The 121,896-nt window shown below is 38.5% G+C and overlaps 1 protein-coding gene across 3 annotated transcripts; it reads right to left on the bottom strand.

Annotated features, from left to right (window-relative positions):
- Positions 1-210: 210 nt before the first annotated feature.
- Positions 211-76,535, bottom strand: A1CF (APOBEC1 complementation factor). 3 transcript variants are annotated; one of them, XM_082674050.1, is made up of 12 exons: positions 76,448-76,535; positions 50,907-51,050; positions 33,735-33,869; positions 31,746-31,876; positions 26,548-26,786; positions 20,081-20,245; positions 16,919-17,016; positions 12,215-12,488; positions 10,059-10,264; positions 6,211-6,347; positions 5,346-5,497; positions 211-2,331 (listed from the first exon to the last, which is right to left on the bottom strand). In XM_082674050.1, the coding sequence occupies exons 2-12, from the start codon at positions 51,003-51,005 to the stop codon at positions 2,180-2,182; spliced, it is 1,788 nt and encodes a 595-aa protein (XP_082530176.1). In that variant the 5' UTR covers positions 51,006-51,050; positions 76,448-76,535; the 3' UTR covers positions 211-2,179. The 3 variants fall into 3 exon arrangements, with proteins under 3 accessions (XP_082530176.1, XP_082530177.1, XP_082530178.1); XM_082674051.1 differs by having other exon boundaries at positions 10,059-10,240; XM_082674052.1 differs by lacking the exon at positions 211-2,331 and adding an exon at positions 4,521-4,594.
- Positions 76,536-121,896: the final 45,361 nt, after the last annotated feature.

Here is a 121,896-nt window from a genome sequence, read left to right as displayed (position 1 = left end):
TAGGAGAGAGTGGCATGGCCATATATATACTACCAAATGTAAAATAGATAGCTAGTGGGAAGCAGCCACATAGCACAGGGAGATCAGCTCCGTGCTTTGTGACCATCTAGAGGGGTGGGAGGGAGGGAGATGGAAGAGGGAAGAGATATGGGGATATATGTATATGTATAACTGATTCACTTTGTTATAAAGCAGAAACTAACACACCATTGTAAAGCAACTATACTCCAATAAAGACGTTAAAAATAAAAAGTATTAAAATAGAGTGGAAATACAAAGAATACAGCAGTTCCCAAACTTAGTTGTACACTTGAATCAGCTAAGATCTTTAAAAACAATCAAACAAACTGATGTCCGGCTCAGATCCCAAGACATTCTGATGTAGCTGGTATGAGGTGTGACCTTGGCATCGGCAGTTTGAAAAGCTCTCCAGGTATTTCTAATGTGCAGTCAAGTCTGGGAAACACTGTCCTCGGAAATATGAAAAGCAAAACAAAGCTGAAAGCATGAGGCCTTTCAGAGTTTCAGCTGTAGCCTTGAGGCCTTTGATATCAGATTGGAGTTAGTAGAACAGAAAGGTTACAAGGACTCTTAATTGTTGTTGGAATTTACCTGATTTCCATTGGAATCTGGCCTGATTTGGGGGTCACAGAATTCCATTCAAGAGTTGACAGATTTTTCTATGCTTTGGTGTTTATGTCTTCCCTTTAGTCTTGCAGAATTTTACAAAAGCCAAGGGAAATGGAAATCTAGTACTGTATGTCTTAAACCACTAATGAGACTGGAGTGGTAGTAATAGGTATTTTGTGTTTGGACTTTGATTATTTCTGTTTTGAACAAAAAGCCATCATTTATAAGTATGGAAAGAAAGCAGTGCCTTCTCCCCAGTTTTTGTAGCACACTCACCTCAGATGTTCTAGGGAAGAGACTCAAAACTCTAGGAGATTTTGATAAATAACACCCTTGCTGAATATCTGAAAAATTGGCTTCTAATAATAATCAGTGATGGATATAAAGTTCTCCTGTGATAACTTCAAAACCAAAGGACTCAGATATGGTAAAGCTGTCTGATACTTATTGAAAGTAAAAGGAAGAGAAGGCGGATTTCTCGTCAGATTTAGTATAAGTGGGTTAGATAGTCCAAGGCTGAACCCAGGTTAATAACTGTCTCTGAATGCTGGATGGTGGGCTGGGTGCTACAAAAACATCATAGAAACGAGAGTAAATCTTCACTCCTCCCTTTGAAATGACTTTTCATCCAATTTGCTGAATAGCAAAAAGTATCATAAATGATATGCTGTAGATTTGATTTATTTTTTTTATGATATTGGAGATGAGCAAAATGAGATTGAGATGAAAATAAATCAATATGGACAAGTCAAAATGTTTAAAATGAGAAAAAGTCATTTCAAGTTGGCATGACTATTATGGTGTGGGCATCCTTAGGAAGCGTAGGAGTTCTAGGGGAAAAAGAGGTGTGGGCTAATGAGTTTAAAAAACGGTGGGCCTGGATTTGTCTTAACAATAGCTGTAACATAGCACATCAATTTCCTAGTCCCCAGGGGCTGCAGGGGATGAGAAGATCCTGACCTATGACAAATTGACTGGATGGAATTTTCAGACTGAAATGATGCTGACTCCATTAAACCTTGGATAATCTCTCACGAGGTCCAGGCTGTGAATATGCCTCATGCAGTGGGCAATGGGAAATGTGCTTTGAAAAGCATCTCCTACTGTCCCTCAGCCTTTTGTGACTTTGTGTATTACAAAAGCAGCTGTAAGCCAGGGGTTAAGACTCTGGAATTACTTGGCCCCCTTGGTTGTTACTGGTTGTCCAGGTCTGCTTAGCCCCTGAAATCTTGCTGGCTAAAAGATCTCTCTCCACTCTGTCAGGGTTTGTAAACACACTCCCCAGACACTCAGGAACCTTGGAAGAACAACTTTGGGGGGCAACTGCTCTTTAGCTTCCTGTTAGATAAATGGCTCCTTAACATTGGATTTCATTAGAAATAAAGTTCTCATATCATGATTCTACAGTTAGTATCAATGTAAGCTGTACAGTCTCAGGAAAGGCATCACTCTGGGACAAGTATTACGTGTGATCATTAGGGGACCGAGTTAGAGGTGTATTTCTTCTAGATTGAGTTTTGTGTGTTTTATTCTTAAAAGAAAGATGTCTTCAGAAGGTTCCATAGCCATCCCCTTGGGCAGTCACTGCAAAAGTGGGGTAGACCTCATACGTTGCATACGCTGCTAAGTCTTGTCCCAGGGTCACCGCTTGCTTGAGCTGGGCTGCAGACACAGATGCAGCTGCGTTAGGGACAGCATAGCCTGGAGGAGAAGGCAGAGAAAACTTCATGAAAGGGATTCGGATTTGCTTCCTTTTGGCTTACGGTCTTTATGAAAGATGAAAATTTAACGTATTGCTTAAAGCCAAAAGTTAACGTGTACATTTTAAAAGGTGCCCTCAGGGGATGTAATATCTGGACTCATTGATTAGGGAAGAGTCTTCCTCAGAGTGGGGTCGACCATTTATATCAGAATCGTTTCACTCTTAGAAAACTGGCAACATGGGGGATAGACCCCAAGAAACAGAAACTTGACAGAATGCGGAGCTGATTAAAGTTTGATGTCCAGAACTTTTTCAGAGGGTCTCAGAACTTGTAAAGGAGGGGAGGCAGTTGATGGGTTGGCAAGGAGATCGGGGTGGGCCCTGTGGGTCTGGTTCTGCTGCATCCCCACCCTCACCTAAATAGAATATTAAAAACCATTGCCTTTACCCAGGGAGGTTTGTAGGGACTGGGTAGACCAATAGGAGAAGTAGTTAAAGTTTTAGCGTATTTCTATATAGCACCATAAAAGCACATACCTAGGGTGTCCACATTTTGGTCTAAATGGATAGGACAAACAATACCTCACCCCACCATCGAGCTGTGTTTGATGTATGCAGAGGTCTTAGTGCTCGTCCTTACTGTCAGAGAACTAAGGGGCTTGAGTGATAAGGACATACTCATGTGCTTTTGTATTGCTATCATGCCTAGCTGATTAATACTTTTGAAGAAAAGAGCATAATAGCTATTATCTAAAAGCAGTATTTCCCTGTTAATGTCTTAGACCCAAATCTGGTTATTTCTGAGATGATCCCCAAATTGTGAAAGAGGATGAGAAAAAGGGAAAAAGTATGCTTAAGCAGCAAATGGGGACCTGATTTTAAAAAAGAAAAGAAAAGAAAGAAAGCGCATTTGGTTTATGTGTTGTGGAAGTCCGCCTAAACCCAGGCACATTGATTTCTTTCTGGTGGCTTCTCAGGAAGTGGTAGTGGGAAGCTGGCTGGACTATTTGTAAAAAATTTGAATCCCCTCCTTGGCTCGTGCACTTTGGGCAGTAATGCTGACTAACGTGCTAGTGAAGTTTGGTACATTTTCCAAGGATATGAGAAATATGTTAACAATTACTTTCATAATTTTGGAAACAGTATTTCTAAAGTAAGTAAGTAAAATATACGTGTATGTGCGTGTGTAGCGTAGGTTTTACCTTTAGGGATTTTGAAAAGCAAATTGAATTTTCTTTTTCAATTTGGCTAATTTCTAAAGTACCAGAGCATTTGTGTTTTAAATAGATTCTTCCCTTGGAGCCTATTATTCTTTACTTGACTCCATAGCAAGTTATAAAAAATCTTCTCAAATTCTTAGGCATTCCCAAGGCAATTCTCATGCTCTAAATAATTTTTTATTTCTTGTAGGAGCAAATAAAAGTGAGGATAAGATAAAATATTTTTGGGCAAAGAGCAAATCCTTTCCAATGTAAAAGCAAACTTTAAAATTCTCCTGGCAGTGGCTCATTTATTTTTATAGTACATTAATTTGGTGCCTTTGGGGTACAGCTTTCTGCAAGACAGGGCCTTAACTTTCTGCAAGAACTGAGAAGCCTGGCACAAGACACCCCGTTTCATGGAAAGCAAGCACGGCGCTGATGGCTGCAGCACAGCCCAGGAAGGACCTGGCCCTCGGCAGTTGTTGCCTTGATAACCTCGAAGGGGTACATCACACATCTTCTCCACGTTCTAAGAGCAAAGCTGGAATTGAGGTCACATTTGTGTGGGAAGCATGATTAGTTTCGGCTTCACTTGCCAGGATGGAGGCCACATTTGCAAGTTTTGAGAAATAAAAGGAAATGAGAGCCAGCTCAGGTGTTACGGATGTGACGTATATAGCAGTTCTCATACCTACACAGGACCGATATATGAATTAATCAATTGATAAGAATGTCTTATTTCTAGGTCTAGTCAGAACTCTCTGATTTGGGCTTATGGGAGGAGGTATGCCAACACAATGACAAGTCAGAATGACAGATTTCTTCGAAAGAACCTAAACTTTTATTACCAAGAAAGAATGGAGTTGCTCAAACTAACTGCTGAGGGAAAAATTTCCAAAAGAAATTTCTTGTCTGGTCCTCTTTAATCTCTAGAGGATTCATTTTTAATTAGTAGCATTTGTTGTAGGTACATAATAAATGGGGAAAAGTCTTTTAAATGTGACCCTGAAGGCATGTTGATCTACAGACAGACTTTAAGTAATCAGCATACGCCCCAGACCTAAATTATAGAACAGATAAAATGAGCCTGATTAGCCACTTATTGAAATGGTCTCTTTTTCATTTTCTCCATCTCTCTCTCTCTCTCTCTTTCTCTCTCTCTCTCTCTCTCACACACACACACACATATACAGTTTTTGTCTTAAAATAATTTTTAAAAATCCGATCTACACGTTTCTTTTAGAAAGCAAAGCAATACAAGTAGAATTGAGTAGAACTGAAGATTAGAATTGGGGAGGGAGTCCATGGATTGCTTAAAAGCTGATTGGCCTTGGCCAAATGACTTAATCTTTCTCTTGGTGGTACTTGGTTTCTTCAGCTGTACAATGTGCGTGATGATAGAACCTGTCTCTTGTGGTGTCACGAGCATTGCTGAGATAAGTCAGTGCCTGGCACATAGTAAGAGTTCAAATAAACATCATCCACGAATGTAGTAGTAGTAGGATGTAGTAGTTCTAAACTCTCTTACTAAAAGTAAAAACCCAAACAAACTAGACGCAGAGAGATTGATTCATTTAAGGTCACACAGCTGCTTATAGCTGAGCTGAGACTAGACCCTCCTCTGCTGCCCAGCTCAATTCTCTTGCCTTGTTAATGGCTCGCTCATCGGGCAAATTCTTTTTGGTCACAGGTGGTGTAGATCAGATTTATTGTAGTTGAAGTTCACAGATAACTCTGTGAGTCCATGGTCCCAAAGAGGGTCTCCCAAACACTCTCTGCAGGGTGCCATTTCTGACATTATTTTTCCATACCTGGAAATGCGGTAGCAGAAGCGGCAGCAGCAGCTGCGGTCTGGGCATCGGCTCCATCGGTGGGGATGCCCAGGGTCTGCAGGGTGTACTCGGCTGCATATGTCTTTGCTTCATCCACATAGGCACTTAGCTTCGGGGGTGTGAAAGGGTGGCTGGAAAGCAAAGTCAGTCAGGGTGTGCATTTTAAACTTATGTAGCTGAGACAGGTGAAAACCTAAGGCGCTGTTCACTTTTTTGATCGGATAATGGAATTTTGCGTGGGGACCTAGCACTCTCTGCTTTTAAAGCTTCCAGATATACATACATGTTGGAGCATTTGTGAATGGACCTAGAACATCGGTGGACGATGACATTCCTGGAGTGTACTTGCAACTCGTTGTAAGTTCTTTCTAATGTATGTGTGAAACAGGATGGTTCCTAAAACATGTAGAAATGCAGGCTCAAGGTAAAATTGAGAAGGTGATAACCACTAATAGAGAGGTTATAGCTTTGGTTCAAAACTTAAATGGCAGGGCATGGTGTTATTAGGTATAAAAGGGCAGTTTCGTATGGTTCAACCCAAATACTACACAGATAAAAGGGTGGGCTATAGTTTTCACTTCTATTACGCTTAACATCTGCAGTTTTCCATTGGTTGGTGAGAGTACACAGTCTTCATTGTCTATATGAAATTTAGGGGCTTTGAGATGCTAGTCTCATGGCTGTCACATATATCCCAAATACACATCTCAACGTTTGCACTGAATGAAAAATGAGTAGGTTGTAGACTTGAATATTTATCTTATTTAGATAGTGATAAAATACACTTAATTCACAAGACTCATTCTAAAATCGAAATGATTAGGAATTTGGAGAAGTTACACACATGACAGGATTCTGGCTGGACAGGGCAGGAATAGTTATTTTGTATAAGAAGAGTTGTCTTTGATCTTGTCCAATGGCAGAGTGCAGCTGATATACAGGTTGTCCCCAGTTATTTTTCTGACAAACTTCTTCTAATATCTACAAGAGCAAAAAAAAAAACAACAAAAAAAGTGACTTCCCTTCCAAATATCACATTTGCATTATTTCTCTAACTTTCAGGTTTTTAAACTTGAATCTTCAGAGTTTAAGCAAATATAAGAAGAGATAAAATGCCACATGGTTTAATGACTCATAAAATTTAAGATGAACTCAATTTGAACTCCATTTAAAATGTTGTGTCTATTAATTCAGGAAAATCATTTTCACACCATTTATTCTAATACACTTTTAGTTTAGTCCATTAGCTCTAACTTTTTACCAATAGTTTAATGTACAATTTTTTTGGTATATTTATTCCGTTTTTTAAAAAATTGATATTCCAGGGCTTCCCTGGTGGCGCAGTGGTTGGGAGTCCGGCTGCCGATGCGGGGGATGCGGGTTCGTGCCCCGGTCTGGTAGGATCTCGCGTGCTGCGGAGCGGCTGGGCCCCTGAGCCGTGGCTGCTGGGCCTGCGCGTCCGGAGCCTGCGCGCCGGGCCACGGCGGTGGGGGGCCCGCGTACCGCAAAAAAAAAAAAAAAAAAAAATTGATATTTTAGCACTGTGTAGCTGGATTTACTCATTATTACACTGAATCCTTCTGTTTATAATGGTTTAGAGAAAATAACCTAAGGATTTATTCCTATTTCATGTCATTTGTCATACGGTTTTAACTTTACATTTTCATAAAAATAGAGTTAAAAAGTTTAATGGGTTAGTATTTATTGATGAACATTAATAGAGGGGTGTTGAGAGGCTTCCCTGGTGGCGCAGTGGTTGAGAGTCCGCCTGCCGATGCAGAAGACACGGGTTCGTGCCCCGGTCCGGGAAGATCCCATATGCCACGGAGCGGCTGGGCCCGTGAGCCATGGCCGCTGAGCCTGCGCGTCCGGAGCCTGTGCTCCGCAATGGGAGAGGCCACAACAGTGAGAGGCCCGCGTACCGCAAAAAAAAAAAAAAAAATAGAGGGGTGTTGATAGTTGCAATGTCTTTGTTTGGCAAAACACCACTTCTGGCTATTTTTATGATCTGATTTTTGGAATCTTCCTTCATGCTTCTTTCCTCTGTCATTACTCCAAACCAAACCTTGCCTGAAGGCACATATTTTCTTCATGCCGAAGCCATTTCTCGTGGCCCACAAGCCCTGATGCTCCCATTGGTCAGCAGATCCAGTAAACTGTGCAAAACAGGGCGTAAGTCCTAAAAAATAACTCTTGGGACAGAACAGTTCCCAGGTTGAGTCTGTGGAATTTCTTATCTCATTTGCTCTAATGCTTATCCAGCTGTAATAGCATGACATTTTCCAGTTTATTGAATTTATAGATTGCTCCTATCTCCTCTATTAACTGTTGCTTCTTAATACTCTTAGTTTTGTAGCATCTCTTGTCATCTACAAACTGTTCTCTAAGGTTCCTGGGCAATAGTCAGTTACTTGAGCGGGCTGATGTTCTGCCTGCTCGTTTGTGCCCATTGTGCAAACACATGTAAAGGATTCCAGCTCTAACTTCTGACTCTGCAGGGCAGCCTCCTCTTCTTGTTGGAAGTTCATAACTCCACCATGGAGTTGTCCAGGCTCCATCTATGCTGGTTGGGGGTGGCATGGCCCTTGATTCCTAAGATGCAGTTGCAGAAATTCAGAGACAAATTAATTAAGAAAAACTTTCATTAGTTGATAGAGATAGTTACTCATATGTTACTGTATATATTTTTTTGGTACATTTATTTTATTTATTTATTTATTTTTGCCCACGTTGGGTCTTTGTTGCTGCGCGCGTGCTTTCTCTAGTTGTGGTGAGCAAGAGCTACCCTTTTTTTTTTTTTGTGGTATGCGGGCCTCTCACTGTTGTGGCCTCTCCCGTTGCGGAGCACAGGCTCCGGACGCACAGGCCCAGAGGCCATGGCTCATGGGCCCAGCCGCTCCGCGGCATGTGGGACCTTCCCGGACTGGGGCACGAACCCGTGTCCCCTGCATCGGCAGGCGGACTCTCAACCACCGCGCCACCAGGGAAGCCCGAGAGCTACTCTTTGAGGTGTGCAGGCTTCTCATTGAGGTGGCTTCTCTTGTTGCGGAGCATGGGCTCTAGGCACGTGGGCTTCAGTAATTGTGGCACGCAGGCTCAGTAGTTGTGGCTCACAGGCTCTAGAGTGCAGGCTCAGTAGTTGTGGCACACAGGCTTAGTTGCTCTGCAGCATGTGGGATCTTCCCGGACCAGGGCTTGAACCCGTGTCCCCTGCATTGGCAGGTGGATTCTTAACCACTGTGCCACCAGTGAAGGCCCCATATATTACTATAAAGCAGGACCAATTTCTAACCTGGATTTAATATAAAACCAGAGATCATTACTCATGCTATGGCAGTTCTTAGAACTATTACACAGAATTTATGACAATGATTATTTTTTATTTTCTAAAAATATTTCTGGGTATCCTAGTACTTTAATTAGGTTGTTTATTTTAGGTTTTAACCCAGGATAGATTGGATTGACTAGCTTTTGTGTTTTCTGAGCAAAGGTCCATCATGGCACTTACGAGATTTTATTGTAATTATTATGTGTCAGGATCCTCTCACTGGATTGCCGTGTGATTTTTGATGGCAAGGGTTGTGTTATATTCACTTTTCCATCCCCAGCACCTAGCACAATACTCGGTGCATAATGCGTGCCCCTCATATGGTTTTTGAACAGACACATGATTACTATTTACCACTCTGATAGGCATCCCTTAAAAAAGAATTGTATGGGGAGGGGTAGCAGAAACTGTAGATGAGGTAATTTGTATGTATAAGAAAGCCATTAATACACCAAAAACAAACAAAAAAACCCAGTCAAGATGAGATTTTAGAAAATCAAGTTTTCTACTTGATTGCAATCATAAGGCTACTCCCGCAAATTTGGGGCTTATACCTTTGGGGTGGGAGTTGGGAATTTTCCTTTAGGATATGCCAACTGTCACTCTGAACAACTGGATATTGATTATTCAGCCAAAGTGTCTCTGCAGAGAGTCCAGCATGTACTGCATGTCCAGAGGGGACAGTGTAAGGGTTAACACAGATCCTGTTTTGTTTTATTTTTAACCCTGTTGTTCAGTTTCCGTACTGGAACAACTTTTATAACTTTTAACTTTCCGATAATAAAATCATAGCCTCATGCAGAAACATGGAAACTTAGAATTGTGAAGTGAAAGCAAAAAATTTACCTTAATGTTACTGCCCAAATACAGTCATTGTAGATGACTTGATTCGATATGGCTGGTGGCATCTTATAGTTAATATGAGTAATGATACACCAGAGATAGCACAGTGTTTTCTCTTAGACACAGAGCTTCCAAGGAAAGATGTTCTAAATGATCTGTTCATTCCCTGTCATGAGTGCTCTTCATTTGCCAACCAGCCTTGCTTCACTTTATTCTCATTTAAGGTATTGGTTGATAATTCTTGGTAGTGCTCAGAATCCTTGCATTTCAGTGGAAGATTACTTAAGATGTCAAATTTCATAATTTTAAAAAAAAGAGTCTAAAATGAAACAATTGTACTCAACACCCACTTTTCTTTCACAGTACATTATGTTGATTGGCCGCTATATCTATTTAATAAAACAAAACAAAACAGCAGCTGAAATAGGGATCAAGTCAAATCCTTTGACAAATGGTGAATGATGGTCTTTGGCCCAACTTATACAAACTATCCAAGCTATCTCTGGAATAACGTTACCTACCTGTGGAGCAAGTTTAATTCCTTGGGGTTTTAAAGTGACAGGATTCATTGGGGTGAGCTCCATCCCAGGCAAAAGATCATAGAGTTTGTCTTCTCTCTTGTCTCCTTTGACCTGGTATCCTCGACCCAGGCCTGTGTAAGCCAAATAGCCACGGCCGCCCAGTCCTCTCACTCCCGCAGCCCCTACAGGTACATTCATGTAAATTTCTAGGAATGTAAGAAGGCATTAAACCGAATCAAACCACCAGAAAATCACCCTGAATCTTACTGTAATGGAAAAGTTAGCCCAAGTCACATTGATTATTTCCCTGAAGACAGATAGAAAACTCCAGGATTCTAATGTAATGAAACTCAACATAAGATAGGGTTCACCACAGGTGTCCTTTTTTTTTTTTTTTAACTGTCTGTAGAAGAAAGCAATACTATCAAAGCTATGGATAAGTACACGTGCAACTTTAAAGCTTTGGTACAGAGAAATTTTGCAATTTCTCTCTTCAGTTAACCTTTCGTTGACATTTTTCTGTAGACTAATAAATGTTGGGAATGTATTTATTAAAACATCCCAGCATAATATGACCACATGTATTAAAATAAGTCTTGCCTTTTTGTCTTTGATCAGTAAATTAGAAATGAATTCTAGTTTCCCTAATATTCCATTCGTGATGGCCTGCTGGAAAACCAACATTTAGAAAATGTGTTTTAAAACTCACCATTTTCTCTCTTATATTCTATCAATGTGAGGCTTAAATTTCCATTGAGTTTCATTAATAGATTCCTTTTGATTTTTTGTTTTGCCACATTGCTACTTTGATTTCCTATTGGTGGCATAAAGAGATAAAAAATTAAATTGATTACCCTTCATCCATGAATATCATTCATTGATTCCTTTCTTGTTATAAGACAGGTATTTTTTCCCTTGGAGTGAAGTTTGTTTTTTTCCTACATTACAACTGGTTGACAACTTATACTTAATGTAGGGATTGTTTAATGATGTGATTTAGATTATAAATGTACAGTGTTTTAATGACATAATTATCAAACCTATAGACAGATCATCTTGAAGGAAATCCTGAAGATTTCTTTTACATTACAATTTTGGGTGGAGTATTATGAGTATGGAAATTTTAAGGCTGTTGAAGACTAGAGTTCCTAGGATGGTCAATTCAGTTCTCCTGAAAAATAGTAAAACACAGTAAGATAATTGTTTTCACAGTAATCTGGACATGCCCCTTTGCTTCTAGTCAAACCCAAGAATAGAATTAAGTACACAGTTTGCTGTTGAATTGCTCAGACTGGTGTCATATCTGGCAGACAGATCTGAGATTCTGTAGGCATTGGTTCCTAGCAGAACCACTCTGAAGGATCCCATTAGGCAGAGACAAAACAGTTTCTTGAAAATAAAACATGCTTTCCTTATCTTTTACATTTTTTGAAATAACTGAGCTCAGAAAACTGCTTGAACATTTGGAATTCTCACAGGATTCAGCAGGAAAACGTGTTGTTTGGCAGTAAGATTGAGGTCGCGTTTTTTTTGTTTTTTATTTTTCTATTTGGACTTTACTATTTGTTTCCTGATATCCTGGAGAAACAAGTTGATTTCCTTAGTAATGTGGCTTTTTAGAAGGCATAGCACATATTTCTTGGGGGAGATCAGATGAGAGCATCTCATATATCTGTTAAATATATTTATGATGAATTGTGATTTATATATGGATGTGATGGCACTGACTCACCATCCAATACTCATGTGTCTTGATATTTGAGGTAACTGGTTTCCACTGAACCATACTGCTCTCAGTTGGAAGTTTTGTAATGAGTCACATATGACTCCAATATGGTAGTACAGTGATAAGGAAGAAACTAATAATCGTAGACCCGAGTTTTAGTTTGTACACATTTTACGGGCCCATGCAAAGATCACATGTGTACATCAGACTCATTTATACTATGTTCCGACCAAGTTTTTTCAATAACCAGTTGTAATGTGAAAAAAGATTCATATGGAAGGAAAACTATTGATATCATATTTGATTTTCAATAAACAATTTTCCAGTTCTTGTCTCCCAGTGGACCCGTCCAATTTGTCTAAGGCTATTGCAATACAAAGCATTTGAAATCGCAGAGTTTTTTTCTAAGGCAAGAGCTGATTAATGTTACCTCTAACAGAAGGGGCTCTGATAATGGCCCTGTTGCCAAGATGTCCTTTGGTGGCTGGGAAATGAAGGCTGGGAATTGCTGTGTAGGCCTGGGGGGCATAGAAGACAGGAGCTCCAAGGTAGGCTGTGGTGGGATCATAAACATGGCCCAAGGAGTAGGTGTACTCTCCCTGAAGCATGGTGCCCCTTCCACCTGTTCCTCGGGTGTACCTAACATAACTATCCTTGTCCACTGGTTTGGCTAGGGTCACTTCGATGGGGGACCCATCCAGCACCTGTTTTAGACAGCAAGGAAAAAGCAATGTGAAAAGACATGAAGACAGCCAGGTGTGACTGAGCCCTAGTAACACGTCTCCTTCTAAGTGTTAGTCTAGTTGCTGCTGTGTTTACTGACTGTTTCACTTATATGTGTGAATGGAAAATATTGCCTCTCATATCAGTAAACAAAGGACGTTGCAGCCATTGAGCCATCACATTACATACTCCCCCAACGGTGATCCTGAGGAAACTCAGGATGTGAAAACACAGGATACTGGCCCCAGAGCGCTGAGGTGCATATCAAAGGAATGATTTCAATGAGCACAGACTCTTGCATCTTCCTATACATAGAAAGTGCTAAATTCCTTAACTTGAGATATCTGGCTTTCTTTAACTAACAGTAATCTTTTGGTGTTCCAACCACCTGGTCTTTGTTGCAAAAACTCCTACATATCCTGGCTCTTCTCTTCCCTCTTCGGAGCAATCCCTTAGAGCTATCTGAGAGGCTGTCTCCTGGGCTTGAAGTCCTCAGAATATCCACAGAATAAGACGTAATTCTCAACTTTTAGATTGTGCACTTTTTTTCCATTGACATATGTATCTTATCTTTTCATAGGTTCTTGTTTTGTGTGCCAGCTGAGTTTTCCCTGAGTGGTTTGTTGGTAAATTGCATATAATCTACCAACAGGTTTGACAGTGAAAAATTGTCCACTGTCTATTGACATATTAGTTACAAATGTATTAAGTGAATACAGTTACTGAGACAGAGAATTATGTAATATTTATATGTGATATATATTTTTAATTATCTATTTATATAATTATTCTAAGAAATTTTAGGTTAATTATGGATGGAATATAATCTCCAGTACCTAGCACAGTGTAATGAAGATAAAAGGAAACCAATAAAAGATCTTACCAATTGTTAACACCTTGGCATGGGCAGCATATCAGGCCTTTCCAGCTGCCAGCCAGGTACGTGTCTTACTTCTTGGTGCAGTTATGCAATAGGTGAATTTTTACTGGAAGAGAAGTGAGGCTTAAAAGTGGGGCCCTACTTAAGAAAGAGGAATCATTGAGGGTACTGCATTGTCCCCTGTAGGCGCTTCCTTATGAAGCAACCTTTTGATCTGCTGAACAGCTGGGAACTAACAAACAGGGATGGCAGGGCAGTACTGAAGTTTCTCAAGTCAGGCACTACTTAAAACTTGTCCTCAAGAATTGTTGAAGTGTTGTTTTCTGACACATGTTTCTGACATTTTGTAACCAGATCCGGATATTGAAGATAATGGCTGTGTGTGCATCTACAAGTGGGACTTGCTTTTACGTGCTGCTTGCATACACAAAAGATAAAGGTAGCTCTCAACAAATACTTGATAGATGGGTGAATTTCTTACCAAAGGGACAAGGTGTTTTGAGGAAACAGTTGGTGGCTCCTTTCAAATAAGAATGTCGTTTGTTATAAAGAAAAGAAGTGATGTAAAGCGTTCCTGCAAAAACTCCCTTTCACAGCAGCTCATGATTTCATGAGTGATTCAGTGGCTCCTGCATCACTGAAGTCTGCTGGACAAAATTTGTGCTTTATGGTCATCCTGATCATTTTGGTCAGCCTCTTGTTCCTAGTTACATGTATCTACCCTACTTTTTAGTAGCAGGAGTCAGTATCAAATACGTTAGATGGACCACATGGAGAGATAGAATTCAGCTCATACTCAACTCTATTATATTGATGTTGATGTAATTAGAAGAAACAGACTTGGAGTATTAAAGACCTTGGATGTAATTCTTTGTCTTCGGTCCTGTCTTGAGGAAGATAAGATACCCAGATAGGTCTCTGCTTATAGGAACTTCCATATCAAGAGATGTTTTTAATATTTTAACTGCAAAGTCAAATTTCTTACTGTAATAGAGTCTGTTCTGCATTACTCTGCCCCTCTAACCGTGTTTTAAACCCAGTACTGTATTTCACTTATTTGGTTTAGACGTTTCAAGATCTAGGACAATATCTTATTAACCTATATAGCCACAAGCCCAGCAAAATTTCTCTCACGTCACAGACATTCACAAGTATTTACAGAATAAGAGAATAATCACGTGCAAACTTCAGTTCATCACCTTTCTTTCCAAATAGTTTTCTCTTCTTGACTCCCCTATCAGCCTTCTTCTGGTCTCCTATATTGAAAACCTATAATGACTCATCTTTATTTCTCACTGCTATATACAATCAGTTGCTTTATCCTTTGAATTCACCCCCCCATAGTCTTGTATAGAGATCTCTCCTACATTCCATTCCCACCCTTATTCAAGCCCTTATTTCTTCCCATTTGAGCGACTGTAATAGTTTTTTAACTAGTTCCAATTACATCTCTCACTCTACTCTATGAAACTTCAATTCTTAAGAGGTTAATTTCCCTAAATTGTTAACATGATCATTACTCCACTGCACAAAAAAAACTTCAAAGCCTCACCTTGTCTAATAAATTAAATATAAATATCCATATGTATACTTAAAAACCTTCATAGTTCCTAGGCAAACTTACTTCTGATTTTCCCATACCACATTATAGTTAAATATTATTATAGTATTTAGTATATATATTTATAATTACACTGAATATGTATTTAACTACATAATACATGTATACATTGCTATAAAAATATCTAGCTCTAAATATATTAGCTGCAAAAATTGGAAACAATTTGAATACTTTTCCATTGTGATTATTCCAATGTAATTATTTAGCATTTAATTTATGATGATCCCTTCTCAGTAAGCATCATATGTCCCTCAAGAATGTTTTCAAATTGAGAAACTAATCTACAAACTGTTATCAAAGTAATAACATTGTTTTGATAATAAATATAATCATCAATGAAGAAGAAATAATGTTTTGCTTCATAGATATGCAATTAAATATACATTAATTTTTGCGCTGCAGTTTTCCTTTTGTGTTTTGGAGTCAGTACTTCCCCCACCCCCCACCAGGATTCAAACACTTCTGTAGGCTCATAAGCCCAGGCCCCACTGTTTCTGAAGGGCCTGTGCTGGGAGACCATTTATTTGCCCTCCAGATCCACTTCCCACTGGTCTCCAGCCTCCCAGCTCCGGGAGGGTGTTCTGCATGGCATCCTCTTCAGAGTCCTGGGCTTTCTGGATTTTGATTGGATTTGGCCAATGGAGAGGCCTGGCAGGAGGTTGGAGGGAGAGAAAACAGTGAGTTCAAGCTATTTCTTCTCTTGCCTCCCTCTCTGAGAGGTCGCCTTGGCCTGGACGTGTCCACTGGCCAAAGTTCATTACTTTTCTCAGAGACCTGCTCTTTAGAATCCTGTCTCCTTTAGATTTCCTGTTCCTTCTGTAGCCCCTTGTCCCCTTGGGTTCAGGAGTGGGTGAGCCCCAGTTTCCTGCACTGTCTCTTTTAATTCCCCTACCCCACACTCACATGTTTGTAATTAGTCCCTTTGCCAACTGTCTCCTATTAGGACTGACGGATGCAAGGTCCAGCAGGTGAAACAGCCCTATGCGCATTAGGTTCGTAGCAAAGCAATCTACTTTTACTGTCTCCAATCGTATCTTGCTCTTTCCAAATTCTGTGCCTCTGAGACTACCTCTCCTTTTCCATGTTTTTTCTTTTGGAATTCTGCCCAACTTTCATGGCTTCTCTTAAATATTATCTTCTCATATCCATGAAGTTTTTCTGATTCTTTATGACCCACTCCTCTTTCCTTTGAACATTCTCACCACTTTTTTTTTTTTTTTCTAAACAAAACTTATCTGGCTGGACTTTGCAAAAGTTCTGCATACTTGTCTTAATCTTACAGCTGACTTTTAGGCCTTTGATAAACATCTTTGGTTTGATCCTTTTTGTATCCCAAACATTATTTAGCATGATAAGTGGTCTACAAAAGCCTTTTAATGTTTATTGGAGTAATAAGTAAATATTATATTGGTTTCTATATACAAATCAGAAGTAAGGATATAGTATTTGAGTTTTCCCCAGACCTTACTCTTGGCAAGGGGAAGAGATTCCAAGGCCTCCAGAGTTTGGAAGATCAAACTCTGAGGGCAAAATGATAACCTTAACATCTTTTTAGATTATCAGCCTCCAAAATCCTGAACTACAAAGGTGATAGTTTCTTTGAAATAGAGAAAACTGAATTGGCAAAAACACCTTGGGATAATCCACTCCAACTCTCTCTTTGTAAAGAAATTGAGGGCCAATGATATGCCCAAATCAGCCAAAATTAGAGATAGAATTGGACATATGAGCCACATCTCCATTGTATTTTCCATCACTTCTCTTTTGTTCATCTTAGATGGATTGAGGCAGCCATGTCAGAGATGGAGGAAGGCTGAGTGAGAAGGACTTACAGGACTGTTCCCTTGAATAAAACTTCCACACCAAACTTTGATGGAACCTGTACATATTTTTTCTTTGTCCTACATTACCTTCCCATTTAAAGCTTTCATAGCCTCCACCGCATCTTCTCTGTTAGTGAAGTGCACGAAAGCATAGTCTCGGATTTTCTTTACCCTCTCCACAGCACCTGGAAGCAGATTGAAAGTAGCCCCATTAGCAAACCTGAGATAGCATTGAACATGATATATTTAAGCATTTGGCTTCCAAGAATATTTTATCCTTTTTTTTTGGAGACTCTATTTAGGTAAGGAGGTCATTGAAAATATTTCCTGTGTCCAGGTTTAAAATTCTGCACATTCAACAGAATATTTTTTTCTGATTTTTAAATAATACTTATATTCTGCCTTATTATAATTTGTTGTGGATTTGTGTTTCCACTTCCTAGATTATAAGATCTTTGAGGGTAGGAATGGTATCTTGTTTTGTATATTATATAATATAAAAGATAGTAACTTATACATGGTAAAATATTATTGAGTTGAATTCAATTATTGGTCATATTATAAATATATATTTAGGTAATTACCTTTTAAATTTTATGGCTTTTTCCCCAGAAAAATACCTTGTCTCTTTTGATTTATATAATAAAAAAGTGTTAGAGTTAGGAGAGACTTTAGTAATAATTTAATTTTTAATTCATTTTACCTTAATCTATTTATTTTTAACTTAATGATTTGGAATGTAAGGTTCTGATAAGGTATGCAAGATTTATGAGTTCACATAGCTAGGAACTAGAACTCAGATCTCCCATCTGCTTATCTCTTACTCTCTTGATCAAAACAAACAAACAAAAAATAGTTTGTGAAAGAACATCTGAAAACCAAGATAGTTCCTTATGATGCTGTTCATAATATCTAAAAGTTGGAAACAATGTAGATATCTACTAATTCTACCTTGAGGTATCTCTTTTACAGAAGCATTCACACATATGCAAAAAGATCATGCATAGAGGTATTAATTATACGTCAGTTGAAATAGCAAAAATAAAACAATGTCCAATTTCATGAGAGTGATTAAATTTGGTATATTCTTTTTTTTTTTTTTTTTTGCGTTATGCGGGCCTCTCACTGTTGTGGCCTCTCTCGTTGCGGAGCACAGGCTCTGGACGCGCAGGCTCAGCGGCCATGGCTTACGGGCCCAGCCGCTCCGCGGCATGTGGGATCTTCCCGGACCGGGGCGCGAACCCATGTCCCCTGCATCAGCAGGCGGACTCTCAACCACTGTGCCACCAGGGAAGCCCTATTCTTATTAAATAGCACTAAGGAGTCTTTAAAGAGAACAAATAGGCCTATATATACGTGGAAAGATTCAGGGCCTGTTGTTAAATTTAAAAATATACAAAAAAATAAGTATAATATCATAGCATTTATGTTTTTAAAAATCCCACCTGGCATACCTGTGCACATAAATATGAATACACACACACACACAGAAAGAGGACTGGAAGGACAAATATCAGACCATTAGTAGGGGTTACTTCAGGAATGGGGAGAAGAGTTGGGGAGAAGACAGGGGACTTTGATATTTTAATTTATATTCTCCAGTATTCTACAAATATTAACAAGGCTTATTTATATTATTCGTGTAATAAAAAAATAACAAATCAAACTATCCTGTTTTTATGTAGAGGGATTGCTGAATATGTTGATGGTAACGTGTAAAAATAAAGTTCTACTGAGATGGCTGAGCTTTATATTTACATTTTATTATGAAATGTTGCTTACTCAATTTTAAAAATAGAACTTTTGCCTAGAGTGAAGGTAAGATGGAAACTTGTTTAACATTAACCTGTTAGTTTAGCATGTAAATTACCACCTTTTAGTTAATAGTCTCTTGGGTATATCTTGAGAGAACAGGTTTTCTCCTATCTTTAGTTTCCAGAGACAACCTAGGATGGGACCCCATGCCAGGGAGGACCAGAAGAGAGGAGAGAAGTCCTCCTTTTCCCCTCTCCCTGTCAAAGTTCAGTTATCTACCCTCTTAGGTTCAAGGTCACAAAGGCAATTAGGCTTCTACTCTATCATGTGGTTCAATGGCTATAAACTGTCTTCCTTTGCAATAATAGTAGGGTCCTAATGGAAGGATAATTTAAAAATATTGCAGTACTTCTCTCTCACCCCTCAGCATTCAACCCATGACTTCTTATGATAGTGGTTGTACAGAGCAAAATGGTTTGGCTAAGCTGAAAATAAATAAAGGTATTTGAGACCATGAATCATGAGACATGTGATTAACCGAACTTCTAACCTGGTCCCTTTATTCCTTCAGTGTCAAGTGGGGTAATTAGTGTGACTTAACCTTATGGCTTATCTTGGAAATTAAGTAAAATGTGGGCCAATGAGGACCTTTACCTTTCCAGTGTTTGCCCCATTCATCCTCCAGTGCCATCCTCCACCCAGGCTCCACTGTTAGCTCCCAGAGGCATTTTGGTATTGTCTTTACCCTAGATCCTACCTAGTGTTTTGTACACAGGGGCTGTAACCGAGTAGGGCCCTCTGGGGCCCCCAGGCACTGAAACCTAGTGGGACCTGGGCACAGAGGCTGAGCAAATATTATCAGCCAATTCACACTCCAACTCCTATCATTCACATTAGTTAGGTGGCACTTCAGATGATAATGGATTTTGATGTTCTCAAATTCTGCTTGTAGATATTGAAATCAGCTTGCATTTTTGAACAGTAATGTCCAGCCACACATGCTTTTGGAAATCTTTTTTTTTTCTTTAACTTTATTTTATTTATTTATTTTTGGCTGTGTTGGGTTTTTGTTGCTGTGCGCGGGCTTTCTCTAGTTGCGGCTAGCAGGGGCTACTCTTTGTTGCGGTGCACGGACTTCTCACTGCAGTGGCTTTTCTTGTTGCGGAGCATGGGCTCTAGGCACACGGGCTTCAGTAGTTATGGCATGCGGGCTCAGTAGTTGTGGCTCACAGGCTCTAGAGCACAGGCTCAGTAGTGGTGGTGCGCGGGCTCAGTTGTGGTATGTGGGCTCAGTAGTTGTGGCACGCAGGCTCAGTAGTTGTGGCGCATGGGTTTAGTTGCTCTGCAGCATGTGGGATATTCCCAGACCAGGGATAGAACCCGTGTCCCCTGCATCGGCAGACGGACTCCCAACCACTGCGCCACCAGGGAAGCCCAAGCATAAGTGTTTTTAAAGAATGTTTTGAAAAAGTAATGTTGTCTGGTATGTCCTACCTGGTTTAATATTGTTGAATTCTTTCTCAATCATCTCTTCAGAGGTAGACAGCATTAGGTTTCTTACATATAGGATTTTCACGGAAGACATTGTGTCTTCATCAACTTCTACTTCTGGTTCTGCCCAGTCTACTGCAATAGGATGTCCCCATAACTGAATTCTTCCTGTTGAGAAAGATCACAAGTACGATTAATTATATAGAAATTAGGACATCATCTCAATTCATACTAATGGACTTTTAAATTGAACCTTGAGGTCTTGATTGAGCAAGAAGACTAATATTAAAAGAGGTGATTATTGATTTTAAGAGACATTTCAAATAAGACCTGGCTAGAAGGGAGTTCTGTATGACAAGAGGCTTATTATAATGATAGGGTATAAACGGAACTCGAACGTGGTTTAGGAAAAGAATAGATTTAGGGCTCAGACATAGAGTCTAGCTTCCTGAAGCATTAGAAAGGTCATTAGGAAGTATATCTGCTGCGGTTGGAATCTGAGTGATTAGGTACCACCACTGAGCCGTCCAAAAATGGTGCTTGTGAAGGGTGGGTAGGGCTCAGGTACCCCTAGTTTCTTTTCGGTCGCTTACACTCGGTCAGAGCTCTGATCAAATATATTCCCTCCTAATTCTCGCTTTGTCAGAACATAGACAACTCAGAAATCTGGAGAAAAAGTTATTATTATTTTCCAAATTAAGACAAAGAGCAATGAAGAGTCTATGATGGGAAATTGAACTCATCTTGAAAGGGTAGCTGTTATCCATGACTACATATATATTTATATTCCTATATAACTGCAATTTATTGAGTGTCTTGCACTCCACTGTGTGTTTCCCATATTCTCTCAGTCATAGTAACTCTGTGGGGAGGGGAATGACTTTCCCAATTTTACAGAAGAGGAAATGAGCTTTTGAGAGGATACCTTACCCAGATCTATTTCACTTCTCCACTGCTCCCTTTTGTTTTTTATTACTCAACCCCTGTACCCCTACACAGTACAGATCCATGTTGAAGTGATGAGAGGAGGGTGAGAGTCAACTCAATTTCTTAATTTGATTGGAAATGTTTAAATATTACACAAGAGGCAAGTATTTTTAATCAAAATGCATCTTTTTATTCCTTAAAAAGCAGTCAGTTGGGGCTTCCCTGGTGGCGCAGTGGTTGAGAGTCCGCCTGCTGATGCAGGGGACATGGGTTCGTGCCCCGGTCCGGGAAGATCCCACATGACACGGAGCGGCTGGGCCCGTGAGCCATGGCCACTGAGCCTGCGCGTCCGGAGCCTGTGCTCCGCAACGGGAGAGGCCACAACAGTGAGAGGCCCGCGTACCGCAAAAAACAAACAAACAAAAAAAACACCAGTCAGTGAAAGCATCTGTGGCATTGACATTCTAAAACTCAAACAAAGGATAGATGCATCCTAATGAGTTAGCGAATCCCAGTGAGTTAGCGGGAGGCTGGCTCCTGCTATCCCAGTTGGCTGGCTACCTTGTTCTGCCTTGTAGCCCAGACAATAGTTTTCTCCATCACTCTTTTCCCCCTCCTTTCCACTCCCCTTCTACATCTCCTTTCCTTTTTATTCCATTCCCTTCCTTTCTATGCTTTACATAGACTTTACTAAGGGTCTTATCCCAAAAACCCTAAGGCTCCCAGGTGACTCTGGTTTCTGTAGCTCAGTGGTTCTCAATCTTGGCCCCATGGTAGAAGAGCTTACGAAAATATGGATTCCACTGTGTGTGCTGGACTCAGGTCCTTTCTACCTGCAAGAATAGACTGTTAAATTTTCAGAATTTTGTGAGTCAATTGATGTCACCTTGGTGGCTTGAAATGAGCCACAGTGGGAGCGTTAACAATATAGAAATCCAAAAATATTACAAATCAGTGCTTTTGATTTTCCCCTGGGAATCGTCTCATCACTGACCTCTGGACCCTCTTTTCCAATTCTGATTTAAGTGGTCTAGGCCTCAGGATTTTGAAAAGCACCTCAGTTAATTCAGCCAAAATTGAGAACACTGTTCTAGCCCATTGGCTTTTGCCTTTCCAGACTAGGACCACGGTAAGTCATTCACAGGCCTGAAGATGTGGAAAAGGTTAAAGTGGATAGAAGTGAGAGGAGGTGCAGGGAGCAGTGATTTCCATAAACATCCCTGTGAAAGTCAGTGTTGGAAAGTGATTTGTGAACTTGAGCTTTGAAGTCAGACAAGTTCAAATATCAGATTAATGATCCTGGCTAGGAAACAACCTTTCTAAGCATCAGTTTCCTCATCTGTAAAATGGGACTAATAAAAGTACCTGCTTCTCAGGGTTGTTGTGAAGACAAAAGAAGGTGATGCATTAATGCATATATGAGGAATCTAGGAAAATGCTACAGATGAACCTATATGCAAAGCAGAAATAGAGACATAGACGTAGAGCACAAATGTATGGACACAAAACGGGGAAAAGGGGGATGGGATGAACTGGGAGATTGGGATTGACATATATACACTACTATGTGTAAAATAGATAGCTAATGAGAACCTACTGTACAGCACAGGGAACTCTGCTCTGTGCTCTGTGGTGATTTAAATGGGAAGGAAATCCGAAAAGGAGGGGATATAGGTATACATATAGCTAATTCACTTTGCTGTACAGCAGAAACTAACACAACATTGTAAAGCAACTATACGGCAATAAAAATTTTTAAAAACCCACCTATTTAAAACTTTTAAAAAAAGGGACTTAATTTATCGCTTTTAGATGATAATTCAATAATGTACATTCCTCTTGAGTATTTTTGATCTATTTTTTGGGAAGTATAGTTTCCTCAGAATATGCGTTCTTTGTGTCCAATGTGAATAGTGTCACTCACTCAAATTGGGTATGATTTTTTTTAGAACTTTGTCATTTAGAAGAAAGCAAATTACATTGTAGACACAATAAATGTTTCCATACTGGGTGGTTCCCCAGGTGTTGCTATTTGCTTCCCATGCAGGTGAGTGGCTAGTGTCATTAGCTGACAGATTTAGCAGTGGATCACAAAATTTGGCTACACAACAGAATTATCTGGAAAACTTAAAATAGCAGTGCTCCAACGCCGCCCCCCAGAGAAGCAGATTCAATTGATTAGAGGTTGATTTGGGCACTGGTATTGTTTAAAAACCTCTTCAGATGATTCAAATCTGTAGCCCACCATGGGCCACCCTTGATTTAGATGATCAGATCTCAAACTTGTGGTCTCAGGGGCAGTTGCATCCTGGGAACTTGTTATAAATGCAAATGATCAGACCCCATACGACACCTACTGAATCAGGAACTCTGGGGTTGGGGGCCCCGGCAATCTATGCCTTAACAAGCCCTCCAGGTGATTCTGATGGAGGTTAAGATTGCAAACCACTATTGGAACTTTTTTTCAGAGTATCCTTAGAATGCTTTGATAATGCCTGAACTGGATGCATCAACTTTGTTCTACGTACACCTCAGTAAAGATGCAATGTCAAGAGGGAGCTTCCACTGTTGGAGGAGGTAGGTGGTGGGAGGCAATATACCACTTTAGACCACAATTTTCTCTCTGTCTTCAAGTCTGGATCAATTAAGAAGGAAAAGCTTCTTGTGGTCCTTGCTTATCACGTTTCTTAAAGCTCTCCTTGTCCATTCAAACTGGGGTCTCCAGAGGATTGCCCATTACTGAAATCCTGTGTTGTTGCTTAATCTATGGTGAGGTCATAGGTAGATGTCCAAATGGGTAATAGATTTTACTCTCAGGCTTCAGTAGAAAGAAAGTAGTTTGCTCTGGCTGGATTACTCACCGCCTCTTGTTAATCTGCTGATGAGGCAGTCTGACTGAACTCCAGCGGACTGAAACTCAACCAGCTGAGGCCAACTTAAAGGGCAACAAGCAAAGTGGGCGGGGCTGCCTCACATCATGATGAGGATGAGAAAATGCCTGGGGAGAGTGAGGCAGCCTATATATTGCTGCGTCCTGGCCAGAGCATTCATAGCGAGAGCTCAGGATCTTGGGTGGAAGCATAACACGGTGCTTGAGAATTCTTGCCGCCTAGCTGCTCAGCCTTGCCCGGCCTAGTCAGTTCAACTCAGGTAAAGAGAAGCTCTTTCTGTGGGTCAGTGTGCTGTTTTCTTTGAAGAAGGGAAGCTGACGGGAAGTTTTAATTCCCTAGGAACACTGATTGTCCGGCTGCTGAAAACTCTCTCTCCCATTTTGGACCCTCTTTCACTGCCATCCTCCCCCATCCCCCAAATGACTGTACGTATTTGTTTTTACAGGTAATGAAGGAGGAAAATGATTAATGTGGGGTGGAATAGTGGAAGCTGGTTTCTCAGTGAAGTGGTGGCTAAGCTGGGGCTTTGAATGCCGTGAGTCAGTAGAGACGGGAAGGGGCAGGTCATTCTAGGAGGGGTACAGCCTTCGAAATAAAGGATACAAAAAACGAGCATGGTGTTGTCTAGGCCACTGAGTTTGTCCTGATAGAAAGGAGGGTGTTTATCGTGAAAAAGAAGGTCCAAATTGTTTGAAAAGAACTGGGGCCCCGAGTGAAAGGCCTTGAATGACGAGCTCAGAGGTTTATGCTTTATCTCATATGCAGCAGCAAGTTGGTGAATATTTTTGAACTAATGAGTGAGTGACATCATTCAGCCTCTTAACAAGGAGAGATTGAATTCCTACTATTTGGAAGAACTTGTGGAAAGGATGATATGTTATTTTAGGAATACTACTCTGGTGGTAATGTTTAGGATGGAGTAGGTGGGGGAGGTGGGGGGCTGGGGGCATCAAAGAGAAAGCAGAGCTGGGAGAATACTTAGGAGACCTTGAAAAAAAATAATCCAAGGTTGGGAATATATGTGTTTAGCCTACAGTGATGACCTGAGAACAAGATGGATAGGAGGCACTTTTCGAAGGCAGAATTGTTGATGTTGAAGAGGACAGCAAAATATTAAGTTCAGGTCACTGAGAGGCTAGGTAAGCAGCGTGGGGAGTTCTAGTGATTCTATGCACCTGTGAGTCAGGCGACTTGACCGCTTGGGTAGTGAAGAAGTAGTGAATGGAAGCTTCCCCATTAAAAATATCCACCTCAGATCAAAACATTTTTACTGTCAAAATTTTAAATATTGATTTCATCTTCCCTAGTCTTTGCAAAATTTCTCTTTCCTATGTTTTATAGCAATACTATTACACATGTATAAAATATATTAATAATATTATATTGAATCTAAAAAATATCCACCTCTCAATAGATTCAGCCATTTTGGGGGATATCTCATATTTTTTCACTTTAAGCTGCCTTCATGAAAATATTATTAAAACATATTCCCCAAGCTCAGAAGCCATCTTTCAATTTTGAAAATTTCTGGAGGGCTACTCCTATTGGTTTTATTTTAAAAAATAAAAATAAATGTAGGTGTTTTTATTGCTGTTTTGCTTTGCTTTAGATTCTGGTGACTTCCACAGTGCTTAAGAGAATCCTTGATTCCAGTGTGTTCAATATGCCATTCTTGACATACTTATCATTTTAATATTCATTTTAATACCTTTGTGTACGTTTGGGAAATATTTTATAACAAGCACAGGACTTTCAATAATTTTTCCTGAGTTGATCTTAGTGGGGCAGTGTCTTGGTGGAGTCTTCTAAACCCAGGAATTTATGGCTGTTGACCAAATAGGACCTACCTCGTGGTTGTAGCATCTAACCAAGGTGTCTTTCTATGGAAAGCTATTATTTCTATTACCTAAAATTAGACAAATTATTAGACACTAGGAAGTTATAATAAAAGTACGTCATTTTGGGCTTCCCTAGTGGCGCAGTGGTTGGGAGTCTGCCTGCCGATGCAGGGGACACAGGTTCCTGCCCCGGTCCGGGAGGATCCCACGTGCCGCGGAGCGGCTGGGCTCGTGGGCCATGGCTGCTGAGCCTGCGCGTCCGGAGCCTGCGCGTCAGGAGCCTGTGCTCCGCAACGGGAGAGGCCGCAGCAGTGAGAGGCCCGCGTACCGCAAAAAAAAAAAAAAAAAAGTACGTCATTTTAATTGTCATTGGGATAATGTATCACTTGCATATTTATTATTTCTACATTATAATGGATAACATATACCCTATTTCTAATAAGCCTGATAACAAAAACTATATACAAAGATAACTGTTGATTGATAAATTTACTTTTAAGGAGATTCTTCAGTTTAAAGATTCAGTATAGGGTTGCTATAACTTCAAGTTCTGGATTTCTCCTGTGCAATATACATTGGATTTAATGCACGAAGTGAATAGTTTTCAGAACCCAATCTGTGAAAACTTCAGGGAACTGAATCAACTGTGAGATAAATAAGAAAGACCGAGAGTTTAAAAAATGTAACATAACCAGAGATAAAGAGCAAAAAAAACCCGAACAACAGGCTTCTGTTTCCTTTGCTAAGGAGCACAGCAGCCTGAGGCAGGCAGGACGGGAGTGGAGAAGTCTCCTCTTTGAGGAGGGGTCCTAACCTGGCAGAAGCTTCCTCCGGGCCATGGCAGCTGCCCGATGATTCTCATACTCCACGAAAGCAAAGCCCCGGTTTTTGGTTTTATCGGCAGCACTTGGGTAGACAATGACATCCACAACTCCTTCGGTGACCTTTTTCATCTCTGATAAGATTTCTTCTCTCTTTTTGGTTTTTGGGATTCCCCCAACAAATAATCGGCAGTTGTCCACGCTGGCACAAACCCCTAACAGACGCCCATTTCTGCGAAAACAGCAGGGATTTTGATTGGGGAGAGTCCTTACTTGATTAAGGTTTAAGACGGAAAATGAAAATATATATTGAAATTGAAAATATCAGGCCAGGACCTGATATGGCCTGTGGATATGGAACGTTTGGTCGTCTTACTGTTTAAACTGGTTTTGGAAAGTGGTAGCTGCTTTTGAGAAACTGGAAGTTCTGTCAACCTTGGTTCTGCATTTTTAAAGAAAAAAAATAGTTGAAACTGAGTTGTGTCTGCTATCTTTAGAGTATATGTAGATTCACTAGTTATTGTGAATCCTCGACACTCCCTAATACATCATCAATCCTGAGGTCTTTACACCTGGCTCAATGTACTCTTGTATCCTGCCCTGGAGGTATCTGAGGTTGCAACCCCTGGTGCTCCCTTTTTTTCCAACCAAATAGAGAAGCTATTCTGACATGATCATTATTAAAGATAGTCCCTTATACAGAACAGAGTTTCACATATTATTTGGCCGACACAAGGAGCCCGTGAGATGGGCAGAATAGGTATTGTTTCCATTTTACAGTTGAAGAGCTTGAGACTCCAAGATATTAAGTGACTTGCTTAAGATTTTGTGGATTTTGAGAGTTAAAATTAGCCTCTGGATTCAGTTTAATCCCTGTTTCTTCCACTGTGCAGTGTTGCTTATCAGCCAGTTGGTGGATACCTTCGTTGGCAAGGTGTAGGTTGGTTCAACTTTTCTGGGGGGCATGTGGGAAAATGTATCAAAAGTCTTAGGTGTGCGTAACCTTTGGCCAAATAATGCCCCTCTAGGGGAGTGTCCTTAGAAATAAAGATGAGCATTAGCATTTTTGTGTAAGGTTATTCGCTGCTACTATTTACAATAGCTCCCAAATTGGAAATGAGCAAAATAGTGCATAGTGCAGGACTGGTTTAATGTATCTCAGCTGAGGTGACTGACTCTGGGGCTGGACATTTCCTCATTGTATACCGTGGTATGTTTGTCATGCCTGGTTCTTGACCACTAAATGCCAAGTGCCACCTGTTAGGTCATCCAAGAATGCCTCTTCATCTTTCTCTATGTCCCTTAGGGGGACAATATTGCTCCTGGCTGGGATGCACTGGTATATAAAAGATGAGCGTTCATAACATAGGATGCTCTGTGGTCAATAAACATAGTAACATAGGAGAATAAACATAGTAACGTAGGAGAGTATTTGATGGTTGAAAATACCAGTTCACACTGTGCTGCTGGGTTTAAAAAAAAATGTAAAATGAGTACATGAGAAAGCCATTTTGATTAAAACTGTAGAAAATCTAGAAAGACTATAAAAATTCAACATGGTGATTCTCTTTAGGCAATAGGGTAATGAAGGAACGGTTTGAACTTTTATTACTGTTTTTTGGCTGTTTTTGTGTGTGTGTATTAGGCCATGTGACTTTTGTAATAACTCAAAAGTTATTAAAAATGGGTAAAGTTTGCTTAACGGAATCCACTCATTCCTTCTGAATAAAAAGTGCTCAGCCAGGTGAGTGGGAGATTGCTCTGATTTCTCGGAACTAGTGGCTCTCAGCTGTGTGGCAGGTGTTCTCACCCAGGTTGCACCCTGTCCCAGTTGTCTTCTGTGCTTTGTTGAAGAACTAAGGACCGCATATCCGATGTGTAACAGGTCCATCTCCGTTTGTTGAACATTGTCCTAACAATGTGTTTTTTCTGGGGGGAGGGAAGGGTCGATAAAGCGATCTTTCAGGGTTTTTTTTTTTCTTTTTTAACTTAAACCTTTTGTTCCAAGATACTATTTATTTAGAAGTTTATATTTTTGATCATTCGGGGGCCGGTCAGTTACCAGTAGGGGGAGCCTGGAGCCTCCATATCCTGTTTTTAAATCTATGTGATTTGTCAGCAAATCCCAGAATTGCTTGGAGACGAAAAACTCTCTCTCAAAAGCTGAGGGCATGACTTTAATGTCGCCAGAAGCCAGGCATTTAGACGATGCGCAGTGGATATTTGATGACGAGGAGGGTATGACACCTGTGGGTCTTTTCCGGCTAAGAACCTTATCTATCCCCTCAGAGACAGTGGCTAAAAACAAACCAAAGGTTTGTAACAAGAAGAGGTAACAAACAAACCTCTTCTCTACAAGAAAGGTTCTCTCTCTGACAACATCCAAGGCAGAGTGGAAGTAGGTGAGGTTGGCCCTGGGGTGTCTATTCTGCTATTTCACATTCCATTTATCCTACTCATTAAAATCCAAAGTCACTCTGTGCCTTCACCTTGCTTCTGGCATCCAACCTGAACTTTAACTGGAATTTTGGCCACCAACTTTCTCTTTCCAAATGCTTTGTCATATTTTTCCTCTTCCTTTTCTGCACCCTCCTGCCATCATCATAACCATCAGCAAACATTTATAGAGCATCTGATATGTGTCCGGCACTGAGCTTTACCTGCATTATCTCTTTTATTTTTCCTAATCCCCTCCATGAGGTAGGTATATTTTTGTCTCTATTTTATAGATGAAGACATTGAAATTCACAGAGAGGATACTGTTACTTTTTAATGGCTTGTGTTCATTGTTCATACCCCATGTATTTTCAGAAAGTCTTGACAGGCTCCAGTGTGTAACAATGTATTAAGTAGATTCAGCGAACTTTGTTGATTCCCTGCAGAAACAATTCTACATCCATCTCAACTTAAAAGCTATTTTGAGAATAACCTTTGCTATTAAGATGTTTAGTTTCTATGAAAGACCAAGGAATGGAGAATCTTCTAATTCCTGAAAACATCACTAATATATCTTAATATAGCTTTTTATAGCCCTTTCTAAAATAACAGTATATATTATTTCATATGATGGATGCTCGGAATAACTCTGTGTGATCAGGTGATAATATAAAACGGATGCTGAAAGAGGTCAAAGGATTTGTCCAAAGGAACCTGGGCTAGACCTCTGGTCTCCTGATTCTCATACCAAAAAATTTTCCATATATCAGAGCTCTTTTGGATCCATGGTGGCATGTGTGGAAGGGGAGCCTCCTTTATGTTTTTTCCAAGAATCTGTTCCGGAATCCAATCCTGGTACTGAATGACTAGGCTACTAGTAGTTGCCAAGTCCAATCAATCTTTTCATGGCTAAGGGGCTTAAGAAAAATGACCCAGTAGTTGACTGACTACAGAATTACAAGGATAATGCAGGACTTATTTTGAACCTATAGGAAGTGAGAGAAAACTAATGACAGGAAATCTACTCTCTGTATTCATTTAATTTAAGATTCCCTCAGTTTTAAAGTGCTACTCTCTGTATTCATTTAATTTAAGATTCCCTCAGTTTTAAAGTGCATCTCTATTACAGGAAGAAAATATAGGTGAAAGACTGCATCTCAGAATTAATGAATGTGCTAATATGTAAGAGTTCTATCACTTATTGACGTATTACTATGTTCCAAACACTAAGCTAAACATATTGAAATCTTGATAACATCCCCATAATCAACCTATGAAATAAGTATTATTATTCCCACTTTATAGATGAGGAAATTGAGGCTCAGAGAGGTCAAGTCACTTTTTGACACTCAGCTGAGGCCCATCTGACCCCAAGCTATTGCTTTTTCATCTAACACACTAATCTTTCTTCCATGTGGCCCTGGGCTTCCTTAAGAAAGGATTTATGGCAGTTCCCTCTGGTTTAGATTTTAGAACGTAGATAATTTCATGTATTGTCAATTTATAAAAACCAGTTATTGATTGTATAGGGTCAGTTATGTCCTGGAACCCTGTGCTAATCCCATGGTTTCAAATATTGCCTATATTTGGCTGACCCCCAAATTTACGTTCCAATCGTGACCATTCTCCTGACTCCAATATCATACAATCACCTCCTCAGCAACTCCCCTGGGACGTCTAATGTGCATCTCAAATGTAAATTGTCCCAAACAGAGCTCTTCATGTTTTCCTGTTATTCTCCCAGGCTTTTCCATCTATGACACTATCACATCCGCACATACTTGGACCAAAATCCTAATTTTCCTCCCTAAATTATAAATCCACTCACACTCTAAATCCAATATTTAGCCAGTCTTGTCTATTCAACCTCCAAAATATATCACACATCTGACTTTTTACCACCTTTACCACTAACCCCTTATGCAAGCACCACCGTCTCCCATCTAGTTCTAGACACAGCAGCGGCCTTTGAACTGCCTTCCCTCTTTCAGTCCTTACCCTGCTACAGTCCATTCTTCACTTAGTAGTCAGAGGAATGGAATGTTGTAAAAACATGAATCTAATTAAAACCTCCTGTAATTTCCCCCCTTTTTTTTTTAGAATAAAATCCGAATTCTTAATGATGAAATACGACTCCCCAACTGTACTGTCTTCAACCCTCCTCTCTTTACTCTGTTCCGAAGCCTGGCTTTCTTTCTGTGCCTTTAACACATCATGCTTATTCTCATTTTGAGACCTTTGCACTTGCTGTTCTTTCTCTGAAAGGATTTTCCTCCAGGTCTGACCGTCATGGCAGATTCTTTTCATTCAAGTCTCAGATCAAATTTTACTTTCCGGAAGAGTATTTTCTTAAATACATCAAGTTAGAGTAGCAACCTCCTCATACAACTTTACCCGATTTCCTGGTTTTTATGTTTTCAAACTCTTTTAAATAATCTTATACATCCGATTGCTCACTATGAGAGTAGGAAAGTGTACCTTGATACTTCTAATATTTTCAACAGTGTCCAGCACATATTTTTGAAATGGATAAATGAATTTTGCTTCTTTGAACATTTCACAGAACTTAGTCTGGCACCTTACATAGTGATGGTTAAATAAACATTTCATTAAGTTGATTTCCAAGAAAAAGAACTAACCTTTTATTTCTGATTTTGGCTATATTTTGCACATACTATATTAGATAAACTTGATGGAAGAACAGATAAAGGTACATTGTCTGATTCACTTTTAATCTAGGAAAGATGGGTCTTACCTAATTTCATAATTATTAAGTTGTTTGATTGCATTCTTGGCTTCTTGTTTATTTGAGAATGTTACAAATGCATATCCTCTATTGTTGCCATTAAAATCCATCATCATTCTCATTTCATAAATTTTACCAATCTACAAGTAATAAGAGAGAATTCATATTTATACATTGTACTTCCAAATGAAAACACACACACATGCATACACAACATTTTCTGAAGTCTCTGCCATGTTTGGCATTTGCATCCCATGTGTAATAGTTTGCATGTTTTCATGCTGGGTTGAGATCTGTTATCTGACTCATGGGCAAAGTCAGGATAAATAAAGAAAACATGTACAAGTGGCATTTCAGCCGGAGTTGCCAGAATGTATATTTTTGGCAGAGCAAGTGACCTTTCATCACACAATTATCTGGGGATTTATACGATATCTTAGGGACCAGAAAACACATTTGTCATCAGAAGTACAATTTCTTGATAGATTTGTCCTTGCCCTTTACATTGGCCTCTGAGGCCTCCATAGTTTTTATCTTTACTTGGTCATACTCACCAGTGATGTTTAAAACCAAAACCAAGAACACTCATTTGGAGCCTTGTGAAACTGACTTCTTAGCTATCTTTTCCACCTACCATGATATAAAGGTGAACATAGAAGGTGTGTTTCAGAGGATGGTCCTGGGAGCCCTGTTTTCTCCATCTGTAGGCTGAAGGTAAATGCTAGTCTTAACACAACTGATCCAGGGCCAGCACCTCCATGGTAGCAGTGTACTCACTCTATCCCTCTCACTGTAACTCCTCTGCTTTGCTTATATACTATTCCCTCCTGCTACCCCAACTGTTCTCTATAATCCAGACACAGCAATTCATTATTGCTGGCTGCTGTAAGACGGGTGGCCCACACAGACGTGAGGGACACGCGTGGGGAGAAGAGGCATCATTAAGCTACTTCTATTACGTCAGTGGTGTCTGACCCACAGGTCAGCCCCACGCCACCCCACGGTACTCAGTGATGGACGCCTATTTTTTTCCTGGGCTCATTAGGAAAGAGTTCAAGCATGTTTCATCTCTGCATTTCAAGTGTTTCTTGGTGCTCATTTTCATGTTCAGTATATAAGATTCTTATAGGATTAAGTCCTTGTAATTTATGCACGTGCCAAGTGACGTTGTTTGTATAAAATTAAGAGTAGTTCTGAAACTGAGCTGAACTACGCGCGCACACACACACACACACACACACACACACACACACACACACACACACACACACACACACACACACACACACACACACACACACACACACACCCGATTTTGGCATTTAGGAAAAGAAATAGCTAAACTCTCATTAAATTTTCTAGGAATTTTAAACACCACGTGGTAAATTATCGAAAATGTTAATTTTGTATTTTTGTTTTACCTTTGGGTTTAGTAGCAAAACATCATTTGGAATTCAAACTGAGGAAATTTATTCCTTAATTATATAGCGACTTTGAAAAACCATGTTATTAATCTTGTTGATTGCATTCAAATTTGTAGAAGGAAATTTCATTCTGGATCAATACGTATGGGGACACGGCTGAGCCATGACATACATATTTTTTAATGTGAAAATCTTATACTTTATAAAACCATATTAACATTTCAAAGTTGAAGCAATATCTTCTTTTAGACAGGTTGTTGTGTTATTCTAGATTGATAGACCTGTTGAGTTTGCAGTAAGATGGCTTTGCTAGTGGAGATGGGGGATTGAAATATAGATTAAAAAGTCATCAGCAATGGTAGTTTCAGCTGTCAGTAACAGGACAGCTGAGTCAAGGCAGTGATAATTAGGGGCCAATCACTAACAGCTGGGAAGGTTTTAACTTTGTCCATGATTGAGGAATGGTAATTGGAAAAGAAACCATCACTGACCAAGAAGAATGAGAGTGAAAGCAAGGTGAAGAGAGTAGTATTTTTTCCTTGAAAGATTTAAAAAAAAAAATCTTTAGACTCACTTTTTCACATAATGGTATAAGTTCATCTTCAAAAAGGTCTCGGGGAAGTTTTCCAATAAAAATTTCACAGCCCCTTTCTGGGGGTGCAGCATCCCAACCAGGCGGGGGACCACCATATTTTCTTTGTCCATTTTCCTGCAAATCCCATGTGGATTTTAGGAGGGAGAGAAGAAAACAATAGAATCTTTAGTTTGAGTTCCTCAACTATTTTCAAAATCATTTCTCAATAAGGAAGATACTTATTGACAAGTAATAGTAGTGGACTGGTCAGAGGATAAAAATGGACGTCTCTTTTGTATGAATTTTTTAAAAAATATTTATTTATTTGGCTGTGCCGGGGCTTAGTTGTGGCACATGGGATCTTTAGTTGCAGTATGTGAACTCTTAGTTGTGGCATGCATGTGAGGTCTAGTTCCCTGACCGGGGATTGAACCCAGGCCCCCTGCATTGGGAGTGCGGACGCAGTCTTATCCCCTGGACCGCCAGGGAAGTCCCTTTTTTGTGTGAATTTCAACACCGTGCTCTTGCTTCAGCGACTTGCTCCAGATAAGCACTGTGAAAACTTATAAAGTGCTGGACAAATATAAAGGTTATTTTTTTGGTTTGTTATTATTTTGCCATTCAGACTCACCAATGCCTGATCGTCAAAGGATATGATTATAATTTGAATCTGGGGTTCTGATTTAATATTGAAGTCTATGAGGTTCTGGACCTGAACTACTTGGCTCCATGACCCACTAGCTGTGGGGCATTGGGCAAATTGCTTTACTTCCCCAAACCTCAGTGTTTCTCATATATTAAGTGGAGGTACTATCAGCTTTTGATTAAAGGAGATAATGTATCAAATATGCATGGCACAGGTCTCGGCATGTGATATATATTCAATGCCTCCCTGGATTGAGGCTGTTTCATGCACTGAGCATGGCAACGTAGGCCCCTAAATAGAGACATCTTGAAGGTTAACATTTGAAAGAGTGGACTGGCTAATTTTGGGGGTAACCAGTGAGGGACTTGTCTTCAAAGCTGACAAGATGGTGAAAGGTGTTTACTAATGTTGCATCTCTGTGGAGAACAATGCAGTTCTCAGTCCAAATACTGTAGCATTAGCTTCTATATATATTTTTTCCTTTGTTCTAAAAAATCCTTGGTAAATTCAATGTCCTTTTGGGGGAGGAGTAGCACTGATGCTTGTCTGCCCTGCTGTCTGTATTTTTCTGAAGGTTAATGACCTAAACATAACTTCAGGGGCCCCAAAGTAAAAGATAGGCCTAATCCACCATTATTGAGCTGAAATAATTCATTTGCTGGAGAAGAATAAATTTACTTTCCACTTAGGTATAGCCAAAGCTCTTTGTTATACTTTAAGTGATTTTTGGAGAAAGGAAAACATAAAAGACCAAATATCAGTATTATTGCTAATTTCTACAATTACTACTTTAAAAAACTTTTGTACTGTAAAATGATGGATAAAACCTAGTAATGTATAAAGTAAAAAGAAAAATTCCCCAACGCATCACCCTACCCACCTGTAGAAATAGTTACTGTTAAGTTTATCTGCCTTTCCAAATATTTTTCTATGTATATTTTCAAAAGACATGTTAGTTATTTAAAGACATTGTTTTTCACGATAGTTGTTTGTCAAAAAAAAAATCAAAGTAAAGCAGCTTCTAGTTTCACTGTTAAATCTTTATATATACTAACTTGAGACTTTCTCGGTTATTTTATAAGTGGTAGTACAAAGGCTTTTTGGATCACAGTATTTAAGTATTTAAATGATGTCTGTTATTGCAATCATTTAAAAAATTCCTACTAATTTAATCGTGTTGCCTTAAGTTAAAAAGATGTCATATGGGTGTTCTACATTGCCTTGATTACTTTTTGCTTCAAGCAAGCAGGTGCTTTTCATTTTACTAAACGTTGAAATGTTTGCCTCAAGAGTTCTTGTATTTTTTCTTCCCCTATATTCTTGCAGGATTATCCAGTAGAAAAAGTGTCAGTGAAAAATCTGAGAAATAAAATGTTTTATACTTACAGGAAACAAAACAAAACAAAACGTAAGAATTCAATGAGCATATCTCAACCAAGAATTTCCTAAAAAAAGAATCATATTTTCAGAGACATATTTAAAGTTTTCTTACTTAACAAATACCTGTATAACACTTAGTATATGACAGCACTATTCTAATTCTCAGTATCATGGGTTAAGGGCTATTACTATCCGGACCTCACAGAAGACAGTTAAGCCCACAGAGATTAAGTAATTTGCCAAGATCATGTGGCTGGGGAGTGGAAAGGTCAGGATTTGAAGCCAGGCAGTCTCATTTCAAAGGCCATCAGCTTAATCCCTACTACATTTTGCTTTGTTATGTGGTAGTCTAATCACTTATAACAGATTCACACATTTAAGTACTTATTTATGAAAAAATTATCATGTCACTGAATTGAAAATTCTCTGCTGCATTTAAAATCCTTTCCAATTTCCAATCGTTTTACTACACAAATTTTAGGGAAGAACATATCTCATACCTATTGCTTACAGAGAGGTGTATTTCTATTGCCATACTACAATCTACTTCCTTGGGTCGACTGTCACCATTTGGTTTATGCTGTTCCCTCTGAGGCCATTTCTGTATTTCTTAAATGTCTGGAGATATACTATTCAATGGATTATTGGAATAAATTTAGTATAAACTTGGCAGTATTTTTACTATTCATGCTGAGGAAACCAAACTTTCATCGCATCATAGTGAAATGGTTATTCCAGAATTTCTCATTTGACAAGCTCTGTCTGATAGCTTGAAAATAAATAGGCAACCAGCAGATTGACCTTTAGAATTTTCCCCTCAACTTTCTTGCTATAATTGTTAAAAAAAAGTCACAAACTATTTTGTGCATGTCACGTATATAGGAGAATTCATCTGCTTATAAGCCAAAATGATTGGGTAGGAGAGATGATTAATTCTGTTGTTTCTGTAAACAATTGAAATAAATTCACCAAGAGTATTTTGGGGGATCACCAAGAGTCTGACTGGTGAAGTTCAAGCACTGGGGGATATTTGCCCTATGAGCCACCCACTGGGCTGGGAATGCACCAGTGGTGGAGGTCCAGGCCACTTTAAGACAGGCGCTGGGCATTAGTCATGGGGTTGAAATAGCTGTCCGTTACTCGGAAAGGACAGTTGGGAGCTGGATTGCTGGTATTTTAGGCAGTATTTTTATAGTTGAGGAGTTTAAAATAGATAAAGCCTAGTTATAGCTGCTCTTTCCTCTCCTGGCTGATGTCCTTCTTGTGAGATGAATTCCTCCGGCAGCACAAATGTATTAGTCATTCAGAGAGAGAAAATATAGGTTTTTGTTTTCCATGAATGTTTGTTCATTGAACTCTGGGATCTTTTATTTTTCCAAAGACTTGGAAACCATTTATTCTCTCAAATCACACATAAATAGGTGAAGACCTTCAACTGTGTAAATTTAAAAATTAAAGACCTCATTCTAACTATAAATCCAGTGGCTTTAATTTAAATACTGGATACTGAGCCTAGCCAGTAAGTATTTGGAAGTCCCTTCTGTTGCAGATATTTTAAACCTTTCATGAAGGAACCATAGAGTCTTTAAGAAATTTTATATGCCATCTTCTTGACCTTGGATAAAACCACCCAACCTTTAGTAAATGATTCTAAGCAATAAATCTTAGCGTGAAGGACAAGTGGATGGAGTTAATTTGGGCCACCTGGCATCTGATCTTTTAATACATCTGGGAAATCTGGGCAAAACTGCCTTTTTCCTATAGCAGTTAAAAATAGCAGATACTTGCTTTTCTAGTGTCCCTTGCAACTAGGGCAGTAATGGTTATAATAAATTGCGTTCTGGTGCAGAAATTTTCAACGTGCTAACATTAGTGTTGAATCCTCCTTGGATACATTTTCTTATCATTCCAGGTTTGTGGTGTGGTTTTGGGTTTCATTCCTAAAAGCTTACTCTTTAAAAAATTTTTAAATTTTAATTTAATTTATTATTAAAGTATAGTTGATTTACAATGTTGCATTAGTTTCAGGCGTACAGCAAAGTGATTCAGGTACACATATACATATCTTTTTTTTTTCCCTAAAAGCTTACTGTTGAATCTAGTTCTCTAAATTCAAAATTTCTGTAACCCAGCATCCTTTTAATAAACTCCTTTTCTGCTTAATCAGCCAGAATTTACCTCTAATACTTGCACATGATAGTAACAGCAGCAAAAAACAACAGCTAAAACAGCGGCTAACTCTGAGTCAAGCAATGTGCCAAGTGCTTCCCAGGTATTAATTCATTTAATCTTCTCAACAAACCTATGAGCCTGATACTACTATTACTTTCATTTTGTAGGTGAGAAATCCAAAGACATAAAAGCAGTAAGTGGCAAAGACAAAATCTGAATCCTGAGTCCATGCTTGTAGTTATAACATTTTTCTCTGTTTTTTTATATTAACCCAATATGCTCATTTTACAGATAAGGAAACTGAGTCCAGAGATGTTATGTGACTTCCTTAAAGTTACACTGGTTAAATTTGTTGCAGAAAACACTAGACTAAATGTCCTCTGATTCTCAATCTGGTGAACTTGGCAAATATACTGTTCAAAAGTCGTGATGACTTTTCTTCTCAGGCTTAGCAGCCTCACAATTTTGTATGTTGTGTGTCACACCTACTTTCTTGTTCAACTTCATCAAACATGGACACCAGATGATTGGTTGTCTCCCATAAATGAACCGATTCATAAACTCAAAGAATATTAATTAATGAACCCTCATTCAGTTTATTTTTCTGAGTAGTAATTTCAATTCCTTTAATGGTTCTTTGGAAATTTTATATTCCAAATCTGTAATCATCTTTGTGGTTCCCTTTGGTCCTTTGTTTTTTCTTGCCAAGAGGGAAGAAATTGTGTATGTTTCCTTATTCAACTGCTTTCAGCTGTTCTTCTACCCATTTTCCAATTGACTATGTTTGTATCTATTTCTGCTCCTGATCGCTCAGGTGCTGGACAATCTCCCCATGCTTGGTGACATTTCTGACGTTCACAAGCATGCCAGTCACCACCGCCATACCAAGAACAATGGTTCCATGGCTAAACTCCTGTGGTCTCTTCTCACAGCTGATGCCAATGCATTGAGAACAGCTTTCTGGACTGTGTCTATTGCAGTTCATAAATTAATAGCATATTTTCCTGGTTGTTGATTTGAAAGGTTGAATAAAGGTCTTTACAAGGCATTATTTTTATTACCTTTCACCTGTGTACCAACTATATATCTCAATATGTGATAGGGTTCAAGGCAAATCTAAGGGGCCTTAAATAAGATGTACCAAAAGAATCCTCTTAGATGTGATTTTAACTTTGGTCTGCTAATGCTGTTATTGTTGTTGAGGACAACAGACGGTGCTATAGGGAATGTTTATTTTGTTAATTCTGTATGAAAGATAATGATCTGTTTTGTGTATTGTTTGTTTACCTGCACATCTTAAGACCAGTGACTGCATATTGGTAAAATCTATTTTAGGCTAAGAATTTTTCGAAGGCAGAATTTATTTAACTTATATTCTGTGGAAGTTGGCATTACCATTATTAGCTATTTTTTAAAATCTTTGCATTCATACACAATATGAATGTCAGATATTTTCTTTAAAATAGAAAGAGCAATGATAATTGTGGTGTAAAGACTGAATAAATGGGATGTTTGAATTTGTAGAAATGTGGTACTATAGTTAGTAACAAAGAGGCAAAGTTAGGGCAGGAGCATAACACATGAATATAGATTTAACTTTATCATACAGCCCAGAGTTTCTCAAAATATTTTATGTGAGGTAATATTAGGTGGTTTATAGACCAATGCTTTATTTTAATAGTTATGCATTTATTTTATTGTACATCAGGAAAATATATTTATCACATAAAACCTTTTCCACTTACATAAAAGTCTACTTTTAACACTAAACTCAGTATTTCTATTCAAGTTATTTAATGAATTCTAAATAAATATTATTTTTGGCTGTATGTGTTTATGGCAAAAATCACAAAGATGCAAATAGATTTTGGCTTTTTAAAATTTATCTTTGTTTCAGTCTTCAAAAAGCTTCCACATTTGATTTTTTAAAAATATATGGTATGGTTTGTTCATAAAAACAGCTGTCAGCAAATTATGAATCATGTTCCTGTATCACTTTGGAAGACTGACTGTTGAAAGCCTATTGCCTAGGAAAATAGTCCTAATTTCATTTCAAGTTGCTAGTTGTCTTATGGAGGCAGAACTAACTTGTTATCAGATGATGCCTTTAATAATATCATCTTCTAATATTTTCCCTTTATGGATTATGTGTGACAACCACCCTTGAGGAATTCAGTATCTCAGTTGTTGAAGTATTTAAGAGCAAACAGGCTTTTAAAAATAACTTGCATTTTGTAAAGCTCATTATGTTTTTGGCCAATTCATGGGTATATTAAATCCAAGAATATCCTTACACAAAATTAGAAATCAGAAAATTTATTTTTTTGGAGTGTGTATGTGTGTTTCTACATAAGAGAACAAGTAAAATGCCAATTAACTTCTAAGACCCTCTGTTCACATTTGCCATGAGTTTCACTAATGATGGACTGCACAGCATATATTATCTTGAGACCAGGCTTTGCTGTGTTCATGCTCACTTCTGGCTCTGGGCAGTTGCCTTGTCTTACTGCTGCAATCTCCAGGAACCTATAAATTCCATCTACAAAATAACTAGGTGAAATCTTTGGTGATTCCTTTATCCATTTGGGGCGTTTATCTTTTTGCAATGTGTAATTTATTCAATAGGCCCATGCAACTTTTTATTATAGATACAATTTGCCTTTCTGAATTGACTAATAGTAGAGATCTGATTAAATGACATAAAGATATCCCCATGCAAATAAGGACATTTGGCCTTATGCAGATAATGAACATTTGGTTTGGGTTAATTGCTCTTCTATCCTTTCCTAGTTCAACATATGCCAAGGAGAATTCCATCAAATGCACTTGTCTTTTAGCATGTGAGAAATTTTATACAGTAATTAATCTCCTTATCACACCCCCATGAATTTTTACAAGCTGAGGGTCTCAGCAAGACACTAAATTTCTCCTGACTTGAAATTCTTCATTTAAAAGGGAATAGGGTTAACTAGGCGATTGCAGAGGTCTTGGGAGGGTATTAGGATGGTTGTGAAAGGGAGGCTGACTTTCACCATATTAAAATGTGGAAAAATGTTCATAGGATGTTTTCTGAGTTAGTCAATAGGACCCTTAAAGGAAATGTAGGGATTTTTAAAACCAATGTGTCTCCATTGCATATCCCCTTGACACCTGGTCCATTAATTACTTAATGACTTTCTTTGCATTGATTCACTTTCTTAAACTTACACAAAAAAGAAAATACCGTTCTCATAAGTGGAGTATCATTTCCCACAAATGGAAGGTCACTATAAAAGAAACTGCAAAAGAAGGAAACCATGATCAAGTTCTAGCTGGACATCGTTGTCTATTAAAAGTTCTGAGCCCTAGTTCTGCTGTTTAAAAAGATTAGCAGAGGGAGGGGATATGGGGATATATGTATACATATAACTGATTCACTTTGTTATACAGCAGAAACTAACACAACATTGTAAAGCAATTATACTCCAATAAAGATGTTACAAAATAACAACAACAACAAAAAAGATTAACAGGGGCTGGAGAGGTGTTTAAGACATACCTTCAATGACTTCCCTCATCAGAAAGCGTAAAATAGAATTGAAAGTGGAATCATTCTCTCATGATGAAATTCAAGGTTATTGAATCCTCTGTAGGATTCAAGGTACGGTTCGGCTCTCTACCCTGCATCTCTGAAACAATGTTAAAAAAAGGATCACAGCTACTGAAGTCCTACCCAAATTCATGATTGCATGTTTCTGTGATCTCATTTTTTCTCCTTAGCCTACGTTAGAGAGCTCTCTTCGCGTGTCATAATAACATTTTAGTTGCTGAAGATGAAGAGCCACTTATTTTTGATTGCTGATTGGTATTAACAGGTAACAATTTAAAAAATCCTGAAGTTGTCTGCAAACAAAGTCTAAAGTTCAAAACAGCCATCGGTGCTTCTGTGTATTTGAGTCATGAAATTTACACCAGTTTTTAAGCTGATAAAATGGAAACCCTTATGTGCTTCTAGTTTAAGGGAAAACACTATAATCCATATTTTGCAAAGATTTTGAACCTTATATTGAAGACCTCATATATAACCAACTTTCTATTAGGCTATTGGAGGAGAAATTCATTGCTGTTTGAAAATAGCTCCTGGAATGCCTTTCTATTTCGTGGGATGCTGAAGTTCCCATCACATGTCAGGTACACACACTCTCCACAAAAGGATTCACAGAGCTGCTGCTTCATTTGGAGTCTTCCACACCAGCCTGTGGCATTGCTGGCTAGTAGAAGCAAGGCTTCTAAGGTGCTTGATAATTAAGTTAGCCTGTGGGTGGCTGGAGTGATAAGCTTAGGGAAACACGTGCCTGTGATGATCTACTGGTCCCACCCTGTTCTCATGCTTAGTGCCACCTATTTAAGGAATTAGGACATTCACCAAGTGCATGAACGATAAGTCCTTGGCTAGTGGGGACAGGAGCAGTTGGTGAGAACAGGCAATAGAAGAAAAAGTAGGACCCAGGAACTATATTTTACCATGAAGTCAAATTCCTTTTTCTGTCCCTAGGATTTTTGTGTGGTGGTTGGAAAAGAATGTCAATGCCACAGTGTTCCTCCATCTGCTTCTCACTGAGCTAGTCTAGTCGAAGCCATTTGTAAACTCTGGGATCCTAAGTTACTTATTTTTTATTGCATTATTTGTAGGAAAAATTGTAATTTGAAAAATACCCAAGGAAATTTACTAAAGTACATTATACTAAACCAGAGAGATAGGGGAGTTAACTTAGTTTGAGGCACACTTAGCAGAGGGATGATCTCCTAATCAGATCTAGTGCCATGCTTTGTACCTTATTTCTGATACATATCTATTGAGGAACTGAATAAATTAGAATTAAAATATGCAGTTGCCGTGAAACTCCAAATAAGAGAACACACCTAGAAAGCACAGTTTGAGAAATGGGAATTAAAGTCTGTATTTTATTCTAGTTTGAGGAAATTGTTCCCAGGAACAGATTGATGACTGATTAAAAAAAGGAAGAGAAGGATGAAGCCCACTGATTTCTCATTTATCTGCTGTAATCTTACTGGATCTTTGAAATTAAGACACACTAATATCTTCACCGCTGAAAAGTGTTGTGCATTTTACAAATATTTTGGTGAATCAGTATCACCCAAGTGGTCCCCTCTGCCAAGGATGCTGTTTTGTCCTTGGCTCCTTGCAATGTTTGTTTGCTCTCATCTTCTAAGTCTCAGCTTCAATGTCATCTTGTCTGAAGAAGGCCTCCTGCCATTGTCATTTAACCTGATTTATGACATTCATAGCACTCAACATGATATGTCATTATTTTATTTCTTGTTTATTTTCTGTTTCCCCATGAGTAATTTTCATGAAGGCAGGCACCGTGTCTCTCTTTGTGGAATCAATAAGTGAATGAATGAGGGTTTAGACTTCATTTGGTGGGTAGGACAAGGAGGGGTGCTCCTACTTCCTTTAAGGAATCTTAAATGCTCATCTATGTTATAGGAAGTTTTCTTTAAAAACTGTGAATTAGGCATAGAGAACAGACTTGTGGTTTCCAAGGGGGAGAGGGAGCGGGTGGGGGATGGATTGGGAGTTTGGGATTAGCAGATGCAAACTATTATATATAGAATGGATAAACAACAAGGTTGTACTGTATAGCACAGGGAACTATATTCAATATCCTGTGATAAACCATAACCATAATGGAAAAGAATATAAAAAAGAATATATGTGTGTGTATATATATGTATAACTGAACCACTTTGCTGTACACCAGAAATTAACACAACATGGTAAATTAACTGTACTTCAATTTTTTAAAAAAACCTGTGAATTAACTTATAGCAGAGTACTAGATTAAGGATAAGAGTTGGGAGTCAGCAAACTTTCTCTATAAAACGCCAGATAGTTGATATTTTAGGATTAAAAAAAAACCCCGACTTTTTTTTTTCTTTTTGCGGTACGCGGGCCTCTCACTGTTGTGGCCTCTCCCGTTGCAGAGCACGGGCTCCAGACGCGCAGGCTTAGCGGCCATGGCTCACGGGCGCAGCCGCTCCGCGACATGTGGGATCTTCCCGGACCGGGGCACGAACCCGTGTCCCCTGCATCGGCAGGCGGACTCTCAACCACTGCACCACCAGGGAAGCCCAAAGCCCCCGACCTTTTGAAATTGTGAGAATCACTCATAGCCTTCAATCACTACAAAAACAGGCTGTGGCCACATTTGAGTCGTGGGTCAGTTTGCTGACCTCTGACTTATGTCTCTACTGAATTGTATAACTCTGGGGCTTGTCTTCCAATGTAAAATGGAAAGGGTTGGATTATACCAGTATTAAATATACATGTAGTAAACATATAAAGAATTAGAAATAATAGCCTAATGAACCCAAGCACCTATCATCCAGCTTCAATAATGAAATTTTCCTCATGAAATTTTCCCAACTTTTCTATTCCTAACCGAATGCTTCTTATAAATTTTTTCTACTTCATGAGATTTTTTTCCTTGACATAAAAATAATCCATATTCATTATAGAAAGTTTGGAACATAACACAAGGAAGAAAAAACTACTCTCATCAGAGATTACATTTCATTATCTCCCAATATTTGTGTGTGTGAATAATTTCTTAAAATATGATCTGTAAACTGATATATACAGTTTTGCATTCTAATTTTTAACATTAAAATTTGGACATTTCTGCATGTCTTTGAAATCACAGTTTTACATGACTATATAATTTGGAAATATAAGGGTGACATATTTTATATGACCAGTAATATTTTATTGGACACTTAGGATATGTCCAATATTTTTAAACAAATTCCACTATGATGAGCATCCTTATGTCTAAATATTTGTCCTCATTCCTTAGGTCAAAGACTATGGTCAGTTTTAAGGCTCTAAACAGAAAGGTAACACCCACAGCTGTATTGCTCACTTAATGCAATCTTATAGTGTCCTTTTAAATTCTGGGTAAATTCATTTTTATTTCAACTACTTGCTATGCATTTTAGGTCAGCTGCTACACCTTATACTTCTATAATGCCAAGGACCAACACTAACACATTGTGTTCAATAATAGGGACTAAGGAAACAAAACAGACAAACAAGAACAAAAAAACTTTGAGGACAACCACTGGATTAAGCAAGCAATGGGACTGACATACCGCGTAAATATTTGTTGTAATAATTTTTAGAAAGTAGATTATCAGGGCTTCCCTGGTGGCACAGTGGTTGAGAGTCCACCTGCCGATGCAGGGGACACGGGTTCGTGCCCCAGTCCGGGAAGATCCCACATGCCGCGGAGCGGCTGGGCCCATGAGCCATGGCTGCTGAGCTTGCGTGTCTGGAGCCTGTGCTCCGCAACGGGAGAGGCCACAACAGTGAGAGGCCCGCGTACCGCAAAAAAAAAAAAAAAAGAAAGATAATAGATTATCAGTAGGGTAATTGGACAGTGTTAATACACACCATATTTTAAATCACTTAAAAATAGTATATAAGTATCTTGAGTCTTCTTTAAAAAAATATTCAGACTACTTGAGGGTGATCTTTATTAGCTATATATTTAGCTTTCCTTGTAGTAGAATTAAAACTGATGTAAACTGACTCCACATTGGGTGGAAAGTTTTCTGAAAATGTTCATCTATGAAAATGTATTTTTCTAGATTTAAGGAGAAAATTCCAGCAGAAAGAAGCATCGCGTGTCACAGAGTTGATGACCCACGCTAGTAACGCGTTCTGGAGGGAAGGTTCATCATAATGTGATTTTTTTTTTCCTTTGACTCTCAAAGACATGTATAGTAGTTTTAGAAAATCTGGGAAGTACAGTTAAGAGTGAAAAAGTGAGGAAAAAAAAACCCCACACATATTTCATTGCCTGGAGAAAAAGTCTGTTTACCAGCTGACATAGTGGCACACATCCAAAATCTTTTTGTGTGGCATAATGCAACTAAGTTGAAAGTTTAACTTGTCAATATTACACAATTTTTATCAATAATATTTGTTGAACCTGTATATGCAGAGTATTGCATTAATGTTCTTTTATTCTTTAAAGAACTTTGATAAAAATTTTAGCCATGAATTCTAAAGATATCCAATTGTTATTAAAAAGATATCGCAAAGCATATTTTCAAGCCCTCACAAGCACGTTTTATTGCATCAGTTTGTATATAAAAGACTGGCTCATGTTATTAAGTAACCTGCAAAATTCTATTTTTGACCACTGTATTTGTCCTGCTAGTGATAAGAGAGCACAAATTAGTCACCCTCTCTTTTTCGAATTCTTCTTTTGCAAGTATTCAGCATTCAATATCAGAGACTGCAAAGAAGAGCAGAAGCAAATCCTTCAATCCCTAATTTAGCAAATACCATAACATTTAAAAATATCATTTTATAGGTATGCTCCCTGAATTGTATTAATATATTTACCTTCATTTGTGTACAGAGATTTTTAAAAAAGTAAACCCGATGTTCTTTTTTTTTTTGATGACGATACTAATGTTTTCTCTAATCCAGAGTAGGAAGACTGAAGTATTGAGAAGGCTAAAGGCTTTTCCCTAAATGGCAGAGTTTGAAGCTATGTCTCAATACATGCTGGTTTCCTCTTCCAATTAGACAAGTTTGCTGACCAGTAACTAGATTGAGCAGATGCTAGAATCACAAAGTCTTGACTAAGAGTGGGGTAGGTCCTAGCCAACCTTCTGGGAAATTAAGGCTGAGAGCAGTTAAGGGACTTGAGTTTGGGATTAACATATACACACTACTATATATAAAATAAGTAAACAACAAGGACCTACTGTATAGCACAGGGAACTATACTCAATATATTGTAATAACCTACAATGGAAAATACTATGAAAAATAATATATATATATATCACTGAATTACTTTGCTGTACATCTGAAACTAACACAACCTTGTAAATCACCTATACGTCAATTTTTAAAAAAGAATTAAAATATAGATCATACTTGCGTGTGGTAGGTACTGGGTTGAATAGCAGGTCTCTGATTTGAAGTCTTAGGTGATTTTCTACACTTTGCAGCCAAAATCAGAAGGTATTTTCCAAATCATTCAAAGTGGTTGACCCAAGTCATGTATATATTTACATCTTGATTAGAGGCTTTAGATCTAGATAGCTAGGTTTCAGAATTTTAGGTTTCTACATTACTAGAAAATTTCTGTTCCAGTAGTCATTCTGCTAACAAATAATTACTTAAAGTGAATCATGTTACAAAGTTTAAGCTCAACAAAATATTTTTAGCACGCTCTGCCATGCTAATCTCTCAAACTGCAGTCTTAAAGATAACATTATAACAGCTCTTAGTTCTGTAAATCTTGCCAGAAATTTTGGCCAATTGCAGTGGAATTAAGATGGCCTATAAATCTTGGGCAAGCTACCTAACTCCTTGAGCCTTGTTTTCCTTATCAGGAAACTGGAGATGATCATAGTAACTACCTCATAGTGTTGTTATTAGTATTAAATGAGTTAATACTCATTTAATACTAATATTAAATTACTAAATTTAAATTATTAAATACTAATACTAAATTAAATAGACATAAAGCAGTTAGAATATAAATGTCCAGTAAATGTTTACTATTTTGTAATTGTTATTAACTTGTGATCTAAAACCTCTATTAATATTTTCTGAATGTAATTGAATATATAAGATCAACGTAATAGGCAGTTTGGCCGTATATTTTTAGGGGTATTATATTTGAAAACATTTAAAATGATAAAAGTAAAATAGCCTTATTGTTTTTTTCCTTTTTAATGCAAATGTTCGTAAATTATTAGGTTTATGAAAAGATCTCCATTGCTGTTTGAGTCTCTTTTAAAAATGTATTGTTATTTGCAAGCTTTTTACATTGTTCTAATATGTTAAAATTTTCTGTTCTGCAGAATTTTCTAAATGATCACTTAATGACTGTTTACGTTTCATTTGTAACAGGATTTTAAGATGGAATGGGATTATTTTGGCCTCTGGTTTGGATACGAAACTGTCACTGGACCACAAGCAGGACAAGGAGGTAGGGAGAAACTGTTTAACTGTTTGACATTCTTTTTTTTTTTTTTTTTCCCGGTACGCGGGCCTCTCACTGTTGTGGCCTCTCCCCTTGCGGAGCACAGGCTCTGGACGTGCAGGCTCAGTGGCCATGGCTCACGGGCCCAGCCGCTCCGCGGCTTGTGGGATCTTCCCCGACCGGGGCATGAACCCGCGTCCCCTGCATCGGCAGGCGGACTCTCAACCACTGCGCCACCAGGGAAGCCCTGTTTAACGTTCTTAACTGAACATCCCCTACCCCTCCTCATCCCTGAATTTAGAAAATAATATTGAAGAGTTTGAAAGGAAGTTTTGGAGTTGACTCAAAGATATTTGGAGCCCACTGCTGGTGTGTTGTGAATCCTAGTTCCCCCTAAGTGGGAGGAATTTTGAGGTGCTTCTCAGCTAACCTAAAGCAGGGGAGAGGAGTAGGAAACCACTCAGAACTTGCTATGTATTCCCTGCTGTTGGGAACACACGAAGCTGCTGGGTCTAACTCAGTCCTAAAGTATCTAATGGCAAACAATGGGCTGGCCTCCTGCTTTGATGGTGGTGAGAAGGAGAGCTCGTTGCTTTGTGTCACGTGCACTTGCAGGTTTTACTAGGTCAGAATGTGTGTTTCCAGGGGACTAGAGTTTGGCCAAATGTAGGAATCAGGGGTCATTTTCCATCTTCTCCAAGAGGGATGCTTGGGGTGTCGAAAAGAGCTCTGCCAAAGGAGACTGAGGCCCAGGGAAGGAGCCTCTAGCTAGAGCAGAGTGTAGCCAGTTGAGAGACCCCTGGCAATGGATTTAAGGAGGTCTTTGATGACCCTACAGAGTATCCCAGGAGGTTTACACACCTGCTGGGCCCAGAGCCCAATGCCAAAATCAGTCAAGTAGAAACTTTCCTGTCCCCTCTCCTTTGCTTTCACCCCTTTCCTCTGCTCCAGCTGAGTCAGGAATTCTAGTTAGGAAACTGGTGTCGGAAACTATACTTCTGAAAGCATAAAGGAGAAAAAATAGAAATTGCCCTCCACCCTGACATGCCTGGAAAAGGGAAATGGCTTTCACTTGGAATAAAGTTAAGTTTTTATTCTACTGGACAAGACATATTCATTATTTAGTGGAGGATCTTTTATTAGCTGAAAGTTACCAGAAAAGTCATGAGACTTTCCCTGAATTTCATCTGGGGGGAATGAAAGAACCAGTGCCCAGAATAAAATTAAATGGACAGTTTATATTGTTTTAGGATTATTTCTCATAAAGTTCTGTTTGTTGAGTATACTTATATATTCATAGTTAATAATTTCCTTTTATACATTAGGTTTATGATATTGAGATATTAGAAATAGCGTCACACTAGAAAGGCTTATATGTTTTCATCATTATATTTCAGATCATTAAAGGTTTGTTTCCAGAGGGGAATATACTTATGTATGAATATTGACAAATTGGTTTTCAAAAGGGTTTAAGTGCTTTCCACTACCACTATCTTTGCATGAGTGTTTCAGATACAAAGCAGTTAAAAAGATAAACTGATATAAAACATTTTTGATTTTATAACATTTATGAAACTGCTGATTACAAAAGCTAAAAACATTTTTTCAACTAACTGTACCTGAGCAAATGTAAAAAATTATTATTCTGAGTGTATCTGTTTTATAGACTGTAAACTCTATAGAATTTCCTCTGTGGATTATGAAATACCCCTTTATGTGGGAAAAGACTGCATAAAAATTTTCAATCAGGCATTAATTTTGAAGCACATTAAATTTGGAAATGAAGACATTTAAAAGTTTAGTAATGATCCTAAAATAGACTTTTATTAAGTATTAAAAACTAATAATACATTAGTATCTCCCTTGACTTAAATGAAATTTCAGAAGCCTTCTGTGAAATAATACTGAAATCTTAAAAAAGTCTAAATAAATACTCTTCATTAGGATGAAAAATTAGAAATAACTTTGAGCATTATATTATCTCTAACAAAGTGTGCCATGACTTATAAGATTATTGCAAAATGTACTACATTTAGTTTTCAACTGATCTGACAAAGGAACATGTAATAAAGGACACTATTGTATATGTTATTATTACCTACTTATGACTTTCGTATTCATAATAGCACAAAGATTTGGTTAAGTTGGGAAAGTATGTGATAAAATATAATAGCTGAGCAGTAAAATACTTTGTCTTACTGTAAAAAGAACAACATTAAAAAAAAGCAACATTATTTCTTCAAGTAAGATAATTAACTTATATGTCTAAAACTAGTTTGTTTTTCAATATATCATAAGCTGTCTAACAGAGGTTATCATAAAGACAATAATAATGTGCAGACAATTCATAACAACCAGTGATAATGAATAGATAGTTTTAGGATAGTTTTTCTTCTTTCTTTTTCAAAAATGCTGAACATGGAGAGAAATTATTATATATCCTAAACAGATTGGATAGGTGTTATGAGAAAACATCCTGGAATAGCTAGGTTGACCAGATGGTCAGTTCTTGGATCCTTCATCTAGAAGTTGTTTTACATCTGCTGTCAAAAATCTCTCTAGAAACTAAGGCAAGTTCCTGGATAGTTTGTTTTCTTCTGGTTCTTGAAGCACCAGCTGGGTTCTCGTTCACTGACAAGCTCTGGGTGGTGAATTCTAGCTGCCTTTTCTTATACTAAACTGGCCTTTCAAAACTGTGATAGTCTTTATGACTGTTAACACTAGTTCTGCTTCCAAATGGCAAGGCAAAATTGAGTTGATAACCCAGAGTAGAAAGAACATCACCTGGAAGATCACCTACAAAACTGAAATGATCCAACTTCCTTCCCCCCTGGAAAGGAATGTCCAACTAAAGAGTTATACGACTGACCAATCACATTTTGCATGTTAGGATCGCTAATATTCCCACCACTCTGAATTCAGTGGTGAGTTTCAGCAGATGGCACAAGAAGTTCCTACCTGGACCAAGCTATATCCTGTGCGCTGGACCAGTGCGCGGAGGGCTGCTTCCTTCTGGGTGCCGCTCAATCCATCCCCGGATTTGTGATTTGATTCCATTGAGAGTGATTATCAGCAAAAAATCAGGTTAATTAGGGTTGCTCACTGAAACCAAATTTAAGATAAATTAAATAAATTACTATTACCAAGTCCAAACTTGTCCTTTTCATGAAGGATCTTTAGGAAACATTCTCTATAAATTACTCATTAAGGTTAGAGCAACTAACAGACACCCACAAACCAGGGCAGTTAAATATCCTCATTAAAAATTTTTTTTTAAAATGTTCAATTATAGTTGAAATTTAGAAGTCAACACTGAATAATGTCCTTTTTCCACTTAGAATGCAGACCAGTAGTTCTCAGTCCAGTTATCTCAGAATGTCACCAAATGCTCAAAAACAAATTCATTCTTGCCAATTAAAAGTATGAGGAATGGTCCTTGCAGATGTGGGAAGAAAGCACAGTTACTAAATCAAATTGACGAGAATGTGGTATGAAGATCCTGGAAGTTTTAGCTTCATTTATCTATTCTGTCTGTTACCTGAGACATTTATCTACTTATTCTTCAAAGATAAATTTCTAGATCAGAGTGTGCTGGTATCAGATGTACAGAAGTCATCATGCAAACTACTCTGTAATAAAAATGTCACATGGGTTTTAACAAAATAAGAACAATGGATCCTTTTGAATGGCGTTGGAAGGGCCTACTGACACCTGGATCGTATATCACATAGACCACTCAGAAAAGGACATGAAGCCCTTTGTAAAATCTAAGAAATTAGGAAAATTTACATATGCCCATGTTGATCTATGTAGATGTGAATATGAAACTTCAGCATTTCATTATCTATACTTTCTATCAGGGAACATGGTTTGAACCCCATTCCAAATCTGATGGTTGTTCAAATTCACAGGTTCCCAGCACAAGGACTTGTCCATGGTGAAGGTCCCAGGCTATGATGGTGCGAGCCCCTGGAGGCTCTCATGTACAGAGGGGAGTGCATTGACCCACTGGATTAGAGTGGGAGTGACTCAGTGAAGGTTCCGTGCTGGGATTTCTCTCTGCTTGTTGTACTCTGCCAACCAAGACAAAGGAAGCTCTTTTTACACTGATTTGAATCACATGCAAATATAATGTATTTCACTATAGGCCCTTTAAGAACTTTTCTGTTCTATGCATTGGGATTTCCCATACCACTTTGATTTTCATTTAAAGGTTCAGGGTAAAGGTACCATTAATAATACAAGGAATGGGTAAACAATTGGGTGACAAAAGTGAAGCCGAGATAATCTGAGTAAAGTGCAACTTCAAAGTATTCTATTATGAAAGTAATAGAATAATATAGCGGAAACTAACACAACATTGTAAAGCAATTATACTCAATTAAAAATAAAGTTCCCAAACAATAGACAAGCATCATCTAGAAAGTAATATTTTCAATATAATTTAGAAAACCAAATTTAAAAAAAAACTAGATTCCAGCGAGAATATTCATTAGCTGTTACAGGGATAAAACAATTTCATGTTCTGTATATAAGCATGGCCATTGTTGCCCTAGACTTTTCTCATAATTCTTGCTCGCTTCTGACCCAGATCAGTTCAGTTTTCAATCATTCATTCTCTCAAGAAGTATTTAGTTAGTGCTGTCTATATGGCAGCTTCACTCCCTGCCCAGCTTTAGGGCATTGTGTTTTATGGACAGCTGGCTAACTCAGTTAATACACCGGTCTGTATTGTCTGTTACTTTGCAAAAGGCAGTGTTTTGTTTGTTTGTTTGTTTTAATCTTTTTATCTTGACTAAGACAAATTGGAAAGTATTTTCTGATAATGGTGGTTTGATATATATATGTAGCAGTTCAGATTGGACTGTAGCTTTAGTGACACATTTATAGTGTAAGTACTCTTTCTATGGATACTACAAGGTAGGCATAAAATGAGACCTATATTCAGTTTTTAATCCTAAACTGCTGGTGAGTACAGTCATAGAACTCTCTATGAAACAATACAATCCTCTTAAAAGATAAAACTACAAAAGGCATTTTGTGCCACTTGCAGCAGCATGGGTGGACCTAGAGATTACCATACTAAGTGAAGTAAGCCAGCCAGAGAAAGACGAATATGATGTTGTTTATATGTGGAATCTAAAAAAAAAAAAAAGATGCAAATGAACTTATATACAAAACAGCAATAGATCCACAGACATAGGAAACAAACTTATGGTTACCAAAGGGTAAAGAAGAGGGAGGGATGAATTAGGAGTTCGGGATTAACATATACACATTATTACATGTAAAATAGATAATAAGCAAGGACCTACTGTATAGCACAGGGAACTATACTCAGTATTTTGTAATAACCTATAAGGGAAAAGAATCTGCATAAGAATATATATATTCAGTTTTGTATATATATATGTATATATATGTGTGTATGTATGTGTATATATATATATATATATGAATCACTTCACTGTGATGTACACCTGAAACTAACACTAAGTTATAAATCAACTATACTTCAATAAAAAATATAAATTAAAAAAAGGAATTTTGAAGATTTACAAAGAAAAACTAGCCTTTAAGACTAGTTCTAACTCGTGCACTTTTCTCAAATGTTACTAAAATTGCCTTTTCATCAGGATACTCTCAAATGCTCCCACAGTGCTGGATTTAACCTGTAAGAGCAGTGAGGCCATGGATGGACTGGGGTCTGATGAGGTTAGTCTTGCATGTCTTAACAGAGGTTGGAAGGCAAAGTCTGTCGTCTTCTAGCCAAGTTGTAGGTTTGCTCTTTGCTGAACTTCATCTTCTCCATCAAGAGATAGGAATTCATGGTGAGACAAGTTTTATTTGTAAAACCTGCCTTTAGTTTTGGTTAATTATTAATAAAGGTGATTAAAAATACTTTGACATCAGAATGGTCTTTTGATCACACATAGGTTCACTCTGACATTATTGAGAAAATCTGTATAATATCTCAACATAGAATCAAGTCATTGGAAATCAGGACATAGAAACAAAATTCAGAATTTGCCTTAAGAGACACTTGATCTTCAATGTTTGTTTCTCAAAAACAACCCCCTCTTTCAACATTGACTTAATCTAAGGAGTGAACTCGAATCCAAGATAAATATTTTCTTAAGCAAGTCAAACTTCTGTTTAAAAATTTGGTCAAATTTGAAAGAAACGTTTTGCAATACATTTTCTAATTTAACACCTTGCAGATTCTTCAGATCTGAGCTACTGCATTTTGAAGAGTAGTTCCCAGTGTAATTTATTGAGGCAATAGAATTCAAAACCTATATATAGCAGGCATTAAGACCATTGGAGCTAAAGGAAAGCACTCATAAACATGTATTACTTATTCATTCAAAACTTGTTTACTGGGTACCCACCATCATCCAAGAATTTTTGAGACACTGGGAATCAGAGAGCAAAACAAACCCCTCTCTCCGCAAAACCTCATGGAGTTTTATAGTGGTTGTGAGAGACAGTAAACAAGATAAATGAGCAAAATATACACTGTGCTTATGTTAATTTCTGAGGAGAAAAAAATAATGGAAGAGCAACATGAAGTATATGTGTTGGGAGGAGGATGGAATTTTAGATAGTGTGGTCCTGATACAGTGCATTTGGAAAGGAACCTGGGCGAAATGAGGGATGTATTTGGGGGAGAGCATTCCAAGAAGTTGGAGGGCCCTGAGGTGGGAGCTTGTCGATGAAACAGTGGCCTATGTGGAGAGGATGGAGCTGAGTGAATGAGAGAATGGGAACTGGGGTCAGGGAGATAATGGCGGACCAGGTCATGAAGGATCTTGTAGGTCACGGTAAGGACCTTGGCTTTTGCCCTGAGATGTGAAGATTTTACTTACGTTTAACAGACTCACTCTAACCATCGAGAAAACACTGAAGGGAGTCAGGCAGCGTTGGGGCTAAGGTGAGGCAAGGGAGGTCAGGCAATCACTCTGATCCTGTTTTTATTTAAATTTTGCCATTTTGTTCATCATGGATTTTTTTCCATCGATTTTTATTTTTTTTAATTGCATTAAAATATCATTTGTCGGGCTTCCTTGGTGGCGCAGTGGTTGAGAGTCCGCCTGCCGATGCAGGGGACACAGGTTCGTGCCCCGGTCCGGGAGGATCCCACATGCCGCAGAGCGGCTAGGCCTGTGAGCCATGGCCTCTGAGCCTGCGCGTCTGGAGCCTGTGCTCCACAACGGGAGAGGCCGCAACAGTGAGAGGCCCGCGTACCGCAAAAAAAAAAAAAAAAAAAATCATTTGTCTTAATTACTGAGTTTTTTGATGGCTCTTACATTTTGCATTTGAGGCAGTGCCTCACTTGCCTTGCTCTGGTTAGAGGGGTCGAGGGGAGAAGCAGGGAGACCAGTTAGAAACACTGCGACATCCGGGTACGAGAGAATAGTGGCTTGGATTAGAGTGGTGATAGTGAGGGTGCTGAAAAGTGATCGAATCTTGGAATAGATTTTACAGATGAGTTGGATGCATCGTGAGAGAGAAAAACGAGGAGTTGAGGTTGACTTCGTTTCTTGGCCTGGGCAACTAGAGGAATGGAGTTGCCAGTTTCCTGAGATGAGGAATAACGAGTCTGTGGAAGAAGAGCAGGAGCTCAGGTGGAGGCACATTGATCTCGAGATGCCCATTAGGCAGCCACGGGAAGAGATTCAGTGCACAGTTAGATATCTGAGTCAGGATGTTACGGGAGATTTACAGACAGGAGATATCGATTTGGCAGCTCTCTGTGTAGAGATGATGATTAAGCTGTGAAATTGGTTGAAATCAGTAGGGACGGAGTATAGAAAATAGGTCCTACTTTGGGGTACTCTAACTTTTGGAGGTTGGAGAGACAAGGAGGAATCAGCAAAGGGGAATGAGATGAAGCAGCCGGGTAGGTAGGAGGTAAACCAAATGAGAGAGGTGGATTGGAAGCCAAGAAAAAAGAAAGGATTTTGAGATCAAGTGCGTGGTCAGGTGTGCCAAGACCTGCTAAGTCAAGGAAGATAAAGCCTGAATAGGGTTGCGGACCCTAGAGCTAGACCTCCTGAGTTCAAATCCTCATTCTGCCTCTTACTCTGCGCCCTGGAAAAGTTCCTTAACCTCTTGGTAACTCAATATCTTTAACTGAGGAAGCAGTAACATTTCTCTGGGGGTATTGTATTACATGAGTAAATACGTTGGAAGGGCTTTGGACGAATTCCTGGAATGTAGTGAGTGCTAGACTATTGTTAGGCATAGATAAGTAAAATATAAAAGCAGAAAGGGAGAGGCAATCACCCCAACTTCTCAGAGATTGTGCAGTAAGAAATTCCAGAGGTTCATGGAAGAGCACGGTTATCTAGATGAGAATGGATGAGGGAAGAAAGGGGCAAAGAAATGGAAGTTGGATGGAGAAAGAATACAGGCAATATTATAGGAAAGAATCATGGACTCCTCTCCCCCCAGGATCAGTTTGCTCATTTGTGAATTGGGGTAACAGGCAGGCTGTGACATTGCTGTTGTGAAGATGAAATGAGAACATACTTGTCAAGTGTTTAGTTAGGTCCAGCATACAGCAAGTACTCCCACCTGACTTACTGCTAATCACTCATGTTGGAGGGGAGGAATAGCAAAGAGATTGTAGAAAGGACCTGCTGGACATGACAGCACTTCCTTCTGTAATTTCCTTCCCTTCTCCTCCTTCCTTATTCATTCTGAAAATGAGTGAGGGAGGAGCTAATAATGCAAAAAATGAGAGGTCTCTTCCAGCTCTGCCAGCTTCCACTAATCTGCCCTCAGTGTCTCCCATCCTCTTTTTTCTCAGCAAAGTAATACTTTGTTCAAATGTGTACTCGCCACCAAACCTGCTGTATAAAAATGCTCCCCTCTTTTGTTCCTCTGCTTCCATTCAGTGGAAACTGAGTCTCAGTTTCCTATCATTTAAAATTTAGGATAATATTAGTTCCTATTTCATAGGGTTGTTTTTAAGGATTAAGTATTTTGAATGTATTCTTACTTAAAGTGGATCCTGACGATTACTAACTGCCCAGGAAGTGTTAGCTGTTTTATTATTTAATTATTATTATTCTAATTAATCTCTAATTCCAAGGGGTAGAATTGCAAAACCACTTGCTGGAAGGATAAAGTCTCAAGTTCTTAGCATGATACCTCATCTCTTCAGGACTAGCTCCCAGACTCCCCTTCCAGTGTCATTCACATACCCTGCCACTGGGAAGTCCCGTGTTTTCTTATACTTCTGGGCTCTCTGCTTCAAATGCCCTTTCCTCCTCTTCTCTTCCCTTCTCTTACCTACCATTCTCTTCTCACATTGGTCTCACTACATTGACCCTGTTGATCCTGCCAGACTTGATTGAAATATTATCTGCTCTGTGATGCTTCCTTTGATCCTATTTAGGGGTAATGTTAGGTGCCACTTCCTTAATGCTCTCAAGAAAGCTTGTACATCCCTCGGTTGTTGCAGATGGTACTATAATTATTATAGTTTAGTTATTACCTAACTAAACTGTGAATGTCCTGCATGTACGGACTATGTTGTACTCATCTTTACCCAAGAGTTTTAGCCTGACATTATGCTAAGTGCTCAGTAAATACTTATGGAACAAACCAGAGATTTTGGATCCGCATTTTATAAATGATAGTGACTTGCACTGGATCAGAAGTAAAATTAGTCTGCAGCTAATTTCCTAACACTTATTATTATGCTTGTTCCAGTCGCTTCCTGAAAGTTCTATCCTAGAAGGAATTTGCTCTGTGTGAGAAATTGATTTGCATGGTTTCTCTGCATTTTTGAATGTGTCATTGTATTTGGGAGGGTAAGACTAAAATTGTGAGTGCAGAGTGATTCAAAAATAGTCGATGTTTGGATTCACTTTTCTTCTCAATGCCTTTCTGGTTTAGTATTTGCAATGTTAGTGCCTATTTGATGAAGATTAAAAGCACCTAGAAGTTATTGGGGGTTCAAGATTTCTGCCTTCCTTAAGTCTCAGATGGATTGGAGTGAACTGCTCACCTCATCACTTGGCTAATACTGATCAGTAGCAATTTCCAGAGTTCACTGTTGGGCAAGATCAGAGCTGCTGTTCCTGACCCTTGACCCTGATGTCCTCCAGTGCCAGTGTGTCCCGGCTCAGGGAAGGTGGCAGGGAACAAAATAAGAAGGAAGCTGGAGGAGACCAGCAGGTAGGGTGGTAGATTATGACTTTTCCAAATCTAGAGCTGTCAGGAAGATACTGTATGCTGCTCTTAAATTATAACCCTAATCTATAAAGAAGAAAAGCATACATAAAAATTGGGCTCCCATAGAGAAGCAAGTTGTGGAAGGAAAAATATGATAATATGAGAGAATTTTGGGTGATATTTGTTTTCTAGGTTTGCCTGAAGTTATGGCAAAGTGGGAAGATCTTAATGCCCTGGTGGAACATAAGTTGGCAGCTAGGGAAACAGAGAAAGTGGAAAACAAGTTTTTTGTTTGTTTGCTTTTAAAGTCTCTCAAAATAGTAAATTGGGCAAGACGTGAGACAAAGGTAAGAGAAGTGCACGATGGAAAAGCACACTTAAAGAGTGAAGAAAAGATAACTTAGAAAAGCAAAAGCTGAAATGGTAGCTGTGAATGATAGGCAGAGAAGAACAAAAAGGAGATGAAGGATAAAGGCAGAGAACTAAAGTTAGAAGGTTTCTTGGTAAAAAACTAAATGAAGTAATTATCCTTAACTTTAACAAAAAGGTCAATAAATGTTTAATATCTTAAAATGTTTAATATATTACAGGCATACAATGCCAGCCATTGTACTAACAATTTAGAGTTAGGAAATGGAGTAGTTTTGTTAATATCATTTGTATCTTATTTGGTTTTTTTCCAAAGAGGACCGATAAGGAAATTGAATGGGAAGTAAGCCTATTTCTGACTTGGTAAACAGAGGAGAGGTGTCCTTTGTGATTGCAGAGGGCCTGTACTAGCAATGTGCCGGGTGCATTTCAAATTGATGGTAGCTTCACTTGCCTTTGGGACCTCTCCAAACCCAATCCAGTCTTTCCCCAGTGTCTTATTGTATACGGATGTTGCATGATGTAGGCTGGACATAACTCTTAAAGCAACATGCAAGTTGTACAAGTGATTTTATCATGAATTTCAGCCTTCTAGTATCTCCTGGGAATTTTACACCGGAGGAGTTCCAAATTGTGTCGAAATGGTTTGTGAAGGATTTATGACCAAAGTTTACACATTTGCCTAATGAGGCTAAGTAAAAATTACTTTGTGTTACTTGATAAAAAATGTAAATTAGCTCTAATATTCTCTTTGGAAAAATGTTTACAATCAGTCTTAAGATCATTTTGGAAGTGAATTAATGTTATAGCTGTTTATTTGGCCATGAATCATGAACCATAGCAAAATTAATAGAGAATATGCATCCATAAAATTCCAAAGCGTAACCATAAAAACATCTCACAAAGTCTTAATATGTGGCATCTTAATTTTTAAAAAGCAATGGATATCAGCAAAAAAAATCAAATTAACCAGAATCCCTTCTATGTTATTCAGGCATTAGTAATGAATCATGCATTAAGTTGGGCCTGGTCAATTTGAGCTTAGACAAGCCTTAAAATAAAGAAAAATAAAGTTTTTCATAGTAGATATATTAATTTTACTGGTAATTATTGACAAAATCCTCTTTCTAGAGTAGGTTTCACATTTTTAGAGAAGGACAAGCTTGCATTTAAATTTCAGTTCTACCACCATGATTTTCACTATTCTGAGACACTGTTTCCTATTTTAAGAAAAGAATAGGAACACAATAATAAGATACTTAAATGTTTTTCTTTCCTTTTTTTTTTTTCTAAACAAAGGATTAAATAAATCAGATAATGGATATGAGAGCATCTAACAAAGTGCTTGACATACAGAAGATACTCAGTAAACATTCCTTCTTTTTTCCTTATCTGCTGCTTTGGTTGACTTTTTAACCACCATCTGTGGCTCTCTGAGTGGTTATTCTCCTTTCTAGAAACTGTCCGGGGTGAAGAAAAGTGCAGTTTTGAATGTATTATCTTGATTTCTTTCATATTGTTTTAATAATCCAGTTATTTCATTTGTTTTCGTTTCTCAGTAGGAAAAATCTTTAAAGTCCTCTGTGTGTGTGTGTGTGTGTGTGTGTGTGTGGTGTCTCATAGAGCATGTTAATTTTGTAATAAAAATTAGACACTATCTAAATATCCAATGATGAAATATATTAATAAGCAGTGGTACTGTACAGCTAATAAAACTGATGTTCTAGTAGAACATGTTATTTAAGCAGATATTTGTAAAATGTAATCAAGTAAAAAAAGGCAGATTACAAAACAATGTATAGTCTGATTTCATTTGTGTTAAGTTTTATATTCATCAGAGTAATTATAAAAGGCTAACTCGTTCTATCTTCTTTGTGCATTAAAAAATTATTTTTATCATTCTTGCTAGTTTTAGCTGTCTATAATATGCAGCTGTTACTCTAATTTTTAAAAGTTAAATTATATTAACAAATGAATGTCAGTGTAAGCAAGTCATCAAAAACTATGTGATGTGGTCAAGATTAAATTCTTAGGAAACTGTTTCTCTTCAGCATTTTTCTAATAAGCGATAATCATTTGACTAAAGAGGCTAGGAAAAAGGAAAAGAGACTAAAAGAAATCAGAAGGAATTAAAGATAAAAGTAAATTAATAAAACACAAAAATCTGTAGACTTGATAAATACATGTAAGAGCTGATTGAAGAGATGGGTAAATTAGCACACCTCTGGCAATCTTGACAAGGTAAAAAGAAGAAAACCTATTTTAAAAACAAAGGGAAAATGAATATAACCACAGATCAAGAGACTTTTAAAGACTGTGTTTTTATCAATAGATTGAAAAATTAGATGCAGTAACCAATTACCTAGAAAACTGTGAATTTTCAAAATTGCTTCAAGGGTAAGTCAAAAATTTGCATATACCAATAACTGTAAACTGTATTGAAAAAATTCATTGTATTCCTCCCAAATAACACATGGTCCAAATGGCTTTATTAGGCAAGTTTTATAAACTTTAAGTTTTCTTAAATGAGTTTTACAGACTCATTTAAGAAATATATTTTTTATTATAGAAAGCTTTTGAAGCATAGAATAATAACAGAAAACTTATGAAATTATTGACAAAGTTAGCATATCTCTGATACAAAGCCAGACAAATATATCACAAAACAGAAGACTATAGATCAGTATCACAAATATAGATATGAACTGCATACAGCAAAATATCAAAAGACAAATATACAATAAACACGATGGGTTTACTACAAGACTACAAAGATTATTCAACATCAGGGATTCTATTAGTTTAATTCACTTCATTGATGAAGAAGAAAAACACATCATCATCCCAGTAAATGTAAATTCAACACCCACTAGTGGTTTAAAAAAAGAAACTCTTAGTAAGTTAGTAATAGAATAGTAATTCTTAAATTGATACAGTATCTATCAGAGACATGTAGCAAACATCACACTAAATAGTGAAACACTGCAATCATTCATTCTCAGTCAAAAGAAGTAAATCAACTATATAAAACTATTAGAACTAATAAAAGAATACTACGAGGACAGTTATAAAAATGTTCCGTATTTAAGCAGAAAAAAATGAAATGAGAATCTGAACAATATAAACAAAATATATAAAATAACAAACAATGTGAAATATCCAAAATCTATATGAAGAAAATGATAATATTCTACTGCAGGATCTAAAAGCCTGGGTAAATAGAGGTCTTATTATTATAAAGATTAATTCTCCCAAAATTATTAATCTAGTGCAATATCAATTTAATTTCCAATTAAATTATTTTGAAATTTGACAAACTGGTTCTAAAGTTCATCTGGCAGGAAAAACGGCAATACATATCACAACATGCATTGAAAGTATAGAGTTATTTGGAACTAGCCTAATCAAAAGTTAAAATTAAAACAGGCAATGGTGATCATTTGGTAATATATAGAAAGAGGGAATTACTATGTTGTGTACATGGAATTAACATAGTGTTGTAGATGAATTATACTTCAATAAAAATAAATACAATAGGCACAGGAATAGACAAATAGATTAATGGAATGGTAAAAAGTCTAGACCCATAGTTGTGTTTATATCGGAACTGCCAATAGGTGCGATCATAGGGAGATCGTAGACAATTTGAGAAGAAACATAAAGTTGGCATACCATCTCACAACACATACCAAACTCCTAAGTGACTTAAAGAAATAACCTTTCAACAACATTGTATAACTGCTAGAAGAAAATATGGGAGGACATTTTTATAATCTTGTAATGCAGAAAGTCTTCCTAACCAAGCACACCAAAAGCCAGGATTGAAAAGACTAACAGATGTGACTACATAAAAATTACAAATATCTGTAATGACAACATAAAGTTAAAAGGAAGCCACAGACTAGAAGAAAATGATTGCTACTTACGTAATATACAGAGAATTAATATCTGCAATATACAAAGAGTACTTTAAAATCAATAGTAAAGGGGCTCAGAAGTCAGTGGACAAAGAGCAAAGGACATGAGCAGTAAATTCACAGAAAAAAATAGTTTATAAACTTATTTAAATATGGTCATTTAGTGGTCAGAAAAAACAAAGGAAAACCAAGATACTTGGTTTTGCCTATTATGGGGCAATATTAGAACAGATTTCAAATAATACGAACAATAAACATAGCTGACATTAACTGAACGAATACTATTGACTATGTTCTAAAAACTTAAAATGTAATTCATTTAATCCTTATAAAAACTTAATGGGGTAGGTATTTTCATTCCTCTGATATAGGTAATAAACCAAGTTAGAGAAGTTAATGAGCCCAAGGTTACTTAGGTAATAAGTGGCACAACCGTGATTTGAATCTAAGTAGCTGTCTACCTGTCTCTAAGTAGCTGTCTACCTGTTTCTTACTCCCTTCCATTCTTTAATCCTGTACTTTGTTCTCTTTCCTGCTCCTTTGGTGACACCCCTGGGTAAAGAAGTTGCTGATTCTATCTGGAAGGTACACCATGTTTTTAAGACAAGTTATTAACAGTTGTAGAGAAGCAATGCTGACAGACAAACTTTCTAAATGCTATTTTTTCAAAGATGTAAAAAGCTGATATTTTGATTACTGTTTGTTGATGTTTAACTCCATATACCATCTTACTTGGAGTCATTCCAAGTCCTAAATAGAGTAACTTAAAACAGCACATCCTAAGGTACTGGGGAAATTGTACCACAGTAAAAATATCTATAGACAAAAATAAAACTATACCAGAGAAGAAAATACTATTGGGGCTACCAACTTAGAATTTATCAGAGAAAAAGAACAAGCAGAGGTATAATAGACAAGTGATTGGATTGCAATATTTATACATTTCTTTGTGTATATACATGTGTATATAATTGCACCTGTACTAAATCAGGGCATTATGAACATTCAGGGGATGAGAAGACATGTCTTCCCAACATTTTTAAAAAAATAATTAAAAATCAGGAGTCACACACAATCTCTTTTGAAAAGAAAAAGTTACCCAAACTCTTGGGAAAGTTAAGCACATTCATCTGGTCCACAGATCATCATTACTGCAAAACAATCCTGACATCTGGAAATCCTTCTTGTTTTGTTTGAGAAAAAAGTGATTTCAAATGGTCAGAAGTTTTTATTTTCATTTAGAAAATCTGTTTAAAAATGCGTAATTTATGGTCCAGTGGAACACCTCCTGCTCTTTAACATATTCTCATTAAGTAGATATTACAGAGGTGTATTTTATTGGCTTCAAAAGAGATTTCACCATTTATTTGCTTCAAATGCCCTTTAAATATCAACAAAGAGCCTTTAAATCCCTGGAATTTAGCTTGAAACTATAAATTACACAAGGAAAGACAGGAGAGGAAGTGTTAACCTATGCATGTCTTGTCAAAATAGGACTTCAAGATTTAACTGCAGGTGTTTCTAAATTTTAGCAGAAACTATGGAGAAAGAACAGACTCCCTACCTGGCTTCATGTTATAATCACCCATACTTGGGCATCACCCTTACCACCCCTAGAGGGATTCTCATTCAACTGGTCTGGAGTGGAGCCCAGGAAATTGTATGGTTTAAAACCTCCTCAGGTGATAATACGCAGCTGAGGTTAGAACTTCTGAACCTATGCATGTTAAAAATCAGTCTATGCATGTTAAATGTCAAACCAAATGAAATATGGAGAGTAATTTATTCCTCCTGCCAAATAGTTGGAACAGACACATCTTAAAAAATTACTAAAAAAAAGAAAAAGTCTATAAAAGAAAGAGACTAGATTACAGGAGAAAGAATAATTCAAAATGGTCTCTAATAATTGTCCTGTCTACTTTTCATCACTTAATGAATAAATGTTTTCATAATTGCCAGTATTTACAAATAATGCCCTTGAAATACCAAAAAAAATCACATTCTTCCTAGATTCTTGCCTAAGTGATTCATATTCAACTCCATTTCCATGAGGACCAACCGGTAAGGTATTCATATTACCACTGTATGCATGAAACTCTATGTCGTGGCTCTATATATGGAGAGGAAGCAAAAGCTGTGAGGTGGAGAAAGGATAGAGAGTAGAAAGTAAGGATGGCTTTTAGAAGAGAGAGGAGCAGATGTAGGAAGTAGTTGAGTCAAGTTAACAGTGAAGCACCTTAGCAGATCCATGAATACCTACAGCTGAGGTCCTTATAGCCTCTTTATCCAGAACAACCTCCAGCACAGGCTCCTCATGCAGTCTGGATCTTGACATTTTCCTGCTCCTGTACATATGTATCCTTACTTGTTGCTCTTCTTACTCCTATCCTCATCCTCCACCCTCTCTTCCATTACTAGACTTAACTCAGTCAAAGTAGAATGAAACTTCACTGCTTACTACCCCTAGTTACTGCCTACCCCTGCGAGATCAGTCTCCCTAAAATGTCCCTTCTAATATTCTTCATTGGTCTCATAATTAACTATAAAGAAACAGTCCAACCCCTTAGCCTGACATCCAGTATCCACCATGATCTGGTCCTAACTCTACTTTTCTGACTATCTCTCAATCCAAGTCTAGAGCTATTCTGCGCTCAAGCCCGTCAGGTCTCCCAGATACACCAGTTACTTCTTACTTCTTAGGTTCCTTTGTTCTTGTTTCCCATTTTCCATGTGCCTAGAGTCCCCATCCTTATTTTCACACTCTCCCTGGCTGAGATGAATTTACGCCTGCACCATCAGGTTGTGTGTGGTTGTACACATGTAGGAATGCACAAGCACACGTGTGGCTATGAATGTGTATATATACATAAGGGTGAATAAACTCCTGGTGGCCAGTGTTGACAGCACAACATCACACAAGTTTTCTTTTGTAGCTGGTTCTGACACCACCACTCCCTTACAAATCCTCCAGCTTCTGCTCAACTTGGATAAGAATATCAGAAACTCTGAACCAGAGATCCTCATAAGTGACCTGTACTTGACAACATTGAATATTGAGAGACGAATAGCAGTTTTTTAATCCAAAAAAGATTTTGGGAAATTTTAACAGCAGATGGGAAATGTGCATGTGTTGGATGAAGGAGGGGGTAATGGAGAAGGAATGGACGTCCTTAAGACCAGACAATGTGAGGTGCTTTCTATTCCCTTAAGGTTATACTGTGATGGTTAATTTTACGTATCAACTTGACTGGGTCACAGAGTGCCCAGACATTTGGCCAAGCATTATTCTGGGTGTGTCTTTGAGGGTATTTCTGAATGATATGAATATTTGAATTGCTAGACTGAGTAAAGCAGATTGCTCTTCCTAATGTGGGTGGGCCTCACCTAATCAACTGAAGGTATGAATAGAATAAAAAGGCTAAATAAGAGAGAACACCCAGTTTATTACAAAAAAAAAAAAAAAAAGAGAGGGAGAACTCTGCCCTGCCTGAGTGCTTGAGCTAGGACATCAGTCTCTTCCTGCATTCAGAGTTGAACTGAAACATTGGCTTTTCTTGGGAAGCCTTCTAGCTTTCAGACAGGAACTACATGTTGGCTCTCCTGGGTCTCCAGATGCCAACTGCAGATCTTGGGACTTGTCAGCCTCCATAATCGGATGAGCCAATTCCTTATAATAAACCTCTTTATCTATTGATAGATAAATAGATTTATATGTATCTTACAGATACGAGAACAAAGACAACACTAAAACCATGTAGGTACATGTATTAGCCAGTTAGGATTCCAATTGGAATATTGGTTCTGTTTATCTGGAGAACCCTGGCTAATACGTATACATACATGGTTTTGGTGTTGTCATTGTTCTAGTACATGTAAGAACAGGGTACAGATGGCTATTGTGTTATCTTCTCTCAATAATAATGCCCAACTCTGACCCCATGACTGACTTTCTTAAAGATCCCTGGGAAAGAAAACTGGCAGAGTTTAGAAATTCTAGAATCACATAACCTAACGAGAAGAGTAGAATTTCTTTGCATGTATTTTGAATTTCTAAGTTGACTTACAAATTGGTATGGTGGTAATCACAGCATACAATGTAGATATCCTTCAGCTTAAAAGCAGATGTTTATCCAATAGTCCTGGGACCAATTATTTGTGTGGCTGATTACAGAGATCTGATGAGCTGGTGAGGTCTGGTGTTACCATGTCTCTTTTTATTCTCATTGAGATTGTCCTTTTGAACTTAGTTCCTGCATCTGGTTTCCTCAGACCAATTTGGAAAACTTAAGTTGAAAACTCAATGTTCACCAAGGCTGCCAATCACTGACTAATGGAAGACATTCAATCCTGGAGTGAAGCTTACAAATTCCAACGATCTAAAGCTCTGTAGTACAATGGCCCTGAGGCAATCTGACTCTTTCAATAAAGGACAGCCTTACGGTTTCCCTTAAAAAAAAAAAAAAAGATTATATGGATATTCTATAACTAGGTCACTGAGTAAGGGTGACTTGCCATCTGATATACCTTGATAAGAGATGTAGCAAATGGCTCTGCTCGGTGTTTTCTTTTTTTAAAAAATGTACTGTTGTGTTTTTTTTTTTTTTGACTGTGTTGGGTTTTCGTTGCTACACACAGGCTTTCTCTAGATGCGATGAGCAGGGGCTACTCTTCGTTGCGGTGCACGTGCTTCTCATTGCGGTGCGCGTGCTTCTTATTGCGGTGGCTTCTCTTGTTGCGCAGCACGGGCTCTAGGCATGCAGGCTTCAGTGGTTGTGGCCTGGGGGCTCAGTAGTTGGTGCTCGCGGGCTCTGAAGCGCAGGCTCAGTAGTCGTGGTGCATGGGCTCTGTTGCTCCGTGGCATGTGGGATCTTCCCGGACCAGGTACGAACACGTGTCCCCTCCACTGGCAGGAGGCTTCTTGACCACTGCACCACCAGGGAAGTCCCTTGGTGTTTTATGAATTGCCTGCAATTGTAATTCTCACAGAGAGGCAGGTGACAGTTTCCTGTAGTAAGAATTTCAGGGCTCTGACTTGCTCACAGTTGTATCTCACCGGGATGAGTAGCACAGGGCTCTGGCCATGTGTTCTTCATGCCCTCTACTTAGCTAGTCAAACCCAGGCTGACCAATTGCAGCATCCATCCCTCATCCCCGATCGTAGACTGCCCTCCAAAGATTCAGCCTTCTGAAAGAAATCCAGATCCTCTTCTCCCTGCTCTTTGTCAACAACCCCCAATTCTGCCCTGGTCTCACATCTAGTCTTCCCCAGCCCTCCCAGCGTTACAACCATATGGCTGCTCCCAACCTGATGCTCTTAGAAAAAGTGAAAGATTAAAGGCCAGATTGTGCGAAGCTTGATGAATGAATAATTTGAAGTGTTTGTTTCCACGATTCAGTATTTTTTTCCACTGAAAAGCCAGAAACTTCCAAGACTAAGTGTCAGAAAACAAAGGGAGGAGGCAAGAAAAACAGTCTGTACCTCCTGAAACATCTATGAAATTTACTCATACAAATTCCCGGCAGTCTGACCACACATACAACTACTTAGATTTATAGTTCTACATCTCAAAATTGGACAATTTGCTTCAAGGACAAGAGTCAGCTAGACAGAACATTTGAAGATGAAAGAAAAGATCCTAGTGTATGTCAATGATTAAATTGTGTCAGTGCAGTATTTTTTGGTTGCAAAAATAAAATCAGCTCAAATGTATATATAAACAAAATAATACATTTCAATCATAGTGAAAAGAAAAGATTATATAAATTCTGATTTTATGCTAACTTACATGCGTTGGTATAAACTGCCCTTATTAAATCCTTGCCTCCTTATTTCTAGTCAGCCACTGAGTTCTGATACTTTGCTTTCTTTCGAATTCCCACTGCCATTAATTATCATCTCTGCAGCCATCATTTAATACTTAGATCATCGCTGTAATTCAGCCTCTAGTCTTTTCTAACTCTAATGTCATCTGTACAACACTGGTTGATTTTCTTAAATATCCATTTTATATTACTCTTCAACTAAAAGAATTCCAATGGCCTCATATAACTCTATGAACTAATGTCAATTTTTCTATCTTATTACCAAACTTCTCCAATGTTGTACTTCATATTAATTTCCAGTGTATACATTCCCTCTACTCAGGCCAGTTTGAAGGATGACTAGGAGTTAGGAGAAGGGAGAAGAAAGGGACTCTAGGGGACAGAGGTGTAAGTGAAAATAATATGGATGGTTGAGAAGCTAAGTATGATTAGCATGTTGAATTCAAGTTGGGAGGGGGTTTCTCGAGGGAGGGAGCAAGAGTGACAGAAGATAAAGCTGGTAAGGTAGGCAAGAATTAATATTGACATGATAGAGTGTTCGCACTGTATTATGAAGTCACTGGGAACAGCATGGAAGAATTCTAGGACCCTGTGTACTTTAGAAAGATAACTTGTGAGTTTTGTTGAGAGCAGCTTAAAGGCAGAAAGATTAGTTTCGAGACAGATGGAAAAGAAAAAGGAGGACAGAACATCCTACATTCATTCCTCATTCATTCATTGAGGAATGAAGGTAGGATAAAGAGAGGGAGGGCCATAAACTCACCAAGGACATACACTCATGTTCTTAGCCCTTAGCCCTTAGCCTCGTGTTAGTTGGCACTTCATACGTATTTGCTAAGCAGAATGGACATTTTATATCCTCTGACTACTCTAGACTTTGTCCTCTTTTTCCTAATTTTCTAGTTTCACCACAGGATATTAGAATACACAATATTTTGCACTGTGTTTTTCATTATTGGTTCACAAGTCTAAGGGTGTCATAGTCAATAATGAACAAAAAACCATGGAATCACGAAGTCATACTGACTTAGGTTCAAATATTGAGTTCCATCCTTTAAGAACTTTGCAAACTTGGGTTAAGTTATTTATAACTGGCTTCCAGTTTCTTCATTTCAAAATTGGAGATAATGATGCCTGCCTTATAGGGTTGTTATAGTGATTCAAAGTGATTGGATAAGTGCACAGCACGGAGCTTGGTACATGACACTTACTAATGTTTTTCTTTATCTCTTCTTCTACCTCTTCGCCTTCTGTCCCCAATTAGGTGGCTATTTTATTCAATAAAGAGTACTGTGCCTTTGAATACTTTGATTTTTTTTTTTTTTTTTTTGTCGTAACAGTGAAAATAACAGAGCCTGAGAAGTTTGTGCTCTGGGGTGATTTCAGACCAGATTTCTAGTCTGCTTCTCTTGCTAATTACCCAGGTTCCTTTAAATCACTCTATACTGACTTAATTAGGAGGCCCTGCCTATGATAGAGAACATCTCTGCCTTGGGAAAACTGCAACAGAGTCGGGGAGAAATTGTTCCCAATTTGCACAGCAAGCCAGTCGTGCGGATAGTTAATTTCTAAGCCACTGACTTCCAGGCTAAAATACATTTTCTACATGTTGACCTCATAGCCTCTCTCTCTTCTAACCATTTTCCTCCAGTAAAGCATTGTGAAATCAACACAGAAGTGAGACGAGAATTACAGCTGCAGTAGCTGAGGTTTATGCACACTTACTTGATATTGTTCTAAGATCTTCATGTGTAATTTCTGATCTAATCTCAAAGCAACCTTGATTTTACAGCAGAGGAAATAGGCACAGAGAAGTTACCTTGCTGAAGGTCACATGGCTAGTAAGTGGTGAAACTAGGATTTGAGCCCAGGCATTGTGGGTCCAGAGCCTTCTGCTCTAACATTGCATTCATCTCCCTCTTGGCCATTCCAGCACCATGAATCAGCTTTGTTTCATTGGAATTTGGGGAATACTTTGAAATACTGAATTATTATTATTGGAAGTAATAACCTGAATTATTATTATCATAGTAAATATTTGATCTTATGGCTTATTTTGAAAGGCAAATAAGAATAAGAGTTTCTAGACATTGTAATTTTTTCTCTTATCTTTATTACCCTCTGGGACCACATAATGGCATTCCCTGATTGATTCCAATTTAAGTAATGCAGTTGTATTAAGTAACTGTTATGAAATGAGAGAGACACGTGGAGGAATTAGTACCTGGTAAGTGTGATGCTCAAACAATTTTAATAATAAATCAAAATTATTTAATAAGTAAATTCTTTCTCAAAAATCAGACAAATACCTGCCATTCAAATACCTTCTATTATCCGCTGGTTACCCATGACACTTTCACCCTGGGCCACCTCTCCTCTACATCTTCTCTTCCCCACCATCAAAACTTACCTATCCTAAGTACCATTTCCATAAGGCTTTATGAGACTAGTGAATATGCTAGGTGATTTTAGGCTACAGTGTTCCTGTATGTCAACACCTCAAAGCGCCCTGATCACTCCCACTCTGTATTCCAACTAATTCGTATTTTAAAAAGGAACTTCTGGAAACATACTCTTTTTATCCTAAATGAAGAACTCTATTGAGGCTGGTGGAGCTGCTATTTGGGTGCATCTGGGTTTCAATTTAAAGTTCCAAATTAGGTCAGTTTAAATATGGGATTCCCTTAGCATTCGGAGACCTAGCAACCCAATTATCCTTTCCCTGGGGAGAAGGGTGTGTCCTCCAGGTGGGAGGTGCTATGTCCTTTTCAGACACTGACAGAATTCGAGTGTAAGGCAGCCAAGTCATTCAGGACAATTACTTCGTATTTTCAGAGGTGACGCCACTGTGTTCCTGGCCTGTGCCTGCGCATATCTCCTCTGTGACCTGGGCCTGGCAGTCTCTCTGTTCACAAGAGAGGTCTCCTTTAACTGCGTCTCGGACTGTGTCAGTCCCTGAATCTGAACATAACAGGGAGAGTGGCACTCAGAGTGAAGGGAATATTTCCTCATAATCGTGGAGGTCCTATTAATCTCTATCTCAGAGTTTGCATAGAGAATCAGGATGAATTAGAAATGCTGTCCTGTGGGAGATGGTATAATGGAAAGGGCCTGCCTGAGGGGTGGAGTCCTGCACATGGGTTCTTACCCTGATAAAAAGTGTCTTTTATCCTTGGGGCACTCATACAGCTTTTTCTCTGTCTAAGGACCTCAACGTTTCCTTTTAACTCCAAAACTCAGCGCTTCTCAGTGTTCCATTTCTACTCTGTTTGCAGGGTCTATGTGCCAGACTCCTGGAGTTCACTCTTGTTTCTACCACTGATTAACTGTGTGATCTTGGGCAATTCTTTTCATGTCTCTGAGATGTCACCTCTTTACAGGAAAAATGGAATTGCACCAGTACTGATTCCAGGAGATTCCAGAGGATTAAATGAGTTAATGGCAGGAGCTATATAAGGATATAAGAGCTATTATTAATATCATTGTTATCATCATCATAGAGTGTCCATTGGCTGGTAGTAAATGCCTGAATTGTGAGGCAGCGTTAGGGCTCTTCAGGAAAGAGGATTGGAAAGAGGGTTCCTAAGGGGAGCATTTGTATGTGCCAACAGAGTTTTCTCCTCCATGGTATCAGATTCTGATTTTTGACTTCCACTGCGAGTAAGCACAGGTTTTAGGCTAAGCCAATTCATGCAGAAGGCCCCAGCTGAGCCCCAGCTGAGCATGAAATATAAACCTAATAGACGAGCTGGATAGAAGGATACTACAGATGGGTTAATAGAAGTGAAAATCAATTGCGTTTATACCTAATACCCTGCCAGTGCTCTGTCAGTTTTTTAGGAGATGTTATAGAATCTTCCCTTCTTTGCTTCCTTCACTATCTTAGTTACAGCATCTGCACTGGTTTAAATCTTTTTAGGGTTGTTTTCTTCAGGGACCTGCATGGGACTTGTTCTCCTCTCAGCTTCCATCTGGATCCTTATGTCCTTTCCTCACAGTTTCATCAAATCTCTTAATTCATCAACAAATCAGTTAACGCCCAGGACAGCAGTTGAAGGCTATGTAGTCTGCACTATTGCTACATACATGGAGCTAAGCTTATAAACTCTAGGTGAGAGCATCGTTCAGTGATGAATAATGACAATTACCTTGAAGAAACTAGGATTACTAAATTGACTATGAAGAACTTTGGCATTAAAGAAACCTAAATTCTTCTGTATAAAATGCTTCGTAAACTAGAATATTCTATAGAAATAAGGTATCATGGTAGTTAATTTTGCTATGTAAATCTAGTGTTAAGTCCACTGGGCATCCCAAAACAATGGTCATTTTTTAACTGCTAGAGGAAGAGAAGACATTGCTATGTCCTTGAAGGAGGCATTTTGATAGAATTGCAAACCGGTTTGCTTGCTTAGTCATTCTGTCTGGCCAAATTGTCATATGCTAATTCTCTTTAGCCATATTACTGACTGGGGCAGAACCCTGTACATAACCTTGCAAACTGGAGAGAGTTATCCTAATCCTTATTATTACTTTCCTCTTAATATTAGCACGAACTGAATCCTATTGGAATAAGCAAATCTGGAAAATGTTTTCTGTATGATCAGTAATACCTACATATATAAAGTTCCACGTATATATCCGAATAAGGAAAAAACAAGTTTAGTGTATATCTTTAAAAGAAAATCAAATCTGAGAGCTTAAGATACCAGTATGTTTTAGTCAAGACAACTATTTTTTTTTTTTTTTTTTTTTTTTTTTTTGCGGTACGCAGGCCTCTCACTGCTGTGGCCTCTCCCGTTGCGGAGCACAGGCTCCGAACGCGCAGGCTCAGCGGCCATGGCTCACGGGCCCAGCCGCTCTGCGGCATGTGGGATCTTCCCGGACCGCGGCACGAACCCGTGTCCCCTGCATCGGCAGGCGGACTCTCAACCACTGCGCCACCAGGGAAGCCCAAGACAACTATTTTTACAAAGAGAAATATTTTAATTTTTCATTTGGATCCATCAAAAACATTCATCACAAAATTCTAATTTATTAAAATAAAAATTTGAAATAGTTCTTAATGCTGATAACCTAGTTGGGTTAGGTTTGATGGAATAAAGAGATAAACCAGCTTTTCTGATCGAATCAGCAGTAAATATTTGTTAATTACTGCCTGGATTTTACTTTATCAGGCCAAGGAGCAGATGGGATTTAGATTTCTAATACAGAATGTCACTGTAGTCGTGCTGCTCCTTTTCTAGATGCTTTCCCTGGGGGAGTTTGGACTGTTACGACTGCACTTTAGAAGAGCCTGGTTACTGTTTCCATGAATAAGATAAAATGGTGTTTATCCTCTGTGGATCAATACCATCTTGTTTGAACTTACTGAGTCATTTAGAGACACATAAGGTAATGAAAACCATTGTGCAATAGTACCCAGCGTACTACCCATACTGCCCAGGTTTCTGTAGGATGACAGTATTTTAAAAGATTGTTATTGAAACAGATTTTTAATATCAACTGGCTGTGTGATGAAATGAACACACACTGTGACAGGGTGTCCTGTGGGTTTCAGTGAAAAAATTCTTTTTTTTAGAATAAAAGAGAATGATAAGTTGTCTTATTTTCTGAATAAATGGAATGGGGTTTCACTTTGTGACTCATCAAAAAACTTCATTGTTTACATACAGCTTTTTATTTAAATGATAGTAGCATTGTTTTGACAAAGAGGAGCTAATAGGTAAGTTTGGAAAGTTTTAGGAGACTTTTCTGGAGGTCTTTACCAACAGGGAAACGGAAAGGGAAGAGAGTTTTGCTGAATTCCTCCTGTGTACCAGGGACTGTGCTTAACTATTTTGCTTTATCGTCTCATTTAATCTTTACTAAATTCTGCAGGACAGATTTTGCCCCCATTTTACCTTTGAGGAATCCGAGATTTAGGGAAGCTGAATATCATGCCCAGGGTCACAAACCTAGGGAGTTTGTGAACAAGCAGTCCAACCCAGCTCTGTCAGGAGAAAAGTCCAGTGTTCTGTCTATAATTAATTTGGAAAGTCTCTAAGATAGGCATGGTCCTGTCTGACGAAAGATGGTTAGGCTCTCAGGTACCTAAGAGGTTTTCAATCGTGATGATTTCAATAGTGACGGTTTCAGTCAATTCCGGTTGTTATGAAGGCTGGACACGGGCTATAAAAGTGATTTGTTCTGTCTTAGTCTGTAGTCTGAGGAATACCATTTCTGAGAGATGTTAATAAATGTTACTGAAAGAAGATGTTCTGTTGTAAATTAAGCTTAGGAAACAGAACGTTGCCTGCTCTCCTAGGTATTCAAGATGAATGAATGTATTTACACACAGAGTAAACCTCCAGTCATTGTGAGGACGGTCTCATGGTTCTATGCTTGGGCTCTGGAGTCAGACCACTTGGCTGGGGAACTTGGCTCCGCCACCTCCTAACTGGGTGATGTTCAGCCCATTAGGTAACTTACTTGTGCCTCAGCTTTCTTGTTTTGAAAAATGTTATGATAGTATCTACCTTATATGACTCTTCTAAGAATAACTTGAGATAAACGCATGGAAAGCGCTTAGAAGTGCACTTGGCAATATGTGTCATAAACGTCTGTTATTATTATTATTCAAAATACTCATGTAGTAACAAGACCTGCTTTAACTTGTCCAACCACCATTTCCTCAACTTACTGGACAATAGAATCCCTCTTTCTGAGCCACATATATTAATGTCCACTGAATACAGTGTAGGAAATGCTATATTTGAAAAGACACAAAAGCAACTTTGTATTAGCCCAATTGGAAATAATAACCAAATATTCAGTGTTTTCATATCCACTATGTCATTTTATGTTTGCCCATAACAACTAATTTCTTTTTTCTTGACAACTATCTTTCTCCTTCCCTTACACTTGATAAATAATAAATTGTATTTATAAATAGTAAAATATGAGAACTGTCTCTAATGGGCAGTATCAATACTATTCCAGAAAATATTGCCCTTAAAAATGAACCTGTAAGTCATTATCTGTTACCTGTATTTAGCAGGGGAAGGCCTCAGTGCTTTGACAAGTTAGTGATTTCACTTTTGTTTCCAGACCTATTATGCTCCTACTGTATGCATCTCAGCACATATTAATAAAAAAGAATGTTTCAGACCAGACCAGCACATCTTTGATGATCTTAAACTGTATACAACTAGAGTTAAATTTGCCAATGCACGTTTTGCAGAACACTAATCCTGCACAATGCACAAATGATGGTGTGTTAGTCATCTTCTTGGAGGTACACAATACACATCTAAGAAGTCCCATGGTAAAGAAACTTGTTTGGGAACCCATTCTCCTTGGAACTTACTTTGGTAATCATAGAACAAAACTATCACAATCAGAGTATTTAAGAGATTTCTGGGAGGAATGGAATATTCCTGGTAAGTGCCCTGATTGATTTCTTTTTTTTAGGTAAAATACCATTATAGTCTGATTGTGAATCATCTTGTTGGAGTGAACAAAATGATCATGTGAAATATATCCACCGCAGCACAGTTGCCCAAACCATCCTGAAAGGAAAAGATCTAATAATTAGCCATCTCAAGGTTGAGATTTAATATACTCAAACCAATCATTGTTCATGACTGTGTGTGTGTGTGTGTGTGTGTGTGTGTGTGTGTGTGTGTGTGTGTGTGTTTTCGGTGGTGGTGCAGGATAAAGGAGGAGAGGAAAGAAGATAATTGAATATGTGAAGTCTAAAGTATGGTAGAAATTATGACCTATACAGAGAACTCAGAATCTGTCAGTGATGTTAATACTATTTCTCTTCTTAATTATACTTTTACGCTTCCTGGGATCTGAGGACCAGGAGAGTCAGTCAACCACAACTCTCCGAGCTGTCCGGCTATTGCTAAATACATTTCTCAGAAACGTTAGCCTTACTCTTATACCCAAAGTGATAAATCTCCATTTTTTTTAACCCTCAGACATTGATTAAATCAAGGAGCAAAAACAGCTGCCGTCTCATTTTGACATTACACGATCATTCTAATTTTCTTTTGTTTTCAGGTGGCTTCATTAGTATAAAAACAGACTAGAAAAATCTCTGAATTCAGCTCTATAGTGGAAGAGGGTAAAAACTGTTTTCACTGCATTCCCACTGATCCACACCGCACAGTTTCACACAGTTGAAATAGAAAAAGCAAAACACATGGACAATACCTGAGTGATTTCAGAGATCCCCACCCGGAAAAGGTTTCCTTGATTATGGCGAATTCAACGTGTCACTCTGGGTATGCTCTAATCATCATATCAAACTCCAAAGGTTCAGTGGCTTTAGGTTTGGTTTACAATTCCTGGGAGTTAAACTTTAACTCACCCTGTCTCTTGCATCCATGCAGCCCTTTGACCAGATAATTGGGTCACTACAACCCAAGCAGAATCTACAAAACTACTGTTGTCATTTGTTTACCATATTAAAATGAATTTTGCATTAAGAATCATTAATGTGAATATTATCTTGATGCCGTTTTAAGTGATATATATTTTAAAAAGTAGAACTCACTGCAATTTGGGTAACTAAGCTTTTCTTTATATCGGCTCCCTTGTTTTCTGCTATGCCAAAATGATATTAACCCTATGGTAATTTAGGAGAATGTTTCCTTTTTTTTTTCCCTCCACACTTCCTATGTCAGTGTATTACATGGAATAAAGTGTGGAGTTTTAGGTCAAGTATGTAGATAAATGCAGGCTTACCAAAATAAAATACAAAAAGCATTTATGTAACCAAATAAATAGGGTCAGATCAGGTTGGGGAAAGCACGCTTCTTTTTATACAGGCTGCTCATTCAGATTTTAAGAGGGAGCCGTCATAATCAGCCATGTACTGAGGTTATATGAGAGCCAAAGCTATTGTTCATTACTTGTTCATTTCTTGAAGAATAGGAAAATGTTATTTCCAAAGATATAAACTCTACGTTCTCAGTTCTCTGAGAAGAGCTGCAGTCTATAGAGGAAATTTCTAAGGGTCATAAAGCCCACTTAAAAAAAAAAAAAAAAGAACTAAAACTCTCCTAATTTTGAGCAAATTGTAAGGATTTATAAACTACAGGTCCCCGCGCTAAAATTAAAGGGCACACTTGGCTTCAGTTCTAATAAGAGGAGTCTGATTTTCTAGGAACCAACTATTAACAGAAGTACTTGTTCATTCTGTGCTTTTGTTTGTTTGTTTTTACAAACAATCGTTCCATAATATGGACATAGAGGAAGATAAGTCGACTGCGCACATCTGGGAAAATAAAGTATACTGTCAGAATGCTAGTTCTGTCCACAGTTTTCAGTTCTCAAACACAAGGAAGCCTTGATTTTCCTAAGCTTTTTCCAAAGCAAGGCCTGACAAGGTTTAACAAAAACACTCCCAGAACAATTGTTTTGCCCTGAAATTTTGCCCCTGGAGTGAGACCTGAGGGAAGCATCATGCCCCTCCCAGCTAGACAGCTCTCTGAGGGACGCATCCCTCTACAACCTCCTTGGGAGTGGACCCCCCTCACCAAGCAGTTTTATTGATTTTTCCTAGTGAAAGCTCAGTCTGGGCTCGTTTGGTTCCCCAATGTGTGGGGAATTCTTTCCTTGAGTTCATCTGGTCCTGCAGAGAACTGTTGATATTGTAAGACTGTCAGTCTTGGGAGGATTATTGTTGGTTGTTTGGTATGGTAGATGCCTGGATGGCGAGTAGTAGAGATGAAGCAAAAAAAGCCAGGGTTTTGAGGGTATCTAGTGGAACAGCAAAATACGATGGTAAAAGAAGGCATTATGTTAACTGGCTATTTAAAAATATATCGGTTTCGTATTTGAGCTGTCCTGACTTTATCAGGGCAGGATTATAATCACGTTAAACCAAAATGTTTGGAAATAAGTTAAAATAGCCCTTAGATCTGACAATTCAGGTAAGACAATTCATATATTATTCATAAGAGCCAAAGGCAATAATGGATTTGGTGGTATTGTTAAGATATTGCTGGAAAGTTTTTTCCTTTTTATTTTCTAAGCCATATTTGTTGCAGTGATAGGGATGTGCTGATCAGCAATAAAAAGAAAAATAGTGGATCAGCCTCTCTCTTTCCTAAGGTTACTTACTTAGGGAGGCAATCTGTGGCCTTGGGACAAAGAGAAACCAAATGATCAGAATGAGATCAAGTTCATGACCTTGATCTCATCAGTCTAATCAAGGGAAATAACTGTACCTAGAATGGCAAGGCTTGCTTTTACTTCGTAAATATAGACCTAGGTTAGTCCTCTTGGGGCCTCATTATCCTAGGAGAGACAAAGCAATAATCAAATAAACTGTTAATACAGTGTAAACAAGGAAACAAATTCGGTTTAAACAGTGGTTGGTAAATATTGTTTCATTTGTTTATTCTTCAGTTACCTGAGGACTTACTATCTGCTAAGTGTAGATGGGTAATTATTTAAAATGAGAGTTGAATTTATAAGTAGGGTGTAAAATCAATATACTGGGTCATATCCAACATACTAAAACTAGAATAGAATAGAAAATATCAAGCGAATTGCTTCTAGAAAGGGTATATAGTATTCCTGAAACTTTTGTTTCAGTTACATGTATGTGCATGTGTGTACTGGTTATGATGTAAATTTTATTTTATTGTGGAGCACAATTTTAAATGCTCACAAAATATTGTTAGTCTTTAGGTGTTCCATGGTTAACCAACCAGATACAGGGTATATGCGTTAAGCCAGTTCCCCTCCCCCCTCACCAGTGACTAACTTAGTTATAAGTATTATGAGGGAGAAGTATAGGATGCTAAGCAGGGCATGAAACACAGGGACCTACAATTATACTTCAAAAACAAACAAACTCATAGAAAGAGAGAACAGATTTGTGTTATTAGTGGTGGGGGTGGGTAAATTGGAGGAAGGCAGTCAAAAGGTACAGACTTCCAGTTACATATAAGTACTAGGGATGGAATGTACAACATGATAAATATAATTAACACTGCTGTAATATATGAAAGTCGTTAAGTGAGTGAATCCTGAGTTGTCATCGCGAGAAAATTTTCTATTTAATTTTGTATCTATATGAGATGATGAATATTCACTGATATCACTTATTGTGATAATCATGTTAAAAAAAAGAAACAAACAGAAACAACAACAATACAGGAACCTAACCTAGTGTGGGACTGTGTGGGAGTAAGGAAAGGCTTCCAGAACACCAGATATTTAAACTGAGACCTGAGAGATGTGTGAGTGGGAGGGTGGGCATTCGAGTAGGTAGAAATAGCACATGTGGACGCCCTGAGTTTGAATGAGTTTGAACTGGTAGAAAGCCAGTTGTGAGCGGCAAGAGGGAGAAAGTGGCAGAAAGTGACCCCTAGAGGGCCATGTATGTGGTGATACAGAATTCCAACATTATCCTGGGGCACCATGGGTAGTCACTGAAGGGTTCTAAGAAGGTGAGTCACATGATCTATTTGTGTATATTTTGGGTGTAGAGTTGAGAATAAATTGTCATGAGATGACATTGTCTGCCCCTCTCCTTATTTTAAAAATTGAGGTATAATTGATATATATTAGTTTATCTTTTTTAAGATCAAAATATGCTTGTTTTAGAATTATTTTATTCATGTATATGTTCAAATAAGAGTTAGTGGTTTGGATTTGAGGGAGGCAAAGCATCTAACAGACTAGATGGTGGTGAAGATTAGGGTGGTGGCATTGGAGTGAGAAAGAATAGAATTTGGAGGAAGAGGTTTGCAAAGTGGATCATAGTAGCTGCTCATTAAATGGGAGCTCTCATCAGTCATGTTCTCTTTGGCTTGTGGATTTTAACTAATCTTGCTTTTAATATTGGGCTGACTTTGCCACCTAACAGAGCTGGTATACTTAGGCAAAATTCATTGATAGTTGCTGGCTCAGGTAAAATGAAAGCTTTAAAAAACTTAAACTATAATTTAAAGGCAAAGGTTACCAAGTGTAAGAAGCTTCCTTCCCAGCCATGATCCTTCCTCTCCTATATCAATAAAAGATTTCTTCAGTGTTTTCAATTTCTTAGGAATTCAAAATTCATTTTGGATGTTTGATGGGTGGGTGGGTGTGTGTTACTTCCCTAGAAGAGAGCATTCTAGATAATGAAAGGGCCATGTTGGACACGTTACCTAGGGCACAAGCCTAATTCTTTTTCCGTCTCTATTATGGAGAAAGAGCTTTGAGCCTGGAGCTGGTACCTGAGGAATCCAGGGCTAATGCTATCACTCAAGAGCTGCTTGACCCTGAGCAAATTTCTGCCCCTTGTCTGAGTCTGTGTTCCTGCCTTTAATGAGGCAAACCTCTACCTGCCTTATCTACCTCACTGATTATTGAGACGGTCAAAGTATATGTGAAAATGATTTGAAAATAGTAGAGTACCATAGAGTACAGAGTAGAATGATTGCAGGGCAAATGAAATCTACATCCTCAAGGCTACGTCAATGCAACTTCTTGTTTTAATTTAACTGTGAAATAAGGTCTTCTAGGATTTTAAGCCTGCTCTTTTAGATTCATAACATTTCAACCTTAAAGCCTGTTGCTATTCTTAATGCCTGCTAGACTTTGGAAGAAAGCAGAGTTTGATTCAGTGGGTTAGAATCCATCTGTTCTTTAATGCCACATCCCAGGATTTTCGACTTTTGACAAGTTATTGGTTTTGTAACTAGAGCCATCTAGTGTTGAACTGATTAAAACACACACACACATACACACACGCACACACCCACACACACCTACCCACCCCTCTCTTTGCTTTGTGCTTTAGGAAATTGCATTTGGTTCTCCTGACATACTTGAACAGTATTTTCCATATCACATAATTGTAGGATTAAATGGGTACTTGAGAATTTATCTAAAGTGTAGGCTAAATCTAAAAATCATAGCAGCAAGTGGGAGGCTACCCTGACCCTGTCCTTTAAACGTGAATTGAGTATCTCCCACTTTTGAATCCTTGCTCCTTTCCATAGTCATTCCTGTGTTGAAATGAATGTTCTTGAAATTATAGTTTACAAAGATCATATTGCTTTTTTAAAGCAATATTATTTAGTTCAACCCCAAAGCAAAAGCAAATATGGATTTTTTGGTAAAAGAACAGTTTTAGAACAAGAAAGCCAGTTGGTAATCTGGTGTTTTCCTTTATTGATATTAGAAAATACTGATCATTGGGTTTTGGGGTTTTTTTTTTTTGATCATTGGGTTTTTAATGTGCCTAATGTGCTTTGCTCTATTTTCTTTACTATAAAGAAAATAATTGTCACAGAAAAATTGCTTCTAAGCTCTTAGATCACTTCTTGAGAGGAATTTATTATATAATCTCTCTCCTAATGATCATGACATTACCTATTTCCTTGAGTTAATTTTACTAAGTTTTGACAAAAAAGATCTTCTCTTCAAAAGGTAGGAGACATCCTGGGGGATGCAAAGTTAAAACGCACATACACGTGTGTATGTGCACACAACACATACACACAAACACACACACGTCCCAGACAAGATAATTATGGCATATTAATAATATTTTTTCCTTCTTTCATCAAATGTACCACTCCTTATCACCAGTTGATACACTAAATTCTTCAGGTTCACAAAGCATCTGAGAAGTAATATATGGCAACTTGGGCAGCATCTTGAATTTTTTTCCAGTAAAACTAGATCTGGCCAATTTAGCAAATCTAGGTTTTCCACATCCAAGTAGAAAAACATTTATCAATGAACCCAAAAGGACATTTTTTTCTGATTTTCTTAAATACTAGAATAACATTGGGGTTAAGAATAACAAAAATGGAATAATAAAATGCTAATTATTTGCATTAATACATTTTCAAATGGTGAAAGAAAGCTGAAATTAATGGCGAGCTGGTTAGGAAGAGAACGTTAACTTTTCAAACATAACTGAAGCTGCTGATCAATGGGCCTAATTGCTAATTTGTGTTCATTGTGGTTTATACAAAATGGAAACTTACATTTCAAATGCACTTTGTAGTTTCCAAAACACTTCTAATGTGTCTTCTCAAGAACCATATCAGATTAGGAGGCGGTAGAGTGAAATGTTTAATAGCATGGGTTTTGCAGTCCAGTTGCTTGGGTTGTCATCTCCATTAATCACAGTAGCTACCTACCCTCAGGCAAGTCTTCTAACCTCTCAGAGCCTCTGTTTTCACATCTGGTAATAGGGATCATGGTAAAACCTACCTCAGAGTTCCTATGAGACGCAAAGGAGAGAAGGCATGGAAAGAGCTTAGTCCAAAGCCAAATTCATAGCATATATTTACCTATTAATTTTATATTAGTTTTAAAAGGAGCCTTAAGGGTTAACCATCCTCCTTCCATGATACCAGTGAACAGACAACTGTGATTCCGTGTGGTCTCAAATGTACTGCTCTGAAAACTGGTGTTTCCTGTCAGAGGGTCCGAGGCCATCCGCGTGGTTACTCCATGCATTTACAATGTGGAGTAAACAGTGTACTCGTGCTTTGAGAATCGTAGATCACTGTAGGAAGTAAGATCTTATATGTATGTATGTTTTATCTTCATAGCAACTCTGGGGAACGATTAAGGCAGGAGGGCAATTTCCTCTGTTTTGAAGAAGAAAAGATGGGATAATAAGAGGTTAAATGTTTTGTGCACAGTGGTGTTATACCAGGAAACAGTGCAGGGGTGGAGCAAAGCATACAGGCTTTTGCCGTTTACTCACTGAGTGGCCTTAGAAAGTTTCCTAATGTCTTTGAACATTAATTTTTTCTCATTTGTAAAATAGGATTGGTAATCTCTAATTTATAATATTTTGTTAGAATTAAATGAGCTTTGTGTTTGTACTATGGCTGGCACATGGTAAATTCCTGTCTCAGCTCCAGGTCTCGTTCTACCACACCCTAATCCATCCAGATTAGTGTTCTTACCCTGGTTCTCCCACTAACAAATCGGTGTTTTTATTTAGACTGCTTGAGAAGACTTCTGCTTCCTGAATCTAAAGATCTAAGTCTTTCATCACTTCTATAAAATTCTTGATCATCGTTTCTTCAAATGTTGCCCCTGAACCCATTCTCTCTAATCTTTCTCTTTATAACTATGATTAGATATATTTTGGTAATTTCTTCAAATACACCTTTCAGTTCATTAATTTCCTTCTCAACACTGTGTAATCTTATGTTTTATTCATCTTAATGTATCCACTGAGTTTTTAAACTTCGCCAAACACATATATACATATGTACGTGTGTATGTATATATATATGCACATATACATATGTATATGTGCATATATATATCTTAGAAGTTCTATTTGTTTTTTTAACAGAGCTGTGCATTATTATTTTTCTTTTTTTTCAGTTCCATCTTTTATTTTGTGAATCATGATAAACACATTCATTTATAGTCTGTATATGATTACAGGTCTATCTATGAAGCAATTCATGTCCAGTTCTTTTTGTTGTTTTTGTTAACTCTCTTTTAAGATGTCTTATGTCCTTGTAGTTTTGTCATTTTTAGATTGTTATATATAGTATATAAGTTATTTAATAGAGAGGTTATATTTCATATGTGCTTTTATATGTAGGAATTCTGGACCGCCTGAGTTTGCCAACGGGGTTGTATCCCTCCAGAGAGGTTTTGCATTTGCTTCCTCTGGGGGACACTTTTCTAAATTAATGTTTTAGCTTGGTATTTATGATACTATGCAATACATATATACACACACAGACACACACGCATATACAGACACAAATCATCGGTGTGTGTCTGTGTGTGTACCTTAAAACCTGCGTAAGGATATATTAGGTTATAAACATTAGAGAAATTTTATCTCATTTAGATCTAAGATTGAGACAAATTCCATTTTAATTTTCCTTTGCCGGTGGGCAAATATCTTCCAGGCTACATTTTGTTTTGGATGGCGTGGTTACATTCAAGAGTCCTGGCTTTATGAAGGGACTCAGTACCAATGCTGATACTATGCTTATTTCAGGTCCAAGGTTCCCACCTGGTTGCAAGGATCCACTCCACTTGGCTACTAATAATCAGGTTCTGCCAATTTTTTGTTTTCTTACTGTTTTTATACATTTATATCAGTGTGTTATATTCTATCCACATTTCTAGGTCTTTTAGTAGAAATTACCTATATCTGAATTAGGTTTGGATTCATATAATAGGAAACCCAAAATAGCAGTGATTTAAAGAAGATAGAAGTTTATTTCTTATGTAAAATAAGTCCAAAGGAGGCAGTGCAAGCTGGCAGGGTAGCTATAAGATTTTCTCAGGGACCTGGGTTTCTTCCAGCCCTCAGCTATGTCGTGACCCTCATCTTCACACACCTGGATCCTGATTAAGCTGGTCATCACACTTTTTTCCCAAAGGAACATTATTTATTTATTTATTGGCTGCGTTGAGTCTTCGTTGCTGTGCGCGGGCTTTCTCTAGTTGCAGCCAGCAGGAGCTACTCTTCGTTGTGGTGCACGGGCTTCTCATTGCGGTGGCTTCTCTTGTTGCGGAGCACGGGCTTCAGTAGTTGTGGCACGCAGGCTCAGTAGTTGTGGTGCACGGGCTTAGTTGCTCCGCGGCATGTGGGATCTTCCCGGAACAGGGCTCAAACCCGTGTCCCCTGTGTTGGCAGGCGGATTCTTAACCACTGTGCCACCAGGGAAGTCCCAAGAGGGTCATCACTTCTAAAATCCAGAATGCAGCGTACAGAAAGGGGTTTAGAAGTCGTACCTCCTCTCTTTAGGGAAATTCTCCCCAAAATCCCACTCAACACTTCTGCTTGTATCTTACTGGCGAAAATTTGGTCAAATGGCCTCATCTGGATCCTAGTTGGAGGAATTATTCTTTCAAGCCCATCCCAAATAAGAACAGTGTTCTTTTACTATGTAGGCAGAACTGAGGTGAGCAACTAGTCTTTTCCGTCACAAGAAGTTTTTCAAGAAGTCTAGTCTATAGGATTGCACCTAAAGGAACAACGTTCATTGAACATTTGGATCATGCTTGATGTGGGACTTACTGGAGCCAGCAGGCATGGTGTCTGTTCTCATGGGGCTTTTGTCTAGAGGGGTATATTGTCATATAACTTAATAGCTGTGGAGACAATTTCATGTCTCTGAATCTGTTTCCTCACTTGAAAATTTACATCCAATTAGGAGCTTTTGTGGTGATTAATTTTATGTGTCAACGTGGCTAGGGTATAGTACCCAGATATTTGGTGAAACATTATTTTAGATGTTTCTGTGGAGGTATTCTTTAGATAAGATTAACATTCAAATCAGTAGACTTTGAATAAAGCAGATTACCCTCCATAGTGTGGGTAAGCCTAATTTAATCAGTTGGAGCTTTAAGAGAAAAAGACCTTCCCCAAGGTAGATGGAATTCTGTCAGCAGACTGCCTTTGGGTTTGAAATGCAACTGTTCCCTGTGTCTCCAGCCTGCTAGCCTACCCTGCAGATTTTGGACTTGCCAAACTTCCAGGACTGAATTACATAAGCCAATACCTTAAATTCTGTCTGTCTCTCTGTGGACACACACACACACACACACACACACACACAGCCACTTGCCAGAGGCAGGCTACTATAAAACCTACGGTAGGAATTTGATAATTATCAAAAAGGGATGATAAAATTAGAAATGAACAATCAAGGTCTATAAGCATTTGAGGAAAGGCAGATCTGTGATACATAAGCAACAAATTCAGAACATAGCATGTCCAAGAATTATTATCTTCAGATATTTGATAGGAATTAACATTTATTAAAAAAAAAAAGAATAGGCTACTATAAAAAAGAAATCTTGGGCAACTAAGAATGCTCACTTCAGTATTATTGGAATTTCAACAATAAGAATATATTTAGGTATTATTTTGAATACTAATTATTTTAAAAGTGAAATCTGTATACTACTGTTGTAAAGAGTATGCTAAATTGGTCGGTAAGGAGATGCTTAGCAAAACTGAATTTGACATATTGGAATGTAGTTGGGTCAAGAAAAGAGAAGCCTGGGAGGGTTCACTTTAAATTTTGTTCCCATCTTAGGAATGGCAGTTACTCTGTAAAGCAGGCTTTGAAGAGGGGTGTTGCCTTCACCAGCTGGTTTATCATCCACACCCTTTAAGCACTGACTTCCCTTCTTTTTCTGTCATTGAGGAAAGAAGTGACCTCTGCAAGGCTGGCAGAAGGTTGAGTGTAGAGTGTAGAACATCAAGACCTAGGATAACAGCTCCCAAACTTGAAATCCAACTTTAAAGCTTTGTTCTAAGTTAGAGTTAGGAGGTCAGTTCTGGAATTCACTGGCTGGCATGGCTGAGTAGTAGTGCCTGGTGAGATGGTGCGGTGATGAAGCTTTCAGGCTCTCAAGCTTGATTTCCTGCTTATGTACATTGTAGCTCCCCCACTCACTACCTGTGAAATCTTGGTAAAATTATTTAAATTCTTGGTGCTTAGTTTCCTTCCATTTAAAATGAGGTATTTGGGGGATTACTCACTATAGTTATGTAAAGTGCTTAACCCATCGTCAGGCATACTCTAAGGAGGCAGTGGGTGTTAGCTATAGGTTATTGAAGTAGAACATGAGTTCCAATGATATCATGAGTTCGCCATCCAGAAAGATTTCCTACTAAAGGAGAAAGGTAAGAGTTCCTTTATATTGTTATTTGACAGAAATATGAGAGAAAGTAGAAGGGCCCACAGTATATTCAGTTTGCATCAAAGCATAATTAAAATGCATGCTTGGTGTTCAAGGTAGCACTATTTATGCCTGAATCCTGGGGTGAGAGAATTGGAGAGGAAGGTATAAAACGCATCCCAGGTTGTGTTTGCTTTGGCCAGCTCCAATATTTCTGGATTTTGTTGCTGGCAATATTTTGACCTGGCCACACAAATTACTTCTACCCCATTAACTTCACACAGCGGAGAACCGCTGAAAAGAGACCAACCAAACTTTACAACCTCAGCCAGTTCTGTTCACTCAGTTGGAAAATGAGTTCCATGTTAATGGCATTTATTGTGATCCCTTTGCTGCAAAAGGGACATTCAACCAAAACACCAATTAAAGGCACATTTAATTCAGCAAGACCTACTTTGCTGAGGTCCTTTGAGTTCAAACATCTGACTGCTGACTTTACGCCAAGGAGTTTTGTTTTTTGTTCTTTTTTAATTTTTAGTATGGAAGTAGATGGACATTTTCACCATTTTGTGAAATTTCTGCATCCCCATATAACTGTGACTAGGACAGGCCTTTAAAAATGTTTCATCTCATTAGGGTAGTTATTTTGGGTTGTACAGAAAAAACAGGGAGACAGAAAGATTTCAGTTTAATGAGTCTGAGCTCTGGCAGGTCTGGCCACATACTTTCTGAGCCTTAGTTTCCTCATCTGTAAAATGGGAGTTGTCACACTTCAGAAGTGCTGTGAAGAGTAAGTGAGATTGGTTCTGTTTAAAAAGCTTGTTACGTGCTGAGCACACGAGCATCTGAGACATGTTAGTTTCCTCCTTAGGTTGATGGAGTAATGGCAGCATCTTGACTTCTTGGGTGAAACAATCACACTTAGGGATCTTATCCCCTCTCCCAGGCAAAGGCCCTTGGGTAGCCTAACTCAAATCAGTGACTCCAATAGAGTAGATTTCTAATAGGAGGCAGAGATCTTTTTTTTTTAATTAAACCAGAAAAGTTTATCAGAAAAAAAAATTAGCTACTGTTTAATGAGTCCAAACCCAGCTCTTCCAATACTGCCTCAAGGAAACTGTTATATACACACGTGTAAATCCAGAAGTTGGAAATCAAATCTAGCAATCGCCTGCTCTATTAGTTCCATATGCTTCTGTTTAGGAACACTTTTTAAAGTTTGTGAAAACATGTTTATTAAAGTTTAGAACAGTACATTCTAGATTTTTAAAATAACTATTTTTTAAATAAACTTTATTTTTAGGACAGTTTTAAATTTACAGAAAAATTGTGAAGACAGTGCTTAGTTCCCACATACCCAGCATCCAGTTTTCCCTATTATTAACATCATATAATAGTACCGTACATGTGCTACAACTAATAAACCAATATGGACACAGTATTTCTAACTAAACTACATGCTTTATTCAGATTTCCTTAATTTTTACCTAATATCCTCCCCCTGTCACAGGTTCTCATCCAAGATCTATTGCATTGAGCCATCATGCCTCCTTAAGTGCTTCTTGGCAGTGACAGTTTCACAGACTTTCCTTGTTTTGGGTGACCTTGACAGTCTTGAGGCATACTGATCAAGTGAGTTGTAGGTCATCCCTTAGTTGGGTTTTATCTGTGTTTTTGTCATGATGAGACTGGAGTTATAGATTTGGGGAAGAGCACAGAGGTAAAGTGCTGTTTTAATCATATCATATCAAGGGTACATACTATCAACATGACTTAGGACTGTTGATGTTGACCTTGAACCCCTGGCTGAAGCAGTGTTTGTCAGCTTTCTCTGCTGCAAAGTTACCCTTTATTTTCCCCTTTCCATACTGTACTCTTGGGCAGAGACTCACTACGCACAGGCCCCACTGAAGGAATAGGGAGCTGCGTCCCCCCTCCTTTAGAGTAGAGGACCTACATAATCTCTGGAATTCTTCTGCACGGGAGATCTGGCAGTTCTCCCCTGTTTGCTTGCTTTTTTGCTTGCTTATTTATCAGTGTGGAACCATGGATATTTATTTCACCCTTTGGGTTGTAATCTAACAGTACTTTCTTCTCTTGCTCAAACTGTTCCAACTTTGGCCATTGGGCTATCTTTCAGTTAGCTGCTGTGTCCAGGTACACTTTTCACAGTTGTAACTTTACACATACTTTTATGATTTGTTGATTTAATGCAGTTTCCTCACAAAATTATAAACTTTATGAGGGCAAGGTATATGTCTTATTGAGTTTGTTTGCCACTGTGTCCTTGGTGTTTAGAAGTTGACTGGAATGTAGTAAGTGCTCAATGAATATTGAATGGCTAAATACAGGAACGAATGAGTAAATGAATGTGTCAGACACTGTGTCTGAGGCACATTACATACATCATTTGTAAACTTCAAAATAATTCTGAAAAGGAGGCATTACTATCCCCTGTTTTATGGATGGAAGAACTAAACTCAGAGAAGTAACTTGACCAAAGTCACACAGCAGTAGGCAAGAACTTGAACCCCAGATTGCCTGACTTGATGGACATGGGCAGCCCTGAATATTGCAATTGAGACATATGTTAAAGATCATCAAAAGTCTAATTATAAGGTTATATGTGTATATAATCACCGCTCTCACTATTTCTCTCCTTCTCTCTCTTTATCCGTACTTACGTACAACCAGCTATCATCTATTGTAAATGGAACCAAAAATAGTGAGTATAAGTCCCCCAAAATTTAAAATTTTACTAGTCCTTTACTCAATGCATAAATTATGCATCTTCCAACCTTTTCTCGCATATCCTGGTTTGTAGGAGGAATTCCAAAATTTGAGTAAGCTGTTTATTTAAATCACTGTAGGTTACTCCGGTATACTGGTGAGAGTTAAATAAAGCACCCTTCTGCTCTTCATGGAAAGGCTCAGAAGGGACCCCTGGTTTTATTTTACCCCCTTATAAATTAGTGACAACGGGCAGTCAGTGGAAAGCAAATAGTCTTAGGGGATGGAAAGACCAGGTTTGACTCATGGCTCTGCCATTTCCCAGCAGGAGACCTCAGGCAAGTTCCCTAAAACTTTCAAGCCTCAGTTTTCTCCTCTATAAAATGGTGGTGTTCAAAGTGCCCACTTCCTAAGTGAAGATGAAATGGGACATTTGTGTATTAAGTGCATAACACAGTGCCTGTAATATACAAAGAACTCAATACACGGTAGCTGCTGTTTTTATTTTTGTTATCATTGTTATTCCCTTCTCTGGAGTTTAAAACATATTAGAGTTGTTTTTTTTAAGTGTTTTAATGGAGGACTGATACGGAATATAGGGAGACGCAAGCTGAGAGAACCCATAAACTACACGTGACCAATTTTGGAAAATGCTTAGTTTCAAGATGAGACTCTTTTTCTGGCCAAAATATTAACTTGAATACATTTACTCTTAAATTATGATCTAATTTATAAAGATAGCTCCCTGGCTCTGTTCAACTGCCTCATACTCTTTGACAAACATGCTCCACACATTTTTTTTAATGACCCACAGACTATCACTTACTCCACTTATTTAGGAATATTGTCATCCTCTAAACCAATGGTAGCAAATCCCCCTCTGTATTATGACAAATAATGTTTCATTCCATTTGATCATATTGGGTGTGCTGGACAATGAATTATAATGTAGATATTAATACCTATTGCCCTGAAGTTTCCATGCCCTTTAAGAATTGCTTTCTAATACTGTGTAAAGTTTCACCAATGACTCACCATTCAACCCATAAATCACTGTTGCCTTACAGAATCCTTCAGCACAGACCCTGTTGTTGGCCCACCTCTCCAGTTGTTTTTCATGATTCTAAAGGAGCAGTTCACAGTCAGCAATAGTGGGAGGTCTGGTGGCCTCTCAGCGGGCACGGTCTCATGTCAATGGTTAGAGGATACTGCAGCAATAAGGACATTTACTGGCATGTATACTGGTATTTAGTGATTCTAAGATGCACAATTTCCATATTTTAAATCTCAATGTGTCTTACAGTCACTGTTGGCCAGACAGTGGATATAATGTTGTCATTGCCTCCATGTGTGTATCAATATTAGAAGAGTAGGTGTTACTGGGTTGAAAGGCGGTCCTGAAGATAGTAGTGGACCATTCTTGTGGGGGGAAAAAAAATAAAAGCATTGTCGGTATCCTTAATGGCATAGAAAAGGTTGGGATATATGGAATCCAAGGAGAGCCAGATTGAGTGTGAAGAAGTTTTGAGATGACCTTAAATTTGTTTTGCATGCATCCCTTATTATTATGTATGAAAAGGAGGTATAATTCCAGTCTCTGCCTGAATAAGTCTAAAAGAGCTATTTCAGTAACAAAGTTAAAAAAAAAAAAACAAAACCTTAAGTGTAAGAAAGCATTATGTTTCAGGGACAGAGCTTTTTCTTAGTGGTGCCTATAATAATGGCATGTCTTACAATGGATGGCATATTAAATTTGATAAAATATGGCAGCTGGATGCCCTCAGGTAGCACAGGCTTTAGTTTTTTCCTAGAGCTTCTGGACCCATATTTCAGCCAACACTCTTGGTTTGATGTGTCAGCCCCTCATAGTTAATTTGGTTCAGGCCTTACATGCTCTCATAGCAAAATCTAGAGGATGAGAAAGATCTTCATGAGCTCATTCTTCAGTTAACCTCTGTAGGGAAAAGCTATCCATTTCATGGCTTAAGTCTTGTTTTCTAAGCCAATTATTGGCAAAGGGGAATTTCATTCTCATGATTAAGATTAACCAGGGTTCAATCTGAAAACCACATGGGCTGGTACCCTAAGTGGAAAGGTGAAGAGAATGTTGAGAGGCAGCCGCACAGGGTCCACCACAGCGCTTTTCTTTCTCTTTGTTTTACACTGTGTCAAGGCAGTTTTTGTTTTCAAGGCGTACTTTTAAAGTTTAATGCTATTGTTGAAACCAAAATCTTTTCCCATTACCTGATTCAATAAGCATCAAATTTTTGTAAGTACTTATACAAAATAAAATCTATTTGCAGTTTTCATATTTAAATATGGGCAAAGTTGTAAAATACTTTCTTGGAACAAACGTGTACGATATTTCACAGTTATCTGTTAGAATATTCTAGTACTTGAATATTTCTATTATATCACAAACGTTATCAACATTTCAGAGAATCAAAGTTGAATGAGGGTATTTTAGCATAGTACTGTCAAAATTGAACGCTGCTCTTTGGGAGATTATTTGCCTAAAGTTGACTAGAATCACCCAAGTGTCTTTATAACCTGGGCAAGAGAACAGTTGTCATCTTCTGGATCTCAGAGAAGAGATGGGATCTCTTCTATATTCCCTAGGTGTGTGTTTTAATTTACTATCTGCTCTACCTCTAGGAAAGGATTTAAGGGCACACTACTGGTGATTTGTAGTTACAGAGAAGCAGGTTTCTTTCCTTCTTTTCCTTTTTCTTTTTTTAGATAAGATGATGGACAAGATGGTCAGTTTCTTTATCCAGTGGAGGGGCAGTTGGACCTTCTGGGTTTGGGGTAAAAGGTTAGATTGTTTTTCTCCCCTCTGTGGTATGAGAAGCAGAGGGTGGGTAAATACATTGGCGGTGGAGCCAGGATCAGAGCTTGAGAAATGCATCCAAACTTAACAGGGCAAGAAAACATGCAAATTGGAACAGAATGGTCAGAAATCCTGGAAAAATAAATGCAAAGTTCTCATAGGTGACCAAAAATGAATCCCACCTGGGCTTTCAATGAAGCCATGTTAGTGGCGTAGTTAAGACAGTAGGCTCTGGTTTAGGTTAAATTCAGCTCTGCCATTTACTAGCTACATGACTCAACTAATTGTGTAACCGTCAAAATCAATTTCCTTGTCTGTAAAATAAGAATAATAATAGTACCTACCTCATTCTCCTTATACTGTGTTTATTTCTTTCTTAACCTATCCTGGTCATTACCTATTTCATTTCATTTGTTGGTTGTATTTATTATCTTTCTTTCTGAAGATAAACTCCGTGGCTGTAGGAACTTTGTTTGACTCATTCACTGCTGAATTTCAATCACCTTGCACAGTGACAATATAAGAAAATAAGGAGGTGATTTCAGCAATAATGTCTTTGAATAGACAAGAGGGGATAGAGTCAAGGAGACAAACTGAAAAGGCTGGAAGGAAGAGGAGGATAGCTCAGTGCTTCTCCAACTTTGAAGTGCATACAAATCTCTTAGGGATCTTGGTAAAAGTGCAGATTGTAATTCAGTAGGGCTAGGGTGAGACCTGAGATTCTGAATATACAACAGGCTCCCAGGTGATGTCGAGGTGATGCTGCTGGGACCATACTTTAAGTAGCAAGGTCTAGAGGGATTATTGAGTCAGACACTGTACGAATGGGAATAGGGAACTGTGTTTTTAATAACTCTCCAGGTGATTATGACACATTTCAAAGTTGGAAAACTACTGGGCTTAATGAAAGAGGAAAAGAGATTTTAGAAAGCATGGAGGGACAGCTGAGTTGGAATCAAGTGAATATCTAATGACAGAGGCGAGGGTTAATGTATGATAATGCTTAAGTGGACTTCTGGGGTCCTCTAATGTAAGTTTTTATTATATTAAAAATGGTGGCTTCAGCAGTGATTTCAACATTGCTAAACTTCATATTGCTTAAAATGAGAAATTGCACATCCCATCCAATTTAGTGCCTGCGCGTTCTGGTTACCTTAACTTGAATGCCTCTGAACTTATTGGCAAACACTTCAGACAAATTGAAGAGTTTTCTAATACCTGGTGCTGTTTTGTAAAGAACCAACTATGTCTAACAAATGAAATTTGCCTCTTAGGTAAAGCAATGGACCCCTTATTGAAAATAATGAGAAAGAAGTAGCCAGCTTGTGTTTCAGCTTCAATAAGCTTTTGATTCTTTTTCATAGTTACAAATTAAATTTGTTTGCAAGGCTATATTTAGACTGCAATATCAGTGGCTTAATAGCAGTATTAAAAAAGGGAAGAGAACTTATTAGGTAATATTTTATAGGCCTTTGGCCTTAGGCCACTGCTATGTACTATTTTACATGACTTTAATGATGGAAAGGAAAGCATAGTCTTTAAATCTGCAAAGTTGACAGAGCTGGTATCTCATGGATAGAATCTAAAATCAAATTGTATGGAAGGTGATGCAGAAGTGGTTTATTATTCACTCAATAAGTATTTTGTTGTCTGATTATTATGTCCCTCGTGTCTGAAAAGGACTTCCAGCAGAGTCAACAGATGTTTGAATGCCTGCTGTGTGGAGCAGCTATGCCAGGCTCTGAGCAGAATAGAGATAGAGGACTTGACTTAGAGTCAATAGAGATAGAGTGCCGACTTCAAGGTACTTACAGCCTGAAGAAGATGATAAGACAAGTACCTGAATAACTAAAGCAAGATACCAAAGGATGCATCCTACCAGAGGTGTCAGTAGAATCCCCCGGGAATTGAAGGAGGTAGTGAGAGTGTCTTTCAACATGGATTATAGACTTGATTTTAGAATTCAGCAACATTTTTCAAAATGTAAAATACACATGCACTTTGACTCTGCTGTCATAGGAAATTTATACTACATCCAGGTGCTGACCCAGGTTTTGTGGATCTTGAAGCATATATATTATAATTTTGTGGTTCTCTGGTTAGGAGGAAAAATACACCAAAAGACCCATGAAAGTGAGAGACTCTGAAACTTGGGCTTCAGTAGCTTCACCATGAATCTGTCTCTGTGTAGTTTAGCATCATTTTTAGTAGCAAAAGACTGGGCTAATCAAATTGTTCATTAGCAGAGTACTGGTTAAATAAATTATGAGATATATATATATATATATATATTTTTTTTTTGCGGTACACAGGCCTCTCACTGTTATGGCCTCTCCCGTTGCGGAGCACAGGCTCCAGACGGGCAGCCTCAGCGGCCATGGCTCACGGGCCCAGCTGCTCCACAGCATGTGGGATCTTCCCGGACCGGGGCACGAACCTGTGTCCCCTGCATCGGCAGGTGGACTCTCAACCACTGCACCACCAGGGAAGCCCTATGATATATTTTTAATGAAATATTATACAGCCGCTAAAAAGCATGTGGGAGGTCTATCCCTATGTACCAATATAGAACAATCTCTAAGACATGATTAGACGACAAAAGCCAAGTGCAGAACAGTGTGTATAGTGTGCTACTATTTATTTTAAAAGGCGGGGACATGTATACATGGGGATATGCTTATAGATGCATTGAATAGCTCTGACACTCGCAGCATTGTTGCCTCTGGGAAGGGGTACAGGGTGGGAGTCAATGGTGAAAGGAAATGTAATTTATTTCCTCATACTCTTTTGTACTGTTTGAATATTTACTATGTGCATTTACAAGATTACAAAAATAATGTTAAAAAGCAGCCACAACAACCAAAGAAAAGGAGAGAATTTGAGACAGTCCTTGGAAGAAAACAGCATGAAGATATGTTTGGCTGTTGCACAGGGTGAAGTTGGCTCCCAGTGTTGAAGAAGCTCTTGCATGGAGGCGTTGGGGAGCCAGCGAGCAGAGGACTTACCTGACAGCAGCTGTGCTTTGCAATTACTCATCTGGCCACACTGGCCTGATGGGTCAGTGTGATGCGTTGAAGTCAGTAGGCTGGTTCTGAGCCTGTTACGGTGGACCTCCAGGAAAGATACAACAAGGATCCGGGTGGTGTTTTGCAAGCGAGAGCAGAGGCAAAAAGATGGTAGTGGGAGAGAGATTGGAAGACGGACCACAGAGTCAGGGAATGCTTTAGGTATGGAAGGAAGTGATATAGAAAAGGGCCGCAGGAGACCCTGAAGAAATAGGCTTCATCTGATTAGGAAAAGTAGTGCCCAGTAGTGTGTTCTAAGTTGTTTTTCCTTTGGTGTTTGGTGATATATGTAAACTGTCTGAGAAAACTATTTGTTTGGGAAGGTTCCCGTTGCCATCAGCCTTCCTTCCTTTTCTCCTCAGTGCCTTGGGGAAGGACAGGCCTTCCCAAGGACCCTGGCTTTGGTGGTTTTTCAGAGGTTATTTTCAGTCCTTATCTTCTGAAAATATGGAGAGAAGCATAAACTCATCGGACCACAAAGAAATGAAGACTCGTTCATTGTGCATCTTGTGTAAGAGATAGCAAGTGTGGATAGGGTGAGCGGTCCACAGAGCAGGTGTGTCCCAGAGCTCTGGGGTACCTTTTCTCACAAGCTAAATAAATGGTCACATTCAAGGTCTGATTTTTCTGGTCAACAGGAAAGGTTCCCTGCTAATCTGCACGTAATCCTGCCTCCCTGAGGATGTTCACATTCCTTTAATTGAAGACAAAGATTTTTGTTCCTCAGAGATCAGGATAAAAAGCAGATCCATACTGGTCATGATAACTCAAGACCCTCACTTCACGCTGGGATGTGAAGGGTGCACTTTCCAGAGAATATGTTTCCATAGAGGAGGCCATGAGTGACTGGGTGAAGAGGGGTGTAATTTGAGTGGATTGCAGCTTAAAGAGTGCAGAAAATATAGACAAAGTCATTAATGATGACTTTTCTGACTTTGTAAGCCTGCCTACCTCAGGTCAGGAATAGCACACACGAGAGTGGGGTGATCTTGGCTTCGCTTTGGGTAAAGGGTTTCCCAGAATGGGGTATAGGACCACTTGAAATAGAATCACCTGGGACTCTTGTGAAAAACCAGATTCCTGGGATCCACCCAAGTCCCAGTTAATAATAAACTCAGGAGGGGGTTGAGGAGGAGTGGCTTGGGAATCTGCATTTTAGGAGCTCCCTGGTGATTCTTCTGCCCACAGAAGTTTGGGAATCATTGCCCTAGTAGTTTAGGATTTCTCTCCTCTTCTGTCCCTCCAAGTATCTTTCCATCCCTAACCTTTCTTTCTGCTCTTAAGCCATGTCATTCTGGGTTGGCTGCCCGTCTTCTCTGCTCCTACCACACGAGGGTTTACCTCCATCAGAACACTTATCACACTCTCGTAAATAAGTTTACTTGCATTAGAATGTGCATTCTTTGGGTCCAGGAGCTGTGTATTTTATTTTTACGTATCCTGTTCTAGAATTCTAGGCTAGGAACACCTCACCAAAGAGCTTCTCAATCACAGGGGTTTGGGATGGTGAGATTGTTCTCAATATCAGTGCAGAGCTATGGCTTTCAAAAGTGTTGAATGGAGTCAGGTCGGTTCAATGATTTTCTGATTTCCCTGTAGCCTTTTGTGTCCTCAGCAAGAATCTGGTGGTAGCATGTGTATGAGCTCATTCATGGAGATGCATTTTGTCTTCTTTGCTTGGATCTCTCCCCAGGTTGCTTTACTCCCACACTATTAGGCTCTTACCTACCTCTAACAATAACTATAGGCACGGGCTACTATTTGCAGAATTCAGATATGAGACACAGAACTGGCTAAACCCAAGTTTCATACATAAATAACACCAGAGCGCTGGGCTTACAGTACCTGCCTATACCAGAGATGTGAAAACAGGTCAGTGACAAATTTAGGTCCTGATCTAATCAAGTAGTCTGGAAGGCAGCCAGCAAGTCAGGACAGCTCAGATAGCAGGCAGCATCCTTCCCCCTTCCTCACATTCTGCTCATAGGCTGTTAGCCTCCACGCCTCAGCAAGAGCTGCTAAGTTCTTGAGTAGTTTACAAAGCACTTTAAAATTAATTCAAATCAGGCCGTAGGTGGTTATGATGCAAGTTGTTGAACCAGTGTCAAACAGTGCCCTGGCATCATTTCTGGGATTAATTTCCCTCACGTGTAAAGAAATTATACTCCAATAAAGATGTTAAAAAAAGAATCAATTGGTTTTCTTCATAGCCAGAGATTTTATGGGGTGGAAAAATGAGGATCTGAAATAAGGAAGCCTTTGAAGTGTCCCTAGCATTTGGAAGTGCTCAGAACCCGTGAAAGGCCAGCTTCCCACACAATACACATCTCTGGAGCCTGGACAAAGAGGATGGCCTGGCACTGAGGCCCACATGGTGGGTTTAGGCTCTCCCTCTGAGCACCCCCCAGGCTTAGGTGAAGCTGATTTTCTTCTTGCCCCAAACCTCCCTCAGGGCTTCAAGCCCACTCCCATCCTGCTCTACTGCTCACTCAGGGTTCTGTCTTCGCCTGTGGATAGGACGGGGCTTCAACTTATTACTTTTTTTTTATTTTTATTTCTTTTGCGGTACGCGGGCCTCTCACTGTTGTGGCCTCTCTCGCTGCGGAGCACAGGCTCCAGACACGCAGGCTCAGCGGCCATGGCTCACGGGCCCAGCCGCTCCACGGCATGTGGGATCCTCCCAGACCGGGGCACGAACCTGTGTCCCCTGCATCAGCAGGCGGGCTCTCAACCACTGCACCACCAAGGAAGCCCTCAACTTATTATTAAACGTCTTTCAATCTGCTGGATGAGCACACCCAAGTCCGTGAAACCATAACTCAGGTTCGATTTGTGTCTTTTATCTCACATGGGATCCACTGGTGGAGGGGAGTGTGTGAGGGACTCTGTTACTCTCATCCACTTGTCCTCCAACCGCGGCGATTGTGGGCCACTTATGACTCCCACTCCACAGTTAATTACTCTTCTCAAGGTCCTGGGGGAAAGTTCTTCCTTCCTTCACATGCTTTTAAATTTCGGCCTCTCGTCTCCCTCTCTTGGGACCTTCCTCCTGGGGCTTCTTTTCTGGTGTTGGTTATCAATCATGCAGTTCCACCTCTTCCATCAGGTGGACCACGGTGGAGAGCAGTACTGGGGAAGATGTTCAGAACACGCAGTTGTAACACTGCCATTATGGTCAGACTTGCACTCTGCTGTGATGCTCAACCTCTCAGAGTGCTTTTTTGTGGCATATTCTTTCTTTCCTTTGAGTCACATTACCAAACGTCCCTTTTACCAAACATATGAATCTGCCTCCTTGGCTATCCCTTCATAAGTAAGATAATCATATTCTCTGGGTCTCATTATTGGGAAGTTATATCTGAGAAGTGTGAGTATTTTTATAGAGACAATAGAATAAGATAATTGAAGAAAGGACTATTTGGATTGGAAGTTTTGAGATATGTGGTTGAGTCAGTATATTCAAGGGCTATGGTATCAGATTTTCCTTTGACCATCAAACATACTATTCAGAGTCTCATTCCTCATTCAAGTCCCTGATAGTAACAGGTTACCTCATTCATGTTCAGTGAATGAACGTAATTTGCTCATCTTAATGATTTACCCATGCAGAGTAATCTATTTTCATTTTGGGAAAGACTTTAACTTAAAGGGGAACTATCAGAATTGAATGACACGTTGTTGAAGATTTCAGTTGAACCTGGAATTTTATCTCAGTTTTGGCTCTTATCAGCTATCTTACTTTGAAAACCTCATCTAACTGATCCTCAGTTCTCTTGGGCTTGAAGTAACTGGAGATAGTAAGAATTATGCCCCATGCTTTAAATGTGTGCGATCTAGTACTTATCAAAATATGTTATGCAAAAGAATCACCTGAAGAATTTGTTAAGACTCAAGGTTTCTGGTCCCCACGCCCAGGAGAGGTTCTAATTGGTAGGTTTGGGGTAGGCTTGAGAATTGACATTTTGGAAAGACCTCAGGTGATGTTGCTGAAAGTGCACCACATTTTGAATAGCAATGGCATCATCTCAAGTTAGCAACTGTCAAACCTGCCTGTGGAACAGGGAACGTGTACTTGTCTAAGTTACGGATTCTTATACTCTGTCTTTGGAGAATGTGATTCTGTAATCCTGGGAGGGACCTGGGAATCTTTGTTTTTAATAAAACCCCCAGGAAATCCTTTGTTCTTGTTTATAACCTCCATAACACTGTTTTGTTTTTCACTAATTTTAGACTTATAAAATTGTACAGAGAGTTCACATATACCACTTATCCAGCTTCTCCTGTTAACAGTTTGCATAATTTTAATATAATTACCAAAACTGGGAAATGAACATGGGTTCAATGCTATTAACTACCCACCATTCAGGAAATTCTGACACAACCAGTCCGTAGCAAGCTGAATAATGGCCACTGAAGATGTTCGCATGCTAATCCTGAGAACCTCGGAATGTTACCTTATATGGCAAAATGGACTTTGTAGATGTGACTAAGTTAGGGATCATGAGGTGGGGAGATTGTCCTTGATTATTTGGATGGATCTGATGTAATCACAAGGGTCCTTATTATCATAAGGGACACAGGCAAAAAAATCAGAACTAGAAAAGAAGGCAATGTGCTGATGGAAACAGGGAGAAAAGGTCTTTTGATGCAGGGCCATAAGTCAAGGAACAAAGACAGCCTCTGGAAACCAGGAGAGGCTAGGAAATGGATTCTCCCGTAGAGATTCCAGAATGATCCAGCTTGCCCCAGTACCTTGATGTTAGCCCTGTAAGGCTCATTTTGGATTTCTGGCCTCCAGAACTGTTAGAAGAAATTTGTATTGTTTTAAGCCACTAAGTTTGTACTGTGTTGTTTGGTACACTTTCCTGTTTTGAGTTAGGGTTTTTCAAAACACTCTTTCCTTTTGGATTCATCTTATCTTTTGGATCTCTAATTTGTTTTCCGTTTCATTCTTTATTTTCATCTGAACTTTTGATTTCTCTTTAACTCTTATCTATTTGAATCTTGTATTTTACTCTATTATAATTTAACCATCCTGATTCCCGTTTTCTTTTTTCTTGTATGTGTGTGTCTAGTTGAGAGCAAGGAGTACAAGATGAGATGGGGGGGTTCTGTGTCCTCCAGGTGCTTCTGGCAAGAACCACTTTTAGTCCATTTCCATACCTGCAAGGCACAATCTGTTGCATGTTATAGATGCCTTGTCTGTGTTTGTGGGATAAGTATGCAAAAATTAACAAGGAACTCCTTGTCAAACTCCCTCAGATGGCAACTTTGCAAATATGTGTCTTGGCTGGGTAGAGGTCATTTCTTTTTTTTTAATTGAAGTAATAGTTGATTTACAATGTTGTGTTAATTTCTGCTGTACAGCAAAGTGATTCAGTTATACATATATATACTGTTTATTATATTCTTTTCCATTATGATTTATCATAGGATATTGAATATAATTCCCTGTGCTATGTAGTAGGACCTTGTTGTTTATCCATCCTATATATATAATAGTTTGCATCTGCTAACCCCAAACTCCCACTCCATCCCTCCTCCACTTTCCCTCCCCCTTGGCAACCACAAGTCTCTTCTCTATGTCTGTGAGTCTGTTTCTGTTTCGTAGATAAGTTCATTTGTGTCATATTTTAGATTCTACATATAAGTGATATCATATGGCATTTGTCTTCTCTTTCTTACTTACTTCACTTAGTATGATAATCTTTAGGTCCAACCATGTTGCTGCAAATGGCATTATTTCGTTCTTTTTTTATGGGTGAGTAGTATTCCACATCTTCTTTATCCATTAGTCCGTCAATGGACATTTAGGTTTTTTTCCATGTCTTGGCTATTGTGAATAGTGCTGCTATGAACATAAGGGTGCATATATATATATATATATATATATTTTTTTTTTTTTTTTTTTTTTTTTTTTTTTGCAGTACGCGGGCCTCTCACTGCTGTGGCCTCTCCTGTTGCGGAGCACAGGCTCCGGACATGCAGGCTCAGCGCCATGGCTCACGGGCCCAGCCGCTCCATGGCATGTGGGATCTTCCCGGACCGGGGCACGAACCCATGTCCCCTGCATCAGCAGGCGGACTCTCAACCACTGTGCCACCAGGGAAGCCCACATATATCTTTTTGAATTACAGTTTTGTCTGAATATAGGCCCAGGAGTGGGATTGCTGGATCATATGGAAGCTCTATTTTTAGTTTTTTGAGGAACCTCCATACTGTTTTCCATCGTGGCTGCACCAATTTACATTCCCACCAGCAGTGTAGGAGGGTTCCTTTTTCTCCACACCCTCTCCAGCATTTACTGTTTGTAGATTTTTTGATGATGGTCATTCTGACCAGTGTGAGGTGATACCTCATTGTGGTTTTGATTTGCATTTCTCTAATGATTAGTGATGTTGAGCATCCTTTCATGTGTTTGTTGGCCATCTGTATATCTTCTTTGGAGAAATGTCTATTTAGGTCTTCTGCCCATTTTTTGATTGGGTTGTTTTTTTTTTTTAATATTGAGCTGCATGAGCTGTTTATATATTTTGGAGATTAATCCTGTGTCTGTTGATTCGTCTGCAAATATTTTCTCCCATTCTGTAGGTTTTCTTTTTGTTTTGTTCATGGTTTCCTTTGCTGTGCAAAAGCTTGTAAGTTTGATTAGGTCCCTTTTCTTTATTTTTGCTTCTATTTCTACTGCCTTGGGAGACTGTAGAGGTCATTTCTTTTAGTCAGTTTACTTACTGAACATCTGCTGTATCCCAGACATTAAACTGGGCCTCAGCAGCACAGTGCAAAAGAGATGGGATAACCCAGTGATTTCAGGTTTGGTCTCAAAGCTTGATTCTGCCATTAACTGATAACAGGATAAAAATCACCTGTTTTCTTTTTAATGATAATATTTTTGCTCATTTTATTTTTTTACCAACAACATTAACCTCCAATTAACTTCTTATCTGTGTTTTGATATAGCTCTCATTTATGTTTTCCTTCAAGTTTATTTATTTTAATTTTTAACTTGTTTTTTTCATTGTAGCAGGAAGCTTGGTCTTTGAGGGATAGGGGAATAATTCCACCATCCATGGAAAGTTTGTCGGCCTCTTTCTCTCTAGCCAGTTCTGCAGGGGTCACACTTAATAAAAGTCATATTCTACTCAATATTGGTTCTCAAACACACATACCTCACTAAGAATATTCAGAAACACTTTTGAAGGAAAATCACAGCTCTCCCTGAAAGATGACAGTAAGAAATGAGACTGTTTGCTGATATCATATGTGACCACTTGTTCTAAAGTCTTTGGGGAAGGGAACTTCCTGTTCGCAGGAAGGGGAGCAGCAGAGATGCTCAGGGCTGCTCAGGGAAGTCTGTCTCACTTCCCTTGGTGCCTTCCAAGACTGATATCCCTCTCTTGAGTAAGGCCAGAAGGTACTGTAACGTTCCAGCTGTTCTTCAGATGCTCCAGCTGTTCTTCCAAATTTTATTTTCACAAGTTTGTATGAAATCTAGACTTTTGAAGACACATTTTTCACATTCAAGATGTTGACTGTATCAGTCAGATTTCTTGGTTGTAGTAAACAAAAACAAGCTCTGGTTAACCAAAACCAGAAAACTGTTTCAAATATATTGGGGATAGCTCCCAGTAGCTTTTGCAGAACCAGTGTCAAAACACAGGCAGGACCAAGTGAGATCAGGGCATCAGGAATTTTCATCCAAGACACACCATAGAAACAGTCTGGTTGAGGAGTCACCCTTGGTGATCCCTTCCCTGCCCTGTCTCTGCCAAGGACTCGTCAATAACTTTAGAACTGCCTTGGCATCCCTCATCTCCATTCCCCAAAATTCAAAATGCTGTGTAGAAGCCCTCAATTGGCCAAGCCTTAGCCAGCTTCTCTTATTCTGGCTGCCAGGGATAGGAAGAGAGCAAATCTCCCTTGACTTTCATAGTGGGAGACAGATTGCTAAAATAGGAAGGGTGTTCAAATGATGGGCAGTCAAAATATTACACATGACGCTACAGAGGCACACACAAAAGCAGTGGGAGATATTTGGGGTAAGTTCATATCTTTTTCTCTTCAAGCCACATCATATCAGCAGTTCTTTACTCTCACTGTAAGTCTGTCTTATTGGAGTATCTCTTTTTGAAGTCTCTTTACTATTGGTCCTTAAAGATTTGCAGTTATTCTTTTTATCAAGGGGACAACTTTCCTTCTTTCTCTCTGTCTCTCTTTTTTCTTATTGACTCATAAATTTTTAAAGCTGGAAGCGGTCTTAGGACCCCTTAGAATGACATCTGTTCAATAAGGATGATTCTGGCTAAAAGTAATGGAATATCCCCCCAAATGGCTTATAGAATGAGAAATTGTTTAATGAATTCTAATGTTGGTAATTCAGCAGCTCAAAAGTGACAGGGGAGCCCTCAGATTCTATATAATCCTCTTACCTTCCATGTCATGGTTGTATGATAGCTACCACCGCTCCAAGCACAAAAGCTTCCAAAGGCATGTAGGAGGGAAATTTATTTTCAATAGTAAGGAAAACCTTTCCCAGGATACCCCAGGCAGAATAATCACTTTCCACTGGCTGAGACTGATTATGTGCCTGTGTCCTAGATACATAGGAAAATGGAGAAGTGAGATGATGTTTTTAGCTTTATAGTGGGAGATAAGTTCCACTAGCAAGGAAGGAGGGGAGAGAATGATGTCTGGAAACCAACACTGTTTGCTTTAGCATCTAACTCAGCACTTGACTTTGGAGGAAACTGAGCCCCAGCAGGAGTTAAACAATTTGTCCAAAGTCACAAGATTAGTCAAGACAGATCCAATAATAGACCCAGGGAAATAAATTGAGTACTCCTTTTAATCTGTTTACTATTCCTCTGCTATTCAAATACTCCTATTCATCAGATAGTTGTATCTGAAGGACAAAAAATAATATTTACTTTGCAAATTTTCCACGTCATCAAATACATCATTATTAAATGAGGTTTGCAATGTAACCATAGGATGGTTGCATTTCTGGAATGATGGGGCATTTTATATCAGGGTAGAGGATTTTATTTTCTGTCTTCCTTGCCATAGTTTCTTAGACCCCTCTGTACTTTGTGCAAATGGACAGTTTGCCATCTGTAGTAAAGTTTGTTTTCCCTCAGCAGTTGAGATTAGGGTTAACATACTGGGAGAATGGAGAAAGAAAGGCAAAGGGAGGTAGAAATTTAAAGAGACCAGGTAGGTATAAAAGAGAAACCAGATTCTATTGTTTCAGAGCCATTTCATTCCTGTGAGTTGAAAAGAGGGCGATGTAGAACCCCCTTCATTCCTCTCTGGATCTATTGTAAAGGGCATTTATGAACATCCCATTCTTCTTGCCCACTTGTCTCTATGGTACTCAATATTACAGTCAGAGTGTGCTGTGGCAGATGGAGAAAATTTGAGCACCCTCTTATCATGATTGCTGTAGAAGTGGGCAATCATGGTCACTAGATAGATGATCCATGTGGATTTTGCCTTGTTTCAATACTAAGTAGGTTCTGAAGGTTGAGGGCTTAAAGTGAAGGATAATGAAAGAGATGTGGGAGGCTAGCAAACAAATGTGAAATGGATTTGAATCAAGAAAAGCTATAATAATCGGAAAGCAAGAAGAGAGGAAGGGCTGAACATACTATAAAACAACCTACAGATATTTCAAGGTAGGAATACAGAGGTTGAGTCCGCTAAAGATGTTTCATCTCTTGCCCCTATCCACAGATTTTAAAACATTCTTCCCCATCCAAATGCCACTTAGACAGCCCTACATACTTTGGTACCTTGATACATCCTGGGCCCAGATAATTGGGCCGTGAGTAAGCACCTTATCCAATATCTGCCTATGCACTGGTTAGACAGCAAATTTTTTATAGCTTGGCTTGAAGAGATGAGCTGGACCACTCAAACTCTGACTCATATCCTCTCCTTGTTTCCCTCCTTCATATTTGAACCGAGGAACTAAGACTGGTACTAGTTGGTGATGCGCAGAAGGGCTGAAACTTTATGACATAGAGTTGGAACTGCTGGTCACATTGAGCCATGTGCAAGGTGAAGTAGAAGAAGCTGATTGAGAAAGGAAATGGACCAAACTCAGAGGAACAGAAGTTAGAAATCATGTAGTTCCTAGTTTCTAGTAAAATTCTACCAAATGCCCATCTTTTCTTCACCCTCTGTTCTAGGCCCATGAAATGCCTGTATTCTTATCATCAGTCCTACTTTGTATCTATGCTAGTGCATTTCTGCTTCTTGCAGGCAAAATAAATGGAAGACAGTAGGTTGCCCATAGCCTGAAGCCTTCATTGTTGAAGGCTTCATGTCTTGAGCTAAACTTTATCCTTTCCAAGCGTTCTCTTTAAGAAGTGTTGTTCCTTGAAAGGCAACACTCATATATCATTGTATATCTTCTATTATAGTAGATTCTGTCTATTGGGGAAGGTGAATTGTAGGCAAAGGTAAAGAGAGGGAAAGGAGAACTTAGTCATAGATTTACTCACATGAATGTGAATTATTTTTCAAGCGACACTGTAGAGCAGAGGTTTTGAAGAGGGCAAAGCCCTGAAAGGAGGGTTGAGGGATTCCAGAAACAAATAATGATGAATTCTAAGGAGGGGCACTGATCAGGACAAGTGAGATTTAAGACTGAGCTCTTGTCTTGAAAATAGGGGTGGGGTCAACATTTTACTCTTAGATCCTAGCAAAGTGTGTGGCCTCTAGCAAACATTCAAAAGTTCAAAATACTAGTTGATGATAGAGAAAATAATAGAATGGACATAGTTATCCCTGATGCATCACAAGAGTTCCCCGGAAGACTTTTAAATGAACGATGACCCCAGGAACTGTCTCGTGTTTTCTCCTCCTCTTCATAATCGGCAAAGTTTAAATAGCAAAGGAAATCTTTATAAAATTTTAAGCCATAGGTCAGGGACTTTCTACTTGAAAAGCTTTCCTTTACCCATTGAAGTAGGCTGATATTAAACAAGATTTTGCTGTTCATTCCCACTTTTTCTACCTTTAGTTTATAGAGAGGATAAGGTGGCCCCTCAAAATAAAAGATTAATCTGGATCGTCCTGCAAATGGCATAGTAATTATTAAAAATTTTTTTAGAGCTTTGGTATTCTTTGCTTTTAAAAACCTTTGATCTAGGCTTATAAAAGACAGCAACAAGTCTTAGTAGTATTATTAGCTCCTCAGTGCAATCTCATGTTCTAAAGTTACGATTCTAAAATTACTAGTATAGAATTTAAGACACTGATCAGATTTTAGGTCATCTCTCCCTCCCTGATTTAGAATTCTTTCTCTAAGAAATATTAGCACAGACTTCTGTAAGAGATAAGACAGTTTTGGCTGGACTTCAGGTATGAGTATGTTAAAAAAAACAACAAGCATGAGCACAACTTTCTATAAAAATAAGGTTTATGTTTATCCAAAGATCAGTCTCACTTACGTCTGTTTATTCAATCAAGAGCCATCCATTTTAGGAATGTTGGCTCAAAACTACACAAAGAAATAAGCAAATAAAAGAAAGCTATATTTCAGCCAAACCAAGTTGATTAGCAACAATCTACCCGTAATTGCACACACTTGGGTGTGATAGACTATTAAAAATATATCTTGGCAACCAAAAGAAAAAATATTTTACTAAATGATAGAATTTTATTTTCAAGAGGGCTTTCAACTTCAAAAGCTTTTCTGGGTTGGGGGTGGCAGATGGACGTAGGCAAGGGAAGCATGTCATTGAAGAAGATTAAATGAATAAAAGGAAAGTCTTGAAATCCTCCAATGTTATAGACCCACAAGCTAATGGGCTTCCAATGACTTTTCCCTGATTCTAAATTCTTGGTGATCCAGGGAGCCCAGGCGTTTTTAGGCTACAGACTCTATGGTCCCAGAAGAGACAGAGTTGGTGAGGTATTTCAAGGCCAATGAAGAGATGTGAGATGAGAGGGTACCAACATCAGAGGCACAGACTACTTCAAAGGCTAGAATCGTGATGTGAGCAACCTAGATGAGCTTGTTTAAGTGCATCCTTTGTGGAAAGGATGGTGGAAAAACAGAGTAGTTGACTGTGGCCAGCTCCTTTCCCTTCTACCTTTAGGAATAGAAGAAGAATGGAAGGCATAGGTATTAGGCTGAATCACATTAGGACTGGGGCTATCTTAGCTAAGCTATAAAGAAATCTTAAGGTCTTTTGGAATGATCATATCACTAGCTTAATTTAATGTGATCATTCCTCTAACCAATAAAACAATTCAGTTTGTTTCTGGCTCAGCCACTTGGGAATTTCCCACCATGAGTACCCATTGGTCAGGTAGCAACAAACCTGCCAAGCTTGAGTGATGTCCATGCTTAAGAAAAAATCTCTTTAGCCATTCGTCTTCAAGAACCAATTGTTTCATCTCTGATGATTTGGCTGTGAGTCTGATTTCAGGCTGTGATTTTAGATTAAACGAACTCTCTACACATCTATGAAGCTGCTCTTTGGCATCCTTTGTTTATGCTTTCTATTTCTTCTCCGGGACTTTAAGTCATAGAAAAAAAATTGAAATGCAGTTTTATTAAGATAAAGATGACCTTATGGATACTTTATTGAGAAATATTTGCACTTTTAAGGAATGTACAGGGACAGAGAGGTCTAGTTGAATAAATGATAGGATTTCAATGTTTGGGTATGTTGATGAATTCATGACACATAACCTAGTAGTTAGTCTGATAACTTGTGAAGCCTCACTTTACAGTGCTTTTGGTATCCCTAGAAAAGTGATACCTTGAGGGGGAAAGGAAATTTGTTGAATACATACTAAGTTCTATCCCACTATTCAGAGGATTTATACAATTTATCTCAATTATTCCTTATGACAGCTCTTAGAGGAGGTGATAATTATGCTCACTTTAGGGATGAAGAAAATTAGGGTCCAGGGAAGTTAAGCAACTTGCTAAAGGTAACATAGCCTGGAAGTGGAAGAGCTGGGAATTGAACTGAGCACTGTTTTGTTTCTTCATTCATCTATTCATTCACTCACTCACTGACTTACTGTGTGCCAGAAACCAAGGATATAGCAGTATTTGAGGAGACAAGGCTTTGCTCTCATGGACTTTATGTTCTAGTGAGGGGGGCAGACAATATCAGCAACAACTTAAGTTCAAACTGAAATCTTTCTGACACTCTGCTTTTTCCACGCTACCCAGAATAGTGGCTTATTTTGTTAGACCCAGAGAATATGTGTATGTACGTGTCATAGATGATATACACAAACCTATATGTATAAGTAAAGAAATACATGCTATATATAAAATATAAGCAGAATAACAGGAAAGAGAGTGACTGGGTTGGGGCAGAGGTACTGTTTTAGATAGGATGGGAGGAAAGTTTTTCTCTTCTCAAAAGTAGCAATTGAGTTGAGACCTCACTGAAGATCTATGCAAAGGTTTGAGGTTAGAGCATTCCAGGCAGAAGGAACAGCTTGTGCAAAGGCCCATAAAGAGTCATGTGCTTAGTGTGTTCAAGTACAAAGTGCTAAAACAGAGTGATCCAGGGGGAAAAGTGGTTGGAGTTGAAGTTGGAGAAAGAGAGGCAGGGGCTAGAGTACACAGGGCTTTCTAAACTACCATAAGGAGTTTGAATTTTATTCTGAGTATGATGGGGAATCAAGAGTGTTTGAAGCAGAGGGTGACAGAGTCTGATTTCTGGTTTCAAAAGCTTATACACTGGCTGTTTTGTGAGGAGTTGACTTTAGGAAGACAAGAGGAAGCAGGGGGACGAGGTAAGGGGTAACTGCTGTAAAATTGAGAGAGGATAGTCATGTGAACTAGATTGGTACTGGGGAAGTGGTGAGATTCGTGATAGATTAATATTCCAGGAAGGGGAGAGCTCTCTCAGCCACTCTGGGCCTTTTCTTTTTGTCTTTCTGAAACTCATGTTCCTCTATCCTCAGACCTCATGGGAGAGACCAAAGCAGGTAGGGACTTGGATGAGAATGTCCTTATCCTTTGTGAATGTGAAGCAACTCAGGACTCAGGAAGACCCTGATACTCTCACAAATTGTTGCCTTTTATCCCACATCAGGTATCACTGTACCCTTGACTCCAGGTGTTCCAGGATAACACTTTTTTTTTTTTTTTTCTTTTTTGCGGTACGCGGGCCTCTCACTGTTGTGGCCTCTCCCATTGCGGAGCACAGGCTCCGGACGTGCAGGCTCAGCGGCCATGGCTCACAGGCCCAGCCGCTCTGCGACATGTGGGATCTTCCCGGACCGGGGCACGAACCCGTGTCCCCTGCATCGGCAGGCAGACTCTCAACCACTGCGCCACCAGGGAAGCCCAGGGATAACACTTTTTAAAACATTTTAGTTTTTGTAGCTTTAGTTTCCAAACCTGTTTCCAACCTGGGACATCTAAGCTTTTGTCTGCACTGTGATTTCAAAACAGACCAGGATAGCACCTAGATTAGAACTTTCCCGCCACCAGGGAATCTGAGCTAGTCATTGCTGACCTGAGAGTGAAATGTGCTCATTAACAAAGAAAATTGGAAACTAGGCACCACTTTTCCATTAGTGCTTTGCTTTCTGAAGCATTAATGGATAGATCTTGCTACTGCTCCAGAAACTATTAATAATTCTCCCTACGGTGCACAAACACGATACTACTGACCCACCCTCAGCAGGGTGTGAGAGTTAAAAACTTTTTTAATTGTTTGGACAGTGCTGGTGATGGATATTATATTAATCAAAGTTATTTTAGTTCTGAATAACAGAAACTGACCTCCACTAATTTAAACCAAAACAATAAATAAAACACAGGCAATTTTTTATACAAGTTTATTTGGGGTTAATAAAATGATAAAGTTGCAGCTGGTCCTCGTGGACCACTGAAATCAGAAATCTGGAAACCATTGGAAGCCCTGGCCATTTTCTTTTCCTTTTCTCATCCCAGCTTTTCCCTGCACATCTGCCCAGTTCTCAGCAATGGGACCAAGCTAAGTGGATCAGGCTTCTTGGGAAGCAGACCTTTGTCTGTGGCCACATCACTGTCAGCCTTTTCCTCAATGAGCAGTCAGCAGTTAGTATGACCAACTGTCCTGGTTTGCAGGAATTATCCTGGTTTTAATGCTGAAAGCCCTGCGTCCTGGATAACTGGGGAAGCTGGTCCCCCTACATGCGGCAGTATCACATGTGGAAAGAGGATGGATGTGGATATTGGGTATACAGGTTCTAGTTCAAAGGAACTGGAACCAGGAAAGACCCAAATTAGGTCTAAATAAGAACTTCACAGTTGGTCTGTTAGGCTTGCCTAGTTTGAATTCAACCAGCTCTTACAAAGATAATTTAACCACTTATGTTAGAAACATGTAGACACAAACTACATCTTCCAGGAAGCACCTACTGGGGATATATTTTCACCATTACTGTCACCTCCACTGCAACAAATATAGTGACCCACCAAACGAGAGAGAGTTCATTTTCTTTCTTTTTTTTTAAATTGAAGTATGGCTGATTTACAATGTTGTGTTAGTTTCAGGTGTACAGCAAAGCACACACACACACACACACAAACTTTTTCAGATTCTTTTCCCTTTTGGTTATTTCAAGATATTGAGTATAGTTCCCTGTGCTATACAGTAGGTCCTTGTTGGTTATCTATTTTATGTATAGTAGTGTATATATGTTAATCCCAAACTCCTTAATTATCCCTCTCCCACCCCTTTCCCCTTTGGTAACTGTAAGTTTGTTTTCTATGTCTGTGGGTCTATTTCTGTTTTGTAAACAAGTTCACTTGTATCTTTTTTTTTTTTTTTAGATTCCACACATACGTCATCTCATATGATACTTGTCTTTGTCTGGCTTACTTCACTTAGTATGATTCTAGGTGCATCCATGTTGCTGCAAATAACATTATTTCATTCTTTTTCATGGCTGAGTAACATTCCATTGTGTGTGTGTGTATATCACGTCTTTATCCATTCATCTGTCTATGGACATTTAGGTTGCTTCCATGTCTTGGCTATTATAAATAGTGCTGCAGTGAACATTGGGGTGCATGTATCTTTTCAAATTAGAGTTTTCTCCAGATATATGCCCAAGAGTGGGATTGCTGGCTCATATGGTAACTCTATTTTTAGCTTTTTAAGGAACCTCCATACTGTTCTCCATAGTGGCTGCACCAATTTACATTCCCACCAGCAGTGTAGGAGGGTTCCCTTTTCTCCACACCCTCTCTAGCATTTATTACTTGTAGACTTTTTAATGATGGCCATTCTGACTGGTATAAGGTAGAGAGAGTTCATTTTAGGCCAAGACAATTAAACAGTTATGGCTGGGTTTTTTTGTTTGCTTTGGTTGGGTTTTGGGTTTTGTTTTCTAGTTTTAACAATGGCAAATCTACCCCAAGTACTATTTGATTTTGCCTTAGTTTCTTTCTATTCAGATGTAGCAGAAAGATTAAACCCTGAACTGGGATTAGAGATTCCTCATCCTTTTTCTACCTTCATAACCTTAGGCCAGTTAACCTGCTATTAGCAGCTTCAGTTACTTTATTGTCAAATGGGTAAGGTGATTGCTACTTTCCCTCGAGATGGAAGATGAGGCCATACGGCTCTTGATCTCTGATTCCCTGTATGATTATAGAAAATAATTATATAGCAATCCCTCTATGATTTCCTAAAGCCACAGGAAATCTTCCCGTGCTTACTGTCTTAAGGCTCCCCATCTTTTTATTCTTTGCATTATAAGTTAAAATTCTGTGAGCTTTCCCAGCCCATAGATCCAGAAATCATTTAATTTTATGTGACCCACAATTATAAGGACTGTGGAGGTATTACTCTCTCACCTGTTTCCTGCCTTCACTTGTACAATGTCAGGAAATGCTCTGAAAGCAAAACCTTCCATTAATCATACCTTTCTTTCAGGTTTTCCTCTACCCCGTCATTCTAAATGCACAGCTCCAGCAGCAATGTATATATATATATTTTTTTCCTTTTGCGGTACGCGGGCTTCTCACTGTCGTGGCCTCTCCCGTTGCGGAGCACAGGCTCCGGACGCGCAGGCTCAGCGGCCACGGCTCACGGGCCCAGCCGCTCCGCAGCATGTGGGATCTTCCTGGACCGGGGCACGAACCCGTGTCCCCTACAGCGGCAGGCGGACTCTCAACCACTGCGCCACCAGGGAAGCCCTGCAATGTATATTTTAAGATTAAATATGGTTTTAAAACTGAGATTTAAAATGGCTCTCCACAAAGAAGTTGAATATTTAATCAGTGTTTAATATTTAGCAATATTTAATCCTTTTTTCAGCATTATTGAGATATAATTGACGAATAAAATTTGTTGTATATTTAAAGGGCACAAAGTGATAATTTGATATACATGTATTTTGTGAAAAGACTCCCACCATTGAATTAATGAACACATCCATCACCTTACATATTTACCTTTGTGTGTGTGTGTGTGTGTGTGTGTGTGTGTGTGTGTGTGTGTGTGAGTGTGAGAGAGAGAGAGAGAGAGAGAGAATACTTAAATTCTACTCTCTTAGGAAGTTTCAGTTGTATAATACAGTATTATCAACTACAGTTACCATGTTATATTAGATCCTCAGACCTTATTCATCTTATAGCTGAAAGTTCGTACATTTTTATTAACCTCTCCTTACTTCCCCAACCACCATTCTACTCTCTTTCTGTGATTTTGATTTATTCTTTTTTTAGATTCCACATATAAACGATACCATGCAGCCATGCAGTGTTTGTCTCTCTCTGTCTGTTATATTATACCTAGCATAATGCTCTAGAGGTTCATCCACGTTCTTACAAATGGCAGGATTTCCTTCTTTTTTAAGGCTGAATAATATTCCATCATATATACTTAATATATAATATATAATATGTATATGTTTAATACTTCTTAATCCAGTGTCATGGAGAGTATAAAATTAATGTTTTAAAGTATTGAAACAATTTTTGTCACAAATTTTTCAAAACCATTTAAATTCACTTACAGTCTGTAACCTATTTTTAGGTTATTGCATTCCTTTTAAGTAACAGTAATATCTGTACTTTCCTCCTAACATTTCCGTTTAGGTTCTTTTTTCATGCTGACATTAAATGCCCAAGGAGATCCCTAGGTTTTAAACAGCCAGTCGATTCCTGACATGCCACATGCCATACATGATTTGAGCACTTCTTGATTTGGGTTGTTTTCACTATCTGGAAATGATAAATTACATATTATAGACTCTACAGGTTGAGTCTGTTAAACTGTTAACAGTTTAATTAATGTTCAGTTAACAGTTAATTAATGTTCACCCTTGTCACCCAATAATAATTTAAGTTTTCTTACATATTTAAGAGATCATTTAAAGGAATAAAGAATATCTGACTTCTCCTAAAGGAGTGCCCAAATGGTTGAAACGCCAGTTTTAAAAAATAGTTTCTTAACATGGTGGCAATTTACCCTTGAGGTGGAATGATTTGAAATAGGTTTCACAGAAAGGAGGCCAACTTTATGGGATGGATCAAACTCACTATACGTTTATCGCATGAAAGAAAAACAAAAGAGTTTATAAAGCCAATTTCCCAGTACAAGCTATTATATTTAGGAGCAAATTATCTTTTGGTTTTTAGAAACTTCCCACATGAAATAATGAAGTTTTGACTGCACAGTCAAGATTCTACATTAAAATGTAACACCTGATCTTTCTGAAAGCATTAGAATTGTCCACAGAGTTTCCCATTGATTTGTGCGTTCTGTTTGACACCACTGATTTTACTTATTTTTAATAAATTTTGAGATAAATGGCCTCATTTACTCTCTCAGGTGTGGTGCTGATCACCATTAAAATGTATCGCCTGTTATTGGCAACGGCTTAAGTCATATGTGACATTGCTGTAAAGTTAGATAATGTGCAGACACTCTTCTGAACACTGTATGTATAATCTCATGTCAATCCTCACAGAATCCTAGGAAGTAGGTACTGTTAGACCTGTGTCATCGGTGAAGAATCTGATACACAGAGAGATTTATCTAAAACTATCCCAGCCTAAATAACTCAGGGGAGGGGGTGATGCAGCTGCCTGGCTAACTTGGGAATCCACGCCTTTCATTACCCCACCATGGTTCCTTCCTATGGGCAAGGCAATCCCCAGACAGCCTGCTGGTTTCCACTATCCATCGGTCTGTCACCATACCAACCACTGCCTTTCCCTGAAAAGCCACAAATGCCTACTTTTTTAAACTAAAAATCTAAAAACAAAACAAACTCCAACTCATCAGAGGGAAAAAACTGTAAAAGCTTAGAGTTGGGTAGCCAAAGTGCTCTTGTTGTCTCTTCATGTTTAAAGCCTGTCTCTCATATTTGTAACATCATTCAGGCTCCTTTTCATGACATTTTCATCCAATTCAATATGTATCTACTTATCATGATATCTAGGAAAGCCATGGCTTTCTCAACTTTAAATTCCAGATTCCTTACACAAAGCAAACAGCCCTTCCCTGCCATCAAACAAAAGCAGTAAGAGTTGTATCAACCACTTAGACAAAATTGAAAAACCTAAGAAAACTGTTTTGCTTCACATTCAAGTCCCAAATCATAGCTTCTTGTTTGAGATATAATAAGCTCACTGTGTAGGAAGAAAGAAATTTAGTATTTCTGCTGAACTCAATCCATTGTACAAATATAATACGTTTCCATTACTCACAACATCTTGAAAGGATTCAGTTGAATTTGATGGCAAGAATGTCTTAAAACTAGGCAGGTAATAATTACTGTTATTTATGCTCAGTTGGCTTTTGTAAAGGTGTTTGTTTTTTCTGAGTTGTCATTTAATACTCAGGCTGTCCCAGTCTTGACATTCATGACCATAATAAAACATGAGAAAGCGAATTTAGAAATGTACCATGAGAGGGAAACAAAACTAAGCCCTCTTCAAAACTCTACAAAAAGACTGTATTAGACTGGAGTTAGAAGAAGGACAAGATTCAACACCTAAGTTGCAGAAAACGTAACACTAAGTGGCATAGAATTGTAAAGAATGTTCTTTGTTCATCAGAGCCCATTTTGCTAAGGTAGAAGGCTCTGGCTAGAAAAAAAAGGAACTGAAAACACTTGAATAACATTAGCATCATTCCAAGTCAGCTTTAGTGTATGAAGCATTAGAGTTTATTGATTGTGCAGCTGAAACTTTTCTTGCAATTGACGACATTGTGTTCCATACTAAGGAAACAAGAAATAACAGCTAAAATGATTTGAGTCACACTATTCTTGGTCCGTTTTCTTTGCACAATGCTCACGAATACTATAAAATGCATAGAAGTGTCAATTACATGGAGGTGGGAGACCAGAAGGTTGAGGGGGGTGAGGGTCCTACTCCCTGAGATGATTGCAGTGCCTAACAGGAAGAAAAAAAGACTCCCCTTGTCTCCTGGCCAGGACTCAGTCCATGAAAAAACATGGACTCTTTGTTTACTATAGCCCCCCAGCCCCCTAACTTTTTTCTCCCTCTATAAGAGTGCTCTCCTTCCCTTGCTGTGCAGGGACTTGCACGTGGCTCGCCATGGTTGCAGGCCCCCAAGTTGCAATTATCTGCTGATCCCAAGTAAACCCATCTTTGCTGGAGAAATATCTGGCAGTCTATTTTGTTTTGTTTTGGTTTTTGTTTCCTGGCAGTCTATTTCAGGTCAACAGTAGTCAACTTTGCAGTTCTGCTATGAAGACTATTTCAAACTCTTTAAAAGCAAGGATCTGTAAGGGCTCATGGCTTCACGATCACAACACATCCTTGAAATTTTTGTAATATTCTAGTGATTTAAGCCTAAGTAAACTGCAGATCCTGTAAAAGGAACAAGTTCATGGCTAGAAGAAACCACAGAAATCATTTAATTCAACCTTTCATTTTACAAAGGAGAAAAAGATAAACTGGAACTGTGACTGTTAAGATGATGTGGTTGTCCTGAAGCCAGGGAGAAGGCAGCGGCCGAGCCGTATGTGGAGCCTGGGGCCTCTGACTCTCAGAATAAACACCAGGATCTTTAACCTGGCCTTACGAGCTCAGCCCTCATTGCCTCTCATCAAAGGCTCCCCTCACTTCACTCTGGCTCTCCTACTATTTTATGTTTAGTCAATTAATATCCATCATTCTCCCCACCTTCCCCTCCACCCTGAGGACTGTAAGGGCATGGCCTGTGAATATTTCTCATCTCCATTCTACCCGTGGCATAGTGCCTGGTACACAGAACATACTCAACTGTATTGTTGAATGAATGAATACTGTAGATGGGTATATTATTTTCATTGGGGCAGGTTTGGTGAGGCTGGGGTTTATAGATTAAGCTGTAGTTACTATGAGGATGCAGAAAGAACTCTTTACTGATTTTTGCTTAGAGAACAAACTTTGTCTATTTCTTGGTTCAACCCAAAGTCCCTGCTGACTGCCCCTTTGGACCCTGTGACATCTGGTTTCATCACAAATTGGATCTTCCTCCAGTGCTTTGGCAAGGACACAAATAACTCTAAGCAATGTAGGCACAGAAGGGCCAATACAATAGACTAGAAAGCTGGAAAAGGCACCTCAACACTCCTAGTCAAACAGTCTGTTTTACAGAAGAGGAAGTAAGCCTTGCTTGGTCACTCTGGCGGGGTTGGGGTATGGGGAGGGGCATGAAAAATAATTTTCCCTTTACCCTTTTAGGCTCTTGACTGAGACTTCCCTGTAATAAAAGGCAGATTAAGAGGAGAAAAACAGAAGTTAAATAACATGTGTACGTCCTATATATGTGGAAGGTACCCAGGAAAACTGAGTAACTCCCTGAAATGACCTAAGCCACCTCCTTAAATACCATCTTCAGCTAAAGATAGAAGATGTTGATGGGAAGAGGAATGGCCAGTTATGGGGAGGTTACCAGGAAAGGCAGAGTAAACAAGCGTACGTTGTTATGGAGATCTAAGTCTCTGTCTTCTCCATTGATAAGATTTACTAGAGATTTTGTCTTCTTCTTCTTCCTGGTACAGAGAGGGAGACACACTACAAATGGAGATTTCCCTCATAAATGTAAATGTCTCTTACTTTATTTGGTTTTCAGAGCTTTTCCTATGTCTGCCAGTTCTTAAAAATAACCAGCTCAAAATTATCCTTATGCCAAAGAGACATATTTTGGGGTGGCATATTCTGTTCCCCTTCAACTCAATGCATTAAAATATTCAGAAAACTGGAGTGGGAAGGGAGGTCTACTGTTATTCCAATATTTGGTTATCAGAAAGCTATAAACATGAGGGCATTCCCATATTCTTCGGACTCATCTTGTCCTGCCTCAGTCTGAGGGATGTAGGTTTGATAAAGTACAGCTATTTACCCAGTTTTTACCATCTTCCATTCCGAGGATTGTGAGGGAACCTGGTTGTCTATGTACCTGGCAGTGTTAGGGGCTTTCTTTAGGGAATCCTGTGAGACTTGGATAGCTCCACCATCTCATCTTGTCCTGGGACCTTGCCATGCCCTTTGCTCATGACAGTTGCTGAAACTCTGACAGATTGAATCACCCATGATTACTCCACTTGCCAAAGAGCTTCTGATAGTTCATATATTATTGTTTCTTCCTTCTTTCATTGGACATTGTGGATATTTGCAAATTTTATTTTTAGAAGCTTTGATATAGCATTTTAAATGTCTGCATACTATTCTATTGGAAAAATGGTTCTTAACCAGTCATCTATTTTTGGTCATTTAGGTTGTTTTCAATTTATCACTATTATATATTGTGAGATGAGTTTCTTGTATTTTTTCTTTAAGATAAATACCCAGAAATCAGATTATCAGTCACGGGGTAGTGTTAAAAAAACAACAACAAAAAAACAAAGAAAGAAAAGAAAGAACAGGTATGAAAGTGGAGTCACTTGCTCCCAGGACAACAAACTTAAGACTGAACTGTAGTTTCAACCCCTCTCTGGAGTCGAATTTTAAGCCAATCAGTCTGGAATGTCCGGATCAACAATAGTGAAGTAATCTGCTTGATGAGACCCCTGCTGCCCCTCCCCCAAATAAAGGTGACCTTGACTGAAACAATCTTTTTTTTCTTTTGCTAACTTTCTTATCCCATCCAGCTTCTGTATGGATGGGATAAGAAAGTTAGTAGCAAAAGAGAAATATGAACAGGTGTTCCTTGGCGCACCTCTCTCTTTACTAGATGAGATGCTGCCCAATTCATGAGTCATACAATAGAACCAACTAGATCTTCAAATTTATTCAGTTGAATTTTGTTTTTTAACAGCAGGAAAAATTCAAAGTACTTGGTACCTGATCTCAAACTGGAAAAATCTTGCTTAGTTAAGAAAGTCACACTAGTCTATAAGTTCCCTGTTAGCAGAGACTTTATCTTTTCAGATGATTGTTTCATAACACCTATTATAGTTTCTTAACACTTAAAACAGCCTTGCATATAGGTACTCAGTAAATATTTTTTACTGGTGTATGGCTCTACTTAGAGTTGTATTAAGGTATTCCCAATGACCCTGGAGCCAAGCTACCAACAGAAAATCAACTTCTTTGAGTACTAATTTGTTATCAATAACACAGAAGAAAATAAATCTGCTATTCACATTTTTTGTTTGTCTTCTATACTTAGAGCAAAAGTAAGTAGACTCTGGGTATATCTTCAAATAGAATCTTTGGTTTTGTAACTTTTTAAAGAAACTGGTTGATTCTGAACTTCTGTAGGTGATGGTGGTGATGGTAGTAAAGGTAGGTGTGTGTGGTGGTGTGGGCGAGATGAGGTTAAGGGCAGAGATTCACTCTCCCCCTTCACCAGTTTAAATATTTAACTACCTTGGCTGTTGGGTATTGTTTTGTGATTTCTTCAATTACAACCTAATGAAAATGACATAGCTGCAAGTTTGCAATTTAAACTTTGACCTAACTCTACACTCACAGCAAATCTCAGTGTCCTTTTTAAAAGGTGTTCTTGTTTTCCTCAAATTGCCTATAGAATTGTGAATTGGAATACTTAAAATCTTTTTGAGTTGCCAGCTTTTCTTAAGACATCACCGTTCTTAACACTAGATGGCATGGTAGAGTTATTATACCATTCTTGGAAAGTGAAGTTATTATACCATTCTTGGAAAGTGAAGTTCTCTCCAAATCAGAAATTTTCAGGTTTGAGAAACCTGAGGTGGCGGGCTATAGCTTGGATACAGGAACAAGTGTGAATTACCTCTGGGCTCTTAAATGCTTTTAACTGACTGTGTATTATGCCTCTTTTTCAACTTTATTATAAAAGTAATAATGCTTATTTTAAAACATAAGTAATATAGAAAGGATTAAAAGTGGAAATCACTATCTCATTACTCAGATATATCCACTGTTAACTTTTTGGTAAATCTTGAGATCTTTAAATGCAGACGTAAGCATTTCTAGAGGATAGATATGATATATGAAAAATGCTATTTTATAATATGCATTTTACAGAATAAACCACAGGCACCTTTTGTGTCACTAAATATACATCAACATAAAGAAAAGATATGGTTACAGAGGTTTCCATAGAGTAGATTTACCATATTTATTTAGTTAACCAATCTATTGTAACTTTAGGTTGTTTATAGAATTTTTACTGGTGTAAACAATGCTGAAATTAGGATCTTTAGTCTCAAAAAAAATTTTTTTTTACATTTTTCCTATTATTTTCTCAGATTTAATGTCTAGGTGAAATGATATATGTCTTTAAAATTTTGACATACATATTATTGAACCAATCCATTTCCATTACTACCAAGAGTGCTTCAGGCTCATTTTCCCAACATTTATGCCAACAGGGGGTTTTCTTATTCTTTTAAGTGTTTTTCAGGGTAAGAGGTGCAAAATTATACCCCATTGTTTTACTTTGCAGACTGAAAAAAATTACTAGTGAGAGTATACATCTTTTTTTCATTTTTTTGACATTTATCTTTCTTCCTTTTAAATCACATACTTCTGTGATCAGCTGACGACTCCTTTGGGAACTTGTCTTTTTGAATAGTTTTATTTTCTTTAAGACAATTATTTTAAAGTTTTTATTTAGTACTGGAGTATAGTTGATTAACAATGTTGCGTTAGTTTCAAGGTTACAGCAAAGTGATTCAGTTATACATATGCATGTATCTATTCTTTTTCAAATTCTTTTCCCATTTTGGTTATCACAGAGAATTGAGCAGAATTCCCTGTGTTATACAGTACGTCCTTGTCGGTTATCTATTTCAAGTATAGCAGTGTGTACATGTCAATTCCAAACTCCCAATCTATCCCTCCTCCCCACCCTTCCCCTTGGTAACCATAAGTTCATTCTCTAAGTCAGTGATTCTGTTTATGTTTTGTAAATAAGTGCATTTGTATCATTTTTTAAAATTCCACATATAAGCAATATCATATGATATTTGTCTTTCTCTGTCTGACTTCACTTAGTATGATAATCTCCAGGTCCATCCATGTTACTGCAAATGGCATTATTTCATTCTTTTTAATGGCTGAGTAATATTCCATTGTACATATGTACCACATCTTCTTTATCTATTCATCTGTCAATGGACATTTAGGTTGCTTCCATACCCTGGCTATTGTAAACAGCACTGTAAAGAACACTGGTGTGCGTGTATCGTTTCAAACCATGTTTTTCTCTGGATATATGCCCAGGAATGGGATTGCCGGATCATATGGTAGCTCTATTTTTAGATTCTTAAGGAACCTCCATACTGTTCTCGATAGTGGCTGTACCAATTTACATTCCCACCAACAGTGCAAGAGGGTTCCCTTTTCTCCACACCCTCTCCAGAATTTGTTTGTAGACTTCCTGATGATGGCCATTCTGACTGGTATAAGGTGATATCTCATTGTAGTTTTGATTTGCATTTCTCTAATAATTAGTGATGTTGAGCATCTTTTCATGTGCCTGTTGGCCATGTGTATGTCTTCTTTGGAGAAATGTCTATTTAGGTCTTCCACCCATCTTTTGGTTGGGTTGGTTTTTTGTTATTGAGCTGCATGACCTGTTTGTATATTTTGGAGATTAATCCCTTGTTGGACAGTTCATTTGCAAATATTTTCTCCCATTCCATAGGTTGTCTTTTCATTTTGTTTACAGTTTTTCTTTGCTGTGCAAAAGCTTTTAAGTCCCATTTGTTTATTTTTGTTTTTATTTCCATTACTATGGGAAATGGATCAAAAAAGATATTGCTGCAATTTATGTCAGAGTGTTCTGCCTATGTTTTCCTCTAAGAGTTTTATGGTGTCCAGTTAAGACAATTGTTTTAGAGCAAAACTGAGAGGGAGTTATTGAGATTTCCTATCCATTCCCTACTCCCATGTGTGTACTCTCCCCCATTATCAGTAACCCATGTAGAGCTGTACGTTTGTTACAACTGATGAACCAACAGAT

The sequence above is a fragment of the Grampus griseus genome (genome assembly GCF_964374135.1).
Source record: "Grampus griseus genome assembly, chromosome: 16".
In the NCBI taxonomy this organism is placed as follows: domain Eukaryota; kingdom Metazoa; phylum Chordata; class Mammalia; order Artiodactyla; family Delphinidae; genus Grampus; species Grampus griseus.
The sequence above is the reverse complement of the archived record's forward strand: the minus strand, read 5'-3'. Positions and strand labels throughout refer to the sequence as shown.

Excerpts from the sequence above, each read along its gene's own strand:
- A1CF (XM_082674050.1), bottom strand. The coding sequence starts at position 51,005 with ATGGAATCAAATCACAAATCCGGGGATGGATTGAGCGGCACCCAGAAG. Across the intron at positions 31,877-33,734 it reads TTATACCATTATGTGAAAAA|ATTGGTAAAATTTATGAAAT; the intron begins GTGAGTCTAAAG and ends TATTACTTGTAG. Across the intron at positions 2,332-5,345 it reads TTCTGCTACCGCATTTCCAG|GCTATGCTGTCCCTAACGCA; the intron begins GTATGGAAAAAT and ends CTTCTCCTCCAG.